Source organism: Balaenoptera musculus, chromosome 10, assembly GCF_009873245.2.
Source record: "Balaenoptera musculus isolate JJ_BM4_2016_0621 chromosome 10, mBalMus1.pri.v3, whole genome shotgun sequence".
NCBI lineage: Eukaryota > Metazoa > Chordata > Mammalia > Artiodactyla > Balaenopteridae > Balaenoptera > Balaenoptera musculus.
Window position 1 is genome coordinate 26,110,061 of NC_045794.1, and position 144,179 is coordinate 26,254,239.

Genomic DNA, 144,179 nt, shown 5'->3' on the forward strand with positions numbered 1-144,179 from the left:
CATCATCTGATGGTACTGTTCAAGTAAGAGCTTTCTGCTCCCTTTTCCCTGCTTCTTCTCACGTTCTGGAATGAAATTACCGGGAAAGAGACGGGGACCGACTGCCTCACCCGCCCAGGAGCACAGGCTGTGAGGAGGGGAGGGGGGAGAAGTCATCTTTAAATCAAGATTAAAGTATTGCATAATATACTGAACTCCACATTTTCATTTATGAGTCTTCAGGATTCACAAATCCATTCAGGATATGAGCTTCAGGGAGAAATGCGCAATGAAGTCTTCAACGTTTCCAAATGACACCAAACTTTGCCAAGTAGTGAAGAGCTGGACTTAAAGATAAGGACAGACCGTGGCACAAGTCTGTAGAAAGGCAGTAAGTTATGCCCCAGGGGGAATAAATACTCACTGGTCTGTAATTCCCTCTGGGTTTTTTCTTGTGAACTAGTGTTTCCTGGAGTGCCTACATATGGCCTAATTTTGAGGAATGTTGCAATATCCACAGTCCACTGTTCAGAGGTGGTTTTATCACGTGACACTGATAATGTGGACACAACTCATCCAGAAATACTGGTTCTTGACCAAAGGCTCCATCTAAAGGCTGGCCGACCAGAGGCCTGCCTCGCATGCTCTGCCCAGAAAGTGCTTTCTAAACTAATTGTTTCCTCCCTCTTGGGGTACTTAAAAGGCAGAAATACAGAGAGGGTGACCTGTGAACAGACTGAAGATGAAGAAAAGCACAGAGTAAAGAGGTAAATAGAGGCCATGACAATTCCTCAAAAGGTTAAACATAGTTTTACCAGATGATCCCACAACTCTACTTCTAGGAATATACTCAAAAGGATTAAAGTCAGTATCTTGCAGAGATATCTGCACTCCCATATCCATATTCATTGCAGCATGATTCACAATAGCCAAGGTTCACAAATAACCTAAATTTCCAACTACAGATGAATGGATAAAGAAAGTGTGCTATATACATACAGTGGACTATTATTCAGCCTTAAAATGGAATGAATTCTGACACATGCTACAACATGGAAGAACCTTGAAAACATCACGCTAAGTGAAATAAGCCAGATACAAAAAGACAAATATTGCACGATCTCCCTTTTATGAGGTACCTAGAAGAGGCAAATTCACAGAGGCAGAGAGGAGACTATGGGTTACCAGGGCTTGGCGGGGAGGTGATGAGAATGTCGAGTTGGTGCTTTGAGTGTCAGCTGGGGAAGATGAAGAGGCTCTGGAGATGGGTGGTGGGCATGGCTGCACAACATTGTGAAAGGAGTTAATGCCATTGAACTGTATACTTGAAAAATCACCAAAATGGTAAGTTTTATGTCATGTGTATTTTACCACAATAAAAACATTTTTAAAAATTGTTCCAAGTTTCTCTCTAACAATTTCTGCCTCACTATAGTCTTTCATTTGACAAGTCAGGCAACGTGGGTAATTTTTTTTTTTAAGTAAAAGAAGAGATGCGATCTCCTTTTATCGATGCCTACTGTGGACAAGGTGGTGCCTTCCAGACCCTGCCTTCCTTGGCATTTTGAGATAGAAGTCAACAAATGAACACCAATAACAGCGAGGACTCTATAAAAGGACCCCGAACTTGCAGATGAAACATCGCAGCTTCGTGAAACAAAACAGGGGCTCCATCGAGTCCTCGTGGATTGGCGGCCCCGGAGCACAGCCGGTGGATCCCGGGCAGCAGCAGGGAGTAACCGGTGGATCGAGACAGCGCAGACGCACACGTAGGGGGACCACAGGGGCCTTAGGGGAGGAGGGGACGACAGGAGGCCAGGACAGTTGGCTGGATCCAGATCCTGACGGGGTCTTATGGCCTCAGGCGTGGGCAGGAGGAGCCACTGAAGACTCCAAAGGGAGACGGCACAGCAAAGCCACAGATGCCTGCAGGTGGGGAAGGGGAGTGGGCAGAGCGTCCGGCTCCTGGTTGGGGAAAAGCAGAAGCAGAAGGAAGGATGGCGATGCTGTCTATTGGGAGCGCTAGTCTGAAATGAGCTTATGTTGGGATAAAGAATTTCAGGCTAATTTCTAAGCATAAGGAAAATCTCATCTGTACACTCCAACATCTGCCTGGGGAGGGATACCAAGTGGGAATTTTTATGTTAAGGCTGTGATTATGGAAAAACTCCTTAAGGCAGACAATTATATCAACGTATTTTTCTAGTTTGTATTTTAAATTGTGCAAGTGTTCCCAGAGGCCTTGTGACAGACACAACTTTTATAAATATAAAAAAGTCAGTCTGGGGCTTCCCTGGTGGCGCAGTGGTTGAGAATCTGCCTGCCAATGCAGGGGACACGGGTTCGAGCCCTGGTCTGGGAAGATCCCACATGCCGCGGAGCGACTAGGCCCGTGAGCCACAGTTACTGAGCCTGCGCGTCTGGAGCCTGTGCTCCGCAACAAGAGAGGCCACGATAGTGAGAGGCCCGCGCACCGCGATGAAGAATGGCCCCCATTTGCCGCAACTAGAGAAAGCCCTCGCACAGAAACGAAGACCCAACACAGCCATAAATAAATAAATAAATAATTTTTTTTAAAAAAGTCAGTCTGCTTGCAACGGCCAGTCTGCTAAAGATTCCCACCCCCTTCCAGGTTTAACCCGTCAGATTTGTTAAAGACCATTGCGTTTTGAAATATTAAACACGCAGCTAATCAGTCTAAGGGAAATGAGAGTTTACTCCAATAACACTGCAAAGGAGGATTTCCCCCAACTCTTGTTTCTTCAGCATTAAAGCCCTTTCCTTGACATCAGTGTTGGCAAAGCTGTTCACATCACCAAGGCTGTGGAGGAAAACACAGCACACAGGCAGGCGCAAGCAGGCACCGGTGCACAGTAATGAAGGGAGTGCGGGGTCTCCAGAGAGGCCCAGGTTCAAGGCCCAGTCTTTTCCCTTCTAAGAGGCATGCCCTTGGCCAAGTTACTTAACCTGCGTCCCAAGCAGCAGCTGAGTGTGGCAGGTGGACTTTCCTAGGCTCAAATCCTCCTGTGCCACCTCCTTGCTGGGACTCCTGGCAGTGGGACAGTGATGGCACTGGTGATGGTAATAATGCCATCACCTCATGGCATTATTATGAGGTTATAAATGAGTTAGCTTATGTGAAATACTTGAGAGTACCTGTCATGTAGAGAACAGTATATAAATGCTTGCTATTTTATTATCAGTTTTTTTGAAAAAGCATATACTCTCTCACAGGGCACTTGTGACAATTAGCTGAGATGGGGAGTAGGGCAATATAAGTGGATTCAAATCCTAAAATCCTAGCTCTACCACTTATCAGCTGTACGTCCTAAGACAATTTCCTCTATCTTCCTGTACTTCAATTTTGAGATTGAAAGAGACAATGCACTTACAGAATTTAGCATAAGATCTTGCACATAGTGAGTGGACGGACAGTAGTTGTGGGCTGCTGTCATGTCATATCCACAACAAGTGTTACCTTCTGCTGTCTTGATCATTCTTATTACAAGATTTTTTCTCCTGAGAGGAAAAGATCCTCTGGTCTGTTGAAGTGAACAGGGTAGTCTCCAGATGAGGGTTGTTATGGGCTGTATTGTGTCCCCCCAAATTCATGTGTTGAAGTCCTAACCCCCACTACCTCAGATTGTAACCATATTTGGAGATAAATATTTTAAAGAGGTAATTCAGTTAAAATGAGGCCATTAGGGTGGGCCCTAATCCAATATGACTGGTGTCCTTATAGAAAGAATAGATTTGGACACAGAGAGACACCAGACACTTGCATATACAGTGGAAAGACCATGTGAGGACACAGCAAAAAGGCGGCCATCTGCAAGCCAAGGAGAGCGGCCTCAGAAGAAAACCTGCTAACACCTTAATCTTGGACATCTAGCCTCCAAAACTGAGAAAATTAATTTTTGTTGTTTAAGCCACCCAGTCTGTGGTATTTTGTTATGGCAGCCCTAGTGGATTAATACGAGGGTTTAAATCTATTCTGCATACTTTTAAGAAAAAGATATTCCATTTTCCAAAGTTCAAAGTGGGTGTCAATTTATTTAGCAAACATTTCTTGACCACCTGATATGGACAAGGCACTGTTCTAGTGCTGGAGGTGCCACAGTGAAGCGCTGTGTGTCCTCACGGAGCTCACGGTCCAGTGCCACCCTGGACGTGTGGCCTCCAAAGCTGTCACAGCAGGAAAAGAGGAAAAAAGGAGGCAAGTCACAGGCCTCGCATCAATGCCACTCCCAGTAGATTATTGCATGGTCCCAACCTAATCTCAAGAAAGGCTGTAAAACATCAGATAGTGTGTAGAAAAATTGGTGAGTAACTGCCTCAAGTAGATACCTCTATTATATCTCCATTCTGTTAGTGAGGTTAAAGGTATTGCCCAAGGCCACACCACTAATAAGCAGAGGAGCCAGGTATCTTTTCCAATTGCCTGGTTCTAAAACCCACATCTTGGCCACTGCACTGTACTGCACTGATTCATAAAGTCCTTCAATCCGTTCTTTATTTATTTATTTATTTATGGCTGTGTTGGGTCTTCTTTTCTGTGCGAGGGCTTTCTCCAGTTGCAGCAAGCGGGGGCCACTCTTCATCGCAGTGCGCGGGCCTCTCACTATCGCGGCCTCTCTTTTTGCGGAGAACAGGCTCCAGACACACAGGCTCGGTAATTGTGGCTCACGGGCCCAGTTGCTCTGTGGCATGTGGGATCTTCCCAGACCAGGGCTCTAACCCGTGTCCCCTGCATTGGTAGGCAGATTCTCAACCACTGCGCCACGAGGGAAGCCCTTGTAGAGCTTTTTATTGGCATCATCCTGTAGAAAATGGGGGCTACTGAAGAGTTTTAAGCAGAAGAATGGCATAATCAGATTTTCCTTTTAGGTAGATCACATACACTGTGGTTTGGATGTTGAATTTGAGAAAGCAAGGCTGGAAGAAAGGACACCACTTAGGAAGCTATTGCAATTGCTCAGACAAGAGCTGATGAGGGTCTCAAGGGGGACAATGACAGAAGGAATAGAGTGGAGGGACACAGTGGAGAAGTTTGGGGACAAGGAGAAAATTAGACAGGCTTATTTAGTGTGGGGGTGAGGAAGAGGAACTATTAAAGAAAAACACCTTTTTGTTTGAATGGTAGCCTGGAAGGATGGTATCACCAATGAAAGCAAATTACAGAAGGAAGGGCAGGTTTGCTGGAGGAAATGATGATTTCCATTTTGGAAATGCTGAGTTTGAGGAACTTGGAGAAAACAAGTAGCAATGCGTGTTCAACTGTTTGTGGAACAATTATTCCAAAGCTTGGGGAAGAAGTTGGGGTAGGGAGTCACGAATATGCAGGAGATAGTTGAACAAGAAAGGGAGAGTTGGAATCTTGTGGAAAACAATCGTCAGAAGACCAAGTTCACAAGTGATGATAAAATCATATGCAGTAGAGTCCAGTATAAACAATATCAGTTGGGTTTTGTCATTAAAAGTCATTGATGACCATAGTGGTAAGAGCGTCCATGGAGTGGGAAAGGGTGGGGCAGAAGGCAGATCGCCACACTCCAGAGTGAAAAATGAACGTGAAATGCTACCACTTTTAACCCTCTCAATAAGACAGGTATGATCGTCCCTACTTTATAATGAAACTCCAAGTAGATACCTTGCAATACTGCATAGTGTCTAGAAACTCAGACTCTGGAATGCAGCTATCTCTGGTTGGGTTCCTTGAATTAGACTCTGAGCTAGGTATTTGTATGCAGGCTTGTTAGGGAGCATTTTAAAAACCAACACCTGTAAGTAAATGAGGGAAGCAGGATTGGGTAGAGATGATGAAGTAGCTTCAAAGGACTAGTCTGATCTTGCAGAGAGCTCCTGAGCTGGAAGGGACTTCAAGTTGTCCCTAATGTAGACAAAAAAGTTTTGACCAGGCTTTTGGCCACATATTGACCAGACATTGGATGTGCTCTCCCCAAGAAAGGATGTAACTTGAGTGAGGCAGCTCCCTTTGGTCAAGGACAGCTCCCAGAGAGGGACTCAGCTGAGAACTATCAGGTGCCAACTCTCCCAGCATCTGGGAAAACGAGTGCCTCAGTTGTGACCAGGCGCCTGGGTGGCACACGACAGCATCCATTACACTGCCTGTCAAGGTGCCAATCTCAGTCCAGCCGCTTACTAGCTGTGAGACCTCAGGTGGCTTCTTAATCTCTCTGTGCCTCAGTTTCCTCATCTCTAAGGCAGGAATATCAATAAATGTACCTCATAAGGTTGTTATGAGGATTAAATGAGTTAATAAGACTGCTAGAAAAATGCCTGGCACCTGGTGAGCATTTCATAAGATCAGCTACTATCATTGAAGGTAGAAAAACCACTGCAACCCGGGTCTTCTGATTTCCTTTCCTGTGCCGGTTCTTCAGACCATTCAGCCTCCATTCTTACTATTTCTAGTCTATGCAGTACATAAGCACAGTGGGCTACATGGTGCTACCTATAACCATTTTGCGCTTTACAAAAGTATGTATTAATGTAGTATTACCCAAACAAAGATACTTAACAAATAACCTGGAAACTTCAGTGGCTTGCAGCAGCATGCTGCCACTTCACACATCTGTGGGCTCGGCTAGGGTGGGCTGGCTTAGCCGGGCCTGACTCCCAGCTGGAGGCCGGGTCCAGGTCGGCTCCATATCTCTCACCCTCCTTAGATGAGCAGTGCCCACATCATGTTCCTCTCATGGTGAAAGTCAAGAGTTTGAGAGAGCAAACCCACATGTGCCAGCACATTTCAAGCCTTTGCTCACATCTGTTGACATCCCACTGCCTAAAGCAATTTAGGTGGCCGAGTCCAGAGTCAAGCACAGCAGGGTGGGAAGGGTAGGCGCAGCACCCACGGAGGTTGGGGGAAGAGAGGGATTGGAAGTTTGTGTAGCAATAATCTTCCATACATCCTGATGAGCCAAGATTTTGTAATAGTAAAGAAGATACTTGTGACCAGAATAATACTTAAAAAAAAAACCTTTAATTGAAAACCTTGGCTAGATATCACTGGTATATCTGAATATCTGAATATGTCCTTCTAGCCTGTCTCTAATTCAGTCTCCTCATTTGTAAAACATGATTATAAAATCCCCTTCTATTTAACTCACAGAAATGAGATATCATCATCCTCATCCACGTATCATGTGTTTTTTTTGAATGCTGCAGCACTTCTTTTTATAATAAATTGGCATCTTCTGCCATCTAGCACTCTTCTAATTCTTTACTGAGGGTCCCTACATGGGCACTGATGCCCCAAGACTACCTTAAAAAGCCAAGAGAATGCAGGAGTGGTGTCCTTAATAAACACAGTGGCTGGAATCCAGTGCACTGAATATTTCTGAAGCACTGGGTCTTCAACTCATAGGTTTCTACTTATCCTGACAATGCTGAGTATACTGTGAGCCGTCCATAATTTCTAGTTGAATTTCTTGAATTCCCTATGTTTATAAGGAGATAGATTAAATAGAGGTTGGTAACCAAACACTGCTGAGACCTGAGACACAATTCAGCGAGTGGCCTCTGCGAAAAATCTAACACAAGCTCATTGCCTATCTTAGCTATTAAATACCCCACTTAGCACTTTGCTCCTTAATTCCAAAACCTTGGATTTGGACACTACCTATGAAGACGCAATGAATTTCCTCAGAATGGAACAAAAGAATGATGGCTTGGCAAACTGCAGCTTCTGGTCCAAAATATATATATTTCCAATTCATTAAATTATAGTGAAACAACTTTTATGGCTTCTTAGTTCAGTGAAATTCATTTTCACAAAGATGAAATCTTCTTCTCTCTGCTTGCCAAAACCAAGGCAGAGTTTCTTTATTCCTGTAAAAACTTTATTGCTACAAGCATCATCCAGCTCCTTAAACTCGTTCTGAAATCATTCTGAACTCAGGAACTCTCTCATATCTCTGCCAGATTAATCTTACAAAAGTGCTACAGGACCTCTAGGGAAAAAGTAGGAGACAATCTTAGTGACTATATTAGTTTGCTAGGACTGCTGTAACAAAGTACCACAAACTGAATAGCTGAAACAACAGAAATTTATTATCTCATAACTCTAGAGGTTGCTAGTCCAAGGTCAAGGTGTCAGCAAGACTAGTTACTTCTGAGGGCTGCGAGGAAGAGTCTGTTCAATGCCTTTCTCTTCTTCTAGTGCTTTGTTAGCATTTTTGGCATCCTTTGGTTTATGGATGCATCAGCCCAATCTCTGGCTTATGGTCACAGGGCATTCTCCCTATGTGTGTGCGTGTGTCTGTGTGTGTGTGTGTGTCTGTCTGTCTGTCCGTCTCCAAATTTCCTCTTTTCCTTATAAGACACCAGTCATATTGGATAGGACCCACCCTAATAACCTCATTTTAACTTGATTACCTCTACAGAGACCCTATCGCCATATAAGTTTACATTCTGAGGTAGTCGGGGTTAAGACTTCAACATATTAATTTGGGGCCGGGGGGGGGGGTGTGGGTGGGGGGTGGACGAAATTCAGCCAATAACAGTGACCTTGTGTTAGTTAGGCAAAGATTTCTCACAAACTATAGAAGAAGAAAATTGATAAGCTGGATGCCATCAAAATTAAATACTTCTGCTCTTTAAAAACCACTATTAAGAAAGTGAAAAGACAAATGAGCCATAGAGTGGGTGAAAATACTTGCAAAACATACATTCAATAAAGCACTTGTGTCTAGAATACATACAGAAATTTTACTCAATAAGAAGAATAGGAAAAATACAACTCATAATAAGAAGACAACCCAATTAGAAATGGGCTAAAGATTTGGACAGATATATCATCAAAGAAGATACATAAACGGCCAATAAGCATGTGAAAAGATGCTCAAAGTCACTAATGATCAGGGAAATGAAAATTAAATCCACAAAATACCTCTGCATACCAATACAATGACCACAATCAAAATAATTGACAGTATCAGGTGTCAGCAAGAATATGGAGCAACTGAAACCCTCATGCAGTCACTTTGGAAACCAGCAGGGCAGTTTCTTGTAAAAGTAATCATACACCTACCATGTAACACATCAATCAAAATCCTAAGTATTTACACACGAGAAACAAAAATCTATGTTCACACAGAGGCCTCTATATGAATGTTCATAACAGCTTTATTCATGGTAGCCAAAACCTGGAAACACACAAATGCCCATCAACTGGAGAATGGATAAACAAATTTGATATATATGTACAATGGGATACTACTCAGCAATAAAAGGAAGGAATTATTAATACATGTATAAAAAGACTACATACTCTATCTATATTTCCATTTACATAGCATTCTAGAAAAAGCAGTATTGTAGGGAGAGAAAAATCAACCAGTGGTTGACAGGAGCTGGGGGTAGTGGAAGGGAATTGGCTGAAAAGGAACACAGTGGAACTTCTGGAGGTAATGGCATTTCTGTATCTTGACTGTGATGATGGTTAGATGACTATACATATGCCAAAAATTCATTGAACTAGACACTTAAGAAAGTGGACTTATTTTATGTAAATTACGCTTGAATATTTTTTGAGTGCTGCAGAATTTTCACTTTCTCAAGCATCCGTAAAGTTTTCTGGAGAAACACCCCTCCCATTCTCCCCCACCCAGTCATCAATGACTAGGGAGTGTAGCTTTCTCCTTTTGGCTCATCCCTGGAGCCAGCTTCCTAGCAGGAACGTAATAGATACTTGCTGACTTTGTTATTCTCCATCTATGGAATGGGATAAAAACGGTGTTTCCAATCCTTCTTCCTGCGAAATAAATTAGGTTCTGATTCCATCTGCTGCTTAGTTCCTTCCCCCGTCTTCCCCTGAGCAGAATTAAGCAAGATTTGGGTTCTTGGAGGCAGAATTAGGAAAAGGAGTTGAGAATGAAAGGTCTATTCAAGTGAAAACAGGAGCGACAGTAAAAAGGAGCAGCACTTCCCAGGGGAGTCTCACATGTGGAGGTGTGGAGGGCCCAGGGCAATGCTGGGAGGGGTGGGCTAGGGATGGGTTAGAGAGAGTACTGGGTGGGTCAAGGAGGGTGAGGGAGAGGGTCCTTCTGTGGGGGAACAGTGACGGGCCTGGGAGTTGCAAAGTGCTAGAGAATAGGAGGGAAAGGGGATTTTAGTAAGAGCTGCCTTAGAGTTCTGCATTTGATTTGAGAGTGATTTGAATTCCTGTTTGTTCTGTTCCTTGAACATGGTTCCAGTCCTGAATGAACCACAAGGGTCAGCATTTTAGGATGGTCATACATGCAACAAGCATTTATTAAACACCTTCTGGGGATCCCACATCTTACTGTGGAGCCCAGGGGAGGTAAAATATATAAAAGGCAATATTGAGGATATTTGATGAGCTAAGAGATGAAATATAATCAATAAGATTTTACAACGGGGGCTTCCCCCCCGCAGTGGTTGAGAATCTGCCTGCTAATGCAGGGGACACGGGTTCAAGCCCTGGTCTGGGAAGATCCCACATACCGCAGAGCAACTGGGCCCGTGAGCCACAACTGCTGAGCCTGCGCGTCTGGAGCCTGTGCCCCGCAGCGGGAGGGGCCGTGATGGTGAGAGGCCCGCGCACCGCGATGAAGAGTGGCCCCCGCACCACGATGAAGACTGGCCCCCACTTGCCGCAACTAGAGAAAGCCCTCGCACGAAACGAAGACCCAACACAGCTAAAAATAAAAATAAAATAAAACAAATAAAGTTGCAATGAACATTTAAAAAAAAAAAAAAAAAAAGATTTTACAACGATTTACAACGTTCAAAAATCTTCATATGTTTGATATGTTATGACTTTATTGAACCCTTGTAAGAACTCTGTGGAGTGAATAAGACAGACCGTATTTGGATTATCTGAACTAAATGATCTGACGGTGGCTGATATTCAGCTCAGTGGCAAGAATCTGAACCCAGGGACTCCAAAGCATGTCCTCTTTGTTCTTTCTGCAACCTCTTGTTCTCTCTGGTCTGGGAAGAAACATGGAATACAGATAGAGACCCTAAAGCAGAAACTTAGTTTCTGGCTTTTCAGGATTACAAGAGACATGCCTGGCCACCTTCAGTGACAAGGGTCTCTCACAAAGATTCAGGAGCATGTTAGGTCTCACAGGTCATCATCTTCCTCTTGGCTGTTCAATCACTCTTGATCCCAAAGACCTGGCTAAACAGCAGGCCGCATGGAGCACCAGCCCACATCTCAGCAAACATTCCGTTTCTGCATGTCTTGTGGAATCCATATTTATCATAAAGAAAGGATCAAATTGATCTGTTGTCACCATCCCCTATGGAGTTCCTCTATAGAATATGGTTTTGCCCAAAACCCCACAGAGGCATCTGGGCTCCCTCATTTTCATCAGAAAAGGACTATGGGTGTGGTGGGGAAATGAGGGGGAGAGGCTGTGACTTCAAGGCCGATGATACAAGTAACCCTGCTATCGTGCTATATTTCCTGAAGTAATAAGTATACAGGCTTGTGTTTTGTGTTGGTGAGGGGTCGGGGGGTGGGGTGGGAGGGGACGGCGTGGCACAGTGTAAACCTACTCCTCCTGTGCTCTTACATTTTTGTTTTAAATCCTTTCAGGCATCACAGGACTTCAGAGCACTTATATTAATTACCCCTGTTTCTCACCCACTCACTATTTCTCCACTATGTTCTCTCAGCTTTGCCACTCAGAGTGTGTTGATCCAGAATTTAGCCAGTAAGGGAAGAGAAACACCCATACTATTATTTTTTTAAATGACTCTGAGCCCATTTCAAGAGCAGCACGCATATGTAGGCATCACTTATCACTAAGGGATTATAAAAGTCCTTGAAATAATCATTTTTAATACTGATACAAATCATCAGTGGATTATATTATTTATTGTATTTTAAAGTTTCATAAAAAGTCATGAAATAATCTTGTCTGTAGCTCAAAGTTTGAGTGTTTTCAAAATAAAAATTAAATGATTTTTAAATATGAATATATTTTAATATAGTACAGACAAATGAAGAGTCATGCCTGTTGTATTCAGAGTAACTTAATATCATTCCACTCTATTACACTGTCATAAAGAAGGGTTATCAGCTCAGCAGCTGCACTGTAAGTATATCAGTTGCTGTTGTTGGAATTCAGGGGTCTACAAACTAGTCCATCATATTTAACTGAAACAAAGCATATACACAGCACTTGTTGAATCAATATAGGATTAAGAAAGGATTGTTGACATTACATCACTTTAATCATAGATCTTAATCCCTATAATAAAGTCAACCATTGCAATGTTTGCAAAAAAAAAGAATGAGATCATAGGACTGAACTTTTTACCTGAGATGAAAGAATCCATCTGGAGAGATCACATTACAGCAGCAGCTCTTGCTGCCGCCCTCTTGTATCCCATCCCAGCATTTCACAGTAGGGCCTCCCCATCTTGTCTGGGTGCGATTATCAGGAGTTATTAGGACTAGCCTCAGCAGCCAAGAATTAGTAAACAACCTGTGATTTGGAGGCTTATGAAAAGGATCCCCTTCCACAAACAGATCTCCTCTACCTTCTATTAGGATATCTGAAACCAAGCTCTTGAAGACTTCCTGATATTTTTGTTGCTAAATAGGTTTGTTTGTTCTTTCTCCAAAGCACAAGACTTGCAGAGTTGACCCTGTCATCTGGTGGATGGTGATGCATATAGCACTAGAAATGCCATGAGTTTGGAATGGATAACTGACACATGATGAGGTTCATAATCCAGTCACTTATGTCTTTTCTGTTAAAATGTGTATTAGCTAAATACACAGTATAACATATATAACAAGACTTAGAATTACATGATACCGCTTTATCAATTGAAACTTGACTTGCTCTTGGTTTACAAACTTAAAATGAAAATTTTCTGAGAATATCACAAGGCTCTCAAACTATGTTTTACATCAAAAACCCATCTGTCCACTTGTATGTGATTGCTTATCTAATCAGAGAAAGAAATCATTTTTTTTTCTATCCTACTCATTAGTCCAAAGCATCATCTCCACTTGCATCTTCTATTGTGTTTGCAAAATTCCATTGCCTTCTCTCTTTCTTTGCATCTCGTTTTTTTCCCAAGATTAATTGAAGAAAATCACCAAGAAACTATAATACTTTCATGTTTGATGTAGGTCCTATTAAGGGGTTTTCCCAAACCTGCTCAAAATTCAACTTAGACATGTGACCAACCTCCTGTAACATCACACTGATCCCCAACCCCCTTGAATGTTGTGCACTGAAGTGAACAAAACAATAGACATAACATCTGACTGAAACTCTGGGCCAACTTTGTTTTTGTCTTGTCTTTCTTCTGAACACTGTAAATAGATTTTGAAAATATGCTTAAAAAAATTTTAACATACTTGGAGGCTATTTGGTATAAATATGGTGGTCGTTTAATGAATCTTCCCATGACTTGTCTTGAAAACCACAGGAAAAAAACACAGAGTTTTTAAAGCCGCAAACTCAGTTTTCATGAAACTGGGAAACATAGAAAACCCACTAAGTCTAAATTGAAATGGAAGTGTTTTAAAAAGCAGCTGAGCAGAAGGCAGAAATGAGAGAGCACAGGAGAGCACAGAGGGATGTAGCAGCAATAGACCTCAGAAATCACCAGTGAAAGTATTCTTCCAGAAGGGGAGGACCTCACCTGAATGAGACCTGCTGTGGACAGGACTGACTTTGAATAGTTTTCAAGTGCTGGGGAAGAGAGAGAGAGAAAGATGGAAGGTGCCCAGAGGTATCAAGAGTAGCAAATATCAAAAGCAGCAGCCAAAATGAAGGGATCACCTTCTCAGGTAGGTACAGCATTGGGTGAAGCAACCAGGGGAGCATAAAAACAGGCTGAAGACACCATACTGAACCAGGTGAAGTTCAGAGGGGCATACACAGAGGTGCCGTTTTTAAAGAGAAAAAGGCAGGGGGAGGGGGGCAGAAAAAAAGATTTGAAATAGAAATGACTGATAATTTCCCACATTAGATGAAAAACATTAATCTACAGAGCCAAGAAGCTCAACAAACCCTAAGTAGGATAAATTCAAACAGATCCATACCTAAACACATCATAATCAAACTGTCTAAGGACATAAAGAAATCTTTCAACATAGCAAGAGAAAAGCAATCCACCACAAAGGATCCTCAATAAGATTAACAGCTGACTTCATCAGAAACAATGGAGGCCAGAAGAGAGTGGGATGATAAAGTGCTCAAAGAAAAGAAAAAGTCAACTAAAAAGTATATATCCAGCAAAACTATCCAAAAATGAAGGTGAAATAAAGACATACCCAGATTTTTAAAAGACTGAGAAAAATTGTTGCTAGCAGATCTGCCCCTACAATAAATTCTAAAAGAAATCCTTCTAGCGGAAAAAAAAAAAAAATGAAACTAGACCTTGAATTCACATGAAGAAATAAAGAACACGGTAAAGATAATTACATAGTGGGTTAGTTTCCTATGGCTGCAGTAACAGATTACCAAAGACTTAGTGGCCTAAAACAAGGCATATATACTATCTCATGAAGTTTAGAAGTGCAAAACATATCTCACTGGGCTAAAATCAAGGTGTCAGCAGGTCTGCATTCTTTTCTGGTAGTTCTAGGGGAAAATCCACTGAATTCCCTCTTTCAGCTTCTATAATTTACCTGCATTCCTTGACTTGTGGTCCTCTTCCTACATCTTCAAAGTCAGAAATGGTGGGTTGAGTCCTTCCCCTATCACTCTGATCTTCTCTCCTGCTTCCCTCTTCCACTTTTAAAAACATTGTGATTACATTGTGTCCCCCTGGCTAATCCAAGATAGCCTCCCCTGTCTTAAAGTCAGCTGCTGAGCAGTCTTAATTCTATCTGGAACCTTAATTCTCCTTTGTCATGTAAACATAATCACAGGTTTCAAAGATTAGGACATGAACATCTTTGGGGAACCATTATTCTGTCTACCACACATAGGTAAATGTATAACACAACATAAATGTATTTTTTACTTATCTCTTCTCTTAACTGATTTAAAAGACAACTGTATAAAATAATAATGATACTGCTATATTGATGTACTTCTAACTAGTAAAGATGTAATCACCATGACAATAGTAAAATTATACACAATTAATAATAATGCAAGGGAGGAGGGAGCAAAGGGAGCTATGTTGAAGCAAAATGTATATATGTATGTATGTGTGTGTGTGTGTATATATATATATATATATATATATATATATATACACCATTGGAATTAAGTTAGTATTATTCTAAATGGTACACCAGAATATCTATTTAACATAAGAGAAGGTGATAAAGGAGGACTGAAAAAAGACATGAGACGTGGAGAAAAGAGTCTTTCACTATACCAACAAAGGAGATAACCCTTGTGCCTACTTACCTACACTTCCCTAATCACCTGCCAGAAGCTAGTTCAGGAAAATGTAAACTATAAAAATTCTGTACAATAAGAAAATGTGGGAAAGCACAGCAAAACTTTCCTATAAATAAGAAAATCCACCAGAAAGACTTGTCACAGACCAGATAAGAACTGTATTCAAATAAAATCACAATTATGAAGGAAGACAGCAAAGCAGAAATAAAAGAACTAAGAGAAGAAAGGAAGAGGCAATAGATGTTGATGGCATGATCAATAACAGGAAGAAGAGAAAGAGGAGCTGTCAGGACTCAGGAAAGGAAACCAAAATCAAATATAAAGAATAAATTATTAAAAAGCACAAGGGAAAATAGATATTATGGAAAGCACAGTAAGAGATAGGCAGGAAAGAAGTGGAGAAAGCAAGCAAAATTAAACCAAAATAGAGAAAGAAATCAAAGGGATTAGAGACAAAATCATAGATATATAAGACAAGTAAATTATATCCCACACATGCACAGAGTCCAAAAGAAGAAAGTCAAAACAGTGGCATAGAATATGTATTTGAAAATATAATTATAGAAAATAGTCCTGAAATACATGATCTAAGCCTTCCTATTGAAAAGGCACACTGTATATCAAGGAAATTTGATCCAGCTCCAACAAAACAGACATGTCTTAGTAAAGCCATTGTCTTTAAACAGGCAGAAAATCATTTGGAAATCCAAGCAAAAAGATTATATCATTTGAAAAAGAAAAAAGAAATCAGGATGATGGCAGATGTCAGATTACTCAAAAGCAACATTCAATGCCAGAAGATAGTTTCAACACATATACTCAAGGACAGTATGAACCAGCCAAGTTTTACTTCTAATATAAAGTTTCAACCTAAGGTGTATAAAATTAGTCAGAATTCTTGGTTCATGACATATCTGCATTCTTAGTCCATACATGTTCTCATTTATGTATCAGTATTATAATGTATATATATTTGATTTATTATAATTTTATGTTAATTATTGATTATTAATATAAGCCATTATGTTAAATAATAACATAAATACCCATGAAACCAACATGAGAACTCAAATAGTAACTTTCATCTACCTTTCCTATCCCATCCATTTAACTTCCCCCACCAGAAGGAATCACCACCCTGACATTTTTTTATTATTCCCTTGAACATATATAGTATTGTCACATATATGTGTTCATAAATAAAAACTGCTTAGTTTTAGTTGTTTCAGCCTTACACGAAGGGCATCATATTTATGTAATCTTCTGACACTTCATTTTGTCACATATTATTACCATATGCCATTGAATATAAGGCCCCATCAAATGTAAGATACAGCATTATTTTATGTAATAAAATAAGAAAAAATAATATCTTCTAATTAAATGATGACATGCCATCAATTGTAAGATATATCACAATTTTACAAGTATTAAAATGACAAAGATGAGAATTAGTAAAATACGGAACATTGCTAAGATTTTGTCTATACTATCGAGTGTAACTATAGATTATTAATTTTGACTGGTGTATAAAGTTTAATTTGAGGCATATACCTTGATTTACTTATCTATCTGTTTTTTGGTGGTCATTCAGTTTTTACTATTATAAACAGTGCTGTTATGAACAGCCCTCTATGTGACTCCTGGTATACCTGTGCATGAGTTGGCCCTGAATAGACATGAAATTTCTGAGTCCTAGAGTAGTGAATGTTTATGAGTTGTGGCAAACCTGCTTTCCAGTGGCTGTACCAATTTATACTCTGGCCAGAAACAGAGCTTTTAGTCACATTCCTTCCAACAGTTAATACTATCAAATTGCTTTGAACATTCCAGAATTCAGGGAATAATGTTTGTGTGAGCTCTTCTCAAGGAAACTACTAGAGGAAAAACTGTAACCAGTCAAGGGATGACTGAGGAAGCCTCAGTAAAAAGACTTCTCATGGGCGGCAAATATATCTACCCATAGATATACGATCAAAAAAAGAGAAAAATAAGGGTGACAGAATAGAATACATGCGGTATGTGATCTGACAACTTAAAAAAGATAAACTAAAAAAATGGAAAGATAAGAGGGAAAGTGGAAAAAAGAATAAGCTCACTGACTGCTTCATCTATAATACCGAGAAACCAAGAGACATTTTAAGTTGAACAATTAAGTTTTAGAAGTAAAACATACTTGACAGTACAAAAGTCAACACTAAGAAAGATGACATTATTTACCAAAATTGTGGGATGGAGGGGAAGGGATGAAGGGGAAGAAGAGAATACAAGCAATTTTAATGCTGCTTATATTAGGAAAATTCTAGATATTATTCTAAAGAAAAAAGAGAATAAAGGTATTAAAGATATAATTATGTAGTCACTATCAGAAAGAAAGAGACTACATAGAAGAGACTTTAAAAATGTTACACAGGGACTTCCCTGGTGGTCCAGTGGCTAAGACTCTGTGCTCCCAATGCCAGGGGCCCAGGTTCGATCCCTGGTCAGGGAACTAGATCCCACATGCCACAACTAAAGATCCCGCATGCAGCAGTGAAGATCCCACATGCCACAAAAAAGACCCGGCTCAGCCAAATCAATAAATAAATATAGAAAATAAAAAAGGAGGAGCTGTGCATTTAAAAACAATAATAAAATGTTACACATATCATAGATCTAAAATTAGCCAATAAATGTAGGTTTAATTTACCTAATAAAAGAAAAAGATTGATTTTCAGATTGACTCACAAATCTAGGTCACAAACCCAATTCCTAGGCTATATATATAAGAGTAACAATGAAAACAAAATTATTCAGAAAAGTTAAAAAAAAAAAGATGAACAAAGACATACCAGGAAAAAGCAAAACAAAAAGAAAGTGGCTGTTGTAATAAAATATTAGAGAAGGTAGAAATCAGGCCAAAAAGCAATAATAAAGGCACTTTATAGTGTCAAAGCATACAAACCAAAATGAAGATGTAACAGCTCTGAATACCTCTGTACTAAACAATGTAGCAACAATATTGATAAAAGCAGAAATTATAGGAGGCACAAGGAGAAACAGGTGGAAACAGTAGTGGAAGACTTTACTTCATTTCTCTCAGTCAAGGTCAGACCAAATGGACAAAAAAAAAAGAGGTATATTTCTGCTTCTGGATATGATGGAATTCATGGCATGAAAATGCTCCCACTGAGAACTACAAAATCCAGATAAACTTTTTAAATCGTGTTTACTAAGGTATCAGAGAGCTGCAAAAGCAAACTACTAGAGGGACTAAAATTCCAGAGACTGAGAGAACATTCGTAAAGTTGCTGAGAATTGGCAGTTGACTATTCCAAGAGGTATTTGCCGGTTCTGAGCATGGGCTGAAGACTGAGGATCTGAGCGAGGTCCAGACAGAAGGTCTCTGCTGGGCAGACAGAGAAACAGAGCTCTGGGTGGGCATTCAGGACTGGAATGCCAAAGTTGGAGACCTGAGATCTGGTCTCCCCCATCAAGGCATTCAGCTAATTCTAAAGATGTGCATGGTGGGAGATGAGAGAGCCAAGCTGAAAACCACTGAAAAGCAGGGCAGAAATTCCCATAGTTCTTGGCACTAAGGAGACCCAGACCTACTGATCTCTTAACTGAAACTCTGAAGAGCCAAGCCCTAGGTACAGGGCAAACAGGCAGTAGACTGCATCTTACCCAAACTGCAATCTAACCTCAACCCAGACCAGTCTCTGATTGTATTACAATGAGTTCCTCCTTCTTCCACTCTGTCATCTTAAAGAAAATTTTGAACTTTCTCCATTGAAAGGCATCATCATATGGAGGCTCTTTTTTTTTTTTCTTTTTCCGTTTTTTTTTTTTTTTGGCCTTGCGGGATCTTAGCTCCCTGACCAGGGATCAAACCGTGCCCCTTGCAGTGGAAGCATGGAGTCTTAACCACTGGACCGCCAGGGAATTCCCGGGCTTCTATTTTTTTTTTTTTTTTTACACAATTTCCAGTATTAAATAAGAATTACTCAGCATGCAAAGATAAGAACCATATGACTAATTATCAAGAGAAACAAACAAATACATAGAGGGGCTAGGTAAGGAAAAGATCTGTACAGAGTTTTCCCTAAGTGCATCTTAGAACTAGGAGCAGAGGAAACAGCCAACATCCCAACCTCCCAGCTGCCATCCTGCAACGATATGAATTTCCTGGAGTTCTGGCAACTTTTAGCTTCCCCCCTCTCTCAGGGGCAAGGACCACTTGCCCTTCAAAATTCCTTTCTATCTTCATAGCCTAGCAGAAGGGGGGAAAAATTATATTCACAACAAGAGGTGATAGAGGTTTAGGAACATAGAAACCTAATCAAAAATCACAGTAATGGCCACCTCCACCCCCAGAACCAGTCAGCAGCTTCTCAGTTAACTACTTTCAAAATTTCAACTTGTTTTTGCTCCTTAAAGAGGCATCTACTAAGTGTCTTGTCTTTTAGCTCCTCCATGATTGTAGTTTCCTGAAAGGTTTATAGCGTGACATGAGACACAGCTGTACTATTTTTCAAGAACCATATTACCTTTGAAGAATATAGCATTTTTGCAAATAGAAAACAACATAACTTGGTTTTAAAAATGAAGTATAAAATAATTTCTGCATAATTCCCTCTTTTTTCTTTGTTTCTCATTCTGAATTACAAGGTAAAAAAAAAATTTTTTTTAACTAAGAATAGAGACAATTCTCCTTTTATAAAATATCAGACTCATGTTATGAGGACAAAATTCCCCAGGGCAGCCAGGCCTCCCTCTACCCTGTTCTACAGATAAAGAAACTCCTAACAGGCCAGTGTGAAAATCAGGAGCTAAATGCAGAGACTCAGATCTTCTAAACTTACGTTGTGTAAAAAATTACCCTTCTCCTGCCTGAGCAACTTTGGCTATCAATTAATTAGTAATATCTAATAATAATAATAATACTTACAACAATAAATATTCTGTAAAACAAATTATTTTGTTAATAGCTAAGTCCAATAACAAATGGGGAATGTGAAACTGTTCTTTGATGAGATATTACTATGACACTTTGGCATAATTTCTAAAACCAAAAATATAGTCATTTACTGTTCCTCCTTTTACTTTGATTTTCATAAAAATAAAAACAGAAATTGGCAGTCTTCTGAGAGTCCCAGGCCACAAAGTTCATCTGCAATTTTGGAAACAAAAATAAAGATAACCAAATGATTGGTATTTCCAAGTTGTTCTTGAACTGCTATCAAGCTTTCAGCTTCCAAAGGAAGAAACACTTCTAATACTTTTGTTCCCTAAAATATTAAAAATTTTAAAATCCAAGTCATCCTGCAGCAGTTCTTCTAGCAGGCTCATCTCATGAGTTTGGTAGAGCTGACCCACTGAGTCAGTGTAACTCAAGATAATACCTGAATATGTCAAAAATTAATTCAGCCATGGTTTCAAGTGGTGCTTTATGACAATTAAAATATAGCCTATAAATTACACCATGCCTTTTCATTTATAGAAAGTTTTGCATGTTAAAAAATAAGGCTGACTAAAAATTAAGATAAATGGTAATACTTGAGAACAAATGCCTAACATCTATAAACACGATGTAAACTGAATCTGAGCTACAGATTTTGTCATATCTGTTTTTAGATATAGCTTAGTTTGAAAGTAGAAAATCTAGACTATTTTAGGGAAATTTGGGTATCATAGGCAGTCTTCAGTTTCAACCTATTGTAGAATCTTGGGGTGGGGAGAAATCTTGGAGATTACCTAGTTCTGCCTCGTATCAGATGTCAGCATTCTATTTCCTGGCAATCCAGGGTATATTATTTATTCATAGTACAAAGTATAGGAGAGTTTTTGTAAACAGTGTGTTAGTTATCTACAGCACCATAACAAATTGTCACCAGACTTAGCAGCTAAAAACAACAACTGTTTATTGTCTCACGGTTTCTGAGAGTCAGGAATCCAGGAGTGGCTTACTTGGATGATTATGATTTAGGGTCCCTCATGAGGTTATAGTCAAGCTGCCAGCTAGGCCTGTGGCCTCGGAAGACTTGACAAATTTGAAGCATCTGCTTCCTAATTTACGCATGTGTCTCCTGGCAGGAGGCTTCAGTTCCTCACCATGTGGTCCTCACCGTTGGGCTGCTCATGACATGGTTCCCACCAGAGCACATGGAGAGAGGAGGAGGGAGAGAGAAAACACACCCAAGATGTAAGTCACAGATTTTCATAACCTAATCTTGGAAGTGACATGCCGTAACTCCTACATGCTATTGCTCTCACAGTCTAACCATGGGACAGCGTGAGAAGGAACAACCCAAGGGATATCAAAGTTCATTGGGGGTCATCATGCAGGCTGGCTACCACAAGCAAAGAAGAAGAATCCAACTGGAGTCACACAACTCTAGATCCAAAGTTTAGGCTGTACCATGTTCTTCAAATCTTGGTTGAAAAGAGAGGTTGAAGGCCTGTCAGATGCAGGCACAATGAGAGAGTAAACAATCTGCTTATTTAAGTTGTCTCTGCCTTCAGAGAATCTCTGGCGATAGTGCCCAACCACAACCCCACGAAGGGGCTGGCCAGAGGGAGTGGCCTGGAGCACCCGCTGTAAGGAGGGCTGAAACCTCACTGGGACACACGGGAAACGTGGTGCCAGGCAATGAACCTTTCCATACAACTCCTCCTTTAACTATGAAATGAACACTAGTCTCGTTCCCACCAAAGTAGACAACACCCTCATGAAAAAATAAATACTTCTTGCTGGCATCTACCAATGTTGAACATTCTAATTTATGTGAAAAAGCCCCCAATCCTGGCACCACCTAGCTGAGGGTTGTCCGACATCAGCAGCTGCGGGGAGCTAAAAATTAGGAAATTGAATTTGTAGTTTTGGTTATTGGGAATGACCAATATTGGGTTATCTGGCTTGGAAAACTGTAATAAATGCATAAAGTTTCTTATTTTGAAAATAGAAGTATACGATTTTTATTAATAAAAAATCAGTTTCTCCCCAACTCCACCAAATAAATAGAGCAAATACTTAACAAAGTATTTAAATAAAGTTCTTAAATACTTAAAGGGGAGATCAAATTATTGGCCTCCTTTAAATATTTGTTTGACTGTAGCCAGGCAAGTAACTAATTCGATTTTAGGTGGGATATATTGAGTCCTCCTGAATTCTCCAATGTAGCTATTACCAGGGTCTTCTTTGGGGGGACCTGGTACCAATGATAAACCCACTGCAAGCAAAACACTGTGCTCGGTGCTGGGGTTTCAGTAGTGAGGAGGACACAGCCTTGGCTCAGACAGCTTATATTGTACATTATTTGATTATAAGTGGGAGACATGATTCAAAGTTGACTTAGGGGCCCTTGGAGCAGAAAGGCTTCTATAAGGAAGTAATATTTATGTTCCAAAGTGAAGATGAAGAGGAATTTATCAGGTAAAGGACAGAGGGGAAGAGAAGAAAAGAGCATCAGTGAGCCTGGAGGGAGAAGAACCCAGTGAATTGGAGGCAGAAGGCAGTGAGAAAAGGATGAGAGAGTTGAGGTAGGGCCAATCACTCAGGGGCTTTGGGGCCACGTTAATGATTTTATCTGCATCCTAAAAGCCGCTGAGAGGTCTTCATCTCTCAGGTTAATGATACAACCAAGATTTGCATTTTGAAAAATCATTCTGCCTACCTTGTGACTAGGTAAGGCAGTGAGGTGGGCCTAAGAGTGGAGGTAAGGGATGAGGGTCAAGCTGCAGCAGGAGACAATGACTGCAAAGGGGGAGAAGTGAGGGGACTGTCCTCACTCACTAGGCAGTGAGAATGGTGTGTCACTCCTAACTAAGAGCTCTGTGGGGGACACAGGTGCCCAGGAGGTCTTGCTGGGTAGTTCTCATCCTCCCCAGGTTTTCCCTTCATGCCCAAGGAAGTCTTTTGGAAAAGTCTCCGTAAGGTCACTCCTGCCTGACTTGCTCTCAGCTCCAGGCATATTCCAAACACTCTGGGAAGCCGCCAACTCCTAGCTCTTGGGAGGCCCCCGTGTACTTGTGAAATCTTTTTTTCAAATTAGGTGATCTCCAAGGTGAACTTCCTCTCAGATACCCTGCAGGGAGCATGTGCATTCGCTCACCTCCCCACTTGATGTCAGAGCCTTGTACACCTCTCCTCCCTCTGCCAGCACTGCTGTCTGCCCCAGACTCTCCTACTGCCCAGCCACTCAAAGTTCTGTTGCATACACACCTCTACAGGATCAGCCACAGTTGCGCCGTTTATGCTTCTTCCTAAAAACATAGTCCAACCTTTTTTTCATTGATTGTGTGGCCTTACTCACTCGTGGACTGTCTGAGAAGTTTCCAACCCACTCGTACACTGATCTCGATGGAGAGAGTGAAACGGGGACAGGAAGGGTTACCATTTAAGGCTTATCTGAAATGATTTTTTTTATAGATAAAACGTGCCTACACACATGTATACATACATACAAATGCTGGTGGTCTCTGATCACATGGCCAAGTTCTCCTTGATTTCCTCCATAAATTTATTACAATTTTCAGTCTCCCCTGCTGAATAGAAAACTGGACTATAATTCACTATATTAAATAAATGACATAATTTCATTGTTTTCTTTCTTTGGAATTTTCACTGATTAACAATTTACCGGTTCAGTGTGGTCTTAACATAAATTAGAGGTGGGGAGGAGGAGCTTATTGTCATGCTAGGTAAACATTTGAGAATCAAAAGGCCAGCACTTACCATTCCACTCCTAATTTGATGGCAGCCCATCAGAAAATGGCTCCACCTCAGGCATTTTCTCCTTTCCTTCAAGGTCCTGATGTGGTTGAATGACCTTGCTTTTTCAGAGCTTCTGCAGCTCTTATTTGGATAACTTGGTTTACGAGACGAGCTCTAGCCCCCAACCACTCCTCAGTCTTTAGCTGTTCCTGATGAGCCCTTGTTACCCTCCCAGACCTTGCTCCAGGTCCCCAGGAGTCAGGAAAACACACACTGATGGGTTTTTATCACCTGCATAAAGCACCTCCACATTTCAGAAAACATTTCACACAGAGGAGTTCAGGATCCTGGGAATCAGTCTGCATTTTATTTTACAGTACATTCATATGAGTTCCTGCCTTTCCAAGGTAATCATATCACATTCAGGTTAGCACTGCTGGTAACAAAACTGTACAACTACCCTGGCTTCAAAAACAAGATAGGATGATACACATTAACACTTCTTTCCCTTTAATACTGCAGAAGACAATACATCACACAAAAAAAATCACATGCCTTTTACAGTCCAGTGTGAAGGCATGTTACTTATGTTAAAATTAAATCATTAGGGACATGAGGAGAAAAAGAAGAGCTTCAAAGCTTAAGATGTCTACAATCTCCCCCATGCCATCTTTCTCTTCTAACCGCCAGCTGGCACATTCAGCATCAATGCCTTCGGAAGAGGGGGCAGAAGAAAGCAGAGGATCATGTAACTCTGAAACTCAGGGCTTCTTGGGCTACTTCTGTAAAAAACTACTTAAATAACCTAAAATTCTAAAAAGAGTTCATATTAACAAGGGATGGTAATATAGAAAGCACCTGGAGAAAATTCCTCCAGTGACTTATGGAAAATATAAGCTGCAAACATTTCACAAAAACGGACAACTGTTATCATATCCGGAAATATATTAAATTCTGAAAATCCACTTTCACTTTACTGAATGAAAACACTGTGACCCATGTTCTGGTGTTGAATCAGTTCAGAAAAACAGCTGTAACCTCCATCTGCAATATTTATCATGGGCTATCTTGCATCATTACCATGTCAGAGTGCAGCTGACTGATATCCCCAGCCCTTGAAAAATATAAGAAGCCAAACTGAGCTATAATAAAAACTAGGACAGATTAGATAGGAGAAAATTCAGATGTGTGAGAAAGCAAGAAGTTAGATTTACTTGGGTCTTTTTCCTAGATAAAAAATATTGTTACAAAATGTTTTGGACCCGGGTCCAACACAGCTGGAATGATAAGTTACTGAAAATGCAAGCCCCCATCCAGAAAGACAGTGTGCTTATGTAGCACCTTTCTCATAGAAGTCCACTGTGCTTTAGTATAACTGTCAATTAATTGCATAATTAAATACATGATTCAGAATATACTTGGACTGATTGTTAATTCCAGTGACGAAAGAGTCCCTGCCACTTGCTGCCAAGAAATTTTTGAGTCCTGAACTTATTAGGTTATGAATGAAATCGATATTCATATAGGCTGACTCAAAAGAAATACCACCCCTTTCAGGGCTGAAAAATATGATGGAAGAGAGAATAAGACACTTCTTAGGAAAGCCACATCTTTAGGAAAAAACACCTTATGAAAAACCAGAGCCAGTGCATATTGTACAACCCCTGAAGAAAGCCCCCAGCAGCAGTGGGGAGCAAGGGGAGCAGTGATGATTTTGAAACCAGAGTGACTTGTAGCTAACTTCCTAACAGTAAATTCACATAGTGAAATGCAGAATAAGTCAACATATAGCCAAGGTTTACATTTATCTAGAAATATGTTTTATGCCTTAAAAAAAATTGCAATGCACTCCAAAAAAATTTTTTCAGATAATTCATGTACAACAGAAGGCACTGTTATTCGCATAAATCCATTGATTCTGCATGGCAAAACCTGAGACGTGCAATTCCATCCAATCCTCTAAAACCACCTTGGTCATTCATCCTTTGGAGCATATGCTTTGTCCTTTGCAGTCCAATGATTTTGTTGTTCTTTAATTTCATACATTACAGTAGCTGCTTAAAATATATATTTCAGGGTGAGAAAGGTCAAAGGGGATGCAGGGGTGGAGAAAGGTGCTGCCGGACGCCAGGCAGTAACTGGCACAGCAGGTGGCACAAAAAGCAGCCCCGGCTCCCCTTGACCCTCTCCTTCCGGCTGACGTACCATGTAGCGATGACATTTGGTCGGTTGATCTTCCTTCTTTCAGTTGTTGGTGGGCATAGTCCCAAAGTTAAATGCAGAGAGGACTCCTTTGTTTTCAAAGGTGAAGCCTCCCTGTTGTTCAATCTTCTTCTTTGCCTCTAGCATTTGCCAAGAGAAAGGGGTGAAAAGAGAAGAGTATTTAAGGTGACAAAGTTGGAAATAACCTCAAAGGAGCCAGATTCTTTAGAGTTAGTACTGTGAAGGAATGTGAATCGTGGTATTAATTATTCTGCCCAATTGAACATTAGCCTTTAATAAACCCGTGTCAGTAAGTACCATCGTCTTGGTGTCTGGGGATGCAGAACCAGCAGATATGGAACACACGGATACAGAGGGCCCACTGCACCACACCATTTTAACAGGGGACACGAGCATCCTCAGATTTTGGTATCCAAGGCAGGTCAGGGAAACAATCCCCTCCCACAGATACCAAAGGAAGACTGTAGTTATATTTTCTATCTTGGAAAGACTATTTGCTAAAACTGAGCAAAATAAAAACAAGGCTCAAAGCTAGTGTCTATTGCTGAAAGGGCACACTGACTTCTCACATCAGGAGGGCCGATACAGAATCTGTACAGGACTTAAAGCCTAAATCCAAGCAGAAGAACCTGGGTTCTAAACTCTAGATTCCTACTCCATGATGTTCCCCACTAAAATACTTTTGTAATTACAAAATCTTCCATTAATTTTCTAGGAGTGACCATAATAACGTCTGTGTAAAATAATTTCTCCAGCTCAAAAACTGAAAATCAATGAGAATCACCAACACATAAAGCCCAACAAATAGAAATGGAGAGTATTTCATTTCTAGGAATACAAGCTCCCTGCAAGAACTCATAAAATGCTTTTGACCCATCTGTTGTTTAGATGTTTAGGTCGGTGACCCAGCTGATTAACTCTCCCTCAGCAAGATTCATCCCAACCTTTACATCTTACCTTTGGCTCCAAAATAGGATAAGGGTGTGAATAAGAACACCACTAAAGACACATTAACACATGGTGTTTCACAGAGCTAAGATATCACGAATGATTAAAAAGATCATACAATAATGATAATTCCTTATTATCTTGAAAGGTTGGCCTCTAACAATTTTTAGAACAGTATTTAGGTGCCACCAGGCTCGTAAAATAAAAGCTGACTACTGGCACTCTGACACATGCACTCCGATCTAGAAATCATGCTGGCTGACCTGCTACCGTCCTTCGGTGCTCGGCCAGTGTGTACACCTCCTGTAGCGCCCTCCTCTGATCCTCACTGAGCGGTGCCATCAGCAGTTGGTACCAGGCAGCATCCCGATTCTGCACAGCTGTTGTATTTTGGGGGTGTGTTGAGGGAGAAGGAAAAATAAAGGAGTCCAATGACAATTACTATTTCAGAGAATAACTAATAGCACAATCAAATTACAATGCAATGATCACAGACAATAGGTGATAAAACTTATTCCAACAAAGGATTACTCCTGAGTACTCACTTTAGTACTTGACCTACGTGGGGCTATAAAGGAAGGTTGGGACATCACAAATCTCTGCTTTGCCTAGTTCTCTGCCTCCCTCCCCATCTCCTCTTCTTCCTGGGTTTTTATGAACTATGAATGCTGCCTAAAATCCAGATCTTGGGAAACACCTTACTCACTTGTTACCATTTTCCTCAGGAATTCTCATGCTACCTGCTCCTTCAGCATCACTTCTATACCAAAAACTCAAATTTGTACCTTTAGGCAAAATTGTTCCCTAAGCCTCCTGGACTTTTACTTTGGATAGCTCACCTCAAACTCAGTACAACTGTAACCAAATTTAACATTTTACCTCCCAAACCCTCCTTATCTCCCCATTTCCATCACTAGTTCTATCAGTCTCCTAGTCAACCACTGCAAATGCCTAACATCTTTAATCATGCTCTCTCCACATCCAATTCTGTGCTGCTTTCTTGATGTCTTTCACTGATACGCTTTTTCCCATCAAATGCCATCCTCCCACTCCAGGGCCCTATTACTCCTAAATCAATAAAGTAATTTCCTAACGCTTGGTTCCCGAGTCTAGCCCCCTTTAGTTCTTTTTGGACATCATCATCCGATAATACCCCTGAAGGAAACTACTATATCCCCAAGGTCACCTCTTTATAGAAAAACATTCAAAAACACTCTAATGGGCAATGGGATAAAGACAATCTCAGTCCAGAATTCAAGACTGGGGGACTTCCCTGGCGGTCCAGTGGTTAAGACCCCTGCTTCCATTGCAGGGGGCATAGGTTCGATCCCTGGTCAGGGAACTAAGATCCCGCATGCTGCACGGCCAAAAAGAAAAAGGAAGAAAAACCCCACCAGATTTCAAGGCTGGTACAATTTTACTACTTCACAGAGACTTTAAGCAGTGGTCCCTATAAGCTGACTGAGCCAAAGCTGGCTGCCTATCTCTTGAGGAGCATTTTCAAAATACATATCCTGAGATCCCACCCAAGACCTAAGAGCTTCTTTGTTGCCTATGATGCACACCCAGGTCTGGAAGTAGCTGCCTTAGAGCGTACCCTCCGCATTCCAGTCTCCACATTTATACTCTTCTCTTCCTCAAGCTTTGGAATATCATTCCCTGTACTCTCTACCTCTTGTTCCTGCTGAATTTCAATAAATCATAGAGGTGGTTCATTAATGGTATTTGTAACAACCAATACATTGGCATACTAAATAATGCCAATATATTACACTACCATTGCCTTGTTAGTAACAATATTTTATACACAACGATGTTCAATTTAATATTGCTTGTAAAAAAAAACCCTGGGAATATCTTATATGTCCATCAGTGGAAATAAGCTAAATTATGGTACTACCATAGAAATATGATGTAACTGTAAAACAACCTATTTAGGGGGATTTTTTCATTATAATTTGTTTATAATAATTTTCTAAATGCTTTCATTGGCTTATTATTTATTTTTAATTCTATAAGTTTTCCATTTATATCTTTCATTCTTCTACTGGGTTATTGGTCTTATTCATTTATAGAAGGCCTTTGTAATCTGTGGGTCTTAAGCCTATGACATGTACATGACAAATATTTTCTCCCAATCTTTGAGTACTTTAACTGTATTTCTAGTGTCCTTTGCTGTACAAAATTGGTAAATTGCTTATGTAGTAAAAATCTACTCTCTAATGGACTCTGTTCGTTCACATGGGGATTGTGAATTGCTAATAAGTTTATGGCCACAATTTTTAAGCAACATATGTGAGATAATTCATTCTGCAAAAATCCTTATCCATTTATATCTAGAGGATGAACAATATACGCAGATACTCTTGCCTGTAATTACTTTTGTGAGTATACCCTGCAGCCTCACCCTGCCACTTTACAATGATTATGGTTGCTGGGATTGGATGATGGATGTTTCATTATGCTATTTGCTCTCATTTTGTGTATGTTCGGGGATTTCTGTAATTAAAAATAAATTAAAAATTTAAAGGGAATCTAAACCAATTTGGGGGACGATCCCAAAACAACTTCTAATAGATGGAAATGAAAAACATATCTGAAGACTCAGGGAGTAACAACATACTCAGCAGGGCTTGTGTAAAAAATTGATATTCATCCACACTATTGTCAAGGTCCAGTGGAGTGCTGAATCCCTCAAGGGCAGTTTCTTCCAATACTTCTTCATCCCAGTCATCATCATCTTCCTCCTCATCTTCACCTCTTCCATTATTTGACTGCATTGCTTGAGCAGTTATATTCGTCTCCTCTTCATCACTTGAAATCTCTTCTGTGAATCCATTATTTATTTAAAAGGAATCAAACCACATAAGGACAAAATATAAATTCCATAAAGAAAATAAAAATTATAAATGACATTCTAGAAATGGAAAAACTACCAAATAATTTTACGTAAAATTATAAAAATAAACCTTATCTTTACTGTAGTTGCTAAACTGAAAATGACTTTATCCTCCTCACTCAAAACAACTTCTAACTATCTCTAAAGACGAACATTATTACTGTTTTACTATGGCTGTTTCACATCCATTAATATAAAATATACTATTTAGCCACAGATTCCCAAATTAACGTTTTTGTCAAAAAAGACATAAAATGATTACGTATTCAGTGCATGTGTTTTAAATAACAATGACCTCCCACTGAGAATTTGAGTCTCTTAGCAATTAACTAAGTTGATTATGAACTGCTCGGAAATGCTCAAATGAAGAGGTCATTTCTGCTAATAGAAACAGAAAAACATAGAAATACAGAGGAAAAATAATTAGCTATATGTGGGTTAAAAAAATTGAAAGCTGAATTGTATATCCCCATAGATTCAGTTTCTATTTTCAGGGCTGGTCTGTTCCAAGCAGTTAGTCCAGTATTATAAATAACCGGAAGACAGTAAATGCAGAACGAAATCAACCTAAGAGGAGAAACCTGGAGTAAACCCAAACCAGGCAATATTAATCTAAACCTAGTTCTATAAAATGCACCATACTGAAGCAACTGGATTCCACTGCAAGGTAGTTTTAGGGATAATGCAAGAAACCATAGTTTTGACCACATACATGGAAAAAAAAAAATATATATATATATATATATGTATAATAACAAAGATAGCAAGAGAAACCTTCACTGGTTAATCATCCTACACCTCAGTAGGAAATTCAACAAGAAAGTCTGGGAAATTACTAGAAAATTTCCCTCGAGTCATAATAATTATAACCCATTAGAGAGCAAAGCAAGAAATTATAAAGAATGCAATGTACTGAAAAAAAGAATTCTGTGATTGTCTGCATATATTTAGCAAAATAAACAATTACAAGAGACTCACTTCAGAGCTAAAGACATACACAGTATGAAAGTGAGGGGATGGAAAAATATATTTCATGCAATGGAAACAACAAGAAAGAAGGGGTAGCAATACGCATATCAGATAAAGTAGACTTTAAAACAAAGGCTATAACAAAAGACAAAATAGGGCATTATATAATGATAAAAGGATCAATACAAGAAGAGAATATAACATTTGTTAACATATACACATCTAAATATATAAAACAAATATTAACAGACTAAAAGGGAGAAATTGACAATAATACAATAATAGGAGGAAACTTTAACAACCCACTTACATCACTGGACAGACCATCCAGACAGAAAATCAGTAAGGAAATAGTAGTCTTAAATGACACATTAGACCAGTTGGACTTAATAGGTATCTACAGGACATTACATCCCAAAATGGCAGAATACACATTCTTTTCAAGTGCACATGGAACATTCTCCAGGAGACAACACATGCTAGGCCACAAAACAAGTCTCAACAAATTTAAGGGGATAGAAATTATATTAAGCATTTTTTCCAACCACAGCAGTATGAAACTAGAAATCAATTATAGGTAGAAAAATGGGAAAAACATAAACATATGGAGACTAAACAACATGCTACTAAAACACCAATGGATGAATGAAGAAATCAAAGAGGAAATCAGAAAATACCTTGAGACAAACGAAAATAAAAACAGAACTTTCTGAAATCTACAGGACACAGCAAAAGCAGTTCTAATAGGGAAGTTTATAGCAATTCAGGCCTACCTCAAGAAACAAGAGAATCAAAAAAACAAACAACCCAGTCCAAAAATGGGCAGAAGACCTAAACAGACATTTCTCCAAAGAAGATATACAGATTGCCAACAAACACATGAAAGAATGCTCAACATCATTAATCATTAGAGAAATGTAAATCAAAACTACAATGAGGTATCATCTCACACCAGTCAGAATGGTCATCATCAAAAAATCTACAAACAATAAATGCTGGAGAGGGTGTGGAGAAAAGGGATCCCTCTTGCACTGTTGGTGGGAATGTAAATTGATACAGCCACTATGGAGAACAGTATGGAGGTTCCTTAAAAAACTAAAAATAGAACTACCATATGACCCAGCAATCCCACTACTGGGCATATACGCTGAGAAAACCATAATTCAAAAAGAGTCATGTACCAAAATGTTCATTGCAGCTCTATTTACAATAGCCAGGACATGGAAGCAACCTAAGTGTCCATCGACAGATGAATGGATAAAGAAGATGTGGCACATATATACAGTGGAATATTACTCAGCCATAAAACGGAACGAAACTGAGTTATTTGTAATGAGGTGGATGGACCTAGAGACTGTCATTCAGAGTGAAGCAAGTCAGAAAGAGAAAAACAAATACCGTATGCTAACACATATATATGGAATCTAAAAAGAAAAAAAAAAAGGTCATGAAGAACCTAGGGGCAAGACAGAAATAAAGATGCAGACCTACTAGAGAATGGACTTGAGGATACGGGGAGGGGGAAGAGTAAGCTGGGACAAAGTGAGAGAGTGGCATGGACATACATACAGTACCAAACGTAAAATAGATCGCTAGTGGGAAGCAGCCGCATAGCACAGGGAGATCAGCTCGGTGCTCTGTGACCACGTAGAGGGGTGGGATAGGGAGGGTGGGAGGGAGGGAGATGCAAGAGGGAAGAGATATGGGGACATATGTATATGTATAACTGATTCACTTTGTTATAAAGCAGAAACTAACACACCATTGTTAAGCAATTATACTCCAATAAAGATGTTAAAAAAAATGCAAAAAAAAAAAAAAAAAAAGAAACAAGAGAAATCTCAAATAAACAACCTAACCTACCACCTAAAGGAATTTAAAAAATAAGAACAAAGCCCAAAGTCAGAAGAAGGAAGGAAATTATAAACTTCAGAGAGGGAACAAATAAAATAGAGACCAAAAAAAAGTAGAAAAGATCAAGAGCTATTTTTTTTGAAAAATAAACAAAATTAATAAGCTGTTAGCCAGGCTCATTAAGAAAAAAAGAGAGAGGGCCCAAATAAATAAAACAAGTAATGAAAGAGGAGAAATTACAACTGATATCACAGAGATACCAAAAAATCATAAGTGAATACTACAAATATTTATATGCCAACAAATTAGACAACCTAGAAGGAATGGAAACATTTCTAGAAACATACAATATTCCAAGACCAAATCAGGAAGATATAGACAATCTGAATAAAGAGATCACTAGTAGTGAAACTGAATTCATAATAAAAAGACTCCCAGCAAACAGAAGTCCAGGACTGGATGGTTTAACATGAGAACTCTGCAAAATGTATAAAGAAAAGCTAATACCTATTCTTCTCAAACTATTCCAAAAAACTGAAGAGAACACTCCCAAATTCATTCTATGAGGCCACCAAAAGAAGACAAAGACACTACAAAAAAAGAAAGTTACAGGCCAATATCTCTGATGAATATAGATGCAAAAATCCTGAACAGAATATTAGCAAACCAAACTCAACAATTTATAAAAAGGATCATACACCACGATCCAGTGAGATTTATTCCAGGGATGCAAAGATGATTCAATATCCACAAATCAATCAATGTGATACACCACATTAAAAAAAAAAGAAAGAAAGGATAAAAATCACATGATCATCACAAGAGCTACAGAAAAAGCATTTGACAAAATTCAACATCCACTCATGACAAAAACTCTCATCAAAGTGGTTATAGAGGGAACATATCTCAACATAATAAAGGCCATTTATGACAAACCCACAGCTAACATCATACATGACAGTGAAAGCTAAAAGATTTTCCTCTAAAGATAAGGATATGCACTCTCGCCACTTCTATTTAACATACTATTGGAAATTCCAGCCACAGCCATCAGACAAGAAAAAGAAATCAAAGGCACCCAAGTTGGAAGGGAAGTAAAACTGTCACTATTTTCAGATGACAAAATACTATATACAGAAAACCCTAAAGTCTCCACTGAAAAGCTTTTAGAACTAATAAGTGAATTCAGTAAAGTTGCAGAAAGAGAAAGCAAGAAAACAATCCTGTTTAAAATTGCATCAAAAAGAATTAAAAACCTAGGAATAAACTTAACCAAGGAGGTGAAAGACCTCTACTCTGAAAATTATAAAACAATGATGAAGGAAATGAAAGATGATACAAAGAAATGGAAAGATATCCCACTTTCATGGATTGGAAGAATTAATATCATTAAAAAAATCCATACTACACAAAGCAATCCATAGATTTAATGCCTATCAAAATACCCATGATATCTTTCACAGAACTAGAACAAATCATCCTAAAATTTATTTGGAACCACAAAAGACCCTGAATTACCAAAGCAATCTTGACAAAAGAGAACAGAGCTAGAGTATCATGCTCCTTGATTTCAGACTATGCTACAAAGCTACAGTAATCAAAACAGTATAGTACTGGCACAAAAACAGACACATAGATCAATGAAACAGAATAGACAGCCCAGAAATAAACTTCTGCGTTTAGGGTTGATTCATCTCTGACAAAGGAGGCAAGAATATACAATGGGGAATATCACTTTCTTCAATAATAAGTGGTGCTGGGAAAACTGGACAGCTACATGCAAAAGAATGAGATTAGAACATTTTCTCACGCCATGTACAAAAATAAACTCAAAATGGATTAAAGACCTAAATGTATAACGAGAAACCATAAAACTCCTAGAAGAAAAAGAGAACACTCTTTGACATAAATTGTAGCAGTATTTTTGGGGGTCTGTCTCCTAAGGCAAAGGACACTAAAGCAAAAATAAACAAATGGGACCTAATTAAATTTAAAAGCTTTTGCACAGCAAAGGAAACCATCAACAAAATGAAAAGACAACCTATAAATGGGAGAAAATATTTGCAAATGATATGCTACAATAAGGGGTTAATATCCAAAATATATAAACAGTTCATACAACTCAATGTCAAAAAACTAAATGACCCAATTAAAAAATGGGCAGAAGACCTGAATAGCCATTTTTCCAAAGAAGACATACAGATGACCAACAGGCACATGAAAGACGTTCAACATTGCTAATCATTAGAGATATGCAAATCAAAACCACAATGAGATATCATCTCACCCCTCTTAGTAAGAATGGCTATCAACAAATAACAAATGTTGGCAAGAATATGGAGAAAAGGGAACCCTTGCACACTGTTGGTGGGGATGTAAATTGGTGCAGCCACTATGGAAAACAACATGAAGATTTCTCAAAAAACTAAAAGTATGATCCAGCAATTTCACTGCTAGATATATATCCAAAGAAAACAAAAACACTAATTCAAAATGATACACACATGCCAAAGTTCACAGCAGCATTATTTACAACAACCAAGATAAGGAAGCAACCCAAATGTTCATCAACAAATGAATGGATAATGAAGATGCAGTGAGATATGTGATGGAATATTACTCAGCCATAAAAAAGAATGAAATTTTGCCATTTGCAACAACATGGATAGACCTGGAGGATATTATGCTTAATGAAGTATGTCAGAGAAAGAAAAATACTGTATGTTACACTTATATGTGGAACATAAAAAATAAAAGAAACAAATGAATATAACAAAACAGAAACAGACTCACAGATACAGAGAAAAAACTAGTAGTTACCACTGGGGAGAGGTAAGTAGGGAGGGGCAAAATAGAGTAGAATATTAAGAGGTACAAACTCCTAAGTATAAAATAAATAAGCACAAGGATATATTGTACAGCACACAGAATACAGCCAACATTTTATAATAACTTAAAACACAGTATAATCTATAAAAACAGTGAATCACTATGTATGCTGTACACCTGAAACTAATATAATATTGCAAATCAACTATACTTCAATAATAAATAGATAAATAAAGTTATGAATTGTTTATTCCTAGAATTTTCCATTTAATATTTTTAGACAACTGAAAGCATGAAACCAAAATTGTGGTAAGAAGGGACTACTATAATTAAGTCAACCAAACCCAAAATATTTGTTAAACGTGTAACAGGCCAAGAAATGTACACCTGTTTAATGTTTCCAAATAGACTAACACTCAAAGAAAACACATACTCAAATCACAATCAATTCTAGCATTCACTGCAATTAGAACACTTTACCATTTTCTTCCATATCAGCTTTCTCTGCTTTTGAGCGATCTTCCCGGTTTACCAGTTGTTTGGTAGCACAGACCTGCTTTAGGCCAAGGAAAAGGAAAAGAATTGAGGGCACAATCTGTCCCACCACAGCATCTACTCCAGGAGGTCGATTTTGCAATTCCAAAAGAATACTCAGTCCTATTATACACATCTTCCGGTCATGATGCCTACAAATTATAAAGGCGAAAAAAATGTGCACATGAGAAATGAGAACAAATGCTGAAGAAATTACAAAAAGAAATGTCCAAAGGTGTACTCTAAGGTTCATTCACTGGAGTTACACAGAGGTATCTCCATTTTGTACTATATGAAATCCTATGTAAATCAAGTTTTGTAAACCAATTATCATCATCAAAGACCTATGGGAGTCTGCAATTAATATGGTGAGTCTTGTGTAATATCAATTTATGATAATACAAATGCTGTATCTGGGCCTTAGCATAACAACTTTTATTAAAACAAGAATACCTGTATATGACAGCATAAAATTCCTATCCAATGGAAAAAATGAGGAGTCCCTTCGACTTTGTCTTCATTGGATTGGTGTACAAGGTATCTTGGCACATACACTGTACACTAACCCCAGGTGCCAAAAGCACCTCCAAAATCTCAGCATCTAATAAGCTGAATGTAATAGCTATAAGTAAGTCTATTAAATGTCCTGTTCTATAAAACAGGATAAGGAAAATTTAATTCTGAAGGAAAAATGTTTGACCAATATACATTACACACATTTTTGTATGAATGTTTCTTCTAAATTGTTTAAAACTAAAAATATTAAGAATTAAAAGATTTACTATATTAGTATAACACTTAAAATTACAGGCATGAACAAAAAATTCACTGGCAGTGATTCAAAATGAGAGTAATATACAACAAACCCAATGACAAATATATTACTAGCTTCTATTATTCTTCATTATTTCCATTGCTTGATTGACTCAAGTTACTAATGCCAAAGTACAGTATACTATAACAGGAACTGTGCTTGACCTGATGACTTTCTCATCCATGTAGCCTCTAACTAGTAGTGTACACCAGGTGTCAAATGGATCATAGTACAAAAGATGATTATCGAGTGGGGCTCTGAAGAATCCAAGGGAGCACAATCCAAGCATGCCCAATCTATACAATAGCTGAGATGGATTTTCTACTTTTGGAAAATTACTTACAGATGCTACTAACTATAACTGTGAATGACTAAATCTCTACTCTCTAAATCTTTGTCAGAGATAACTTTAAGCACAATTTCTTTTTAAAGTATGCTCTTCCTTTCAAAGCTTTAATAAGAAATCTAAATCAGGGACAAATTCCAGTCTCCTACAAGTAGAAAAATTAGAATACACATAGCAACTTATAAATATGCTCCCCCATTCCTTTTCTACCATCCTAATTCAAGCCCCTCCATCATCTCCCCACCACTTGGCAATATCCTAACTACTCCTGTTGAAATTATTTTCCCCTCAGTAAATTTTTCTAAATGATATCTTACAAAACTTAAAAAAGAACACTAGTTATTTCTAATGTTTTGAACAAATTAATCAGCAACTTAGCTCAAATTCTAGCACAACAGGGTCACTTACATGTGTTGGGTCACTTGAGGTGGGCCTATAACTACTACTTAGGATCTCACTTTTCCTATGTTGGGAAGCTAGAAGAGTGCTTCACACAAAGCGAAACTCTCCTACCAGGGTAGGACCTGGAATACAACTAACAATCTTCTGACCTCACATTTGAAAACGGGCTCCCTTGAAATCTTTATATATTTACCAGACCAGTACTTTCCTTAGAAACACGACTCTATTTAGAATGTTGTTACCCATAGACACTTAATAGTCATGGAACCCAAGTGGACACTTAATTCTTGTTGCCTAGAGATATAACAATACACATAAGTCAAAAACAAGCGGGGAATGGCTATACCTAATTTTCAGAGCCTGTGTTCTTTCCGCTAGATTATACTGCTGAAACACATTCTTAATTCTCCAAGAATTTAATATTATGTTAACAATACACTAAAAATCATTCTTAAAGGGCTTCCCTGGTGGTCCAGTGGTTGGGAATCTGCCTGCCAGTGCAGGGGACGCAGGTTCGAGCCCTGGTCCAGGAGGATCCCACGTGCCGCAGAGCAGCTGGACCCGTGCGCCACAACTACTGAGCCTGTGCCCTGGAGCCCACGAGCCATGACTGGTGAGGCCCGCGAGCCTGGAGCCCGTGCTCTGCAATGAGAGAGGCCACTGCAACGAGAAGCCTGTGTACTGCCACGAATAGTAGCCCCCACTTGCCGCAACTAGAGAAAGCCTGCATGCAGCAACGAAGCAGCCAAAAATAAACAAAAAATAATACTAATTCTTAAGATATAAAAATTATCTCTTTATATGCTATTATATGTACATATTAAAAAGTCAACTTTCCAGAATAGAAATGCAGTGTAAAATCGAAAAGACACATACGTACCCAAGAAAACAATCTGTATCATTCATCCACTGATTTATAAACTGTACAGTTACAGGTCCAGGGTTGTGAGGCAACTGAATTCGTTCTAAAGTATGTAGCAGCAAATCAGGGTTGTAGTACAAGGCAGCAATTGCAACCTGAAGACACATAGTACGAAGCTCACTAGTTTTGACCCCTCGGGTTAATCTCTCCAAAACAAGTTGAACAAAGAGCGGAATGCACTAGAGGAAAAAAGAAAAAGAGAAATCAAGTAACTTTTATAGAAAGCTGAATGTTGGTAAAGTGTTATCAATAAATCAGATACTCTTAACGACAGTGAAACTTTTGCTTGTTTAAATCATTTTTAGAATTATTAAACCCAGAGAGCTTAAATGGCCAAAAAGAGGTCCTACCGTAGTGCCAAAACGTCTCCTTCCCTTTTACGCGAAGATTACATTTAGTTGAAGATTGTTCTACAAGAGTCCACACTCAAATGATGGCAATAATCCAAATGTAGACTTAGTCACTTCCATGTTTGAGTTAAAATGACTAGGGTGGAATTTTTCTTTGATAAATCAAATTGGAAATACAGTTGACCCTTGAACAACGCAGGTTTGAACTATATGGATCCACTTAAATGCAGGTTTTTTTCAATAGTGAATACTACAGTACTACACTATCCACAGTTGGTTGAATCCGCGGATAGGGAGAAAATGTGTATACACAGGGCCAACTGTAAGTTATACATGGATTTCTGATTGTGCAGAGGGTCAATGCCTCTAACTCCTGCATTGTTCAAGGGTCAAGTGTAAAAAAAAAAAGAGACTAAAAATAAGCATGATGTGATCAGAATTTCTCTTGAGAAAAAAAATTCCTAAAAAAGTCACAGGGATGTAATGAACGACATGGTGACTAAACTTAAGAATACTGTATTGTACATTTGAAAGTTACTAAGAAAGAGTAGACATTAAAAGCTCTCATCACAAGAAAAAAAAATTTTTTAACTATGTATGGTGATGGATGTTAACTAGAATTATTGTCATGATCATTTCACTGTATATACAAATACTGAATCATGTTGTATACCTGAAATTAAGATAATTTTATATGTCAAATATATCTCAATAAAATTTTTGAAAAAGAAAATTCCTGTTGATATAAGTAAAAGACTGAAGAAAAATGGTGGATTTCATACATTAAAATCCTATGACTCTAATTCTAAAGTGCAATATTGTTTAATTTTATTAGAAATATTTCCTAACAGTTACTTTCAGTTAAAAGGGATGGGCTAACTGTGGAAAACAGATGGAGATTTCTCAAAAAACTAAAAATACTACTACCATATGACCCAGCAATTCCACACTTGGGTATATATCCAAAAAAACAAAAACAAAAACACTAATTCCAAAAGATACATGCACCCCAATATTCACAGCAGCATTATTTACAATTGCCAAGATATGAAATCAACCTACGTGTCCATCAACATGATGAATGGATAAAGAAGATGTGGTATATATACACAATGAAATACTACTCAGCCATAATAAAGAATGAAATTTTGCCATTTGCAGCAACATGGATGGACTTGGAGGGCATTATGCTAAGTGAAATCAGTCAGACAGAGAAAGATAAAAACTGTATGATATCACTTATATGTGGAATCTAAAAAATACAACAAACTAGTGAATATAACAAAAAAGAGGTAGACTCACAGATATAGAGAACAAACTAGGGGTTAACAGCAGGGAAAGGGAAGGGGGAGGTGCAATATAGGGGCAGAGGAGTAGGAGGTACAAATTATTAGGTATAAAATAAGCTACAAGGATATATTGTACAACATGGGAAATATAACCAATATTTTATAATAACTACAAATGGATTATAACCTTTAAAAATTGTGAATCGCTATATTGCACACCTGTGACTTATACAATATTGTACAGCAACTACAGTTCAATTTTTAGAAAGGGATGGGCTAAAATGATTTGTGTAAAATAAAATTCTGAGGTCTTAATATAAGTTCATTTTTAAATTAAACTTTAAAAAATCAAAGTTTCAGGGGAGAATGGGATGAATAGGTGGAATACAGAGGGTTTTTAGGGCAGTGTAGTGAAAATAGTCTGCATGATACTATAATGGTAGATACATGTCATTATACATTTGTCCAAACCTATAAAGTGCGCACACCAAGAGTACACCCTAGTGTAAACTGCAGTCTCTGGGTGATAATGATGTGTCAGTAGGTTCATCAGTTATAACCAATGTACCACCCTGGCAGAGATGTTGATAATGGGGAAGGCTATGCATGTGTGGGGTAAGGGGTACAGGAGAAATCTCTGTATCTTCTGCTCAATTTCTCTGAGAGCCTATAACTACTCTGAAAAATAAAATCTATTAAAAAATAATCAGAGTTTCATGTAAAAATTTAAGACAAATTCAATATGTTTCCTTTAGTAAGCCAAACTGTAGGTACATTAGTATCAGAAGAATACTAGACTTGTTTAGGATGATATATAATATCAAAACATATGACTACATGTGGTACTTTTAAGATTGAGATTTTTATAAAGAAATGACTAGTCTGATTAACTCTATTGATTTTGTCTCATATTCTGATATAGAGTATATATAGGACATAGGCTCTATTAAAAATTATTACTACAGTTAAATAATTATTGTGAATCAATGAAGCCAAAAGGTAATGTAAACTAAGTTTGAAAAACTCTTCTTGATATGTTTTAATAACAAAGCTTCATTTTAACAAATATCTACTATTACAGGCAACGCCATTAAGAATACAAAGAGGGCTTCCCTGGTGGCGCAGTGGTTGAGAGTCTGCCTGCTAATGCAGGGGACACGGGTTCAAGCCCTGGTCTGGGAGGATCCCGCATGCCGCGGAGCAACTGGGCCTGTGGGCCACAACTACTGAGCCTGCGCGTCTGGAGCCTGTGCTCCGCAACAAGAGAGGCCGCGATAGTGAGAGGCCCGCGCACCGCGATGAGGGGTGGCCCCCGCTTGCCGCAACTAGAGAAAGCCCTCGCACAGAAATGAAGACCCAACACAGCCAAAAATTAATTAATTAATTAATTAATTAAAAAAAAAAGAATACAAAGAAACTGTGAGGTTTCAAAATTAGTAAAACTAAAATGATCCGTTTATATTAAAATAAAGTCAATTATGGGGATTGATTATGCAGAATACCTCCATATACTACTATGGAGTGATCTGCAAGATATATTATTAAGTGAAGAAGGCAAGATGGAAAAAATATTTGTTTAGTATGCTACTGTTTAAGAAGGTGAGGAGAGAACGGATGTAACTATTTGCTTATTTTTTAAAATGAAAGGATGAACTAAAAACTGGGGGGTGGGGGGAGGGTAGAAATGGGGAAAGAAAGTAATGGTAGAGGGGACAGGAATGGAAGCTAGATTTCCCTGAATATACCTTGTTTTGTAAATTAGACTTTAGACTATGCATATGTTTTATTTATTCACAAAAAATTTAAGCAATCCCTAAAAGTTAAAATGAAATGAAATAAATAATCAAACAAACAGGGATTATGTTAAATTACTTTAAAATTTATGATTTGACTTGTTTGGCTATAAATATCCCTAGCATATGAATATACCCTTGAGATAGAAAGAGCTACTAAAAAATCTTAAACTGTTAATACTAATCATATGTTGGTGATAATATATACATATTAGTGGGGTAAAGTAAGTGAGTAATTATGATGAGAACCAGGATTTTGGGTGTGGGAGATACTGATTAGGATCAATTAGTTTAAGTAAAAACAATGTAGTCCTAAATTTGAACTGGAAATATCTGTGTCTACTAATGATGCATTAATCTTAAAATAATATAATATGTATTTCCTGGTTCTCTTTTGTGGAAATGAAGACCAACTCAATAGCAAGGAATATCCCTTGTGCAGTCTTGGAATACCATTTCCCAGGGTAGGGCAGGAAATGTACAAGATGAACCTGGAACATCTAATCACACCAGATAGCAGAAAACTTCCAAACACTATGAGAGTCAGGTCAAGAGCACTCATATGGCAAACTCAAGAGGCTCCCACTGGCCTAAGTTTAAAGAACTTTGTATACCTGAAATATACTGAATATATTTGATGTGTATCAAATAAATTTGAATCTATAAGTTCAAATAATACTAAAAAGCCAAAAAAAAAAAAAAAAACCATAAAAAACACCTCACTGGTCATCTTTGGAGGGTGCGCCAAAGATGGAGCATAAGGAAACAAACTTATTGTCTCAATCATGACAAATAAAGGCAAATACTCAAACTATTCCCCAGAGTAATCTAATAATTGATGAGAAAACACTTCTCTTCATAGAAGTATTTCCACTCATAAATGAAGAAGGAATGACAGAATTAGAATATCATCACCAACAGCACTAAGATCATAAGACGAGAGACAACCATTCTGTCCCTAGTAGAAATACACAACACCACCTATGAAGTATTCTTGCCAAAAAGTCACAACTGAATCCAACCAAATCTCTAGATCTAACTACCAATTTACAGGAAATATTGAGGAATTTAATTCTAAGGCATTACAATCCTTCAGCACAGTAATGGTAACCTCACTAACATTAGACAGTGAGTTAACTCACTTAACTTTCTGACATAGAAATGCTCGGGTACCAACTTTCCAATCCCTCTAAAAACCCAGTTTTAGGAATAGAAACCCACTGTACATACATTACATATGAAATTCTTACTTACTAACTTCAAATGAGTCTATCCAGCTAAAAGCAATTCTTTTATTCAACTCTTCTTTACTACTTACTAGACTCCTCCAAACTGAAATTTCAACTTTTTTCATTTTCTACAACTCTTCCTATTTAACTGCGAAAATAAAGCCATTGGACTTAAGCTTCCACATCCCTTATTTCTACCTCAAGACAGATCCTATATCAGCATTATCTAAACGGCACTGTCACAACAGTTAATAGATGTTCCTTGGGTTTGGAAAACAAAAAGATTCCACTGTTAAATTAATTTGGAAAATACAGAATACTAATCACTCCCTTAGGCACATTTCCAGATAAAGGCACTAAGAATTCAAGCAATAATGAAATGAATTTTGTTTTATCCAGTTTTTCCCAGACCATTGAATACACTTTTTTATGAACACCTACTGACACCATTAGATGGTCACCATTTGAGTAATATCACTCTATTCCCATCTCCTGGTATCTATACTTTCTGTTTCTGTGAAAAAGATCATCTGTTTTCCAAGGTAAACCTGTGCTCACAGGTTTCTCCCTGCCCTCCTCATCTTATGTCTTGTTTTTTCTGGTGTTTTCTATGCAATGTCTGCAATGACTCTCACTATGAATCTTGTTCTAATCTTCTACTCTCAATGCTACTTGCTTAGAACAGAACTAATACCTTCAGACCTCAACCTCACTGAAGATGAAATAAAGACATTCTCAGAAAAAAAAAAAAAAACAGAATTAATTGCTAGCAGACCTATCCTACAATACTAAAGGAAGTTCTTCAGGCTGAAAGCAAGTGACCTAGAGGGTAATTCAAAGACAAAGAAAGACACACACACACTCCAGTAAAGGTAATTATGTAATTATAAAAAATAGTAAAAATAGTATTTCTTTCACTTTCTAAACTGTTTTAAAAAGCAATCACATAAAATAACATGTTATAATTATACTGTTGAAACTATAAAATGTAATATATTCAACATTAACAATACAAAGGATGTAGAAGCAAGATTCTACTGGAATAAGGAAATGACACCAGATGGTAACTTCAACCCACAGCAAACAAATAAAGAGAACTGAGAAATGGTAAATAAGAAGGCTAATATAACAAACTCTGTAGATATATACTTGGTTGCCTTTTCTCTTAGCTTCTTTGAAATAAAATTACAAATAGAAATAATTACAAACAGTGTATTGTTGGGTTTATAACATATATAGATGCAATATATATGACAGTAGCAGTACAAAAAGGGGGAAGAGGGAATAGAGCTATATAAGAGTAATGCATCTATATCTCACTAAAAATTAGGTTAATCTCAATCTGAAGTATATTCTGATAAGGTAAGATATATGGTAAGCCCTAGAGCAACCACTAAGAAAAATGTTTAAAATAGTGGAAAAAAAATTAAAGGAATTAAAATGTGACATTAGAAAATATGTACTTAATTCAAAAGAAAGCAGTAAAGAAAGAATAGGGGAACAACAACAACAAAACATGAGACATATAAATAAAAAATAAAATGACAGATTGAATCTATGTGTAACAGTAACAACAGTAAATGTGAATGGGTCAATTCAAAGATACAAATAGGTTGAAAGTAAAAGAATGGAAAAAGATATATCATGCAAACAGCAACCATAAGAAAGCTGAAATGGATATACTAATATTAGACAAAAACAACATCAAAACAAACCAAAAGGGACTTCCCTGGTGGCGCAGTGGTTGAGAATCTGCCTGCCGATGCAGGGGACACAGGTTTGAGCCCTGGTTTGGGAAAATCCCACATGCCACGGAGCAACTAGGCCCGTGAGCCACAACTACTGAGCCTGCGCGTCTGGAGCCTGTGCTCCTCAACAAGAGAGGCCGCGATAGTGAGAGGCCCGTGCACCGCGATGAAGAGTGGCCCACGCACCGCGATGAAGAGTGGCCCCCACTTGCCGCAACTAGAGAAAGCCCTCGCACAGAAACGAAGACCCAACACAGCCAAAAATAAATAAATTAATTAATTAAAAAAAAAAACAAAACAGAAGTGTTACTAGAGATAAAGAGAGACAATTTTAATGATAAAAGGGTCAATTCATCAGGAAGATAAAACCATTATAAACATACATACACCTAACAGACCCCCAAAATACATGAAACAACAACTAACAGAAACAAAGGGAGAACTAGATAATTCAACAACAGTTGGAGAATTTAATACTTCACTTTTGATAACAAATAGAACAATTAGGTAGAAGATCAGCAAAAAATAAAAGACTTAATCAACATTATAAACCAACTAGATCTAACAAACACCTATAGAACACTCAGCCCAATAACAGCAAAGTACATATTATTCTCAAGTGCACATGGAACAATCTCCAGTACAGACTATATGTAGGGCCATAAAATAAGCCTCAATAAATTTAAAAGGAATGAAATCACACAAGGTATGTTCTCCAATTACAATGGAGTAAAATTAGAAATCATTAACAGAAAGAATTCTGGTAAATTCACAAACACATGGAAATTAAACAACACACTCTTAAATAACCAGTGGGTCCAGAATAAATCACAAGGGAAATAAGGACATATTTTGAGATGAATGAATATGAACACATGCCAAAACTTATGAATGTAGCTAAAGCAGTGGTTAGAGGGAAATTTATAGCTATCAATCTCTATATTAAAAAAGAAGAAATATCTCAATCTAATAACCTAAAGTTCCACCTCAAGACTCTGGAAAAAGAGCAAGCTAAACTCAAAGCAAGTAGAAGAGAATAAATTATGAGGATTAGAGCAAAAACTAATGAAATAGCAAACAAAAAAAAACAGACAACAAAATCATAAATTGGTTCCTTGAAAAGATGAACAAAATTGACAAACCTCTACCTCAACTAACAAAAGGGGGAAAAAAAGAGAGCAAGAGAAAGAGAAGATAATAATTACTAAAATCAGGAACAAAACAGGGTCATTATTACCAACCTACAAAAACAAAAAGAAATATAATGAAATATTATGAACTGCACGCCAACCAATTAGTTAATTTAGATGAAATGGACAACTTCCTAGAAAGATGCAAACTCCTACATTAACTCAAAAAGAAATAGAAATACAAGTAGACCTATAACAAATAATGAGATTGAATTGGTAATTTTAAAACTACCCACAAAAAAAGCTCAGGCAAAGATGGCTTCACTGCTAAATTCTAACATTTAAAAAACACCAACCTTCAGAAACTCTTCCAAAAAATAGAAGAGGAGGGAGCACTTCCCAACTCATTCCACGAGGCCAGCATAACTCTGATTCCAAAGCCAAACAAAGATACCACAAGAAAAAAAAATTACAGATCAATATCTCTTATAAATACAAGTACAAAAATAGTTTTAAAAAAATACCACCTAACTGAATCTAGAAATATATAAAAAGGATCATACTCCATGATCAAGAAGGATTTACACCAGGAATTCAAGGTTGATTTAACATCTGAAAATCAATTAATGCAAAACACCGTATCAACAGAATAAAGGACAAAACCCACATGATCATCTCAATAGATGCAGAAAAAGCATTTGATAAAATTCAACACGCCTTCATGATCAAAACATTCAAAAAACCACGAATAAACAGGAACACACTCAATCTGATAAAAGACATCTATGAAAAACCCACAGCTAACATCAGACTTAATGGTGAAAGGAATGCTTCCCCCCCTAAGATCAGGAACAAGACAAAACGTCTCCTCTCGCCACATCCATTCAACATTGCACTGAAGGTTCTAGCCAAGGCAATTAGGCAAGAAAAATAAAATAAAAAGCACCCAAGTTGGAAAGGTAAAACTCTATCTGCAGATGAGATGACCTTGTGTACAGAAAATCCTAAGAAATTCTCTGAAACTCTATTAAAACTAATAAACAAATTTGGCAAGGTTGCAAGAAACAAGATAAATATAGAAAAAATGCATTTCTAAACACAGGCAATAAAAAACTTGAAAATAAAATTAAGAAAACAATACCATTTACAACAGCATTAAAAAGGATAAAATATTTTAGTGAGATTTTAACGAAAGAAACTTGTACTTGAAAACTACAAAACATTTTTGAAAAAAATTAAAGATGACCTAAATAAAAGGAAAGACATCTCATGTTCAGGGATTGAAAGACTAAATATTCCCAAAGTGACAATACTTCCCAAAGTGATCTACAGATTTAGCACAATGCCTATCACAATCCCAGTTGGCTTCTTTGCTCAAATTGACAAGCTGATCCTAAAACTCATATGGAAATTCAAGGGACCAGAATAGCCAAAACAATCTTACATAGGAACAAAACTGGAGGACACAAACTTCCTAATTTCAAAACTTACTACAAAGCTACAGTAATAAAGATACTGCAGTCCTGGATTAAGCACAAAAAAATTAATCAAATCTGAATGAGAATCCAGAAATATATCCTCACATTTACAGTCAATTGATTTCACAAAGTGTGCCAAGATAATTCAATGGGGAAAGAATAGTTTTTTTCCAACAAACGGTGCTGAGACAACTTGATATCCACGTGCAAAATAATGAATTTGTACCCCTTCCGCAAACCATATTCAAAAACTAACTCAAAATGAATTAAAGACCTAAATGTTAGAGCTAAAACCATAAAACTCTTAGACGAAAACAGAGGAAAATCTTTGTGAACGTGAATTTAGCAATGGTTTCTTAAATATGATGCCAAATTGCATTGGGTATTTTTGTCATAGGATCTGTACCAGTAAACACAAACTATAGGCTATCTTTATAATTTTCCATCACAATATAAACAAAACATCAATCAGACATGCACATTTTAAATGTAAACATCAAGTAGGATGTTTTCTATACATATATTACCTGATCAATTCCCCTTCCTTTGCACTGAAGAATGATGACTTCAAGAAGTTTGGCTGCATGACATTCTGCATCTTCTCCTGCATCCCCACATAGTACCTGCAGTAATTAAAATTTCACTCAGCAGTAAATAGCAATTGCAAAACATTTAATCAAGTCTACATGAAGTAAATATCACATAAAAATTCAGCCACTAGAATCTCAGCGTTGCTTGCATCATAAGTTTACCTTGCCAACCCAAAGAAGGAAGTTCAAAATGAAGTTCATCTATCTACTTTATCTACTCTGATTCCTTATAAGGTGTAATAATTCACTTATTTAACTTTGGATTAATAAAATAGGCTATATGAGTTAACTGTCTAGACAAATGAAGCTTCCCTTTAGGGAATGCATCAAAACAGTAAAATACAATGAAATCAAAAGAAAACAAAATAACCTTCTCCTTAAACAATTAAATAAATCCTGTGTTTTTCTGTTCCTTTTGAATTCTTGTCTATATGCACCCATTTTTTCATAATGAAACCATAAATTTAATACTACACACCTTTTAATTTCCTCATTTGGACTTCATAATTTGAAGTACTTTCCATAGACATTATAACCATTTAGGACTATACAGTATTACAGAAGATGAGTATAATAAAGCTTACCAGCCTGTTCCCCTAATGTCAATTCTGTATTTTCACTGATATGAACAATTATACAGTGCACATGTTCATACACCAAATACAGCAGCCTTATAATAAGGTTCCCAGAAGAGAGATTTATAGAGTAGAGGCATGCTTATATTAGAAATAAAGAAATATGGAAAAATTAATAAGGGTTCAAACACAAGACAAGAAAAAGAACAGACTTAACCCAGAGAATAAAAGTAAGATAGAAATTAGGAATATAAACAAAAAGAGGTAAAACAAAGAGAAATCAAAAATAGATTCATTAAAAAAAAGACTTAATGAAGTAGACTTTTGCCAAAATTATTTTTAAAAAGCAAAGAAAGCAAAATTTTAAAACCTTATGAAAGACATAAATACAGATAAAGGAAAGATTAAAAATGAGAATACTATGAAGAATATTATATTCCTTATATATTTGAAAACTTAGATGAACTGGATAATTTCCTAGACAAATACAATTTAAGAAAACTGAATTTAAAAGATATTCCAGGTAAAGATGACAGATTGAACATCCCCATTCAATTTTATCCCTTCCCAAAGGCCATTAAAATAAAGGTAAAGATATTTTAGAGGCATATATCCACAAAGACAGAGAAAAAGAAAAAACAGACAGCTATAAAATTGTAGAAGCTGGAAAACAGATGGATCAGTGAGCTGAAACATAAGCAGGTAGCTAGCAAAACCAAGAACCAACCCTATTTACATAAACTTAAAATTCTACCTCTAGAGCAGTGTTTCTAGATCTAGATTCTAAACATGTGGGCTCTGGAACCAGAATGCCTTGGTCTAAATCCTAGCTCTACCATTTATGAGCTGTGTTTTTAGAAAAGCTACTGGGTGGGCCAAAAAGTGCCTTCAGTTTTTTAAGTAAAAATAAAAGATACATTTTTCATTTTCACCAAGAACTTTACTGAACAACGTATTCACCCTTTTGTTCCACTACCTTCTGCCATTTTTCAGGCAACCTCATAATTCCATCTTCCCAAAACTTTTTATCTTTTTGAGCCAAGAACTATTCCAGGTGCCTTTTACAGTTTTCCAGGGAATTGAAATTTTTTCCATTAAGAGATTTTGTAAATACCAAAATAAATGGAAATCCAAAGGTGCAAAGTCTGGTGAATACAGCAGATGAATCGGAACTTCCCAGCCAAGCTGTAACAGTTTATGCCAGGTCATCAAAGAAACATGTGCTCTTGCGTTATCCTGATGGAAGATTATGTGTTTTCTGTTGACTAATTCTGGACTCTTTTCATTGAGGGCTGCTTTCAGTTGGTCTAACTGGGAGCAGTACTTGTTGCAATTAATGGTTTGGTTTTCTGGAAGGAGCTCATAATAGAGCAGGGGTCCCCAAACCCCAGGCCACAGACCAGTAGCGGTCCACTGGTCACATCGCTCCCCATCGCTCGCATTACCACCTGAACTCCGCCTCCTGTCAGATCAGCGGTGGCATTAGATTCTCATAGGAGCGTGAACCCTACTGTGAACTGCGCATGCGAGGGATCTAGGTTGCGCGCTCCTTGTGAGAATCTAATGCCTGACGCTCTGAGGTGGAGCTGAGGCGGTGATGCTAGCGCTGGGGAGTGGCTGCAAATACAGATTATCATTAGCAGAGAGGTTTGACTGCACAGAGACCATAATAAATCAGTTGCTTGCAGACTCATATCAAAACCTTATCAGTGAGTGGCAAGTGAAAACAAGCTCAGGGCTCCCACTGATTCTGCATTATGGTAAGTTGTATAATTATTTAATTATCAATTACAATGTAATAATAATAGAAATAAAGTGCACAATAAATATAATGCGCTTGAATCATCCCAAAACCATTCCCCCACCCCGCCCCCGGTCCGTGGAAAAACTGTCTTCCACGAAAGCGGTCCCTGGTGCCAAAAATGTTGGGGAGAGCTGTAATAGAGGACTCCCTTCCAATCCCACCATATACACAACATCACCTCCCTTGGATGAAGACCAGCCTTTGGTGCCGTTGGTGGTGGTTCATTTTGCTTGCCCCACGATCTCTTCCGTTCCACATTGTTGTACAGTATGCACTTTTCATTGCCCATCACCATTTGTTTTAAAAACAGAACGTTTTCATTACGTTTCAGTAGAGAATCGCATGCAGAAATATGGTCAAGAAGGTTTTTTTCACTTAACTTACGTGGAACCCAAACATCAAAGCAATTCACATAACCAAGCTAGTGCAAATGATCTTCAACGCTTGATTTGGATATTTTGAGTATGTCGGCTATTTCCCACGTGGTATAATGTTGATTGTTCTCAATTATTGTTTCGATTTGATCGCTATCAACTTCAACTGGTCTACCTGACTGTGGTGCATCAGCCAGCAAGAAACCTCCTGCACGGAACTTCGCAAACCACTTTTGACACGTTTGGTCAGTCACAGCACCTCCTCCAAACACTGCACAAATCTTTTTGTGCGTTTCAGTTGCGTTTTTACCTTTCTTGAAATAATAAAGTTTAATATGCCAAAAATGTTGCTTTTTTTCTTCCATCTTCAATATTAAAATGGCTACACAAAAATTCACCAATTTTGATAAGTCTTTTTTTAAACTCACGGTGATATGACAGCTGTCACATACAATCTTAACAAAATTGTTTCAAATGAAGTTAAAGACAACTAAACGCTACTAGAGCCATCTTACGGAAAAAACCGAACGCACCTTTTGGCCCACCCAATATTTAACCTCTGTACCTTAGTCCCCATCTGTAAAAAGGAATACAGTAATATACTTATGTCATAGGATTATATGATACAGAAAGAAAAAGTCAGCCCCTTTTCCCCAAATTGCATTTACTTGGTTTCTTTGTTTGCTGGTTTTGTTGGTTTGAGGTTTTGTCCCAAAAGGACAAAAGGAAGAGAAACAAAATATAGTACAGTAGCTTAAAAAATGGGCTCTGGAGCCAGATAACCAGGATTCAAATCCGGATCCAACACATAACAGCTATGTGACTAGGTCAGTTTTCTAAACCTCAGGCACAATGCAAAATGCCTGTCTCCTCTTTGACAAAAGGTGATATAATGTTGTAAAGATTAAATAAATTCATGTGTATAAAGTGCTTAGGAAATACCAGTGCACAGTAAGAGTTCAATAATAAGACCAGAAATACAAAATATATTTAACTACTCAACAAGTAGAAGGACATCACTGTGAATGTCACTTTTACTATATCTGCTATAATACAGAGCAACTGTGAGTTATAAAGGACCATGTAGGATTGTTATGTTTTCTACCTTTGCTTTCTCTTCCCCTTTCCCTCACTAGCAGCTGTCTCTATAACTTAGGAAAAAACTGAAGACAGCCAGGTGATTACGACTTAACAAGCTGGGTTATTACAGAGCTATATGAATCTTCAAAAATCGTGATTCTACTCCTGCTGTTTACATGTGATGAAACTTAGTGACTTCCCAAAATCTCTTAGGCTCTTTATAACTGAACTGAGACCTCCATCAGATAAACTGATTATCAGTTCAGCGCTTTTAACAGAGTCTGGTACACATCTCTTCTAGGGAGGAAAATAGGTTGTACACTAGCTATCTTACTCCCAACTCCAAGGCCAAACTTAGGTTTCTGGCTATTTGAGCTTTCTAAAATCTGCCATCTCTATGCAATACAGTTTTATATTTATGTATATATTGATACATATATTCACCTAAAAGAGGAGGAAAGCATTACTCATCAATGATTACCAGATATAACCAAGAGGGCCAAATCTAACTTGTGACAAAGAGAACATAGTAAACAATCATGTTTGTGCATAAATACAACAGTAGCCATTATGTGGCTTACCAATTATCTTGTATTGAGCTAAATGATGCTGTTTTTCCAACTATTCCAATTTTTTGTCTTATGTTATTTATGTTCAAATTACCTATATCTAGTGTCTTCTAATATATACATTCAAGTAAAAGAAAAATCAATAATTGACAAACTGTGTGGTATTTTTCTAGCACTCTTTTTTAATCAAGGAGCAAGTCTGCATTTTTGAAAGAAAAAACACAAAGAAAATTATTTACCTAAGCATTATAAAGTACACAGCTATAAAAGTAGCAAACATTCTTAAGTATAACACACAATATGAAATTTTCAGATTATAATTCCAAACTCCATTTGAAAATACAAAATGACAAATATATGTTGATGAGAGCAATATAGAACTAAATGTATAAGAAACAAATTGAGAGAGTACCTGAAGTAAAATACAACATTAGTAAGTAAACCATTAGTAAGAATCACTATGACAAATGATTAGGACATGCTTACCTTTCTACACATTGTAAAAAGTATTTCTAAATGCTTTGGATTTGATAGTAAAGTATTTGTATCTATTGTCACATAATTATGCAGAAGAGGCATCATGTCTGGAAAAAAATTCAAAATCCCAGTGAGACTTGAGTAAGAGAAGTAGAAATAAATTATTACCACTGAAAGCATATTTCTGTAGCACCCACACATTACTATCTTCCCTTGCAACCACAAAATGCTAGAAATGAAAGTGTTAAATCCACCTTTTTTATAAATGAGGAAAATGTGGATCAGAAAGACTAAAATGCTCATCATTTATTATAGTGATTGTTATTAATTTTCTTCTTTCTTTCCATAGCACTCATCACCATCTGACATACTGTATATTTGCTTACTTGGCTGTGTGTTTCCTACCCTCTCCCTCCCCCCACTAGAATGGAAGTGTCAAAAGGGCAAGGGCTGTCTATTTTGTTCACTGATGTATTGCTGAGCTTAGAACAATACTTGGAATATAGTCGATATTCAGAAAATATTAATAAATATATGGATATATACTCTGACTGCAAAGTAATTCAAGATACAGTAGGCAATATGGTCTCCCTCCTACTACCTCTATTCCTAGGGCTGAAAAACACTCCTATGATAGCACCATCCTTTACTCGAAAATAATATCTATTTAGACACAGAAAAGCAAAAATGTTACATGGTCAAAGTCATACCTGTAAAATATTCAAAACAATCCTGCTGAAAAATCTCATATAATATACCTAGAAGTTGCCACATTTGAGGAGAAATACCATGGCAGGTTAAACTATATGCCAGTGAAAGAATTTCTTCATAGAATTCTAAAAAGAAGAAAATCTCTAGTTAGAATCCCAGGAAATAGCAAAAATTAAACACAAAGACCACTCAGAAGAGGATTTAGGCTATACACTCACACATGTTTTATATCTAACGTACTTTTGAGCATCTGTTTCTCAGCATTCACATCTTCAGCTACATCTATTTGCCACCTCCCGTTTCTTACCAAGATCTGCCCCCTACTCAATAAGACAAGCCAAAGATCTGTTTTTACTAAACTTACTTATAATACTGAAAAATTATATTTTTTATATTTTGTAATATAGAAAGTATAGTTTATATATATATATATGTATAAAACTATATTAGAAATGGATACAAGAAGGAACAGATTATTGTATGTGGCTCCTACACAGGATTTTAAATTTACAAATAATTAATGTTCTTCAGAGAGCTTAATTAATCTAGGTGAAAATATCTGTCTGTCTCACATATTTTTACAAACTATATACTGGACAGTATTTCATCAATTTACAAAGCTTGTAAAATTTGTACAGTATTTCTTAATTTACCTCAAGACAATTATACTCAAAGTAGAAGAGTCCAAAGGGAATGTTCTTGCATTTGTACACATATTTATTATTATTACCCTCACTCAAAAGCAACTTATATCTAAACATACAATCAGAAAACACAAACCTCAATACAAAAATTTCAAATAATTCCTACCATGTCACTGAACAAAAAAGTCTAACTTCAAAGTTTATTATTTTTTTCCCTTCTTATTAAAAGGAACTAATATTCACCCTGGAAGTTTGAACAAATTTTTTTTGTAACATAATTTAAAACAATACACTCAAAAGCTGGTAATACAGATATATGCCTTACCAAAAGCAAAATAAGACGGAAATCATAGATACTGGGAAATAATTTGTTATGTAAGACAATCACTTGAAATACAACTAATTGTCTGAATATAAAATTTCTGAGAGGTCTGTTCAGGAAAGCAAATGCCTCTTCCTAAAGTGAAGCCTAGAAGATAGAAACATTTCCTTTCACATTCCTGACAGCTACGGCACGTGTGCATTACCTGGCTACTCAGATGCTCAAGACCAGGACTCTGAATCTTGAGGGAGAAACTAGAAGGCACAAAGCTGTTCCAGTTTTGGGGGGCAGCAGGTGGGGGGGACAGGGTCTGTGTTGGAGTCTGGACTATGGTAGCAGCCGAGGACCCAGTGTCGACAAAGGCAGCACTGGCCTTCTAAGCAGACCACTTTTATGGCAGAATCCTGGCTGGCTCTGGCCAACTCCAGCCTTCCCACTGCTTTGGTGTGCTATGACTATCCTTCCACTAAATTCCATTTCTGCTCAAATTGACCAGAAGTTTTTTCATTTATTCTCAACCAAGAAGACTGACTATTAGGGTAGGATGGTTTTACTAACTTTGACCTACTGCATAAGATAGAACAGTTAAATCAGTAACAGCTAAGCCTGGCTTCTAATAATAAATCAACTTCATGAGTAAATTAGCAATGAAAACAGGCAAAGGAGGGAGGGAGAAGTGGGACAATAGAAAGAGACTGGACCAGGGACATAACACGGTCAGACTGCTGTGGCGGGGGGTCCTGGATTAACAGATTCAGCCCATGACATCTTCCAGAACAAGTTTGGTTGTTGTTTATTTTTAATCTGAGATCTTGCATAGCCAAGTATTGGTTCAAAAAAGGGCCACTAACATTATGTGCATCACAGCTGAAAACACAAGAGAGATCAGCTATCACCCTGGGACTAGGGATGAGATTAGAGGAGACAGGCAGCTGAAACCATGGCTTTCTCCTCTGCCCACAGCACCCAAGAAATAGGCCCCTTTCCTTCTTCTTAACATCCTGATGTTGTAATTGCTCAAATTAAATATTTGGTGTAGGCAGATTACAGAAGGTTGGTAAAAACTACTTTGCTTTACTTTACAGTTTTTTCCTCAAGATTACTTTACTTTAAATTTAAATGGAGATTACATCCTTGTAACTTATTTATTTTATACCTAGTAATCTGTATCTCTTAATCCCCTTCACCTGAAATAAATAAATTATAAGCATGTAATGCACAGCACAGGGAATACAGTCAATATTTTATAACTCTGTATGTAGCATATTCTATAAAAATATCAAATTACTACATTGTAAACCTGAAACTAATATAATATTGTAAGTCAATTTTAAAAATTCATGTTTGAAGTCCTTAAAAAAAGTTTTTTTAATGGAGAATTTTCAGTTACAATCTCCTCCATGAATAAGGACATAAGTGAATATACTCTTTTTGAGTGTATCAGAATCTCTGGAATTATGGTCCAGGAACCTTCATTTTAACTAGATCCTCAGGGATTCTTATGCACACCGAAGTCTTAGAACTACTGCTTTATAGCAACTATTTCAAAAGTAAGGAGTACCCTCGGCAGGGTGCAGGATAATCCACTGAGATGGGAGAAGAATGCTATTAGAACATTTAGTGGATATATACATATATATTTATATTTAATCTCATGTTTTTACATTTCTATTTTTATGTATGTAAATGTAGTATAGTAACATGTATATTGCCTATAAATAGGTATTCAAATATTATTCCCATATATTAGAAGTACATGCTCAATTTTTTACTAATGGTGTGAATGATAAAAAGTTTGGGGACAACTGCTCTTAGGCAGTAACATGCTTTTGTTCCATCTTTCTATCTATACACTATACAGGCTGCATTTCCCTCATGCCCACAAGATTTGGGGCTGGCATCTTCAAAATGCTTGGATACTATGAAAAAGTTGCCTCCTCTACAAATTCCATTCAGTGTATAACATCCAGCATTAGCTACTGATTCTACTCAGCAGTCAGGCACCATAACAGATAACAGAACAACAATTAATGCACACTTCTGATAGGATATATGTCTATCATTTCACATTTTTCAATCCCAGATTAAAGTAACCTCACCTGAACCTCATCCCAGTTCCTCCTTTCTAAAAAACTTTAAATTCTCTGTTCTTTGAAAACTCCAAGACCAAAAATTCTTAACTGGATATGTTAAGCTTACCTCTAAATGAAAATCTGGATGCCTATTATCAGAAAGTATATCTAAAAATTGAACAGAATGCAAGCCTCTCTCTCTCAAAACTGTCCATCTTGTTGAATCTGAAGGGCTAAAATGCATTTTTCATCAAATTTAAAAATAGTCCCAATTTACCTTTTTATTCTACCTTTGAACTTACCAATTACATGTTTCTGTAAAACAAGATCAATGATCCGTAGACAGATATTCTCTAACTGCTGAGTAACCTAAAGACATATTTTAAATATTTAGTTTAAAATTCATCATAACTCTTAATTTAATCTATAACTTTAATATTATCTCAATAAAAATACCAACAGGACTTTTCTGAGAAGAGAAATTGAGAATTCTAAACTTCATGTGAAAAATTAAACATGCAAGAATAACCAGGAAATTCTGAAAAGTAGACTAATGACAGAAGTGGCAGTTAAATTCATAATAAAATTACAAATTAAATTACTTCCTTATCTCATATTTTATAGCAAAATTAATTCCTAATATATCTAGGATTTCAATGTGAAGACTTAAGCCATAAAAATACTAAGCATCTGTTCCAGATTTCTAATTCTGCTCTTCATACATTAAGTATTTGTACACGTGTAAATACTCCTTTTAAGGAAATCTTGTTTTCAAAGTTTGCTTTTAGTAAGTCAAAGTTCAAAATCATAAGACTGGTAGTCAGGAGACCAAGATTCCAGTCCTTGTTTTGCCTCTAGTTACCTATGACCTTGGTAAAGCCATTTAGCTGAAGGCTTTAAGTTTTTTCATCTGTAGGTTAAGGAAGCTGGATTTGATTAGTGCATCTCAATTTTAACCCATGCCTCCCTTGATAATCACAATAAGGTCACATGCTCCTTTAACTTTACTTGAAATTCAAAATAAAGTTAATATCAAGAATTTAAAAATTAAAACAAAAAGATAAAATGCTGTTTTGTCTTCAAACTAATCCCGCTGCTCATTCTACTACTGCCCATCCTCCTCCATACACACACATTTGGGAAAACTTGACAAGGCGATGTCTAAGTTCTCTTCAAATTTAAAATATAAGTTCTACATATAAGGTGAAAGAATAATCCTTAAGTAGACATGTAACTTAACTTGGAAATCTCACTTTTACTGATAGGCCCATACTGTTTCAACAAGGACACAACAATACAATAATGAATACGGAAATAAAAATTCACACTAAGCCTTTTAGGCAAAGGAAGCCCTGCCCAGGAGAAGAAAACTGAACCATTTTTAAGAACCTGGTAAGTGTCCATTGGTATGTGATAAACACAGGATAAGTCAACAGCCACAGGGTTTAACAATGCTATTTAAAGAACCAGCACCTGCTTCCTAAGTCCCACTGTACAAAATGAGAGCTGCCATCATTGCCAAACAAGTCAACCGTGCTCACAGAAGTAATGAACACAAATCTAATTTGAGTTAAGTAGAGGCTCTATAATATATAATACTTGGGGAAGAGAGCAGCAGGTTTTAGGTAGGGATTAACTGACATATTATCAGGATATATCAATTGACTGCAACCCCAAATCTACAACTTTCTAGCTCTGTGAACATGATTCAGACTCTTGATACTACCTGAACCTTGTTTTCCACTTCTGCAAAAGGACACTACCATTACCTGCTCTATGGCAGGGTGACATAGTAACATTCTGTCAGCTAACGGATATGAGAGCACTTAACAAATGTTTGCACAAATTCTTATCCCAATATTGTTCTGGAACTCAGTTTAGGAAAGATGATGTTTTAAGCTCTTCTTCCCTTCCATTCTCAGACATTTGTTACATCAGCATTTTGTTCCATTATTTAAAATTTGCCACCGTGATTGAATGGCAGTCTCTCTCTGCCAAGAAGGCCAGACTATGGATTCCAAAATGCAGGGCTCATGTCTTATTCAATGTGATATCCCCCTAAACCTAGCCTGGCACATAGGAGATGTGATGAACTGAACTAAGCTTAGCACAAAGAGATATACTATATACTTTAAAACCACATGTAATATTTCCCTTCAATCATTTTAACACTTTTCTTTAAAATTTGAGGGTAATTTTTAAAATCCAGCAACATAAATAGCAATTTAAAGGTTAAGACTTTAAAATTCATCACCAGTGATCATATAAATTTCAGTTACTATAATGACATAATAAAACACAAAGAAATCCTACCTCTTTATGATCTTCTACAACTGTCAAGATAGTATCAATGGTATGTAAAATTCCCATAGCCATTACGGTTTTGTCTTCAACTTCTTCGTATTCATCACTTTGAAGAACTTTGCCAAATATCTCAGCCTATGAAAATAGCAAACACATTCAACAATTAGTACTGCTATACCCGCCCTTCTCTATAAGTTAGCAAAAGGGCAGTGTCGGGCTTCCCTGGTGGTGTAGTGGTTAAGAATCCACCTGTCAATACAGGGGACACAGGTTCGAGCCCTGGTCCAGGAAGACCCCACCTGCCGCGAAGCAACTAAGCCCGTGCACCACAACTACTGAGCCTGAGCTCTAGAGCCCCCGAGCCACAACTACTGAGTCCTGTGTGCCACAACTACTGAAGCCTGCGCACCTAGAGCCCATGCTCCGCAACAAGAGAAGCCACTGCAATGAGAAGCCCGTGCACTGCAATGAAGAGTAGACCCCACTCGCTACAGCTAGAGAAAGCCCATGCGCAGCAATGAAGACCCAACACAGCCAAAAATAAATAATAAATAAATAAATACATAAATTCTTTAAAAAAAAAAAGGGCAGTGTCACACATCCAAATGTCAGCATTGCTCAAACTTTAAGATATGCACTTTGCCAAGTGAATCAATGATAGAATCTGTCATGTTTTAAACATAGCCATTTTTCCCTTATCTAGTCACTAAAGTGGAATATATATTAGCTATTATAATCAGATAGCAAATAATTAACTTCTGGTTGTCATTAAATAAATAAATCCAAAATCTAGGAAAACTGAAAAGTATATATAGAAATTATTAACTGTCAGAATTATTAGAGCAAATATTTTTATATTAGCATTTCAATTACATGTAAACTCAACTCCAGATTTTGGAGTTTAATTGATTTAGATTATTCAAAGCCTTTATACCAACTAACATAAAACTTTGCCCAGTCTTACCAAGTGTTGAGTCATATCAACAGCAATTGAGGCTACCTCTTGACTGTATTCACATATCATCTTCTGGATAACATTAGTAACATCATCATTTTCTGTCTCTCTAACAATGTGCAACAGCTCCTGCATAATAGGCCTCACGTGTGGCTTCATATATTCCTTAGCTAATGCAATAAAACACAAACTCAGTAAAAAAATTAGCCATTGACAAGTGGTGAAGGAAAGTAACTTGGTCACAAGGCAAATAACACAGGGTAATAGGTTCTAGATAACATATTTGCTTCACAGTGAGTAAGTTACAAAGCTGTACCAAAATAATGTTCACCAATGTATCAATTTTCCCATGAGTAACATAGGGATAATCAGTTCAGCACAGTAAAGAACTGTCCTGCCCAAAATGCCAATAGCACCCACTGAGAAATTCTAATTACACACGTGCTCTGTCATCAGCACGACTTACCAAACATGAATATGCCATCAAGATACAAGTATAAAAAATCATGTACATAAAGACTATGCCCAACACTGATGTGCCTGTTCCCTCCCCCACCCCATCTCTCACCACCCTTCTCCCCACATGTGCTTATGTAATACTGTCCTTCCATTGGAACACTGTTGAATAGAGGTAAAGGTGCACGTTCTTCATAAAGCCCAATTTACTTTCAAAGGTTTATTTGAATTTTGAACAGAACATTCTTTTAAACAAACAAATGAGATATGTGTTATCACTCACTAGAAATGCTACTTGCTACTTTCAGAACTAGCAGAATCATAGAATCCTAGAGCTGAAAGGAATCTTAAAGCCATCTAGTCCAATCCCCCTAAATTTAAACATATGGCATCTAAGTCTTGACAGATCATGTGCCTTGCCCAGGTCTACATGGCAAGGTAGTAGCACAATCAAAACTAGACCCCCAGGTCTCTTGATTCCCCATCTACTAATCGTCAACTTCTTTTCTAATCTAAAATTTTTCTGGAAACCACAGTCAATAGACACTCCTAAAAGTGGCAAGAATAAACTCCTATAAAATTCTGAGGGGGCAAAAGCTCAAAAATCCAAACCCTGAACCTTAAGACTTAGGGACTCATCTTTGTTAGGGAAGGAAGTGAACAAAACTCCTTGAGAAGACCATGTCAAAAAAATAAATTAAATACACCCTCTAAAAGGTGTGTTTTTATTTTAAATTTTTTAAATTTAAAAATTTTGTCTTTACCTTGTGTCTGGTTAGAAATTAATGACTGAAGAGCAAGGGCAGCTTCAACCTTGACAGGCATCTCCTTATCTTCAATCAGGCTCTTCTTAGCTAGATCAACTGCATTTCTTAGGTTGAGCTCATTATGAAATTTCAAAGAACTGAATGCATGAAGTACCCAACAGGACTATGTTATAAGAAAAAAGTTAGTAGGAAACTATTAGGATTATGGCATTATGTAATAATGCCACACATATAAGAACTTCTTACTAAGTAAAATATCATTAATTCTACCAAGTGTTATTTGTTTATTTATTTGTTTTTGGAGAGAAGCATATTAGCCTTAGTGGCTAACTTCTGGATTTCCCAGACTTCTTATAATAAAGGCAGTTTTGTTACTTCTAAATTACCTTTATGCAATATCATTATTCACAGGAAAAAGAAAACAGAGCCAAATTTAAGCGTCTCTGAAAAAAGAAATCCTGTCAATGCTTTTAATAAATATTACGATTCATAACTTATTTATTATTTATATGTAAAAGCACTATGAACCAAACAATGCTGATATTCATTTACTGGTCTTCACAACAAATGAATGAAATATTATTTTCCCTTACACTAACTGGCTTAACAAACTTGATTTTTCCACTCACACAAGACACGAAGAAATTTAACTTTGCATAAATTACCAAAGTTTAAACTATTAAACCACAGAATCAATTATTTTTTAAAATTCTCTATGTGCATAAAACACAACTGACAGTAATTAATTTGAATGGCTAAAGACTTAACAAGAGAAATACAATTCACAGAGTCTGCAGAAATAACAGCCTACTTATAAAAATACTTGTGTGCCCTCCACATCGCTAATCTACATTCACACAAATATTTCCTTAGTGACTATTATCTTCTGTTTATAAAATGCTTTAGAGTGTACAAGGCATTTTAACATATATTGGTTTTTAGCAAGACATTTTGTTGGGTTGATACAGTTATAAAAATAAGTACTAGGCTCTTAAATTAAAGTTCTATTTTTATTTCTCCATAAAATATATTATTTCTATAAATAATATACACTTAGAACACAAATAAATTTACATGGATTATTATTTTCTCTATTTTATTAAGGCATATCTATTATACTGGAAATCATAATCAAGTTTTTAGCCAAAATATAATTTCCATGCTGTTTTGGACACTAAAAATTAATCAGCTTATGAATCTACATTGTACCATTGCTGTAACATCATCCCTCTCACTGAATGTTTTGCATATGCAGCAAGTGAGGCTAGGGGAAAAAACAGCTGGAATTAAAATCTATAAATTCCTTTATTCACCAGTTTGCTCTTTATTCAGCTTATGTGACCATAAAAGACATTCTAATTGCCTTCATTTCGCCTCAATATGTGGTAAAAGGTCAACTTATCTAAAAATATTTAGTTCAATAATTAACTTACAAATGAAGATTCCGAGATACTATAATGGAAATATGGAAAACTTACTCTGGCTCGAAGGTATCCCAGGTTAGACAATAATAATGGAAATACGTGATTCTGCAACAATAATTCCATTTGGTCCTTGAATAAACTCTTCTGTTAGGAGACAGAAATTAAGTTTAACTTACCAATGTCTTTTTCATATGTAAAAATCACTTCCTAATAAAATACATTTGTTATGACTTACACTTAATATACTTTTATTTACAATTCTGTAAAATTATTTTACCTACATATTGCATGTTTTAAAGCAAGACAGAAATAGTACTTTAGATATAATTTGATATTGATTGATCTTTCTAGAAATAAATAACACTAAAGTCATTTTGTATCTTTTTTTATACAGCAACATTTTCATACTGAAAAAGTGATGAATAAAAAGTCATTTTTTTCGAACTACCATATGACACAGCAATCCCACTACTGGGCATATACCCTGAGAAAACCATAATTCAAAAAGAAACATGTACCACAATGTTCACTGCAGCACTATTTACAATAGCCAGGACATGGAAGCAACCTAAGTGTCCATCGACAGATGAATGGATAAAGAAGATGTGGCACATATATACAATGGAATATTACTCAGCCATAAAAAGAAATGAAATTGAGTTATTTGTAGTGAGGTGGATGGACCTAGAGTCTGTCATACAGAGTGAAGTAAGTCAGAAAGAGAAAAACAAATACCACATGCTAACACATATATATGGAATCTAAAAACAAAAAAATGGTTCTTAACAACCTAGGGCCAGGACAGGAATAAAGATGCAGATGTAGAGAATGGACTTGAGGACACAGGGAGGGGGAAGGGTAAGCTGAGAAAAAGTGAGAGAGTAGCACTGACATATATACACTACCAAATGTAAAATAGATAGCTAGTGGGAAGCAGCCGCATAGCACAGGGAGATCAGCTCGGTGCTCTGTGACCTCCTAGAGGGGTGGGATAGGGAGGGTGGAAGGGCGATGCAAGAGGGAGGGGATATGGGGATATATGTACACATATAGCTGATTCACTTTGTTATACAGCAGAAACTAACACAACATTGTGAAGCAATTATACGTCAATAAAGATGTTAAAAAATAAATAAATAAAAATGGAACTATCGAAAAAAGTCATTTTTTTAATTAAGGAAAGAAAAATATTTATTAGTCAATTCAATTATGCAGAAAGTCACCAGTTTTAAATTATCCATAACTTTCATATTCTCTCATTTGCCTGTGCTACACAGTGTTATTAAGTAAATTAAATTTGAGTAGCTTAACCTTCAATAAAATATCAGCTAGGGAACCAATCACATGCAGGGCTCCATCTTTCTTCCTAGGGTCAAAGTTCGGGTCTGTTAGGATTTGATAACAGAATGCCATCATTTTTGGCAACACCTAAAGAAACAGAAGAAACCATTTTAGTCTACATGAACTTTTACTGCCTTACTATTGTATTAAATATGATGTACAAATTTTCAAAAATAAAGCCATTTTATTGTGTTCTATCAAGCAATTATAATTAAGAAAACAAAATATTCCTTTTCCCTTAACAAGGACAGAAAAATATTTTTAAAGTAACAGATTGTAACTACTAACATAATTTTTCAAATACTAGGGGCATTCATTAGAGTGTCAAATCAACACAGGCCACCTTTCAGTTTTGTATTTAAAAAGAATAACTATATACCTCTTTTCTTTTCTTTGCAGCAGTATATAAGAGAGTCTGGGCTGCTGTGGTGGGAGAAGCATAATCTTCGAAAATATCTAAGATTTTAAAAGTTTAAACCATGTTAGCAAAAATACAACTACTTATTATAGATTTTAAACCTGATTGATCACTATTCCAAAACCAAGAAATAAAACAGTCCACATATAACATTGGTTTACAGCATAAAAAAGCTAAAGATATATCATCACTGCTCTCATGCACAACAATATTTATCAAATATTTATTTTAAATGTTTTTAAAATATTTTAAATAGTTATTAAATATTTAAATTAAATGTTATTTATCAAAATAAACACATATTTAAATATGTGTTTATTTTAATAAATATCAAATGTTTATTAAAATATTTAAATAGTTATTTAAAAGGTTGACCTTTTAAATAATCATATTAAAACAAACAATACATATTAGGCATATCTGTTTCACTGAGGATAGGAAAAATGCTTTACCTCTATCAAAAAACAATAAAAATTTATTTAGTGCTTACTATGTGCCAGGCACTGTTCTAGGCTCTGGGGATACAAATATCAAACAAAAAAGGTTCTCATGGTGCTTACGTAGTAAGAGAAAGAAACAAACTGATAATACACATATAGACACTCATACACACACAAGGTATTATAGCTGAAGACACTCCATCTCAGAGAGGTTAAGTAATTTGCCCACAGTCACACAGTGAGTAAGCGACCAGGCCAGCATTCACATCCAGGCTGTCTTAACATGAAGGCCTGAGCTCCTTCAGTTTTTACCAAATCTAAAAACACCATTATTAATATCAGTCAATACACTTAGACAGGAGTATTTTGTTAATTAAATAACTGCACATGACAAAAATATAAAAAGAAAACTAATAACGTAATTGTTCTCCCCAGTGGTTATCTAAAAGTAAAATACACATATCAAGTAATACCCACTGCATTCTACAGAAGGAAATGATTAAGGAAAAAAGGCACATTAGCTAGTCTTGAATTATCCATATTCTCTTTTAATCAATAAAATGTAAATTCTATCAATCAACACACACAGCTCTTAACTATTATATTTTCTAAAAACTGAGATACTTTCTTATTTGATATAAAGAATAAATAAAATAATGGTAGCCTTCTGAAAGTTAAACAAATACACTGCACATTATAAAAACAGGTATCATAGAAAAGCTAGACACTAAAAAATGCCTTAAAAAAGAAGAAAGACCAGTTAACCATTCTGCTCTGTCAAAGCAAACTAGGAAAACAAAAGCATTAGGAAGGGGAATTAATAAATCATGCACATGTACAATGATTTTCAAATAGAAATGATAGAATGGAAGGATAAAGCAGTGGTAAATATTGTTTCTCATTCACTTGCTTTTCCTGTACTTTGTCTCCAAAGGAAAGAGGCACTTCCTCACTTACTGAATCAAAGAACCTAAACACAAAGCACTGTGAAAACATCATAGCGCAATAATCTAGCATCTATACTAGTAGGCTTAACTCAAGTAACTAGAGACATATGGCCCAACAAGGGGAAGCACTGTGGTCACAGCACCTTCAGCATGCCTTGGTCAGTGCTAGTCTTATCAATTATTTGTTTCAACATTCACTGAAGGCAGACTAGGGCCAAGAACTTGCAGAGGAATGTAGTGGTGTAGAAGGGATGGAGAATGCAAATTAAAGCAAGTAAGATAAAGTCCCTGCCCTCAGATAGCTTCTTCACCGTGGGAGGAACAGAGATACACAAATAACATCTTCCTATGCTAAGCGCCTGAGTACTCCAGGAAGTGCTTAATTCAAACTGGTGACAAAAGGGAATGAACTTAGGCAACCTACACAATTCAACAGCTTCCTGGAAGATCCAAGGCTAAAAGGACCCACAGAGAACTGGGCCACACAGTGGGGTCATCAGAAGTAATCTCATTCCCCTGTGGAATACTCAGTCCTTAGGTTAAGGATGCAAACTAAATTTGGGTGCTCCTAAAATATGCAGAAATGCAAAGGATCTCCCGGACTGAGAACAACCCAATCTACAAACAGGTATCCCAAAAGGCCCAGAAAGGAACGGTCCCTGCAGATCAGCATCACAGCAGAAAGAGTTATACATAGATGGCTCCACGACCGCTTCAGCACCCATGAGAGGGATGGACAAATAACGCAGCTTTTCATCTCAAGTCCGTCGGGTCAACAGAACATCAAACTCTCACGTGTTTCAGAGTTTATCGTGCAAAGCAGAACTCTGGGAATTTAACAAAGTAGTAAAATCTGCTTAAAAGTATAAATTTAGTTCTACTACTTTACACAGCCAGGAACTGATGAGGACTAAAATCATCTCCATTACCAAATTTCATCCTTATATACTCATATGGATCTTCCTGCCACAGCTCTTCATCTTCGTCTTTATAACACATCACAGAAAAAATCACATCTTCAGAGATATTCTAACAAGAGAAAAAAACAAAACAACAAATGGGTATAGACTATTCACATTTGGCGAACACCAAGAACGAAAGCCTTCATGAAGTTAGTTTTCCAAACCGTTATATTAATCTTTCTGTTAAGCTTGCATTGGCTAAGGTGAAAGCAGGAAAGCAGAAGCCTTGGGGGTAAGGGGTGGGGGGCAGAAGAAGTTAAACATAAGATTGTTTTTAAACAACAATTGATTAAAGGTACAGAGAAAGAGATGAATGTTATTCTTTGAAGCAAGAGCGGGGATAATAAAGTTTTACTATCAATATTAAACATACCTAAACATACCTTGATTCTTTAAGGAAGAGAAATAAATATCAAACCAAGGTTATATTTACTATTATATTACTTATTGTGAACATTTTTACATTTCCATTTTGATCCTAAATGTCAATATTTCAACAACATTAACATTTTCTTCTCTTTTTCCATTTTCAACAACTTAATTTCCTACCCTATAAATGCAGGCTTCAGTGGGGGGAAAAAAAAATCACATCTAAAAGCCTCTATGTTCACTACCGCTAATGCTCTACCAAGCCCTTCCGTGCTCTAACAATTACATATGTAAGAACAAAATTAGCTCTTATCACTTCTTCCAAATTAAGTAATTCTAAGAGAAAAAAATTCAGCCTAATAATCAGAGTTTTCTTACTCCTACATTACAGCCATGTAAAAATAAGGCCAAAGGCATCAAGTAGAAAAAAATGCTATCACAGTTCACCCTTACTTTACAGGCACACAGTAAATAAAATGAAATCTGTATCTTTATTAATTGCAAAGAACCAATCACTATTTGATCAAGGGAATTAGGCAAACATTATTAAAATGTCCACGGAAAACAATGCAAAAGATCTAATATCTGTAAGACCTATAATAAGATAACACTAAACAAATTCTATCCTAGACACCAAAGACAAAGTAAAAGAATTGCTTTACTTTTTAGATACCAACTTAGAGATTACAGAATTTAAGAATTCATAGTTTGAGAGGAAAAAATTCCGTTCCTAACATCTTTGAATTACCCAAAATTATCTGTATGTAAATATTAATTTATTTATTAATGGTCCATAATTTTTCATTCTGATTTATTCTTTAATAACAATGCTGATTCTACCTTTAAGTACACAATTGATATAAAAACCGAAAACTTCAACTTCTTTTATAGAATTTAACAATCCAAAAAGAGAAATAAAAACCTTGTTTGCTCATACCTACAAAAGAAAATGGTCATGTATCAGGCTGCATTTCCTGCAAAATAACACTACCTTAGTAGAGCCCTGGTGACTGTTTTCAAAATGCTATCATACAAAATACCTCATTTGATCCTAGCAACCTTTAGGTAAGAAGGGTAGAAAAATATTATCTGACCTAACAGAGGAGAAACAGAGGCTAAATGAGATTCCAAGCAAGATTAACTAAATCCAAGCCTTCCAACTCATACAACTTGAAAACTTCACTCTTCTCAAATACCTAAATTTCCAAGCCCTTCATATCAGATATAAGACTGCATTCATTTGAAATTATTAATCGAAACAAAAACATATTAAATATAAAATATGGGATTAGTTAACACTTACCCTGTCCAGAAAATTTAACCAGAGAATGATTTCCGAGAGCTGCTCCCTGACACTAACCTGTATGTGCGGCTTCATCTGCTTCCAGGTTACAGAATGAACAACGCCTTGGTTGAGATAGTTGAATGCTTGCTGAAGAACACGGGGAGCTACATACTCTTTCTGCCTATATTGGTCTAAAATTTTTAGTAGTACCTACAGGAAAATAGGAAGAGAAAACATAGGAAAACATAAACAATTTTAAAGTTAACAGGATGGGCATTTTAGGCATGACATAAAACCAACGCAGAAGTCATAGAGATAAAAATTAACACATTTTTAGAGAAGTAAATATTTTGTGAGAAAGCACACGAGCTGTTTTAATTCTTAGATAGGTCTTTGTGATATTGAACTGAAGGGTGTCTCACTGTGATTTCCAGCCATTTATCCTACTTCTAACCTGTGGAACTACTCAAAATAAGTCTATACACTATTCCACATACTAGCTCTTCAAATAAATTAAGACTCCTGTCAAATATTAACAGACTTGACTAAGTGAACACTGAAAACATCCATATAGCAAGAGACGCCATAAACATATTTTAATATTTGATAAAGGTGCATTTCAACTGGAAGAGAAATGGTAAGTTATCCAAAAAACAGTATTGGGACAGCTGACTAGCCCTCTGAAAAAAATTAAGGTGGCTCCCTAACTAAACTTCACACCTAAATAAATTCCAGATAGGGAAATATTTCAACAGCAACAAAAAATGACACCACAGAGTAACTAAAAAAGAGTGTGCAAAAATTTTATTTTATAATCTCAGACTCCGGAAAGTCTTTGTAGAAATACCACAAAACTGAGAAGTTATTTTTTTAAATATTGATTTTTAAAAAAAGATTATTTCTAAGGAAAGAACCATGCCCAAAGCAGCTGTGAGGACCCAAGGACATGCAGTCAGAGGCTGCACTACAACACGGTCCAAGTCTTCCAATTCCTGATCTCCAGAGCCCTTCACTACAGCAAGCTTATCACTGAACTGCTGAATAAATAAAAGGGGTTCTTTTAAAACATGTACAGAATTTATAAATTCAGAACATGAATTCAGTTCAAGTTATACAAAGTTCAGGTTTATAAAATTCGTCGGAAGTCCTACTATCACCTAGAAACTCCTTCTGCAATGCAGGCTAAAAATGGATGCTACTAAACACAGCTCTTCCTAATACAGTTGCTGTTCACACAAAGTGGAGGTGGTCGCAGATGAGACACAATACTAAAGAAGAGAACAGTTTTTGATTAAAAAAAAAAAACTGTTTAAAATATCAGGAATATATACCTTAAATGACCAATGTTCAAACAGTTTATGCAACAGCATGAAATTTAAATGTGTGTGTACATACATGTTTATGTGACACTGGAAAACCTCTACTGAACACACTAGAAGAGGGCATCAACTTTAGGATGCTTACTGGGGTTTAACAGCAGTGGAAAGAGCAGAAGACAGAGCTAACCAGCTCCCTGATTATCCTAGTATCTAAAATGAATGGCTGAATATATAATTTTATTCATCACTCACCAATTTTCCCTACAGACTTTCTCATGGGCCAACAAAATAATCTGTGAGAAAATTATAGCCATAGCTTTCCTGAATTGTTGCAAGGTAATTTTTAGAAATGATAATCCATAAAATGATACTAGACAAAATGATAATCCATAAAAGGAAGTATTCCATCTAAGATGACAGGTTTGAACTTTCTATCATTGACAGTAAAGACTAATCTGCATAGATTTATAAAAATCTACAAACACCCTTTGTATCATGAAAGCCTTTTACTATGTCTGATTAATCTTTGCTTCCTTAATATAGCCCTGACACAGCCAATGCTCAATCATTACTGAATTTCATTTGTTGAAATAGAAACAAAAATTTCATGATTCAAATGGCCATACAGATAGTCTTCATGCCCATCTATCCTTTGTAGTTTGTAAATATTAATATGAACTTGGATTATTTCTCAAGAACTCCTAATTTTCACTGTACAGAATGGTTCCCAAACTTCCACAAAAATGTGTAAGTTCTCAGCTGAAAGTCTTAACTTCTGAGCTCAACTCCTCTTGAAATAGATCAATTCCTATTACCTAAATCTTCTGACATAAAAGCTTAGAACAAAGAGGTGGGGCTCCAAGAAATAGAGGGTAAGAAACTCATGTGAGGTCAGGAAGTTAACTGAAGAACCTGATCTAATACTGGCGACTGCTACACAAGTATCAATCAACAGACTTGAAAGGTTTCAGTCCAGCATCTAGGAGTCTAGAAAGGAAATTCTTGCAGTAGCTACCCTAGGACATTTGGTTCTAAAACAGACTGCACTGCATTAGATTCCCAGAGCTGCCATTTCATCCCCATAAACATGTATTAATTAACATGTTTGTAAACTACTTTTAAATGGATAGAAGTAACTTAACTACTTTCGGCAGTAACCATCCTTCTATTTTAAAAATATAAGTTTCTTACCTGCTGAATTCCCACTGCATAAGTTTTCAAAAAGAATTCAGAAAATTCAAAGTATTCTTTTGTGACATTTCCTGGGCTTCCATATCTTAAAATACAAAGAGAAAATGTTTAAATACTGCAAATTTTAGAAACAAAGCATGCTCACCAGTTTAAATACTTGTTGAAAGATGTATTCTATTGGGACAGAAAACTAACATTTTACCTTTTTTTCACAAGCCCCAAAATGAAATTATGATAAGCTGTACTCAGACTCCAGGCCATACTTAAAATTTCAGACAGAAATATCATTTCTTGATCCTTTTTAAAGAGAACAGAAAGATCCAGAGAAGACTGTTCACCTCACTATGATCTCAAAGCCAATGATCACAGTTAAGCCTGCTTTAAATCAAAGCAGAGGGTGACTTTTTGCCCTCTGCTGCTCTAAAGAAAAATAATCATATACTGTAGAGCATCAAGGGACTATTCAATTTTATTATATCCAATATTGAGGTACTAACCATAGATTGTAAATCTAATAACCAGAATTACCGTTCAAAGAGACGAGCTACAATGTGTAATGCCCACTTCTTACACTTCCACCAGACTAATTCTGGTCTATCATCCTCATCAATCTGCAGAGTCTCCTAGGAGGACAAAAACACCCAGATAAAATTCCCACATAATGAAAAGGTTTGTGTGACTAACAAAGGCAGAATAAATATTGATACAAATTAAGTAATATTAAATGTGAATTCAGACTGCCATACAAATGCAAATTCTTACTTTATAGATTGCTAGGTAGGAATTAAACAAGCAAAGCAAATTTCAACCAACCAGTGCTGTTGTTTTATCTTCTATCTTTAAAAGGCCCAAATAAGTAGAAAACAAAACACAAAATACCATATCCCTCAAGGAAACTCTCTGAGATGCCAGAAAAGTTCTATATCTTGATCTGGGTGATGGTAACACAAGTGTATGTTTGTCAGAATTCACTGAACTGTTCACTAAGTTCTGGCATTTATGTGTATAAACTAAACCTCAACATAATTTGTCCCAAGATATGGACAAAGGAAGGAATATTGCACATTTGGAGACAAGCTCAAAATTTTAAATATTTGATATATTTTAATTTAGTTAATTTGATTAATTATTTGAGTTAATTTGATAGATGAAATATAGTATCACTGTTACTACAGATAAAAATGAGACACCATCTTTCACCTATCAAACCGGCAAACTTAGAATTTAACAAAACAGACATTCTCAGTCACTGCTTATTAAAGTATAAACCAGTGCACTGTTTCTGGAAAGCCGTTTGCAAGATCTGTAAAAGTCTTGCACAGGGAATTATAGCCAGTACCTTCTAATAACTTTTAATGGAGTATAACCTATAAAAATACTGAATTACTACGCTGTACACCTGAAACTAATATAATATTGTATATCAACTATACTTCAATTAATTGATTAACTAATTAATTAATTAAAGATCTGTCAAAGTCTTAAACACTGCTAAGAGGTTATCGAAACAAAATAATCATGTATGTGCATAAAAATTTAACTACATCCTTATAGTCAAAACACTAAAAAACTAAAACAACCTAAATATCCAGCAAATGAAGCATTCAACAAAAATGGCACAATGTAAAAAAATTCATAATCATACAAAATATTTACAATAGATTTTAAGTGAAAAGTGAACTTCAAAACAGTACCTATCTATACCATTTTTACAAATAAAATATGATTGCTTCTCCTGACAAATTTCATTAATGCTCCTTTTTCTCTATACCCTTTTAAATTACTTTTTAGTAAGATTTTGTCAGCATACCCTTTTTAATCACTTCTTCCTATAAAGATTCTGTAATATTTTTTGTAGAAAGAAAAAATATATGGTTGTATATAAATGCAGAGAAAAAAAGACAAGAGGAATAAATACCAAGTTTTAAAAATGGTTATCATTTTTAGTAGGATTAAATAGTTATTATTTTATTAATTCTGTTTATCTGAACTTTCTAAAAATGAGTATGTATCATTAATTACTTTTATTACAGTAGTATTTTTTTTTTTCTAAATAGCAGGCTGGTATAATAAATCAATCTACCACAAATAACCCAAATCCAAGTTTTCCCCATTATTCTTAGGAACAGAAGCCCTTTCTTACAGGTGGAACAGTCCTGTCAATAATAGTTCGGAAGATCTCCATCCACGCCGTCATGGTTTGGTTATTCACCAGCTGAAGAGGCAATGCATACTGAAAACAAAGGACAACAACGTCAGACAATAATTCCGCCCCTCTAAAAAATCAGCAATTTATCTATATTGAAAGGTTGAAATATATGGAACGGTTAACACCTGACCATGAAATTAGTAATTTCAGATGGTTCAACCTAAAATTTAACTTAAAACAGCTCTATAAACATACGTATGTAAATTAAATTTTTTTAATCTAGAAAATATACATGCCATGAATTATTTCTCTAGGCTTTTTTTTTTTTGGCCGCACTGTGAGGCACAAGGGGTCTTAGTTCCCTGACCAGGGATCGAACCTGTGCCCCCTGCATTCAGAGCACGGAGTCTTAACCACTGGACTACCATGGAAGTCCCAAAGCTACTTTTTTAAGTAAAAAATAAATAATAATGCAGTAAGGCATCATTTGTTCAACATGAGATTCTAGATAAGTGATTTTTTACCATTTACCCCTTTGTGTGTCAAACTTTTCATTTTTCCAGCTTTATTGAGATATAATTGATATATAATACTATGTATGTTTAAGGTATACAACAGGATGATTTGATACACATATACATTATGAAATTACTATCACAATAATGTTAGTCAATACCTCCATTACCTCATAAAATTATCTTTTTATTTTTGAAGTATAGTTCATTTAAAATATTATATTAGTTTCAGGTATATGAGTGATTCAGTATTTTTATAGACTATACTCCATTTAAAGTTATTACAAAATAATGGCTATACTTCCCTGTGCTGTACAATACATCCTTGTTACTTATTTATTTTAGACATAGTAGTTAGTATCTCCTAATCCCATACCCCTATCTCGACCCTCCCCACCTCCCTCTCCTCACTGTTAACCACTAGTTTGTTCTTTATAACTGTAAATCTGTTTCTGTTTTGTTATATACATTCGTTTGTTTTATTTTTTTAGATTGCACATGTAAGTGATAAGAGTATTTGTCTTTCTTTGTCTGACTTATTTCACTAAGTCCATCCACATTGTTGCAAATGGCAGAATTTCATTCTTTTTTATGGCTGAGTAATATTCCATTGTGTGTATGTAGATACACACACCACCTCTTTATCTATTCATCTATTGATGGACACTTAGGTTGCTCCCATATTTTGTCTACTGTAAATAATACTGCTATGAACATTGGGGTGCATGTATCTTTTCAAATTAGTGTTTTCATTTTTTTCCAGATATATACCCAGCAGTAGAATTGCTGGATCATGTGGTGGTTCTGTTTTTAGTTTTTTCAGGAACCTCCATACTGCTTTCCATAATGGCTGTACCAATTTACATTCCCACCAACATGTACGAGGATTCCCTTTTCTCCACATCCTTGACAACATTTGTTACTTGTAGACTTTTTGATGATAGCTATTCTGACCAGTATGAGGTGGTATCTAGTGGTTTTGATTTGCATTTCTCTGATAATTAGTGATGTTCAGCATCTTTTCATGTGCCTGTTGGCCACCTGTATGTCTTCTCTGGATAAATGTCTATTCAGGTCTCCTGCTCATTTTTAATTGGGTTGTTTTTTTGATATTGAGTTGTATGAGCTGTTTATATATTTTGGATATTAACCCCTTATTGGTCATATCCTTTGCAAATATTTTCTCCCATTTAGTAGGTGGTCTTTTGTTTTGTCAATGATTTCCTCTGCTGTGCAAAAGCTTTTAAGTTTAATTAGGTCCCACTTGTTTATTTCTGCTTTTATTTCCTTGCCTTAGGAGACAGATCAAAAAAAATTTGCTATGATTTATGTCAAAGAGTTTTCTCCCTATTTTCTCTTCTAGGGGTTTTATGGTTTCCAAGTCTTAATCCACTTTGAGTTTATTTTTGTATATGGTGTGAGGAAATGTTCTAATCTCGTTCATTTACATGTAGCTGTCCAGTTTTCCCAGCACCACTTACTGAAGAGACTGTCTTTTCTCCATTGTATATTCTTGCCTCCTTTGTCATGGATTAATCGACCATAGGTGCGTGGGTGTATTTCTGAGCTCTCTGTTCTGTTCCATTGATCTATATGCTTGTTTTTGTGCCAGTACCATGCTGTTTTGATTACTGTGTCTCCGTAGTATAGTCTGCAGTCAGGGAGCCTGATACCTCCAGGTTTGTTCTTTTTTCTCAAGATTGCTTTGGCAAATCAGGGTCTTTTGTAAATTATTTGTTCTAGTTCTATGAAAAATGTCATCAGTATTTTGATAGAGATTGCATTAAATCTATAGATTGCTTTAGGTGGTATGGACATTTTTACAATGTTAATTATCCTAATCCAAGAACACAGAATATCTTTCCATTTCTTTGTATTGTTTTTAAATTCCTTCATCAATGTTTTATAGTTTTCAGAGTATAGGTTTTTTACCTCCTTGGTTAAGTTTATCCCTAGGTATTTTACTCTTTTTGATGAAATTGTAAATAGAGGTGTTTCCTTAATTTCTCCTCCCATAATTATCTTTTTTTGTGATGGAAACTCATTCTAATGACTTTAATGAAAATCTTTATGTCATGAAACATTCAAGAAACATTTTTTCAATTACTTTCCTCTACACTGTGGCATGAAATCACAGTCCACTGTATTACAGTGTGCAACCCCACCCCTACTACACCTTGAGCTACAGGAGATGAGGCATAGCACCTCTGCATCCATGCATTCCAAAACCTACTACACACTAAGGACATAATGTTAAGTAAAGCTCACAGTCTAGTTGGGGCGGAGGGGGGACACATTTAAACAAGGAATTACAATATGGTATGATAAACAGTACAGATAAAAGCAGTATAATGTTGATAAGGGCACCCATGAGGACCACCTAATGCAGCCTGCTACTATCAGAGACAACTTCCTGGAAGAAGTGATATGCAAGCCAAGACCTGGAGGAGCACAAATTGACCAGGGCATAAAGGGGAAGGAGAATGCTCCAGGCAGAAAGAAACACAGTGCCTTAAAGGCTCAGAAGTGACAGAGGACATGATCTGCTCATGAAGCTGAAAGAATTTCCATATGGCCGGAGTGTAAAGAACAAAGCTAAAGCTAAGTATGGTATAAGATGAGGCAAGAGATGAAGGGTTTTATAGGCCATGGGAAAAAGTTAACACTTTGTTCTAAATGCAGTGGGGAGTCAGTTGGCTTTACGATGGGGAACATAGGAGGAGCAGGCTAAGGGCTGGGGGAAAGTAACAATGAGTTCACTTCTGGACAAACGGGTTCTGAAATATGTACGGAATATTCAACAGCCCTGTACACAATATTTAATAAATGCTTAGACAAAATCAATTTCATTGTATCATACTTTTTAAAACATAAACTTTTCTGCCTCTTCCCAAATTGTCAATCACTTTTTACTTACATAAACACTGTAACTGTGCCTCTTAAAGCCTTCTAAATTTTTGCTTCCAGGATTTCCCACTAAAGAATATTACTGTATTAGCATATAATAGATTACTAAAATGGTTTCAAATGATGAGGTTTTTTTTCTGTTTTTTTAGATTTTTAGCACATACATGTTGAGGAAAAAAAATTTAGATTTTTGTTCTCTTAGCAAACCAAGTAGAAGTAGAGGCTTTAAGAAAACTATTTCATCAGCCTCTGTCTTACTTACTGATTCCTGGCTATGCTCCTCCCAATAGGAAAGGAAAGTCTGGCTCAGAATAAATGGGATATTACTATATCTAACGGCAAAACATCTCACTGAATAAAAAATATTTGCCCCAAAGTGATTCTCCTGAGAAAGATTTCTGAACGGAAGAACAAAAACAAAAGCACCGTACATCTTCCTACCTTATTACATTTAAAAAAAGAAAAAACAAAATAGAGGGTGAAGGAATATGTTTTCCTAGTAGTCCAGTTTCTTCTCTTTTCTCAGATGTGCCTCCTTTCCCCTTCTCTCTTCCCCAAAAAAGGCTAAGCTGAAAAAAAAGGAAAATCTGCCTTGGACTGTCTCTATTAAAAGTTTAAAAGATGAGGTTAAAAATATAAATCTTTATTCAAGTGAAATATTCTAGAACAGTACAAAAGTACTTACGTCAGATAGAAACCAAGAACAAAACCAAACTATCTTGGCTCTCTAGCCTGATGAAACTACCCTCTTGCCGTGACTAATTTAACTAGAAAGCATGAAATAAAGCCTTAATCCATTCATCATCACACAGTTTAAACTGACAACAATTATTCTTTCTCCGCCCAGATCGAAATAACTTACCCAAGTCTTTTGAGGATTAAATTTTAAATATTTTTATATTTAAAACATTCCATATTAATGTTCTTTATAGCTTTCAGGTAAGAAAAAGGAAGTATTTTAAATGAAGGTAAATGAGGCACTCAATCTTGTTTGTTAGCTTTAAATGGGTCAAATGCAAAGAAACTACCATCAATATGATTTCCCAATTAAAAAAAGCAGCTCTCTTCTTTTCCTTCCTCTTCTCCTATAATCATAACTAATCTACAGGCAGAATGCTATGGACAGATTAGTCAAATTATCGGGTTTCAGGGAAGTTAACTACCTTGTTTCTTCCATACCCAGACTTCAGACACTGCGGGTGAAAGGCATATGGACACTGAATCTCAGCTCTGCCACTCAGATAACCTTGGACAATTAAGTTGACCTCTCAAAGTCTGTTTGCTCATAAGGATTTTTTTAAGGAAATACATGTGAGAATATACAATATGTAATTTTTAACAATAACTGACACTTACTGAGCACTTTCTATGTATCAGGCAGAAATACAAGGCTCCGTATTTGTCTTCTGCTATAGAAACTTACCTGCACAAGTGCATAAAAGATTTTCAGGATCTGCTTCTGTATTAATACAGAATAATGTGAGGAATCAGGAAGGAGCTGCATGATTTGTTGCTGAATACGAGGCAGAAATATTTGCATTGCTGCTATAAGAGGTTCTCTTTCCTCTGCTTTCTTATATCTACATAAGCAAAGACAAAAAGAGAGAACAATAATTTCTCCCCCACAAAAGAGCTATAAACAATGAATGAAAAACAATATTTTTAAACTATATAAAGCTAAACAATAACATTCCAAACACTAGCTTACATTTTCTGTTTGGATTGCTAGAATAAACTTGAAAGGAACTTTGAAAGAGCATATCCCTGTTTTAGGCAGAATACCTAAAATCTTTCTAGAAAGAGACTAGTTCAAAAAAATCCAAGATAGTTTTGCAACTTTCCTACATGAATTTTTCTAGTACTTAAATTAATTTTCACATACCACAATTCTTGCTATAAAATACAAGTTGATAAACAGTTCAAATAGACATTCCTATCATATAACAAATAATGTGGTGGAAAAAACATTTCTCCGTCTACCACCCTACTTTGAGAAGTTAAAACAGTTTACAAATTTAGGTGCTCTTAGACCACTTTAACACGTATAAATCTAAAATATCCTCTAAAAATCATTTTAGAAGGAAGACTACAGGATTTTGCATGCAGGAGCAGCAATCCCCTTAGAAGCTAGAAAGCACTGCTATTAAATGCGACACTAGTCCCACACCTCCCAAGCAACTTTTATAGAAAAGAAAGTCACTAGCAAAGAAACTTGAACATTTTCTACCTTGCATCCAAAAAGGTAAATGTTTGGTTTACTTAATGATGTGCTTACTTAAAGACAAATGTTAAGGTACCTCTCTCCATCAAAATTTCCAAGGAAAGCTGTTAATAAACAGTCCTCTGAAACTAACAAATAAGTTTGAAAAGCACTAACTTAGAGATTAGTACATTAGCAGATTAAAGATTCTTTGAAAAACTGTAGTAAATAAACATGTTTAACTGTGTTTAATCCAACATTTCCCAAACTAACCTGATTCTGTAGAACACCCATAGCAGACCCCTCTATGCAATGCAATTCTTTCTAAGTAACAGGAGGCTGGTATCTTCAGCCAATAGAAATCAACTTACTCATATGTCTTCACCAGTTGATACAGACATAATAAACTGCCAAGCCAGCTTCCACTGCTCTGTGATTGCAAGTAATAGTCTATCTTGTCGACTACCGCTGGCCAGTGACCAGGGAAATCGTATTTAATGATGGCACGGAGACACATTGTTAACTGGACTCTATAAAGTGGGGGAAAAAAGTCCAAAATCTAAGTAGTTATAAATATCAGGCTTCAAAGACCTCTAATATTGTACATAAAAACACTCTGATTTCTATTTACCTACATTATATAGATATTTATCTGGGGTGGAGGGAAAAAGAGCAGTCCTATAAAGAAAAACCTATAAAGTCCTATAAAGAATTTAAAAATAAATTCAGGGACTTCCCTGGTGGTCCAGTGGTTAAGACTTCGCCTTCCAATGCAGGGGGTGTGGGTTTGATCCCTGGTCGGGGAGCTAAGATCCCACATGCCCTGTGGCCAAAAAACCAAAACGTAAAACAGAGGCAATATTGTAACAAATTCAATAAACACTTTAAAAATGGTCCACACCAAAAAAAAAAAAAAAAAACTTAAAATAAATTCATTAAAAATTTTCCAAAAAAAAGACAATGAATCCACCCCAGCTCTGTAAAATTTCCCAGCTTGTTATATTTTGTATTTTGGTTATCATATCCTAAGGGGGAAACAAACCAAAAAAGTATTTTATCATTTCAACTGGACAAACTTAGCCTAAAAATGGTCAAAGTAAGTAAAATGGAGGTCTACATAACAGTGGGAAACATCTCTGTGAGCCAAAACCTGGAACCATTCATCATCAGTTCCAAGTCACACAGTATTTTGCACCTATCACTGCTTCCTGAGATCCTAATTTTTGTATGAAGTAACAAGCATTAGCTGGCAATTCCTGAAGAGGAATGCTAAGAGCTATTTCCAAAGAAATAAAGAAAAAAGCAACAGGAAAGACATAAAAAAAAAAAAAAGAAGAAATCTCTTTAATGAAACCACAAAGTGAAGCTATGAAAGATGTGATCTCATAACACTTAGGTCAGTAATCATTTCCTCAATTGGATCCAACTGTAATTGGGATTGACAAGAAAGTGAGGGGAAAAAAATTTCTCTTCTACCAACTATTAGTATGTCCTTACATGGTCACTTGCAAATGGTTGGAGAGTGAATCTAGCTAAATTAGGATTCCACAGCGCCAAGACAGCCAATAACTTGATTTCACTGAAATGAAACAAACAAATAATGCCTTTCCCTTGCAAAGGATCTTTTCCAAATCTAATTGCAAAAGATCATTTGCAATACTCTTAAATAAACTTTGAGAATATTTCTTTAAGAGTAGTTACAGTTAAGCCTTCAGGACATAAAAGAAGCAAAGCCACAAAGAACTGTCTCATAATAAAGATAACCTCTTGTGCCACCAGCAGCTGTTCCGAAACAACAAATAGGTCATATTTGTATTCAATAAAACTGAAACTTTTCATTTTTTTTAATTTCATCTTCAGGTTGACCCTCTTAATCCTTTCTCAATTCCAAGCCAAGCAAAGGATGTTTATGAACAGCCATCCTTTCATATATTAATGTGTAGAAGCATTGCTTGCAAGATTCAGAGAGATTTGAAAATGTAAAGATTTTGACAAGAAGTGGACACATGATGGTACCACAGGGAAGCCAGTACCAGATGGCATTTGGGCAACCAATGAGAATGATGATTTTCTTTCATCAATACCCCTATTTTCTCCTCTTACCCAAACAACTGCACAAAGAGGTGTTCAATGTTTGTCCACCTTCCTCACTGTTATCCTCACACCTTCTTCCCTTTCTTCTGCTTATGCCGATGTACATTATACACTCAGGGATAAGGTTACATCTAATCTCTTGAAGTTAAATAATTTCATTCCCCTACCTCAATTTCATCTATTTCCCTCCCACATGTTCAAAAGAAACCTAATCACTTGCTCATGGTGAAAAGAATTTGTTTCTCCTGTTTTAAGACTGCATTATTTTTTTGACCTACACCTCTGCTGTCCACTGAGGGCAGGTACCAGCTACATGCACACACTGTAATTTAATCAAAATTAACTTAAAAATTCGGTTCCTCAGTTACACTAGCCACATTTCAAGTACTCAGTTGGCTTCTACGCCACATGGCTAAATATCAGACAGTGTGGATATAAAAGATTTCCATCACTGCAGAAAGTTCTATTGGACAGTGCTGCTTTATAGCATCTAATCTAAATTTGAAAAACCAGAGACAATTCTTCTAGTTTATATTTTCTCTATCCTGTCTTCTTCAAAAGAAAAGAAGCTCAGTTCATAAAAATGAACAAAAAGATACGTAAAGTGTTACAAAAACTGGTAGGTTAAAACCCCCATAAGTCAATTTCCCTGTATCAGGGAAAAGAAAAGCAGATGGTAAAAAGTCAAGAGCTCATAACTAAGAACACAGGTTATTCACATAGCAAGGATCTATACAACAATTTTAGTTAGATTTTTGCCTCAACTCTTTTTGTGGCAACTTATAGAAACTAAATTTTTTTTTCCAAAATATTTTGAGGCAAAGAATTACAAATGCAAAAACAAATAACTAAAACTGTACTCTTTGAGTGCCCATCTTCATTACTTTATCTCTTTTAAAAAACAAACTTGAGGCTGATGATTAAATCCAACCTCCCCCATTCATATATTTTGGGCTTCCTACTAAGCATACAGAAATAGTATAATGTACCTCACTAAATCTGGAGACCGAATTATTCCTTCCACAATATTATCACGTATTTGCTGGCGATCATTTTCATGAATGTTAAATGGAAATATTGCTTCTCCTGGTGGAGGTTCTCGGTCCGGCCAGTACTGGGTCACCATGTTCTTCAAGTAAATGGCAGCTAAGTCAGAGAAAAAAAATGCTAAAGTAGCAGTATCAAAAAGATGGCTTTCATTCAGCTTTACAGAGCATGAAAGGCTAAACCCTTCAACGCTAAACATGATACCCAGCAAAAATGGAAAATCTTACAGTTATAAATAGCCAAGTGGGGAAGGGAAAATGGATAAGAATTTAAAGTTTCTCTTTAGCTAGTAAAGCAAGCCTAAGCAGGAAACATCTCATTAAATCAAGCTTCCAGAATTTACATGACAGAAAAATGATCCAGGGACTCAAGTATGCATCCTTAGACTAAATATAAGATGGTCTAAATGAAACTCTACTAAATGTACTTTGAGACTGTAAGAGTCATACTGTTCATAATGCCTAATACTGAACTGACAACACATGAAATTCTACAGTCCTTCATGTAGATTGCTTTTTTTGTTTTTCTTTCACTGGCTATTATCCCGCACTACCGTTTTGAAATACCTGTAGTATTGGTAATTTTTATCTAACCCTTTTGAAATATTTGCCACTTGCAAATATAACAATAAAGAAAAGGACATCAGCTTTCAAATATTTTTGGAAAATCTCAGGAAATTTCTTACCTGTTTATTTCTATCAAAATACATAATCAATGATTCTATTCCTATTCTTTTTAATCATCATCAACATTTAACAAAAGACTTCTGAAAGAAGCTAACATACTGCTACAGAATTTTGATAGGGGATGTGAAGTTTTCTAACCATCCCAGCTGAGCACTGAATGTAAATTAATACTTATAGTGTCATATTCTTACATATACATAATATATATGAATAAAGAGAGATGATCTGCAAAGCATTATAACTTTCTTCCCTTAAGTTTCTCCTCTCCCTTCTCCCCCCCACCCAATCCTCCCTTCATCTCAATTTTAACATAAACTAAATTGGCTCGTAAAAGCATTATACCACAGAGAATAAACCACCATGTTCTACATTGGCTATAATACAACAGAAACCCAATGAAATTATAAACCTGACATCCTACAAGCTCCTCTTTCATTAGTTTTGATTCAACACAGGTCTGAAAAAGACAATTTCACCTAGGATTTCCATTTTTTAGGATAAAAACAAAAATTATTTGAGAGAGTGAAAGGGAGGGAGGGAGGGAGGGAGAGAGAGGGAGAAAATGTGTCTATATGTGAGATAGTTTGGGTTTTTGTCTTTTTTTAATTCAGATCACACAGGCTCTGGACTAAGTACCATCGTTTGTCCCAGTATATTTATTTTTTAATATTACAGTCATCAGCAATAAAAATACATAAACTGTTGAAAAAAATGAATAAATGATCTAAGAATATGGTCCAACCTGTCAGCAGTTCAGACTGATTTCATGAGATTAATCTTTGCAAAAAGAAAAATCAAAAAATCAATATATTATACACACCATTTTCATCCCTACAGAACTAGTCTTGAAAATAAAAAACAACTTTCAGAAGCAAAGATACAGACATGGTAAAATCATGGACTTACTCATAATTCAGTCATTAAATGCTATTAATTTTATAACTAAAAATATTTTTATTATGGGACATCACAAGAGATGGCCTATATAAAAGGCACACTGACAAATTTGTATATGTTGGAATAAATCTGCAATTAGTTAAAATAAAATTGAACTTAATGAATAATTTGAAAAGAGAATATTAATTATTCTCATGGATAATCATGGATTACTAAAGATAATGAAGGAAAAATACCAAAAATAACTGAAACTGTACCAATAATCTAAAAATCTCCCTTTAATCATTTAATTCAAGTATCTAACATTTGCCAGAGCTAAGAAAATACAAATATCTTAATTCCTTCATAAAGAAATTAAGTATTAAAATTTGCTTTTCTGCAGAATCCACTTACAATTTCAAGCATCTTAAGTTTGAAATTAGTTTTAAAACATACACACGCTTCTCCCCTTCTCAAACACAATGAATCATCACATACGCTCTATCCTCTGGACCCAGAGCCACCACTACACAGATCAACTGGGTTCCATAACCTCAAAGGGGAAAGGATGCCATTAAACTCTGTGAAGCAGAATGCTGTGCTTTTTGAGTTGATGTTTTTAAGCTTTTCCATTTTTCATAGTAATTTGGTAGCCCCTCTCTCCTTCTCTCCCTTGTTATTACTTTAATCTGTTAAAGGCTAGGAAATAAGGTAACAAAGTGTATATATTATATCTAAAACAAGATTAAATAGATTCTGAGTATCCTACAAATAAGACACATTAGTTTTAACAAAAGAGCTTCTTGAAGTGCTTCTGGACTGATCAGAGGCAACTTTCTGTTTATTTCTAGGTTTTGTATTCTGGAACACTGAGGTTAACCTTAATAATGCTATTAAGCTTACCAATCAAAAGGAAAACAGTGAAGCAAACATCCAAATTTATTTTGTTTGGCTTGCCAATATCAAAATATTACATTTATTTCCTATTTCTTCACAGTAAGGTAATAAAGGACATTCACTAATGAGCTTGCTTGATAATAGCAAGAATATTTTAGAATCGCCCACAAACAAAATAATCAAGAACTGAATATTTTGCAGAACTAAGTATTTCCACTTAATATTAGCATAATTTTTTACAGCTTTATACAGGCTGATATTTTTTAATCAAAGATCATATCATTCTTCTTAAAATGTCATGCTAAAATGATAAATTATCTGTCTGGGTGTCACCATCAGATTCTTGGAGCATTTGTATTTTAATAATAGATTAAATAGAACAGAAAATTTATAAATGGCACTTAAATTTAGGTGATAATGTAGAAGTCTACACAGTATATTTCAGACTGTATAACAAAATGGATGCTCTAAAGTAGAAAGCTGTCCTAATAAATTAGGACATGATCAACCACCAAGACAAACCCTGTCATGTGGCTAACAGATTTGAAATCTACATAAACTGTGAAGAAAAAATTGCCTTTAAATGCTATTTACATTTTATATCAAAACTTAATTACCTAAGTTATTAAGATTTAAAGTTGTATACAGTTGGTGAGGACATGGGGAACCCAGCATTCTAATGCACTGTTGATAGAAAAAGCAAGTAAATGCAACTTGGTGATAAGATTCAAAATTCTAAATGTTAATATTGTTAGTAACATTGACCTAGCACTTCCATTTGTTAAAATTTATTCTGTGAAACTATCCGCACGAGCATCCAGAGATATGTGTCCAAGGATGTTCATTTCAGCATTACCTCTATCAAAAACAACAAAAAGGGACAATAAAGGAAATGTCCACTAATATCAGATTGCTTAAATAAACTATGGCAGTTCTAATTCAAAGAAATATTGAATAATTTTTACAAAGAATGAAGTATATGTACATGCACTGACATGGAATGATCCCCCAAGGGTATAAGGTTAAATGAAAAAAAAGGAAATTATAAAATAGCATGTGTAATACAAACAGATTTTTGTTACTTTTTAAAACCAGCTTATCTACAGAAAAAAAAAGAATTAGAGAACCATGCACCAAAGTTGATGGTAGGTATCTTTGGGGGTGGGATTAAGAGCAATCTAATAATATAAACTGTATTTTTGTAATGTTTATATGTCATATAAAGAAGACATATTAATTTAATAAATTGCTTTAAGATATTTAAAAATACTGTTTCTACAAAGCTTTATGGGAAATTCACAATGGTGCTATACACACTTAGGTTATTAAAATAGGTTCCACTTAGCAAAATGTGGTTTCAAAACAGCCCTATTTTATAAAACAAAGATTAAATTGAGAATTGTGGTTTCAAAAAACTTACATAGAAGTCTTATAAACCTTATTAAAGTAAAAAAATAATTCCACCGTGAATGTTTTTCCATAGGTTTTTCTTAACCACAAATGGATCATTTAGAAAATCATACATATTTTTCCAAAACTTAATGGTTCCCGACTTTTTTATTCTGTTATGTTCAAGTAAAACTAAATACTTTTATCAGCATGTATAGTATAATCCCATTTCTATATTGTTCATCTATCCTTCTACTTGAACACATGCAAAGACTAATGTTCACCCAATGTTAATGATGGTCATTTCTGAGTGATGAATGTCAGGTAATTTTTTTCTACTTTTTTGTTTCTATTTTTCTATATTGCCCAAATTATTTATTAGTACATATCACCTACATAATTCTTTAAGTCTCTTCAATTACATATTTTTTAATTAGCTATTATCATTTTACCCCTTTTATCATGAAATTATTCTCTTTCCAGGACTCATTACACTCCAAGACTTTCTCCATTTTTTAACCTTCTGGGTTCTAATTACCAGTTCATTAAAAAAGCAAAAAGAAGAATAATACACAACATCAGGGAACTACCCTAAGATCCCACAGACTCAAAAGTAAGTTTCATGTTTATAACAAAAGTCCTGCTCCCCAATCATGTGGTTAAGAACACCTGTGCAAACCTTATCTCCATGATCTGACGCATGAATGGAACCAAATTAATATATACAGATTCATGGCCTTTATCTATGGGCACAAAGGCAAGGCCACCAGGAAGCATTAAAAATTAGGGAGATAAAGCTATTAAAACTGGGAAAGCTAAGAGGGAAAAATGACAAGGTTATAGAGAAAAGGAACTGTAGCTAGAAGCTAGAAGGGAGAAGAGGAAAGAAAAAGCTATGGGAGATTTAAGAGCTCAGTATGGACCTCTAAATTTCCAGGGAAAAAGAGAGTGGAGTTTTTAAGCCATTAGAAATACTTCACGTGTGTTTCCTATGTTTTCAAAGAAAGCAGATATTTAGAAATGAAATAAAACGCTAGTCCTACTTTTACCCGTAAATAAACTTATAAAGGATAAAAAAACCAACTCACCTGCCTGGCGTACTGGGAATTCCACATGGTCAGAGACTATAATCCGAAGTAAACTGGGGGCAAAATTGATAATCTTGTAAGACTGAAATTACAAAGAAATATTTTATAAAAAAATAGGGCAATATAAATGAATAACTGTTAGCACCTGTTCCTGAATGCATTACTGTCCAAATAAAAGAAACACTTTTAAAGTGAGAGAAACTCTCCAAAGCCAAATGAAGATTACTAAAATACTCCAAGTCAGAAAAATTTACTTAGAATAAATTGATGAATAAATGAGTAAGAACACTTTCATGTTTTTTGGACATATATTGTCAAAATGCTCTCCGGAAAGGGTGTAGCAATTTACACTCCCAAGAGTAGAATACGTGTGTGTTCATCTATCTAATATAGGGATTAGCATTATCATTCCTTCAAAACTTTTAAACCTTATTCATATTTTAAATTACATTTATTCTAGCTTGAATTTTTTTTCCTGTTTGTTGGCTATTTGTTTTCTTCTACAAATTCCTTTTTCCCCTCACCCTTTTGTAAGTGGAATATTTGTTTTATTCTTAATAAATTCTAGGAGATATTTTATGAATTTAATCTCAAATTTTTATTTGACTTATACATTGCAAGTGTTTGTTTCCAGCTTATTTGTGCTTCAATTTTGTTTATGGTATTTTTGACAAACAGGAAAACATGGGCTACAGAAAACAAGAGATCCAACACAGAATATGGACAATGGCTGTGCATGAGCTATAGAGAGGAACCAGTCCAGACTGGAACAGTGTGTTTCACAAGACAGTGTTGAGAGCTGTCGTCACCAGCTGCTCTCTGTTGCCAGAGCATCTTTTAAACTTAACAATGCCCAAGTGAGCCTGTGCTGATGAACTGCCTGCTGCCTGGGCCATTTCTCCCCATAGACATGTTCTACTTTGACCTATTCCTGAGTTTGGCCATGGTAACTTTAGAAGCAAAAAAAAATAGAGAGCAGCCTATTCCTTCTGATCATATACCCTCCAGATGTCTAGTACCTGGACCTAGTACCTGTCTAGTACAGGCCTGCCACATTCCCAGAGCTCACACTTGGCCTTGCCCGCTGACATTCCCAGAAAAGACTCATACTCAGTGAGGGTAAAACCAGACCATGATGCAGAGAGTCTTTTCTGCTTACCTCCTCCCAGGAGCCTGGATCTATGGTTCATCCCTTTCAGTACACCACTAGGTTTATGTATACCACTCCATTTTTTAAATTTATCACCTTTCCTATTATTTATAATAGCATTTATTAAGATAAATGTTCAGGGACTTCCCTGGTGGCGCAGTGGTTAAGACTCCATGCTCCCAATGCAGGGGGCAGGGGTTCGATCTCTGGTCAGAGAATTAGATCCCACATGCACGCCACAACTAAGAGTTCACATGCCACAACTAAGGAGCCTGTGTGCCGCAACTAAGGAGCCCGCCTACCACAACTAAGACCCGGTGCAACCAAATAAATACATATTAAAAATAAATAAATAAATGTTTGACCAACAATTTGGAGAAAACTGGCATCTTTAAAATATCGCTTCTTTCCATCCAGGAACATTATGCTTTCCAAGTCTTTCCATATCCTTCAGTAAAATTTTAAATTATCTTATAATTGCTCTTCCTTTCATCCTGTATAAACCTCAAAATCTTAAATCTGTTGTGTATAAAGTAAATTGAAACCACCAGAAATTTAAAGTAGTTTTTAAGAAAACAGATTTCTTTTAATAGCAGTTTACAGGAGTCAAAATTAAAACAGATTTAGCTCAGTCTCACCTTCTACATTTACATTCTTGTAAAATAACTCATGTTTATAACTTTTGAGATACTGTAAGATCCTGTAGTGAATCAATGATTGAAACATATATATTGTTTAGTTCTAATCTACATAGTTTACTTATTATACATAAGTACAAAATAACCTTTACACTTAGATTAATACTACTTATTTGGAAGTAGTTATAGCGGAGATTTTATTTCAACACTGTTGTCATTGTACACATTTTGGAACTCCTCTTTTTACAACTGTTTGACATTTCAGAGAACTTCTGCAACTTTTTGTCTTCTTTCAGCCTTGATTCAATCAACATTAATTTGATCAGCTAAAACATTCAGTGGTAAATTCAGATATATTCTCATATTACTTTCCTTACAAATATTTATCCAATTTCTTTTTCTACCCTGGGCTTCAAGTTTCTAAAAAATAATAATAATACTATCTCTCAATGATTTCTTGAGGATATTTGGTTCATACCTGTGAAGTTTTCTGAAAATAAACTTTCCTTGCTTAGCTAAATTCTGCATTTTATGACAATTCATTTAAAGCAAAAAACCTGATGTTTTCCCACTCTGCCTCATTGCTCCCTCAACATTAACTTTTCCAGTCCTCCAACACACCAAGTTGAAGGCCTTTACTGAACTTGCTCTTCCCTTTCTTCCTCTCCCAGTTCTTCATCTGGTTCACTTCTTCACAATATCTAGGTCTCTGCTCAATGCCATTCTTCAGAGACTGATCACACTACTTATACATCCCAACACTCTCTCTAGAGCTTTACTCTCTACAGCACTTATAACCTAAAATTGTATTATTTACTTTTCTGTATCCCCCACTAGAATGTAAGGTCCATGAGAGCAGAGTCTTGTAGTAGTGCCTGCAAATAACCCGATAAATATGTTATTCATAGAAGCAAACTCTCTTAAAGGGCAATAAAAATGATACATACAGATGCATGGAAAAGGAGAAATTCCAAAGAGTGGCAATGAAAGTAAATATCTTCCCTTCTGAGGCCATGATTTATTAAAAGAAGACACCTTTCTGGATGAGTTACTGGAAAAAGATATCTACCCATTCCTATTTCCCTATGCTGCTGCTAAAGGGACTGCTGGGTTTAAAGACAATGATGAATGTGTACAGGATCCATTCTTAATATCCTCCAATAAAACTGAAAACACATTTTTTCCAGAGAAACAATATCAGATATAGCAGTCAAGGAGCCAGTCCTTTGGAACACAGGCCGTTATGATTTGAAACTGCCTACTCTTCTAAATGGCAACTGACAAATCAATCAGTACACTGTAGAAACTGCCCCTATTTCCTACGCAGAGAATGTTTATCGTGGGGGGACCTAGACTAAAATATTAAATGAGCTGGACCCTAATCATTTATGGTAGATTACCCACCTGTTTACTCAACAAAAAAGGAGGTTACAGTGGTGGTAAAGGATAAAGCATACAAAATCCGACATTAAAACCATGTTTTATTAAAAGGTTATGTGACATTATACTTTGGTCTTCTACTTACAATTCAAAAAAATACTTAGAGCATATTACAATCCAAAGCATTATACTAAATATAAATGTTAAATGAGTGACATAGCAATAAGCTACTTTTAGAAGTTGCAGAGGAAATTGTGGTCTGTGATGAGTTGGGTGGATATGGGGCAGGGCAGAGTGAGGTTGGAATGGATTTGGATTGAAATATCACGAAGAAAAGGGTAGAAATGGATCCTAAATGTCTCTTGTAGTTCTGTAGGCTTTCCTACCTACCTTTTCCACTTCAATAAATTCAACTGCACTTACATACTGATGACTCAGAAACAAAGCAAGGGTGGGCTAACAGAGGCAGGGTAGTACAACATGATAGCAAAGACACGATCCCTGTCAACACTATCAGTATAACATCTGGCCTCATTGTGAAGAGAAACAGGCCAACTCCCCTGTTCATACTGGTAGATTGCAAGTTCAGCTCTTGCTTTGTTCCTCCTAACCAATGCCTGGATTACTACTCTTCTAGCCAAGCAACATATAGTACTTTTGCTCTGCAAAGCCTGGGACAGGTACTGACTTTAACTTTCCCCTATTCTGAGTGAGAATCCTTTTCTCTTTGAAGCACCGATGCATTCCCTTTGGGCTTCAGTTCAACTCAACCTTCCCTCCAGAGTCAGTGTTTTCACTCTCCCTTTTATCTCTTGGAAATCCTGGATTCACACTTACTCCACCCAGATTTCCCATTAAAATAATCCCTTTCAGAGATTTACAATGGATATCTGCACTTTAAAGTCAACTACAACCAGGGAAAACCTAAGTGAACTCCTACAGAAACATTTACTTAGGACGGTCGTTCTCACACTTTAGGAAGCACAGAATCACCTAGCTAGCTAATTAAAACATAACTGGGCCCCATCCCCAGAGTTTCTAATTCTTTAAGTCTAGAGTGAAGCCCCATAATTTGCATTTCCAACAAGTTCCCAAACGATGTTGATGGTGCTCATCCTGGGCAACACTTTGAGAGCCACTAATTTAGGTATATTCCTTTACATTTTAAGGATTATTGCAACCTCAAACAGCTGTCACTCTATCCTGGGGGTGGACCTTAATTTGTACTTTTTAGTGAGAGGTCTCTGATTCATTCTTACAGGTGAGGAGTTAAATACAAGCTAGGGTTTGGGATCATTAAATTTGTAAATGTCGGTAGTATCGCTGGAACATGGTCAAGGCTAGTTAGTAAGAATAGAGGATGGGGGATGAAAGAAAGTCTCACACATTTTACCGTTTATAAGAAATCCCTACAAACACTTACTACTCGGCGTGTCTTTCGCAAAGCACTACCACCATAAAAACTGCCTGTTCTTCCAGAGCACTCTCCCGACAGCATTTCTCCAACGCTCCAACAAAACTCTGCCAATCAGTGTCTAAACGGTGCTGCCAACCCCACAGAAGCAGGCGATGGGCAGGGTTTCCCACAGCAACACCTAAAAAGGGCTGGGTCTGCAGAAAAGCTGAACTCAGATTTGAATTTTAAGTGAATTTTCCCACCAAGTCAGCGTACTTAAGGAAAAGAAATCACATTCCTAAAACACTAGCAAAGCTTGCTAAAGCTTCTTTTTGCAGACCAAGCAGGCTGAACAAACTGCACTGGGGAAGGAAAACGACATGAAAAGATGCAAAGGTGGCCAACAGGTGCGTGAGCCGTTGAGAAAAGATCCGGGGAGTGCGGCGCCACTGGACCCCGGGGCGGGGGCTGGGGCGAGGGTGGAACCGGCCGAGAGACGCGTCGGGGTCTGGGGCCCGGGGCCCGGGGCCCGGGGCCCGGGTGGGGGTGGAGATCAGGGGCGCCGAGGAGGGAGAGTCCGGCGAGCCGGCGGGGGGCGCCGCAGGCCTGCTCCTTACCTGGTTGAGTTCATTCTCAGCTGCAATCCGCAGCTTCGGGTCGATGGTGCCCTTCAGCGCCTGGATGATCCGGTTGAGGTCCATCTCCCCGGGCGGGGGCTCCGCGGCCCCCGGACCAGTAGGCCAGACTGCAGCTTTAGTTTTTCTTTTGACCCTCTCAGCCGCCTCCTCCGCGACCCTTGCACTACCTCACTCCCCACCCCCCGCCACCGTCGCCACCTGCAGCCACTTGCTGCGCCACTCTGACTCCGCGCCCCCTGTCCTCCCTTTCTACCCCCAACAACTCGCTCTCCATTCACCCTTTTACGACAGCCGGTGGGAGGCGGGAGAAGTAAGAAGAGGAAGCGGCGCCTCCTTTACGGCGGCCTCTTCCCCCCAGGCGTGATGCTATGGCCGCCCCCGCTGGCGGCCACCATGCTACTGTACGGAAAGTAGTCTCGGCTTCTTTCCCGGAGGGAAACCGGTTTCACTAGCTCCGGCAGGCGGCAGTCTTGCTGCCATACGGAAAAGAGCCTCCCGCCTCTTCGCAGATCCGGAAACGAGCTAGCTAGGTCTCTTTACAGCTACATCCAAATTAAGCATATATGGATGGCGTGGCACTTTTTGTTAGTCTGAGCATTCTTTGGGCATTACAACTGAGCCTGTTCCAGGGCAGACTTGTTGGGACCTTGAGATCATCTAGCCCAAAGGAGAACAAGGCTCCCTCAGTCTGTGGGAGCCATCATTCATTCATTCACTCACTCACTCATTCACTGAACGGTTTTTTTTTTTTTTTTCTTATTTATTTATTTATTTTTGGCTGCGTGGGCTCTAGGCACGTGGGCTCTAGAGCTCAGGCTCATTAGTCGTGGCGCTGGGGGCTTAGTTGCTTTGCGGCGTTTGGGATCCTCCCGGACCAGGGCTCGAACCTGTGTCCCCTGCATTGGCAGGCGGATTCTTAACCACTGCACCGCCAGGGAAGTCCCTCACAGAACGTTTTTCAAACACGTATTTTTGGGCCAGAGTACTACGATACTTAGGCACCACATTATAACAAAATGAATTCAATGCAGGTTACTATGAAGGAACTTACAATGTGATAGAAGAGACAAATGTAAACAGAAAAAATATACTTAGAAAGTAACTGTTCCAGATCGGAGAAACTAACTCTATTCCTGAGGGTTTCTGAAATATTTCCAGATCTTCTCAGAAAAGTAGTGAAAGGCAAGAAAGGTTATACTGTCTCCACCCACTGTGGCCATATCTGGCCCCAAAATTTCAATGGCATAAAAATATTAAGGAGCTAGTTGTTCCTGAGGTTAACCCAGAAAAAGAGAGTTTAATTACATTTGTAAAGAAGATGACTGTGGGCAAAATACATCTGAAGGGGTGTGATCTTTCCTGGAGCAGGTAATTAAGACAGATTGGTTCAGCTAACTGGGTTCAATCAAGAGGGCAGAAACTTTGTGGTGGAAAACTTAGCTGCCTGAAAGCTCTCCCCTCTACAGGGGCTGTAAATGGGACCACGCCCTTCAGCTGGGTGCAAAAGTGCCTAGCAGTATGTCTCTGGTTGCTTCCAGTTTTGCCCATTCTCTACAATTCCATCAGAGTAGTGTTTCTTACAGGTTAATACTGTCATGTCCCTTCCTTGATGATTTCCCATCAACTTCAAGATAAAATACAAACTCCTTAGCACTCCAAATTTTTATGAATCATAGTGCCTTTCATCTTCACACTATTTCCTTATCCCACTCTCTTGGACCACATGAATCTAAAACGCCTTGACCTCTGAAATCTTAACTCCAATATCCTCTTTTCAATTTAGGACCTTCTCTTCCATCTCTGCCTCCCTCAATAACTCTATACCGGTTTTCCAACTCAGTCACTTTTCAACCCTTCCTTAGTCTATCCATTCATGACTACACATCCTTCTCTGCTAATAAACTCCCAATTTAACTTCTCAAGTCTACCCTTGACCCACGGTGCAAACCGACACCGCTACAAATGTGTTCTTTCCTTAGGCTCAACAATCCCATTCCTTTCCTTTGCTCAGCACCACCTTCAGCATCTAAGCAACTGTTCCCACCCTCAAGACTCTTCTCAAACTCCCTACCTCTTTCCACAGAGCTCTGCAAAGATGAACAAAACCACTAGGTTCAAATCACTCAAACACAAATTAATCTGTTTACCCCTCTTTAACTCCTTGCCTCCAATCTGAACCCAATCTTCTCCCATTTCCTCTGGACCTTGCTCCATAAATCTCTATTCTATATATTTTTCATTAAAATAAATTTTGAGTTTTATTACACACTTATGGTTGACAATTTGTAAAACTCTTCCCTATATTTTCAACCTTTCTCTCCACTGATTCAACCTCAGCCTAAAAATATTTCCCCCAGTTAAAAAACAATCTTTTTCAGTAATGCTCTCTAACTAACGTTCATTCTCTTCCAAGGAATGGTCTTCATTCCTTGTCTCTACTTCCTTACTTCCTATTTGTTCTTCAGTCAGCTATTCCTAGGCTTCTGCCTTCAATTCCCCCACTGAAACTGCCAACAAAAAATGAACACTAATCCCTTAGTTGGTATCTAAGGTATGTGGCATTTGGTCTATGCAAGAGACAGTTTTAGTTCTCATCTTAAAACCTCTCTCTGGTATCTGACACTGTAATATATATATATATATATATATATATATATATATATATAGTTTTACAAGATGTTACCATTGAAGAAAATTGGATAAAGGGTACACAGGACCCATCTGTATTATTTCTTACAACTACATGAGAATCTACAATTATCTCAAAAAATAAACTTTAACTTATAAAATATATAATTTAAGAAAGAGATGATGTTCCCATGAAAACTTTGTATGCTTTGAAAAGACACAGTGAAGACAAGTTACTCAAAAATAATGCTGTCAAATTAGTGATGTCTGAGACAACAGGAAAACAAACAAACAAAAAACCAAGCATCTGATTCTCTCAGATTTCTTTGCAAGTGTTTTAAAGTTGCTTTCCCTAAACTATATCTTTAACTTATAAATGGCTCGTTGTTTATGAGTCCCTTTTTTTTTAACTAATATGCACAATATGAGAGGATGTCTATATTTACTAACACATTCACCTTGTTTAAGGTAGAATTTGAGCGAGCTGTATTGTCTTGTAGTATCAAGGTTTGCATATGGCTTACCTCTCTGTGCCTGTTTCCTCATCTGCTTCCAAAAGCTACTGTGAAGACTAAATGATATAAGTACATTGCCCATGGTACATGCTCAATATTAACTATTATCATTGTATTCTATTAAGGAGAGAGGAGAGACCTTATTCAACCTTTGATAAATGAGACATAGTGAGACAGTCTCACACTATGCCTGACACATAATAAGCAATTAATAAGTAGTGAATAAATGAATGAATGTGAGAGAGATAAGGGGTCTGAAACAGGATATGCACAGTAGGAATAAAGAAGGTAGGACAGATACGAGACATTTCACAGGCTGAAGCATCAGAAATTTGTGACTGATACACAAAGTAACAAAGGGAAGTCAAAAATGATTCTAGAGTATCAAGCTTTGATGACCTATGAGAAAACGGAAGGAGTACTATATTTTGGAAGGAAGATGAGTTTGTCTTTGGACATGTTGAACTAGAAGTGCTTATGGGTTATACAAGTGGAGATTTTTAGTGACAATCAGAAACTGACTTCTGGCTCTCACAGAAGAGCTAGGTGAGAAGGAGGAAGCTATGGCAGGGTGTTAGAGGAAGGAGAAAGGGATGGAGTTAGAGAACTGTGAGTCATCTGTATATATAGGTTAGTTGACACCATAGAAATGGATGACATTATCCTAGAAATACAGCACAGAGGATAACTGGCATGATTACAGCACAAATTACAGAAAGCAATTTTCACTCCAAGCACTGCCACTGTGGCCTTTTTTGAGATTTAACATTTCAGTCATCTAAATGGAATATCACACAGCTGTCCTCCCCATCTGTTGGCAGCAGCTCAACTGCTGGTCTGTGTTAGCAGGCTTGAATCTAGTCCATACGGTAAAGACAAAATGGGAGTTAAAAGCCAAAGCACAAAAGTCTCTACCTGTAAGTTTAATAATATATCTCTTAAACCATTTAAATGATCTGTAAGTGAATACAGAACGTTAATTTTGATTAAATGCCTCTACTTCAAAAGGGCCTATATTGGCAGAGCTCTACATCATAGCACCTGAAAAACAGGCAAGAGTACATACATACATCTTATAAATGTAAGGTCTTCAGTATTTTGTTAGTATAATAAAGTCAATGGTATGGTAATCTCCTTTAAACTGTCACATGTAACCAAAAGCCCTGAGTAGAATTTTCTAAAAGAATGACAGACCTCTCAGTTAAAGAAGAATTTTTTAAAAACAAAAATTCAGTATATATAAGTTAAAGTAATAGGGGGTTAGGAAGTTTCTGATCAGAAGCCAGAAACTTCCATCTCCAAGAAACTAAAATGGTAGTAGTGGGCGGGAGGCATAGAAGCTAAAGAGAGTGGTATTAACTAAGACTGAAAATGAAATATGTACTTTCAAATCAGTTTTTTCCTCAAAATGTTCTGTTCCTTCATTTCCTCAGGCTTTCCACATTTCACATTGGAAAAGGAGTCATCCTGTTCAAATTCAGGACATACAAGAAATGATAACTTATAACAGCCTTAACTGGGTCCAGTTTATCCAGTTCGGTGTCTATTCTGCTCTAGTAAAGCTGAGTAGTACATCTAAAACATCAGTGTGCAAAACAGCAATGGAAAATACAGTGAAGGCAACCACACCTGAGAACTAAAGAAGAGCAACAAATACGGTAAGAAAGGCCGCGCTTGTATTTGGACTCAAAGCCTGGCTCAGGCACTACTGCTAGTGGTCTTAGAAAGTCAGTCTCCAAGAGTCCCAATTTTCTTATCCCCTAGAAAAGTATCTACCTCACCAGGACCATTGTGAAGATCAAATAAGATTACACAAATGAGAGTACTCGGTAAATTATGAAGTGAAATGCAAATATTAGTGAAAGGTGAAAAGGTTTTTACGGTAACTCTTCCATGTGTTATCCCGGGCTTAATGATAATTAAAGCAGACCCTCAAGCTCTATCCAAGGAAAGACAAAGCAGGGTAAGTACCATAGCAATCTACCATTTTATCTTTAAAATTTTTAACAGAAAGTGATATGTACATTTAAAGTTCTATAGTAATATGCAGAATGAAAAATACCTACTACAACCCCTTTTCCTTAAAGCCAACACTATCAAGTTTTGTACATACTACCAGGAAAAAAAAATAATTCAAGTAATCACATATATGTGCTTTTAGGAATTTTTACACAAATGATATTTTGCACACACTGATCTATATTCTTCTCTTCTGACTTAACCAATTTCCTACTGATGGGTATCTAGGTTGTTTCTCCAGTTTTTGCTGTTACAATTAATGCTATACACAATATCTCTATGCATGTACCTTGGCATAATTGCAAAACTACTTGTAAATTCCTAGCAGTGGAATTTCTGGGTTAGAAAGCATATACTCTCTCCAAAAAGTACCAATTTTATTACCATCTACAGTATGAGTGCCCCTTTTCCCACATGCTTGCCAAAATACGCACTTTAAAATTTTACATATGCTTACTGATCTTTTTTTTTTTTTTTTTTGCAAGTGCATATGAAAAGTCTCTTCACTTCTGTGGCTTTTTTGGGCCATCTTTTTCTTGATTTTCTCCCACTGCAGGCAGTCATTTGTCTTTTGACATTATTTCCCCTAACAAGCTTTAGGGGAATAAATTCTATGTGTTAAATTTATCCATCTTTTACGGCTTCTGGGTTTTGTGCCCCACTTAGAAAGCTCCTCCCTACTTCCACATTGGTGTTCTCCCCACAAAAATCATGCTACTACAAACCCCAAAATCAACAAGCCCCATCTCTGCATTCAAAGCTTCCAATCGTTTTTAGGTGCCACATTCTTAAATATCAACAGTCAACAAATAATCACAAGATTCTGAGCAAATATAACAATACAGATGAGACTAGGACAAACGAAGTACAGAAATAGACTACAGAGGGAAGAAAACTTTAAGAAAACCAGCTATACTTAGAATTAGACAATAATGCAATCACAAAACAAGAATGGAATACACATGTAAGGAACATTCAAGATAACAGATGTGTACTTATAAATTTTAAACGTAGCAGAAATTTAACTCTGTAAAAAGGTCAGAAGACAAAATCAAGGAAATCTTCCAGAAAGTGAAAACTTAGAAACGAGAGAAAAGATGAGATTAAATAACTTGTCCAAGGAGGTTTAGCTTCCGAATAGTAAGATTTCCAGACATAGAACAGAAAAAAACAGAAGTGTGATAGAAATCAGAGAAATAACTCAAGAGATTTGCTCTCAGCAGATGAAATGGATAAAACTGATATACTTGATGTGTCTGAACATTCATCTTTGTAGCCCCTGAGCCAGGTACAAATCAGATAACCCACCTATTTGGGTTTTATGGTAAATTAAAACCCACCTAAATTAATAATTTATTTCAACATATAAGGCCCTTGAAATAAAATGAATAAAAGAATAATGCTTAAGAAACTTACAATTAGTGAGCCTAAGGCCTCTTGATATTGATAATGGGTAACAATATTTTATCATCTGGCATTCAGCGTCTTGCACTGGTGGCAAGTAAGCTGTACCTATCAGTTTGTCAACACTTGCCCAAAAGCTGAAAAATGAGGACAAAGATATCAGCCTAATCATTAAAGTGGCAATTAAGAATACCCCTGAGATAACATTAGCAAGTGGAGGACCTGAAGAGACAACTCAAAATTTTTTCATCAAAATAAAGTGTTTGGCATGGGAGCAGAGTGGAATTCATACGGAAAAACTTTAACGTCTATATGCCAAAAATTATTTGGCATATAAAATACTTTATATGCCTTGTAAAATACATAAAATATCATCCTAGTTATCACAAGGATCACAACAGAACATCAGTCAATAAAGATAAGGAATAAAACTTTGCAAACAGGGAAGATTGAAGTATAAAAACACAGTAGGTGATGTCAAAGCACTGTAAAATTGTAGCTATTATGGAGTTTAGAAAGTTTCAATTTAAAAATGGAATGGTTGATGAGATACTTGGTATGGGAGGCAAGTGAGCAAACCTCTCAAAAATATTTCCTGCTTTAAATACCTGCACTTACTCACTAAATAACTTTACAGGAGGTAAGAGTCAGTTGCTCACAATTCTTAAGGGAGAATTCATTTAACAAAAGACTAAAAGATTTAAAGTGAAAGGAAACTCAGAGGTGAATTTATAGAAAATCTATCTATAGAAAATAGAAAAACTTACTTTATCTCCCCTATCTCCACCTCCAGTAAGACAACTAAGAATTTATATATTCAGAGATATATAGTAATTTTATGGAATGCGTTTCCACTTCAGTCATACCTACAACAAGATCCTCTCAGTAAAATATAAGTTCCTTATACAAGGTCCCTAAATGTGTACATCTTTCTGTAAAGACATCTGGACTTTTACTAAAAGCTTCCAGAAGAACTGTGTCTTCAAAAGTTACACTGCTTCAGAATGAAAGATCTTGTCCATTCATTCCTTAAGTCTAAGAATAATTTTCTAGTTTATTGTCTTTACACTTAGAGAAATAGTATTTCATTTAAAATACTCTCCTAAAACATGAGTATTATCATGAGGGGATACCCTAGTTAATGAATCTCTTCTTGTTGGACACTTACCTTAAAAAATATAAAGAGTCATTCACAATATTTTTTCAATAAATGTCAATCATGTGCAGGACAAAAGACTAAGCTGAAGACCCTAATGCAGCAGAAAACAGTGGCTAAAAAAGACTGAGAAAGGCCTCGAACTTGATCAACAACTGTTCTTAAACATTAAGTTTTCCCCTCCAGCATTTAATCATATTTCTGCTTTCCTGCACTTTTCATTTTGTGTTCTGGACATAAAAGCCATGAACTAATTTATTTAACTGGAATACTAATATCCCTAACTCACAAAGTACTTACCATGAATTGAAAAAGTTCTGTTAAATAGTGAATCACATTACATCTGCTATCTTGAGAGCACTGTACTAACACTTAACACCACAGAATTAAACATGGTTTAAGGATTTAATTGCTGAACCCACACCTAGCTCAAAAATATTAACCATAATAATTTAATGCTCTTACATCTTCCTGAGATTTTTTAACAACACAGAGTGAGCAGAGGATCAAAACAAGAACTTTCTGCCTCAGCAAGTGACTTGCTTGGTTGCAGGCTAAGAATGCCCTTTCTCCAAGCCTTAATAAACTCTGGAATATTCAATCAAAATGTTTATTTTGAATTACTATCCTTTAAAGTAATTGAGAAACATATTATTAAGTTCTTAGTAGTAAGAATCATATACAAACTTAAATTGAGATGTGAGGATGTATGTCTAGAATGGATACTAAACTCTGGCATTGCCTGCTACCCTGCATACAAGACAGTATATACACACACAGCACCCTAAAGTTTTCCGAATGAGAAAAACACAATTACAGCATCTAACATTTATTAAATGCTTATGTGCCAGGCACTGTGTAAAGTCTTTTAGATAAATTCTTAGTTGAACTTCACAACTGCCCTGAGGCTGATCTATCACGCCCATTTTGCATTTCGGGAAATGGTCTTTAAAAAAATCTTTGAGGTATAATAACTTGCCCAAGATCAGTTACTAAGTGGCAAAATCAGCACTCAAATACAGCATTGCCTGACCACATACCTATGCTTTTTGATGACTGAATATTTTACCTACTCAAATTAAGAATCCACTAGAAAGCATAAGCCTTACTGATGGTGAACCAGTGGTATTACCCATGTATCGCCTCCTGTATCTTGTATTATTATTCATATAGTAGGTACCTGAAGATAGCTAACTAAAGGATAAAACACCCTACTGCAAAACAGCTTCAAGGAGAATATGTGATTTGGCCAGTGGAAAACAGATGAAATCTTTTGATGAATGATATGTATAATAACAGAGAAAAGTAACTCTAAAAGGAGCTGTTATATATAAAAGGCTTATTTTAAAATAATAGTATGAACCCATGAATAGATTCCCATTCAAGAGTTACCAGTGATGAACACTAAAAATTAAACATTTTACTTCTTAACTAAATGTTTAATCAAGTAAGAACACTGAAGGTGCATGTAACTTTTTTATTGAGGCACAACAAGGCATTATAACTTGCCTGAACTTGAGGCAGTTAGTTTAGTAAGCTGAACGTTAATACAGTTAAGGATTAAGTGCAAACAATATACATTCACAGCTTGACTAGCGAGGCTACATCACAATTTATAAAGTGCCAGATTAGTGCTAATTGTCATTCAGCTTGAAATTTTTCACCATGGGGAGGAAAACAAAAAAGTAAGGACCTCCTCCTTCCTCTAGGAATGAAAACATTTTCCTAAACCAATCTGTCAGAAGGGCAAGGACTACTTTTCCTTTATTCCCACTAATCAGAACACCATATCCTTTTATTGTCAATTCTGTACTGACTTTCAATCTTGGTAAAGAAGATAGCCTGAAAACGTAGAATATTTCCAACTACTTCCATAAATTGCTCCTCTGTGCAAACGTAACCATATCTGGTCTCCCTGGAAGAGCTGAAGAATTGCATGATTGCTAGCAGTTTCATGGTCTGGAGCACCATCATTGGCATAGGCGGATACCAAGACCTCTTCATTCTTCATGAGGTTGACATACAGTGGCACATTCACTGCCAGCTTTAGCATGTGAAAAATGAAAACATAAGTGCCATTCACTGGGCAATTAAATCTACCAAGCTGAAGATCAAAAGTTTCTCCCAAGTTGTTCAGAAGAAGATCAAACACAATAGGTTGGTCTAAAGTTCCGGGGGCAAGATTGGAGGTTCTGGCTGCTGAGAAGGCAACTCGCATCTGCTGAGGCAGGGGATACACGTGTACTGGCAGTATGGTGGCTGCTGGGTTTGTCACTGGCACATCCACAGGGGTCATGCTACGGGAGTCTCCTTGTCCAGAGTCACCACTGTTAAAGGTTTCGTTGTCTCTTTCTGGGCTGCTCACCTGAGAAGAATCACTCCACCCTGCTGTTTTATTAGCAACAGTGAGTTTCTCATAATGAAGCAGTTAGCTTTGAACACAATATTTAACATTAGTCGGCTACTGAAATACAGATAAAAATACATTTTATAGTAAATTTTTTTTAAAAAGCAATAAAGTATAGCTACAGTACACTTTTCTAGATTTCTCTGACAACAGGCTTTTCTACTACTATTCTAAAGCCAGAAAGGACCTGGATGATTTTGTCCAGTAGCCTCATTTTTTTTTTAATATTAAAAAAATGAGGCCCCCAAAGCTTCGATAACTTAACAGTATTTATGGTTAGCAGAGTCTAAAACCCAGGTGTGAACACTCTTTAATACTTTACCTTTCTCCCATAATTCTGAGTTCTTAATTCCTCAGTGATAAATCCACTAAGTATCTAACGGAGGAGGACTCAAACTGAGATTACATAAAAGTAGCAACTTCTGGAACTACTAGCCTACTAGACATTCAAACGTATTTTGTCATGGTACTAAGCCCCATAATAAATGCTTGTTCTTTATTTCTAAGTTAATGTGGTATCATAAAATTTTAATGTTTTCAGTATTGTACAAAAACACTGCTCAGATAGAAGGCAAAGATAATGTGAATAGTGGCTACTTTCTTAAAAGGAAAAGCTTCTCTTTTCTTGTGACAAAGTTAATCTTCAGTAATTCTTGATTTTCTCAGTTACACTGAACCTTTTAATAGTACCTTCACATTTTAAGAAGTATTAAAAGTATCCTGCTTTTGTTCAAGTCATTGTGTCTTAATTGTTGTTTATTCCTTATCTATCAATGTACTAAGGGGCACTAGAGTATCTAGAAGTGCCCATTATTCCAAAACCACCATCCTGAAATATCACCTGAAACTATATCAAGTCAGCATAGTGAATATGTATCTAAGGGTAAATCATGCTCTGGTGTCAAGCAAATTTAAAACACACACACACTTAAACTGACAAATGATTTCCACAGCCTTTCTAGTAGTCTAATATCTCCCTAAGATCTTCAGTACAACATCTAAGCAAACTGAAAACCTCAAAAGATAAATGCTAATATACTTTGGGGAGAACTTGACAAAGGATGAAGAAAGATCTAGAGGTATGTTTTGGGTAAATAAACTCCTCAATAAATTATCCTTACCTCTCGAATTTGCCCGAGGACCACCAGATGTTCCTCCTCGCTTGTAACACTGCTGGAAATTATCCTAAAATGAACACATAATATTTACCTTAGCACCAAAAATGCAAAACAGTAATTATTATTGGCAGATAAATTTGTAAGACTAAGTCCTCCTAGCCCTTGATCTAGCCTTCTCCAGCAACCAAAGGGGCTCAGATGACACCAAGAAAAACAAAGCAAGAGTCACAGTAGCAATATTTGCTTCATCTGTTAATTAACCTGACAAATTAGATATGTTAATACTTGCAAAAACAAGAAAGCATTTAGAGAACACTATGTAAAAGACACAATGCTAGGTAATGAGGGAAATTCAGAAATATGTCCTGGTCCTCTGTGCCTCATCTCAATATAAAAGGAGATGATAAAGCAAAAATACAGACAATTTCAGTCTTGCTCTATTTATAAACCAAAGTGTGAAGACAATTACAAACTATGTTAGGGTTTTGTTTTGTTTTGACAGGGAAATTGATAAGAATTATAATACATGAACATATTATTGCCTGGAATCTTTAAGAAAAAATGTTCAAGAGGCAACATTTCAAACTGACTCCCAAGTATGGTGAAAGTCAGCCCCCATGCAAGTCATGAAAAGAATAATTAATGGTGTAATCAGATTAATATCAATACATGTAATAAAAATTTAAACAGAACAAGAATGTATACAGTAAAAATAATAATTAATTTTCCTACCCCAAACTCCTAATCCTCTTCCCAATAGCACTACTATCACTGATATCTTATGTTTCCTCAGGAAGAAGTTTAAAGCAGCACACAAAAATACTAGAATACTGGTATTAAGAACAGATAGCTCCATTACTGAAAGACCGCATTAATCAAAGTTTTCCCTGCACACACAGTATGTGACAATCAAGTAATAACAGTTATATTTGCATCCTTGATATATGCAAAGCACTTATGTATATATGCATATATCCTTGATATATGCAAAGCACTTATGTATGTATATGGCTTCATTTAATCCTCAGAATCTCTCATAGAGTAATCAACACTTCAGAGTAAGATAAGGAACTCAAACAGATGAGTCTTCACCTAACAGATAAGGAACTAAAGCTCAGAAAGTTTACTAACATGCCCAAGGTCACACAAAGAGGAAACTGGTGAGATCAGGGGTCAAACCCAAGTCATTTAGGTGACCTGGTGTGTTCTCCAAGGTGTGTTCTTCAATATTGCCTCTGTATAGACGTCTATCTTACCTCACGTAACCGTAAGCTCCTTCGTATGTTAACAACAGAACTCAGTAAAACACCACATACACACTTAAAGGCTTGTAAAACTTCAAAACTGAAAATGCTAATGTAGTATAAATTCGTATCCATATACGACCAATGACAGGGAGTTTCCAAGGGCTGTTCAAGTGGAATGTCTACCATCCTCCTATCAGTCTTTTATCATATATAGTAAAGAAAATCTGCTGAACTAGTCAATCAAGAATAAACCAAAAAAATCAAACTTACAAAAAAGGACTTTCCTATACCTGATATCTAAAAAAGTTAAACTGAAGGCAATATAGTAAAGACCGTGGGCTCTGGAGTTAAGAAACTTGCATCTAATCTTAGTTCTATCATTTACTTGCTGAGTGACCTTAGATAAGTTACTTGTTTCTGAACCCCAGTTTCTCTTATAGGATGGTGGAATAAATGAGTTAATGCAAACTTAATAAAGTCCTTAAGACCTCCTAAGTTCCATGTAACAGGCAGTTGTCATGTACCCTACTTGGGTTATTAGAAAAGCTTCCAGATCCACTCTCCACAGTTACAAGAGCGTCTTTACAAAACAAATTACGACTCTGCTATAGTTTAGTCACCAGCTTCACATCAATTGTACTATTGTTCAGTTATAACAATTATTCTTACCCTTTGGGAATAAGGTGTTCCAGGATACTCTCTAGCTTGGAACTGTAGCTGGCTATAATTTCCATTGGAAATTGAAGGAGGTCCTCTATAGGTATCAAAACCTAATAAATAAACAACTTACATAAAATTATGGGCAAAATTACACTAAACTTTTAAATAGTCTGTTCTATACCACTTAGAAAGTTAAATTGATCCTATAAAGCCATCGTTAGATTTATGCCTTCTTTAAGCAAACTCCACAATACTGTTTCCACAATAAAACACACATTTATAAAAATATCACAGACTTCAAACAAGCCAACTGTAGAAATTTACTATTGCTGGGATGCAGGTGGGGTTGGGAAAGGATGGTGGTTAAGGCCTTGGTCTAGAGTACTTCTGCTAATACCAGCAGTGACTAGAATACTTGGAACCATATCTAACTTAAAAGCGTATCACTATTATTGTCTCAAAGTTTTCATCTGTGGTATACTCTGATAACTAGGAAATGGGCACTGTCTTAAATATGACGTGTTTTGAGCCAGCCAAGTCAATTAACAGAAGAAAGAAATTATTCAAATATGAAAACCAAAATTCATCCCTGGAAAAAACCAAAATGCTCAACCTTTCACTTCAGTAAGTCACAGGATCGATCTGTTTTTCATTCAAAGAGTTCCTCTGTTATAGACAACAGACATATTAGAAATACCATATTTTGCAGAAATAGGGAATTCTCTACTACATTATAAATGGAAACCACAAAAAGGAACAAGGTAAAGTAAAAACAGTTTGAGTCAAATAAACATACAAATTTTATTCAGAGCATACCTTTATAACCACCAGGGGACCGATACGAATTGGTTAGTAATCTCCCACCACGAGTACATCCTCTAACAGATCCCCGGCTATTGACAAATGGTTGAGAGGGTCTGGGAAATACATTCGTCTGTGCTGGGTAAAAGGCAAGGCTACCATTGCTTACTTGAATAGTTCCATCAGGATAACTTGCTGCTTAAGGAAACAGTTTTAGAGTCCAAGAGTTAAATGGTAATAAAAGTTTAATATTCTTTATACTTAGAAGTCAGTGTATATCAAAACCTTTAATACAACTTTCTCCCTTTTTTAAAAAAACAGATGCTATAGATATGTATGTGTATATATAGAGAGAGACACAGATATCTCTCTCTGTATATATGTTTAAGTAATAAAATATTATTCAGCCTTAGAAAGGAAGAAAATTCTGACACATTCTACAATACAACATGGATGAACCTTGAAGACATTATGGTGTTACAAAAGGACAAATACTGTATGATTCCACTTATACAAGTTACGTATTTAGAGCAGTCAAATTCATAGAGTAGAATGCTGGTTGCCAGGGATTACAGGGAAAGGGAAATGGGGAGTTAGTGTTAAATGAGGAAGATGAAAAATTCCTAGAGGTGAATGGTGGTGATGGCTGCACAACAATCTGGATGTACTTAATGCCATAAAACCTGTACACTTAAAAATGGTTAAAATGATGAATTTTATGTTACGTATATTTTACCACAATTAAAGGAAAAAAACAGGCTAAATATGCCAGATCGAGGAGTAAAAGAAAATGAACTCTTATTAATACTGTAATTGAAAAGGCATATGACAAAAAGTATCCTTTATGTAAATCACCTGCCCTATGTTTTCACAGTACAGGTGAGAACAGAATGAGGTCATTTGTGGCTAGGTCCAGGGATTTACATTTACTACCTCTTGTGATTAACCAAGCAATTCGTTTGCTCCCAGCTTAAGTTTTAGAGAACCCAATAGGGGCCTGAAATACCAACACTAAAAATCTACAAGTGCTTCTTAAATTGGGAAATAACTACAAAGTTGCTTTTCTTTCATGTACGTAGTAGAATAGCATGAACAATCAAAAGGGTCTCCCATCTCTAAGCAAAGAGTAGAATAAGCATACTAAATTATATCTTCACATTAATCAATGCTTTATTACAAGAGGGAAGAAAAAAGGCCAGATAGCCATCTGTCTGTGCTAACATGGAGTTAACAGAATGGTTTCAAAACCTTCATAAAAGCAGCTGGATAGTGCCTTATGCACCTCTACCACTGTTGATGGTAATTAAAGCAATCAGATTTAAAAATAAAAGCCTACTTCAAGGTTAAATCAACCATCTAAGTTCTACCTCTACAAAAGTTAAAAGTAATAAGTGAACTTAACTAAAGAGACGAAAAAGCATTAAGTGTTTCTCAGTACTTGAACATGTGAAGAGATAAGGCTTACTAGTCAAGAAAGAACCTCTCAAGTGTCACTACAGACTTGCTTTCCATTTAATTAGCTCTCATCTAAGTCTTCAAAATATGATACACAAAGATCTTACCAGTCTCTTGAGAAAGGACAGTCTGTTCTACGTGTATAGCTGGCAGTTGGCACTGGGGTGGTGTCTGTGTACTTGCTGTAGTAAAACTTTGATTGTAGCCAGGTGAATAAGGGGATTCTTTTATTTCTTGTTCTTTACGTGGAGGCAGAGGTGCATTAACATTAAATACCTTAAAAGACAGGGTACACTGAGTCATTTGTGAAGTTTTACAGAAAACGATTAAAGGTGACATTCAGCAAAACTCTGCAACATTCAAAAACTTCTATTTGATGGCAAAGGACTTGAATAGACATTTCTTCAAAGAAGATAAATGGCCAATAAGCACATGAAAAGATGCCCAACATCATTAGTCATTAGACAAATATAAATCAAAACCACAATGAGATTCCACTTCATACCCATTAGGATGGCTATTACTTAAAAAAAAAAAAAAAACCCAGAAAATCTAAGTATTGCTGAGGGTGTGGTACTGTTGCCACCCTCGTGCAGTGCTGGTGGGAACGTAAAATGGTGCAGCCACTGCAGAAAATAGTACAGCGGTTCTTCAAAAAGCTAAATGCAGAATTCCCATTTACCAAGTAGAATTACCAAGCAGAATATGATCCAGCAGTTCCACTTCTAGGCATATACCCAAAAGAAGTGAAAGCAGAGACTCAAATATTTGTACACCAATGTTCATGGCATTATTCATAATAGCCAAAAGATGGAAACAACCCAAGTGTCCATCAGCAGATGAATGGATAAACAGAACGTGGTACATACATACAATGGAATGTTATTTCACCATAAAAAAGAATGAAATTCTGATCTATGCTACAACATGGATGAACCTTGAAAATTCTATGCTAACTGAAATAAGCCAGATACAAAAGGACAAACACCGTGATTCCACTTATATGAGGTACCTAAGAATAGGTAAATTCATAGAGACAAAGTAGAATAGAAGTTACCAGGGGCTAGGAAGGGGGAGGGGATGATGAAAAAGTTCTGGAAATAGATAGTGATGATGGCTGTACAACACTGTGGATGTACTTAATACCATTGAATTATACATTTAAATACGGTTAAAACAGTAAACTTTATGTTTATGCATATTTTACCGTAGTAAAAAAAACGAATTTCTATTTGATTTCTTTTTTTTTTTTTAATTTATTTATTTATTTTTATTTTTGGCTGTGTTGGGTCTTCGTTTCTGTGCGAGGGCTTTCTCTAGTTGCGGCAAGCGGGGGCCACTCTTCATCGCGGTGCACAGGCCTCTGAATGTCGCGCCCTCTCTTGTTGCAGAGCACAAGCTCCAGACGCGCAGGCTCAGTAGTTGTGGCACACGGGCCTAGTTGCTCCGCGGCATGTGGGATCTTCCCAGACCAGGGCTCGAACCCGTGTCCCCTGCATTGGCAGGCAGATTCTCAACCACTGTGCCACCAGGGAGGCCCCTCTATTTGATTTCTGACAGAAGTTAAACCAAGTACAAAAATTAACTCTCCTGCTATTACATTATAATAATGCTTACTGAGAATGAAAGCTATATAGGGGAAAAGGGTATTTTTTCAGAAATTGAAAACAAATGAAAAAATCTGCCATTTACTGATTTCTACCATGTAGCAGGCAATGATCTGTCCAGACTCTGGTCATCATCTATAATATAGCACTTCTGCTACTCTCTAGCCCTCTTATCCTGCTCCATTTTTCCTCACAACACATAGCATCTGATATAATATATATATGAATATTTTTCTCTCTAGCCCTCCCACCTCCATAATAAAGTATAAGCTTCTTAAGCACAAAGACCTGTCTATTCTCCATTGTTACAACCCCTAAGAACAGTGCCTGGCTTCATAACTACCTGTTTATTGAATAAATGAGTAAGCAAACAAATAAGAACCAGTTTGTACTGGATAGAATCCAAACAGGTAGAGAAGACAGATTGGTATGAGCAAAAACGTATTGTGATGCAATGTGGCATCCTGCATGGGATCCTGGAAAAGAAAAAGAACACTGGTGGAAAAACTAGGGAAATCCAGATAAAGTCTGAAGTTTCACTTAAAAAACATAAAAATAAAGTAGGATAAGTGCTATTAAAAATTTCCAAGATACAATGAGAAGACACACCAGGAGCAACTAATCAGGAAACAAAGATTTCAAAGCAGAATACAAATCTGGATGTAACTTTTCCCTGAAAAACCCAAGGTACCTGCCTCTAGAAACAGGCAATTATTCTAAAGGTTAACTGACTTGTTTTATTGTTGCTGTTGTTGTTATTATCATTTATCATTTTTGTCTCTCCCTTGCTACACACACACACACACACACACACACACACACACACACACACTAGAATGTAAGCTTCATGGTAAAGGGGACAAATCTGTATTATTCATTTCCTTACCCCCAGTATCTAGAACAATGCCTGGCATACAGTAAAACAATGCCTGCCTCGAAAAATATATACGGTGAGTGAATGAATGAGCCATAGAATTGGAAATACCATAATTTAGTCAATCATTTCCCAGTTAACAGACGTTCAGATGGTCTCCAATTCAGATTGGTTTTGTTGCGATTGCCTTCTAGTGCCGTTATATACAACATATCTTCAGCTACTGAAGCATACCTTAGCTACTAATCCCTTTGTTCCTGTAGTATGGATTCCTCAAGGTGAAACTTCTGTCACGGCTTTATGCCCCCTTTTTAAAAAATTTTAACAGGAAATGCCTTTCCTAAAAGGTTGTGATGATTTACTGTCACATCAGCAGTGTATAAAACTTTCTGATTTCTTTCCCCACTCTAGATAATGTCAATTGTTTTAATATTTTCCAATTTGTTGAATGAATAATTGTATTTCATTTCAAATTAAAATTAAAAATCTTAAAACACACACACACACAAAAAAGGTATTGTGACAAAGAGTGTACAAGGCAAGCCCAGGGGACTAGTCTGGCAAGTTATACCAGACTTCAAAAGTTACTGAGTGTCAGGCAAAGGACTTTCAATTTCATTCTATAATGGACCAATATTTGCTTTTAATTAGGAATAAGAAAAAGTTAGTAAAACCAATGTGGCAATACTGTGTAGGATGGATTGACAGGGATAGAGAGAAAGCAAGGACACAAAGCTGTGCTAGGTGGCCAAGCAGGAAGTAATAAGATTAGTGAATTCAGGGGTGTGAATTCGCCAGACCATCTCCCTGCATTGTGCCTGCTTGCCACTCCACTGGCCCCATCCCACCACCATCACACGGAAGTACCTGGAGTAGGGCATTAAGCACCATCAGGAAAGGTACTTATCGGCTAAGACTTTTTGCTTTCTTCTAAAGAAAAGTTTTATACTTATTCTACGTTTAGAGAATAAACATACAAACCTAGTTGAAATATCACCTTAAAAAGTTTTAAACTACAATTTGTAGCGGAATATGTAATTCAAACTACCATAAAAATCTAAACAATTCTCCAAAACCCAGATGAGATGAAGATGAAATCAAATGAAAGTTTCAACAGTGATAGAACACACAAGTGTGTGTCCTGTATTTCAGGTTATTGATGCCATGGAACATTACTACTGTGATATTAGTAATGGTTAGTATTATTAAGCTATTTACAGAAAATTATGTTTCTCACTCACGTTTCATTTATTTAATATGGGTCCTCAGCTTTGCCTGCCACTAATTTTCAGAGGGGAAAATGCCCTGATAAAATTTCCATTCAAAATTATTGAGGCTTTGGATTTAATACTCTTCCCACAAAAACAATATTTCCATTGGACAAATGCAAATTCTACCAGCCCAAAAAAGAGTAATAGAAATGGCAAATTTTTTCACATAGTACCTAATGTAACAGAAACAATAGCTCTTTAACAGGAATAATGAACTGCAATCATCATTCACGTTTCATACTCACTGTCTGCATGGCTTGAAAGGGTGCTGTGTTAATGGTTACTGAACTACTACTTGCTGGAGGTGACTGGAAGCCCTGTTCAGAGCCCTTTGACATGGGAGGATTTGGAGAAGCTAGTGAAGACGGTTTCTTGCTTGGGGGAACTGCTGCCTAGGGAGGAGAAATGCAATATCAGCCAATCACCTGCCATACAATAAACAGTTAACACTAAACCCCAGACTGGCATAAGTCAGCAAGTCCTACAGGACGACATTTGGACACAGGAATCCAGAAGAATAGCTTTTGCTTACAATTTCAAATCTCAATTGCTGAGGATGCACACGAGCATTTGCTTTTGCACAGCTTGCTGACTAAGTGAGAATCTTACTATTAATCAGTCTAACAGACGAGGGGCTGAACTTTTTATGAGTACCTAGTCCTTTTCAAACCCTGTAATGGTATTTTCCAGTTCAGAATCTAGTATTATTCCAAATTTATACAGAAGAATTAGGCTTAAGAAAAACCTTGGGTTAGTTACTTAGTCAGTGTTAATTTTTCTCTATTTCAAAGTCTTATTAGTGGATTCCTCAGGTCAGCTGCCTAAAAAAAGAAAACCAAACCTGAGCTAATCTAAGTAACTCTTAACTAAGGGAATAAGCAAGTCCTTAATATAATAGATTATAAAGCCAAATGCTTTAAAAGATATGAAAACACCAATACCAATGAGATTATGAAGCAGACAGCTGTGACTCACTAGGTGGCAAACACTTCCTCACCTTAAAATAAGGAACCAAGTAATTTCAATTTAGACCAAGTCAACACCATAAAAACTAATGCTTACCTTTATTTTCTTATACAATGAACACAAATTCTCCTATAATAGTTAACTAAAAAATAATAATAAAACCTAAGAATTGCTAAATTAATCCAAAAAATCATCCTATCTTGCTGTATCTATCTCAAGGATTTGCTCAAACACAGCGAAAACTTTCACTTGACAATCAAGAGGAAAAACGTAATACTGTCAAAATGCTTTGACAAAATTAGGCAAAAAGAGAATGTAACTCATTCCAATTGAGTCAGTGCTAATATTAAAACTATAAAGTTATTGAGTCTTCTGTTACATGGATAAAAAGATTTTTCTCCTAAGGAGTCCTTCAATATGAATATAGTGAGAAACTTGAACTAACCTTACCCTTACCTAGAAATTTTCATTTTTTTTGACACTAGCAATTTGGACATATTTATTGTATCTGAAAAGGCAATACACTATTAAGTCCATTTATAAGGTAAGGTCACAATAAAGTTAAAGTTACCTGTATAAGTTCCAGGACTACAACATCTATAGAAAGCAAACATTAGTAAGGTATAAATGTTAAATCATTAAACTGATTATGCCTGTAATTCATACAATAAGCTGGTTCTGCTATTCTTTAAGACAGAAAAGAAATTAAGACAATTGGTCTCTTATTACCTCAGGAGTCTCTGAGGTCATAAACTCTGTTTCAGATCCCGAAGAGGCCTGATCGGTAGTAACCAAGCAAGCATTTGAGCTACAAGTAACTGGAGAAGAAGCAGCCTAAATACAGGAAGATATAAAACATTGTAAAAGGCACATTTTGTTCACTTTATATTTCTTGGGCCCTGGGCTTCCTAACACATTACTCTCGTTGAGCAATCACTAGTGCCAAATGGTATGCTAAACACTTTTAACACATATTAATATATTTATTCCTAACAATAACCTTGTGCAATAGGTACAACTATTCCCATTTTATTCATAATCAGGCAGAAGCAAAGAAAGTTAAGTAATTTACCCAAGGTCACACTAAAATTAAGCGGAAGAGCTGAGATTCTAACCCAAGCAGTCAGCTACATTGCCTTTCCAGGCCTAGTCACCAGAGCTACACATCTAACCCCATCCTCATTTATCAAGATTCTCGGCCCTGGAAACCTGGGGTCAGATTTTCTATCAGGCTCTCAATAGCAGTTCTGTGGGAGATGAGCCCAGGGTACATTAACGCTCTAGGCACGGGCCTGCCAGGGATCATTACAACTATGCTTTTACTCTACGTGCTCTCAGTGTCTTGAAGAAGTCGGCAGAAGTATAAATAGAAAGGATAAGCTCTACATAAATCACAACAGCACCAATATTTTAAGAAAAATTAAAGCTAATATGTATAAAATACTAATTGGGAGAAAGCACAGTAGGAACTAATGCTGTGACAACTGTAACCAATTAAAAACTAAGAGAGTAGCTAGGAAGGAATTCTATGGCACAACAGGTACTAGAATATAACAGAGATACATAAAATTCTAGCAATGGCAAGGTCTGAAGTGTCGGTGAATCCACTCCTTTTATCTAAATGTTTCAATGTGGTTCTCAGAAGCCCAAGTAATAAAATGGGTTAAATGGAAACTAATTAATGGTAACCAAATATCAGAGCAGTTATGTTTCAGTGACCTTCTAGAAGGGTTCATCATGATATGCCACTTCTTGATAAGGAGATGGGGACCAAGTTTTAAAAAGTCTAATGGAAGACCTTTAAAAGGTCTTATGGAGAAAATTTTGAAATCCTTTAGAGCATTTAATATACCAAAATAAATAGGTATAATTTAGATCTGACCAAACTATTAGAATTATTATAAAATGGTAGTGTTTCTAAAAGTAGGCCTTTCTTCTGGTCCTCTCATTAAAGCAATGAGACAACCACCCAAAATAAGTGAGACTGGCTATTGTGGGGACATTACTAACTCTATTGCCAAAGAAAAATTCAAAGATACTAAGTAAAGGCAACTTGGCCCACTTGATAGTTAAGCTTTAAAAGACTCTGAATTTTAGTTAAAACGTTAACTTAACAAAAAAGATAAAGAAACATTCTTTACATTAGTATTTATTTAGAAGTTACGGCAGTTCTTGCTTCCAAATTATTGCTCTTTAAGAAGACCGGCTGGAGTTCGTTTTAAGTACTGCTGAGTACGCACGATGTTTGAGGCCAGTGGTTCCAAAAAATGGATGTGCAGATTCACCCAGGGAGCAGATTAAAAATACAGATGCCTAGACGACACCCCTGGAAATTCTGACCCTATAGGTCTAACATGGTATCTAACAATACAGTCATCCCTCAGTATCCACAGGGAATTGGTTCCAAGACCCGCTATGGATACCAAAATTCGCAGATGCTCAGGTCCCACAGTTGACCCTTCATGCCCGTGGTTCCGCAACTTCGGATTAAACCAACCTCAGATCCGTAGTACTCTATGTATTTAGTGCTAGCTTCGGCAGCACATATACTAAAATTGGAACGATTCAGAGAAGATTAGCATGGCCCCTGCGCAAGGATGACACGCAAATTCGTGAAGCGTAGTACTCTACGTATTTAGTGGAAAAAACCCACGTATAAGTGGACCCGAGCAGTTCAAATGCATACTGTTCAAGGGTCAACTGTATGTACTTTTATTAAAGTGACCAAGTGATTCTGATGCAGCCATCCCACAGGCATGCCCTGAGAACTACCAGACTATTGGTTTATCAAAAAAAATCTTAACTTGTCACTTGAAAGCCTCATATAGAACCTAATAGCTAGACCAGATAACAAGGAATTCTTCAGTTAAAGCAGTGACTGGGGTGAGGGACCCTGCTTAACAAACACATTTTGAAAACCGAGCCGCATCTTAAACTAAATATAAACCACTGTAAACAAATGGTATTTACTCGTAAGGTTTTGGAAGGGAAGGCAACTGCTGAACCACCTGATCAAAATATTTAACCGACTGGCAAAGCAGTTGCTGTCTAGAAAACTGCCATAAGGTTTTCAGAAGGATCCTGAGAAAAAAAAATTTTTTTAAAGTAATGACCAGAAAACTAGCAAATCTTGAACTTACTATTGATGGAAATGCAATGTGGCATTTACAGATCTCAATGATCTGGTCCCTTTATAACTCTAAGTGTGTTCTGTGAAAATTAGTTCATCAGAATGTTAGATATATGTGTGCGGGTAGGACTGGCTAACCATGAGTTAAGCAAAATTAGTTTCTTTCTTTATACCCTTTACTCTGCCAATATACTAAGTGACTTAGGTAGCTCAACAGCAAAGTAAGATTCCCAAAGTACCTCTGAGTTCTTCAGGCTTACTCTTTCCTTACTAACATCAGCTAACCTTCTCTATTATAACAGATGACTTCCCCATGTTTATTAGGGAATCTTTTGAGAACCAGCTGTACTTAATCTAAAAAACTAGATATCCTTAGAACATTTTCAATAATTTCATTAGGTATATTAGAATCAGCGAGTCTGATCATTCTTGCCAAAGCAAGAGTTTCCTCCCTGAATAGCAAAGAAGAGTAAATGAAAGGTCAGTCTGGTAAAGTTACCTGTAATGGCTCTTGAAGAAAATCACTTTGATTGGATAGATTTTGTTCTGTAGATGCTGCGGAGAGTGAAATCAACAGTGAACGGAGGGAGGAGAAAAGTTTATGCATACCAACTGGGTGGAAACTAAAGTTTATACTTTATAAAACAAAACAGTATCTGGAAGAACTAGCTCTCAAGTCCTTTCTACTGTAGTAGAGCTCTAAAAAAGAGTCAGAGAGGATTACAGAAGAAAAGGATACTAGTTCCATCAATGGACAAAAGCAGTATTTCAAGGCTTCCAAAAGAAAAGAACTACGACTTTTAAAAAACTGGTAATTGTAATCTGGATGATAAAACCTGAACTATCATGAGCAGTAATTAGCTGATACACTTTAAGTTACAAGTGCAGGGGTCATCTGGCTCTTCAGGTTTTTTTTTCTCTTTGATCATGTAAATTAAATATACTTTTCAATTACACAGTGTCAGTGTGGTTTCTTCTTACTAATGTCTATCACTTTTGTTAATTACTCTCTCTTCCTTCTCCTTACCCTACCCAGGAATTACTGGACCAGTCTTCTGGTTGGTGTCTACTGCTCACTGCAGCTGAACTATGGCTTTGATTATGTCATTCCACCTCTGAGATAAACTAGTGTAGAACAAAAAGCCTAAAGTCTGAAGCATCAGACCAGATTCAGATCCGGTCTGCATCATTAGTTACTGTGTTAACCTGTGCACTAAATACCACTGATGTAATTTCACTCATAGTTAGGATCCAAAAGCCTCCACAATAGACATACAGAGTTGAAAGAAGTCAAGCAGGTTCTAGTCAGAATACACTCCAAGAAGAATATAAAAAGTGGCAAAGACAACTAACATTGTGTACTTCCATTCACCGATCTGGAGACCTTCTCTAAAATGCAAACGGGTCAGTTAAGTACACTAACATTCTCACGGTAATTTACCCGTATGTAACTCTGATAACATATCTACACATTTAGAAAAAATTAACACACGGACATAGTTTAACCTTAAGATAATCTAGAGTAAAATTATATGCAAAAGAAGTAATTGGAAAAACAGCTGTAGGTCTAACAAGTCTTAAGAATGAGGACATACCTACTGGGCTACCTGGAGTAGCTGAAGGCGGCTGTGATGATGGAATTGCACTTGGAGGTTTGTCAAAATCCAGAATAGATTCCTAAAGACAAGAGTTTAAATAATGAGTGAAAACAAAGATTATCATTTGTTGGTAAAGCTATTACCATTAAATTATTTATGATGATGTCAACTGCTTATTAGCTATAGGAATCTAGCTAATAACTATCTCAAGATGTTAATAACAGTCTTTATAGGAGAAGAAATTGAGAATTAAAAACGAAATCTAAAGTAACTGTCAAACCTTAAGACTGTGTCAGGGGCTTCCCTGGTGGCACAGTCATTAGGAATCTGCCTACACAGATTCAAGCCCTGGTCCGGGAAGATCTCACATGCCGTGGAGCAACTAAGCCCATGCACCACAACTACTGAGCCTGCACTCTAGAGCCCGCGAGCCACAACTACTGAGCCTGCATGCTGCAACTACTGAAGCCCACGTGCCTAGAGCCCGTGCTCCACCACAAGAGAAGCCACCACAATGAGAAGCCCACACACCGCAACAAAGAGTAGCCCCCACTTGCCACAACTAGAGAAAGCCCAGGCGCAGCAACAAAGACCCAACACAGCCAAAAATAAATAAATAAAATAAATTTCTTAAAAAAAAAAAGACTGTGTCAGGACTTCCCTGGTGGTACAGTGGTTAAGAATCCACCTGCCAATGCAGGGGACACAGGTTCAAGCCCTGGTCTGGGAAGATCCCACATGCCACGGACCAACTAAGCCCGTGCACCACAACTACTGAGCCTGTGTTCTAGAGTCTGTGAGCCACAACTACTGAGCCCACGTGCTGCAACTACTGAAGCCTGAGTGCCTAAAGCCCATGCTCCACAACGAGAAGCCACTACAATGAGAAGCCTGTGCACCGCAACAAAGAGTAGCCCCTGCTCGCCACAACTAGAAAGCCCATGTGCAGCAACGAAGACCCAAAGCAGCCAAAAATTAATTAATTAATTAATTTTTTTAAAAAAGATTGTGTCAAGTATTAAAACTCTAATAGTAATTCTAAGGCCAAGTTAGGAAAAGAAAACTCCTGACTTGAAGTCTTAAACATTAATCCTAGCGTAGACTGAGCCCTCATTTTTATTATAACCAATGAGAGGGTCTAATTATTTTATCTCAACCACTAAACTAACTCATGCCCTTAGAGACTTTCATTGACAAGAAGGCATTCTCTTCTCCCATCTGCCTATCCTGGTTATCCTAAAAATATTTCCAACGTTTTGAGTACTTAACTTATATACTTACAGTGATCATTTTAGGTCTTTTATATATCAAATAATCTGAAGAGGTATGCAATTCCCTCACTTTACAAATAAGCAGAAGGTTGGAGGTTAAATAACTTGCCACAGATTATACAACTGGTAACTGGTAGAAGTGGATTTAAATGCAGGTCTAATTCCAAAGCTCAAAATCTTTTTACTACACAAAAATCTCTTATTTGCCTACTTCATCCCTCAGTAATACCACACTATTCTGAAATTCTGTAAGAGTCTGTATGACACAATTTAGCATGTGTCATAATGAATGTCTTATGATTATCTACACACAACCGCAGCGATATCATTTGAGCACTTTAAGCTTCTTACATGTTTAATTCATTGTATTACTCACAACAAACAGGAATAGGAACTATTATCATTTTTTCCAAAAAGAAACTGAGGAAGAGAGTTAAGTAACTTGCCTAAATTCTCAGAGCTAGGAAGTGGCAGAACCAAGATTTGTACTCATTCTGGACACCAGAATCTATGCCCTTAACAACTTCATTTAATGCTTCAGATCAGAAGCTAGTAGCCCCATGACCATCATTTAAGATTCACTTAATAATGACTCATACTTGCATAAAGTTACAAGTTCCTTGAATCTGGGTCATCAGATCCTGCAGTTTTTCTTTCCTCAATACTGGATCCTTTGGAAGGGTAGAGGAAGAACCTACAGGCTGATGCATAGGCTTAGGCACCTACAAGATAAACCCATAATGTATAAGAGTGAAATTCAAATTCAAAAGCCTAGTTCAGGAAACTAAGCTTATCACTACATCTTAATGTAATCAAAACACATAGCAGTGCTCATTTATAGATTTATCTCAGGTAAAGAATTTCCACATAAATGCATTTTCTAAGTAATTTAAGCAAACTTTACATGTTTCCTCCTTCAGACCAACTCTAATGGGAAAGGTTTCTAAACATCATCTTTTTAAAGGGAAGGCCCAGAGCAACAGAACTTCCTTGATAGAAGTTCTCTCATTATGGACATCAGTTACCCTGTGTCCTCTATGATAAGATGCCACTGACTATAAATATAAAACACATCAATGATTTTTTTCCCCAGGGAAAAAAATTACTACTACTACTACTACCACATTAAACATACATCCCATTTTTAACACATACCTGATTTCAGAAACAGTAAGATGTAAAAACATATACATATATATCCTAGAGTTGAGGAAATATACTACTATATTCTGTCACACAGTAAGTATACTTTGGGGGGCAGGGGGCTACTGGTGCTTAGAAGGTGGCTCGCCCTCCTGCTAAATTTCTTAAGATTGCTGAATACCCTGGAATAGACCTCATGCTTATGGTTGTTTCTTACAGGTATCAGCAAGCCTGTCCCTACCAGCTCCTCTTCTCCACCTTCTAATTCACTGGGAAGTCACACAGCTAAGCTTGTCAACAGTGTCATGAAATAACTGTTAATAGACCCTAAGGGAATATATGAAAGGCTCTTTTAGGAGAAATGTATGAACTTTAGTGATTTATTTCATGTTATCTAGTCTTTTGGCTTTGAACTCTATTTTGCCCCTGACAGTACTTAGTCATGTTCCAAACAGCTGAGATTTCAATACAGATAGAGGCAAATACTCTATTATACAGAGAAGCGTCCTCTCAGTCCCTGAGAGACCCTGTAACTTCAATATAATGATGTCTGTGCCATAAAGCACATTAAATGAGTTTTGACCTTTCCAATTATACACCCTTAATTTTAAATACTATTCAGCAAACAGCATGGTATCAATATTCTGGTACGGTCAAGGTTCAACACTGCTATACCTAGTGGAATTTTTAATTGCGGTTTTTTAAACAGCTTTATTGAGGTATTAAATTGGGTTTTTAGATATAAATCTCTCAAAGTAGTTGCTATATTACAATTACTGTCATATGATATCTAGTTAATGAAAAAGGCTATCAATCTTCTGCAGGGTCAGGAAGAAGCTAAAATTATATTACCACTTAAAGAGGAAGAAAGGAAAATAAAAGGAGACAAATAATTCTAAAATTCTCTTCCCATAAGGTAGAATTGAGGCGGGGTAATTTATAAAATGCAATGCTTTGAATTCCCTAAGCGAAATCTTTTTCTCCCCCAACCTTTTTTAATTGAAGTATAGTTGATTTACAATATCGTGTTAATTTCAGGTGTACATGACAGTGATTCAGTTTTGTGTGTGTGTGTGTATTCTTTTTCAGAGTTTTTTCCCTTATAGGTTATTACAAAATATTTAGTATAGTTCCCTGTGCAATAAAGTAGGTCCTTAGCAAAATGTTTTTCAAACTGTTAGAGGACCAAAGATTTACGGGCAAGCCTTTGGCTAAAATGGCGTGGAAGTGCAGGGAACACTACTAGATGTATATGGAGAACACTGGGAGGGTAGCAAGTTCACATCTCTTAGCAAACAAGGCGGTAACAAGTCTTCAACAAGTCTGCAATGAAACAGTGGTAAATAACTTATACTTTAATAAAAGACAACACTAACTAGCATCGTATCCAAGGATTATTCATTATAAGGCTTCTTATCTTATTGACATGGGTTATTTATCATTAGCAGAATGAGGCCTTATATTTGAACTAAATCTCATACTCCAAAACCTAATTACAGAATATTTAATGCCTATACTTTTCATCTGCAGAAAATTCTTTTGAAACAGAAATAGAGAACTAATTCAGATCCTTCCCCAACTACTGCTTCTTCTGAAACAGGACATGAAAGATTACTGTTTCTTCTCCTGACCATCTGTACCTTCTTCAAAGAGGACAGGCTAATTTGAGTGACTATAAATGAAAGAGAAGGAAGAGAATACAGAAAAATGTAACTTCTGTCAGAAAAAGGTCTCCTGCCTTTTGACATGCATTTACATTTCTCACTTCTTCAACATTATGGTCTTTTCTGAACTATCCACTATTTTGATGTCATATCATGTCATTAAAATTTGAGCATTAAAACAATATTTTCTAATTGTGGAAATTTCACTTCAGGTTAGGCGCAAATGACAGATTAAATCTGCTTCCAATTTTCTAGGGAAAACAAATTATGCATTAAAGAGTTAAGTGAAATATTTTATACATTAATTAAACATGGGTTTTACTGATCTTTTCCTAAAGAGAACTTTTAAATTATCACTACCACAAATCTCTATTTATGCCTACATTGACAGGAACAAACTGATACAAATCAACTCACATCTTTGGGTTCTGTATTAAACTTCCTGGGCAGCAGCTGGTCATTTGGTATGAGGCTTGCTGTAGCTACCCCCCAGGACTTTGGAGAAATCTGTGACTGTGGTGTTAAAGGGTGTTTTTGACTCTCAACATTGTTTTCCCAGGATTTTGGAGTCTCTGGCTGTCTTGAATCCTGTTCTTCACACATGGGAGTGGCCCATGACTTGGTGATGTCCTGTTCACTCTGCACAGAAGGTGTCCAAGACTTTGTTGGAGTTTGCTTCTTTGGATCCTGTTCCTTCTGCAGCTGAACTGGCCAAGGCTTTGGTGTCTCCTGCTTCTTCTGTTCCTCCTGAATGTACCCCACTTTGGACTTAAGAGCTTCTGGCTTCCACTGGCTGGGAGCTGACTTGGTTTTCGAGACATCCTGCTTCTTCTGCTCTTCCTGCAGAGTGGACCTGAGTTTTGGAATCTCTTGTTTCCTCTGTTCTAAGGAAACTGCGGGCTTTGATACCTCCTGGTGCTTAACGGAAGACTCCCAGGACTTGAAGGATTCCTGTTTCTTCTCCTGACCGTCTGGTTCGGTAAGCACATCCCAACATTTGGGGAGATTTGGTTTTCTAGCATAATCTGCTTCCCAAGATTGCTCTTCATCTTGTTTACTTGAATAATCTACTTCTGTCATGTAGCGTCTGTTAAGAAACTAAACCACAGGGAAAATGTGCTCAAGTCACAGTCTGTAGAAGACCTTGAAGAGAATACTGAACTCCTATGTCCACTGGTCTGAGCCACTGTGCTAACAGGAAACTTCTGACCTTATCCTACTTGAAAAGAGTATCCTACTTTTATGTCCATTCCTTTCCCCTCAATTAACAGAAAGACAAACTCCAAAAGTATACTTCAAAAGTAGCAACCTATATTTGATTCACCTAAGACTGGTAAGCAGTGCACACCACGGTGCCACATTTGCTTGACTCAGGCTCTCTTACCAAGGTTACTCTGCCTCTGCCAGCCTTAGGACCACCTGACTCCCTTAAAGTTAAGGCAGAGGGTAGTTCAACTACACAAAGTCCTACTCTTTACACTGAAGCCTTATGTTTCCTGAATTACCAGCCTTTTCTTTATTCCCATTATATATCAATCATACTGTGATTTTGCTTCTTCCATTCTTTTCGGCTTCCATGAATTCCGATGTCACTTCAGAAAGAGAACAAATGTCCTCTTCTATTACCAATATGAGTAAATTCTGGAAAGAGCAAAATCCCACCCATCTTCAAATTCCAATTCAGGGACCAAAACCACCACCACCAACACCAGCTAACACTTGAGCCGTTCTGCGTGCCAGGCCAAATTGTAAGTAATTCAGATTTAACTCCTTCAAACCTCACAATAACCATATGAGGCAGGCATTGTTATTATCCCCATTTTAGGTAGGAGGCTAACAGACACAGCTGAGCTACATATCTTGCCCAAAGTCATTAAGCTAATAAGCTGCAGAGCCGGGATTCAAGCTTAGGCAGTCTAGCTCCAAAGCCTCAGCTCCTAACCACAACACTATACAAAAGTCTCAAAAACCACAACTGACTGAAAATTACCTTTCGGTACCTTACCTCTTGTGGTTGTATCTCTGGCTGTGCAAGTTCCACAAGAGACTCTGAGAAGATAAAAGGAATATTAAATAAGTACTAGGTAAACTATAAGTTTTTAGACTGATTACACCGTAATTCATTCTAGCAACAAATTTCAGAATAGTAACAGAAAAAGGATAGTGCAATTAAGTATATTCATGGCAGGAGTAATTCTCACTATTGGGTGCTGGTCAAAAGCATGTGGTCTGAGGCTAGTTGAAGCTAGTAGCTCTGCTTATATAAGACACTTTTCTGAAGTCAGGTTGTAGTTAAAAATTGATTTCTGATTGAAAATAGGACTATCTCCTCTTACCCACAAACACAGCTTCTTTCAAGTTGGATTTATAGCTCTGGTGCCATGGGGTAAACAAGAAATACTCGAATCTTGCTAGTGGCTACCAGAAGGCTGCTTGGACTACCTCCTTAGACGTAATATTTCTTAAATAAATCCAGCCTCAACAATAAATAGCAAAGGTGCCATTTACTCAAAGTATTTCTTCCCCAAGAAGAGTGGAATTTTGAAAAACATTATTTCTTTTACTGATTTTGGCAATTTTTTTCCTAAATCAATATGTTAACCTTAGATTATTTACATTCTTGTTCTACTACAGTATTGGAATGTACTATAACTCACATTTTAAACAACGGTTTTAAATGGAATGATCCTAATAGTTTAACAAAGAATTCAAATTCCATAAATGCCTCATTTTAACAGTGCACTCTCTTGTAACAAAGTATAACCTAATGTTTCTATTAAGGTTGACTCTGCAAATCATGGTAGTAAAGCCTAGAGATGTGTCCTAAACCTAGGCTTATCCTGGGGCAAGTAAAGATTTCCATGCATGTAGAAAATAAAATAATCATTTTACAGTGATTTGACTCATTTTGGTTAAGTGTTAAAAATACAACCACTATAAAGAATTTCAGAGATCACAACAAACCTGACTCTTTGACAGATTCAGTCTTCGATAATTGTTTTTTCTTCTCTGATTTTATTAGCATTTCTTCCTCCAATGATACCTCTTTTTCCTTAGCATTTTTTGGAACTGGGATACTTTCAAAATAGCCTGAGTTCAGCAATTTAGATAGTAGATCTTTCATGTGTTTGTCTAAGAAAGAGTGATTAAGACTTAGTTATCACATAGCCTAATAGTTCATGGAAAATTATTTGGACTAGAAATCCTTATATAATTTTATCCTAGTTGTAGTATGTCATTATAACAGTCTACACTGGGGGTATTCAAAGAACTGGTCGTACCATGAAAAGGAAATATGCAGTCCATCGTTACGTCATGCTGAAGCAATATAAATTTTAAAAATCAGAATCCCAAAGTTTAGCAAGTCACTTAAGTTTTCCTGGGCCTCCATTTCCACCATTTGAAAAATGGCTAAAAATCAGAGACTCCAATCAAGGACTCTATCTAGTATGTTATAAAAGCACACATCTGTTCCCTGAGCTGGGAGAAAAGTGATTTCTCCCATCTGCCCCCAAGACATGACAAAAAGCAATTACTCTACCTTCCCCAAGTAATTAAGGCTTTAAGAGAAATAAACAACACAGTTCCTCAAACATAAACTTTAGAAAAACCTATTTTGGACAACCTCTAAAGAATTTTTAAAGTATAAAATTCCATGATTAAGATTTTACTCTTGAGTTATGCTATATTTCACTCCTAGCACATCACCATTTGATGATCAAGAAAAATCTTAAAATGATGTTATTAAAGTCACTGCACCATAAATAGGTCTGAAGTCTATTTTATTTTTAATATCCACTAAAAACATAATTCCCAAATTAAGCAGAGCTCTCATACTTGATTTGGGTCTACTATTCCTTTCACAGGAATACTATGACACAGATGACCTTTTTTTTTTTTTTAAATCAAATTTTGAGGTATAATTTACAAAATTCACATTTTAAGTGCACAGTTTTAACAGATGTTAACAGTCATGTTACTTCCACCATAACCATGATACAGAACATCTTAAACAACTCAGAAAGTTCCCTTATGCCCCTTTTATAATCAATCTCCTCCCCCTACTCCCTGGCAACCACTGACCTACTATCGTTCTAGTTATGTCTTTTCTAGAATTTCATATAAATGGAATCATACAATATGTACTCATTTTTTGTCTGGCTTCTTTCACTCAGCATAATTATTTTGAGATTCATACATGCTGTTGCAGTATCAATAGTTCATTCCTTTTTTCATTGCTGAGTAGATTCCATTGCATGAATATATCACATTCTGTTTATTATCAGTTGGTGTACATCCAGGCTGTGTTCAATTTGGGACTATTATGAATAAGCTGGTATGAACATTCATGTACAAGTACTCATGTGAATGTATGTTTTCAATTCTCTCAGGTACTAGAAGTGTAATAGCTTGGTTATATAGTAAGTGCATGCTTAATTTTATAAGAAACTAACAAACTAGTTTCCAAAGTATTTGTATCATTTTGCATTCTAGCCAAGCAATAAATTTCTGTGGTTTAAACTTGAAAGGACTTAGAAATTGAGATAGTTATTCATACTTAAATATTTTTAAAAAGGAAGCAATCACTAGTAACAAAAATGTTTACCAGCTTCCAATGAGTTTTCATTATCCTAAACTAGTACACAAAACTGTGTACTTCACGTCCAAACATTTGTACTTGGTCATTCGGCCAAAGCCTATCTAGGAAGCCAAAAGGACTCTTTCTCTCCAGATCATTTCCAGACCAACAGACAACAATGTTTCAATAGACTATGTAGCCAAGTCATTCTCATTTTCTTAAGCAGATCTGGTAGATAAGCCTGGATGTTAACAATACGTGGATTTAAGATTTGTAAATAGAACAGGTACTACCACCGCACAATAGAGAACTGAACCCCAAAACGGTCAAGCACTAGTCCCTAGCTCTTGTTCCCAAATCACAGTGACTCGTCACCTCAAAACTCTCCCTAGGCTCCATTTTAGTGAGTACAATTATACAACAGCTGCTTTTAACAGAACTAAACAAAGATATCATTCTGCCGATGAATCTAGTATTGTCAGACATGTAAGTTCTGATGGACTGACACAGTTTTGGCCCTCAATATCATACTAAACTCCTAGACATAAAGTTTAGTATTTACTGCATAAGTCCAGAGTAGAGAAAACTCACATGTCGTTCCTACCACTGCTTTCTCACTACCTTCCAAAAGGTCCCAAAAGTACAAGGATGACTGCTCCATCTGGTCTTCAACACTGACAAGGAAAAGCAGCAGCAGAACAAAGTGGCTTTAGAGGCACATATATTTATATATGGAGCAGTACAATTTATACAATATAATCCATCAACAATTAAGACATTCAATGTTAATTATGTGGTTTTTTACTCTTTGGAAATGAAAAATTGAAATTTTATAAAAGATGACTAAATACCCATTTATGGATTTCAAATGTAAGCATTTTTCCTTAAAACTAAAATAAAGATTTTACCAAATACAGCTATCAAGGAATAGACCAAAAAGAGTTTAAAGCAATCAGTGTGGTATCCTTCATTATCAAGTGTATGTCCTAGATTTAAAAAAACCGTGGAATGGAAATATTAAGAGCTGCATTTGTCTTTAAAGAGAGCAGCTCATTTTTCAAATTGTTTCACTTACATTTCACATATTAAAGTAAGCTACATTCCTTGGATCTACCAAAGTGAAGCCAGAGAAGGAAGCATCCAAATAGGTAATGATGATGGAACAGACTATTGGGATGGGAATAAATATATATATATGGCTATATGTAGGTAATTAAGAGTTTTATCAGGTTTCTTCCTGCACTGATAGGGCTAATTTCTAAAGCAGTTGAAATCTAACTGCTTTTGCATGGCTAACAGACACAGCATTGAAACAACCTGTATCTAACAAACCAAAAGCATAGAGCTTCTGCTCATTAGCTGATTCACTCCATCTAAGCAAAAACAGTAAATAGATACTGTAGGAGAAAAAAATTGGGTTGCCTCAATTTGCTGGTTTTATATTTTAAATTATCCGATTGGTTTCTCAGTATTTACTCACAGCCTAAAAAGAACACTAAATAATTCTTACTTTGACAGTTTAGTGATACTAATCAAGTTAAATTTTATTCACCTCCACTTAAGTACAGCAGTAGTAAGGAGGCAAAGACTCTCAGGTAACACAACAGCCTGATATAATTACAAAAAAATTTTTAAGAATATACATAATTAGTATTATGGTTAATACCTATGTAAGGTTAAAACTTGATCAGACATTTTAAAAATCAGTGTTACAATAAATAAGCAGGTTAATGAGATCATTCAAATTCACTTTCTTACTAGACAGGCTATCAACCTCGTGAGAGTCTGAGCAGGCCAACGTTTCCAAAGCTGAATATATATATATATATATATATACACATACACACATACATATACATATATACATGCTGAAAAGCTAGACTAAAGTGTCATATGTCCTGTTTCAGGAAAATATTTTCATTAACTTACCTCAGACTTTCATTTCTTTCAGGACAGGTCAATTTTGAAAATTTAATGAGGTAGTCAAGTTCTTTTAAAGGCAAATACACTGCACCATTCAAGCCCCCTTTGAAGTCTTTCTGTACATGTTCCTGCATCAAGTTCTGTAATACATACTGAACTTGAAGTATAGTGCGAAGCTTTTTCTTCTCAGCCTCAAGTTTTAGCATGTGCTCCCTTCTCTGGGCTTTCTTCTGCGCTTTAAGCAGCTGTTAAAACAAACGCTAATTAAGGCTGACAACTCTCCACAACCCATACTAGCAATCCATTAGTCTACAAAAGTCTAATCCCAAAGAGTTGAGATTAGATGATAAATCTCAAATATATAACACTGACTGTGAAACTGACAAGGTCATTTAACCGCCTGCTTGCTTTTTGAGCTAAAGAAGTCACCCAGTACTTAGCTGGTTTGTCTCAGCTAACCAAAGCTAAAGAAGTCCAAATATGTGACTCTCAACCCCAGGCTGAATCTAGTACCTCTACTATCATCATGATGAGAAGCAAAGTACCTCTCATTAATGTCCATATTAATCACAAGGTTTTACTTTTCCATATTATGTATACCAAGCCTTTTTAGGCTAAATATTTTAAGAAAATGCTTCAGTTTAGTTTGGGTTTTTTTTAAAATCTTATGTTCCAGGGGAAGAGTATTCAAAATGGTTGATTTTCAACCAACCAAAGAAGACTGCTTAAAGCATAAGGAATTGAAAACCAAACAGAAATAAAATGTCTTACAAATGTAATGCCAAAAAAACAGCCACAGCAAACAGGGGTTTTTTTTAAGCAAAATTGAGAGAGATTTTCATAATAGTTTGTCATGGAAACACACATGGAAAATTAGTGGAATATAAGTTTTCCCTCAGATGAGTGTGTGTGTGTGTGTGTGTGTGTGTGTACACTGAGCAGCTCCGAGTCTACTCTAAAGCTTACAACTGTAATACCTTAAAGTCTGATATAATACGTGGGTCCCAAAAGTGGCTTCTCATTTGTAAAATACCAATAACAAAAAGTACCATCTATTTCCACTGAGAAACCCAAAAGGTCTTTTCTCCCCATAGGTGCTTTTCTGTTTGTAATGTTTACATCGTACTGGATATTTTCCAAGGTATGAAAATCGAGATAACAAAAAAAAAAAAAAAAAAACTTTTTGATTTTTCCTATAGATGAGTTAAAGTACTTTGATTCAGCATCAACATTTAAAACTCTAAGAGACGTTCATAAATCCTAATCAAGACGGGGGTTAAAAAAAAAAAAAACCTCAGGAAAAAGATTCATTAGGCATTATTAATTCCTTTCTACAGGGTATGAAAGCAACTTAATAAATATGACTTGTGCTACTACCAGGGACAAGAGACAATGGCTGAAGATAAAATTTTAAGAGTGAGAAATGGACTGGTTGGGGGTTACGTGGGCAAGGGTATTTTCTTCAGGATGGCAAAGACTCAGAAAAGCTTTTTCCAAGACCTTAATATGGACTTACACCAATAAAACTTACCAAACTCAGCTTCTGCTTGAGAGGAGGAAAGACGATAGAGGTGGCAATTCTAGCTCTCCAAGACAGTGGGATTCCCTTGGACACAGATTCATGATGGTATAAGAAAAGGCAATTGGTGCTGAGGACATCTTCAGGACTATATCACATGATTACCTCAGCTCTCTCTTTGGCCACCTCCCAGGGCTGGATTAGGTGTTCTTAAGGGCTCAGGTCACTCTGAACTTCCCCTATCAAAGTATCTATTACATGAAATGCTTATCTTTTTCTTTAGCTGCATCCCCCTTACGCTTCAGCTCCATGATGACAGGGACCACATCTCTGTTGTTCACCAGTATATCACTAGTACCCAGCATAGAGTCTGACACATGACAGGACCTCAAATATTTATTGATTCTATCAGGTATCAAGCAAGAAACATGCTGTCTCCTAGGTCATAATCAGATGTCATGAAAACCACTAACAGCAGCCTATTCTTATTTATGTGGAAACTAAGGAATCAGGTTACTTCTCTTCTTTCAGTTGAAAACTGATTTAGAAAGAAGAAGATATGAAGTAAACTGCTGTCAACCAATAGCACCCAACCATAAAATTTATTTTCTGAACCATGACTTAGAATGATAAATCCCCAAAGGACAAAGCTCATATCATGAAGATAAAGAGAGATGTGGTGGGCTGAAAGCTTCCAACTTTAGTTTGAAGGGAAAGAAGAAAATGTTACACAAACTGCAAAACAGGCTATCATAGAAGAGGTCTGACAAAAGAAAGAGTTTAGCAAAAAAAAAAAAAAGCCCCCAAATTCCTAGGCTGGAAGGTACTTCGCTATAAAAATAGTGAACCTTGGACTTCCCTGGTGGTGCAGTGGTTAAGAATCTGCCTGCCAATGCAGGGGACACGGGTTCGAGCACCAGTCCGGGAAGATCGCGCATGCCACAGAGCAACTAAGCCCGTGCGCCACAACTACTGAACCTCTGCTCTATAGCCCACACGCCACAACTACTGAAGCCCGGGCACCTAGAGCCCGTGCTCCGCCACAGGAGAAGCCACAATGAGTAGCCCCCGCTCGCCACAACTAGAGAAAGCCCGCACGCAGCAACGAAGACCCAACGCAGCCAAAAACTAAATAAATAAATAAATAAATCTATTAAAAAAAAAAAATAGTGAACCTCCATAGGTGCCTGGCACATGGATGGTGTTTAAAAAAAGATTTAAATCTAAAAAGAACATCATACATTGAAAAAACAACACCTGAGTGGAAAATGAAAATTTGATAGGGTAACTCAGAAAAGAGAGTTAATGGAAATTTTTAAGTATTATAAAAATATACTTCAAACCTCCAACCAGAAGGCAGATATAAAAGATCTTTTTTTTAGCACAATGGACCAAAACTAACTAAACTTAACATATGGGGGGTGGGGGGGCAGGGAATCAATCACACAAGAAAAAAAATGACTTAGAAGTATTGTATCTAAAACAGCCTAGGAGTATTTAACAACTGTGAAACTAACAGAAAGTATTATAATTAAGTGATGAATAAGTAAACACGAGTTAAAGTGTGCTATGGATAACAGAGCTAATATCATCTTAGACTTGCATTAACAGAATTATCCAGAAAACAGAAGAAAGTATCTCTATACTACACTATTTTAGGTTTCACAATACCTTTTAAAAGTTAATTAAGTCAGACATCCAGAAGAGAGCAACTCAGAACTATATTTTACAAGGATTAAGATGGCAGCTGTCTTCAGCTTCAGAATGATGTTTTGGGGTTTTTATTTTTTTATTTGTTCTTTTTTGATGCCACAGGAATGGAGAAGAGAATTTTAATTCGCCAAACAAGAAAATATCCAAAAACTGGAAAAGACTATCTTATGAGGCATGCTCCCCATCTCAGAAATGAATTCACCAAATTATTTCCTCAATTGGTAGAACATGATCTTTAAAGGGCCATCTAACACTAAGATTCTAAAACAGTGAAGAACAATGAAGAATACTTCATTAATGAAGACTTGATTATTAATTACTGATTAAATCTGTGGAAGAGAAAAGTTTGAGTTGCCAACACAGAGCAATTGAAACAAGCAGTGGGACCAGACTTAACACTATTTAAATTTAAGATGAACCGTAAATTTTCCTGGTAATAACTACCACGCTCTCAAGAAGAGTCTACCAATAATGCTAAACTTACAAGCCTATATAAATTTTCAAGCCTATATTCTAAAATGTCTTTAATAAATGTATCTGTCAAAATAGTTTTCATTCCCCTTCTCAATGATTACCATAATTCCAGAGTGAAATAATACACATTAGATAACTAACACTTTATTCACAATACCTCATATTCAGATAACATTTGTGTTGAGACTCTAGAAATCTGAAAACACTAGTTCTTCAGAAACTATACTCCACCCCACCTCCTCCAATAAAATATAAGCAGGAATTAGATGAACAATAACCAAGCACCATTATCAGACACTGATATTTTCTTCAAGATCAGTGGTTAAATTCGTTTTAGGAAAAGCAAAGAAAACATACTCACATCTTGGCTCAGTCCAGAAAAGGTTTTCTGAAGCTCCTTGGCAAATTCTAAGTTATGTAGCACTTCTTCATATTTCTCAACTGCTTCCTACCGAATAGGATAAAAAAAATCAATTCTGTGAACTTCTAAGTACAAATATCTCAAAATAAGTTCCTTAATAACAGCAGAGGAGATTTAAGACTTTAGGAACTAGCCATTTACTATACATACTCAAAGAAAGTAAGGAGAAAGTATTTTATAGAAGTTACATAAAGTTAAATTTAAAAATTCAATTGTTTATGCTAGAAATCTGAACCGTAATAATAATAATAATAATAAAGCTATCAAAAAATCTAAGGTCAGAGAGGCCTGTGGGTTTTAAGAGCACTGAGCCAATAGGATTCCTCTGTCAATATTCATTCACTACACAAATATATTACACAAGTAGCAGAGTAAGAATCACACAGATGAAAGCAACCTCAAGAAATTTATACTATGGTAGGAAAGACTTGTAAATAATTACTTATAACAGACAAAGTAAGTATTGTGACAGAAATATTGTAAATTTTTTTTTTTTTTTTTTTTTTGGCCACAACGTGCGGCTTGCGGGATCATAGTTCCCCAACCAGGGATTGAACCCGAGCCCTCAGCTGTGAAAGTGCAGAGTCCTAACCACTGGACTTCCATGGAATTCCCTGTAAATTTAAAGAGGGAAATTTTTCTTTGAGATTTCACAGATGAACAAAGTTGATAATTAGAGAAGGGGTAGGTTTTTTTTTTTTTTAATTGGGGTATAGTTGTTTTCCAATGTTGTGTTAGTTTCTACTGTACAGTGAAGTAGAATTCCCTGTGCTATACAGCAGGTTCTCATTAGTTATCTATTTTTTTTTAATGGGACTTTACATCAAAGGGCCATTATGAAACAGAACAAGATGGGGAACTTGTCCAATCAGACAAAGGCATATTACAAAGCCTCCATGGTTAAAATAATATAATATTCCACTCTGGGTATCTACCCAAAAGAAATTAAAACATATGCCCACTTAAAGACTTGTAAGTAAATTTATATAGTACATTATTCATTATAGCCCAAAATAAAAACAATCCAAATATTCAGCAACTGGTAAATGGATAAGCAAAATGTGTTATAACCATACAAAGGAATTCTAGTTAGCAATAAAAATAAATGAATTACTGATACATGCTATAACATGGATGAACCTCAAAAACATAATGGTAAGTCAAAAAAGCCAGATGCAAGACTTTATATGAAATATCCAGAAAAGCCAAATTTATAGATGGAAAGCAAATAAGGGCACAAAAGAGAACTTGAAGGGGTTATAGAAATGTTCTAAAACACAATTGTTGTGATAGCTGCATAACTCTACAAATTTACTATAAATTATTGAATTGTATACTTACAATGGGTTAATGTTATATTTATGATACCTCAATAAAGCTGTTTTTAAAATAATCTGATAGTACTACGTCTTTACAAAGGTACAGAACAATAGGAACTCCTGTGTACTACTTGTCTTAGCATAAATTGGTACAATAATTTTGGAAAATTGTTTAACATTTTTACTATGAAGTTAACTATGGGTATACCCTACAACCCAATGATAGGTATACACCCTGAAGAAATCTTACACCTGTATCTCAATAACACATATAAGACCAATCAAAGTAGAATGACAAAAAATAAACAACTCAAACATCCATCTATTTACAGATTACTACTAAGTAGAGAAAAGCAAAGGAAATATAGCTACTTGCATCAATATAAAAATCCTAAACATAATGAGCAAAAAAGATAAACTGAAGAATATACAGTATAACATTTATCATAAGTTTCAAAAAAGCAACCCTAACAGATTTAAGAACAACAAATAAGTTCTGTCAAAACAAAAGGAAGGGAATGAGGGGGAAAAAGTTCAAGGTCAGGTTACAGGAAAGAAAGCTCTGTGAAGGAGCTTCAGTGGTGTTGGTAATATACTATTTGGGTTGAGTAGTGGGTTCTGACACTTGCTTTATTATGCATTGTAACTTACATGCAATACTTTGTTTGGACTACATATTTCTTAATAAAACAGGTAGAGAGGCCTTCCAAATACAGAACCAAGAATGCACAGATAACATAACCATATTATACAGTCCTCAAAGGGATGTAAAACTAAAAAGGAATACCACTTCATATCTACTCCCAAATGGTATTAACTTTGACTCAAGAAAAGCAAAATCAAATGGGAACTACCTCGACTTCCCATCATCAAATGTGGATCCATCCTTTCTTTCTCTCTTTCTTTATATAGTGGAGGAGATGTCCTTCCACCTGTGCCCTGGATCCTATTCATTTCTGCCTTCATGGGAGATCTTACTCTGATTCCCTCTTTAATGTCTTGAGCCTCTCCCTCTCTGTTGATGCTGAAACCAGCATTTAACAAGTTCAAGTCTCCCCCAACCTAAATAAGAAAAATAAAAAGTGCCGTTCTGGCAACCACATCCTTCCAGTCTCAGACATGTATCAAAAATGCCTACACAGTTTCCATTTCCTCCTCAGCCCTCATTAACCCGGATTGTTTCCACCATTCCACCAGAACTGTCCTGGCTAAAGTCAGCCATGTCAATCCCATCCTTTAAACCTATGGATCTTGTATAGCTCTCATTTTGGTTAACTTCTCAGAAGACTTCAACATAAAGTCATCCTCCTGCTCTACTAAGATCCCTTGTTTTTTTATAACACTAACTTCCCATTTCTCCAGCTTTTTATTTACTGGCAATTTTTCCATTAACTATTCTCACCTCAGTTTTTAAGCACGTATAAAGATAATAGGACCTACATCACAGAGATGGGCAATTTAAATGATTTCATGTTTATAAATCACTCAGAATGATGCCTGGCCCGAAAGTAAGTTCACTATCAATATTTTTAGCCATTATTATCCAAACATGAAATGTCAGATTTCTTTAGCATTCTGTCTTAATGCTTCTTTTCTGCTTTCTACACTCTCACCCGTGATAGTCTCATCTTTTCTCATGGCTTCAATTAGCAGCCATACAGGTGATAGATCTGTAGACTAAACTTCTCTATGCGCCAGACCTTCTCATAAATACTTACTAGATATCTCACCCTTTAATGTTTCACAGTCACATTAAAATCAATGGTCCAAAATTGAGCTCTTTATCCCATCCTCCCAAAATATTCTTCTCTCCCAGTGTTTCCAAGCCCAATAAATGGTTTTGCCATCCACCCAACTGTTCAAGCCAGAAACCTGGAAACCACTCTTGGTTCTTCTCTCTATTCCTACACAGTACCAAGCTATGTAGATTTTACCTCTCAAATCCAACTACTTTATTCAAACCCCTCTGCCACTATCTTGGTACCAGCTCCCAAAAGCTCTGACTTAGACTACAGGTGTAGCAGCTGAAAGCATCAAGTACCCTTGCCTTTTGCTCAAGCACTCACTTGAGTCTCGTTTCTCCGTTTTAAATCCAGACCTGAATCAAAATAGATATTAAAGTTACAAATGGGACTCTAAAAAACTTCATTAAGACACTTTTCTTACTATTTTAAAGCAGAAATCTAAGTTTATGTTAGCAATAGTGAAATCTTAGAAGTCTATAGCTTATTCTCAACAGGTTACTTAAGAGTTACTGCCAAAAGAGGTTACATTAGCTAAGCACATATAATCACGCAGATCATAGAAAGCTTTATTTACAGTATTACAAATATCTGTTGGGTTAAAGAAGAAATACAAACTGAATTACAAAATTTCTAGTCAATAATACCAAAAACAGTATCAAATCAAATCTATAGTATCAGCTAAAGCAGTGCTTGAAGTAATAGTCACAGCTTTAAATACATATAGGTTGGGGGGGGGGAGGAAACAAATTAAGCACTCAGCTTAAAGATAGAAAATGAAGCAAATAAACCAAAGGAAAGCAAAAAGATAAAAGGCGTAGGAGAGAAAAAATAAAGGTGGCTTTAAGAAAGAATTTTTTTAAGATACTCACTAACTTAATTAATTGAGTAAACGAGGAAATACAACCACACAGTTAGAAATAAAGTAATACAGAAATAGGCTTTTATAAATAATTACTTTGTCCCAATCTTTGCAAATAATTTTTTTAAACTGGATGAAATATTAGTGATTTTCAAGGAAAGGTTTTAAAAAGTTGACTCCAAAAACAATAAAAATCTAAACAGATCAATTTTCAAAGAAAAAATGGAGAATATTTTCAAAGCACTCCCACCCAAAAAAGAACCAGGCTGATAGTTTGAGAACATTTCAACCAAACTTTAAAGTACTATGGAAACACTGACACCATATTAATAAAGGATGAACAGCCAGAGCCCAGATGTTTAGGGCAGTGAAACTATTCTGTATGTTACTATAACAGTGGATACATGCCATTACGTATTTGTCAAAACCCAGAGAATGAGTTGAACCCTAATGTAAGCTATGGACTTTGATGATGATGTGTCAATGTAGGTTCAATTGTAACAAATGTACCACTCTGGTAAGGACCGTTGACAGCTAAGAAGGCTGTGCATGTGTGGTGGGGTCAAGGGGTATACAAGAACTCTCTCTACTGTCAGCTCAATTTTACTGTGAATCTAAAGCTGCCCAAAAAATAAAGTACACTAAAAAAAAAAAAGAAGCAAAAATAAAGGCCCCAAAAGTATCTATATTAAGCTAAACTGTATACAGGCTTAAAGAAACTATGGACAAATACAAAGTAATCTATTAGAATCATTATTTTGTAAGATGAGAACTGAACAGAGGAAGGACAGGGTGAAAGAAAAACTGTATCTTTTTTAATATTTCCTGATTTCTAAACTATGTGAATTACTTCCAACTTTAAAAACTAAACTTAGAGCTTTTAAATTAAGTACTATACTACTGACAACAGTTCTCCGAGGGGTCAGATTATAGATTTTTTTTCTTCTGACTCATCTGCATTTTCTAAATTTCTACCTTAAGTATATATTCCCTGTATGAGGAGATGTTATTTCTCAAAAGTACCACTAACTATATACTCAATCACACCTAAAAACCTAATATTCAATCATTTTATATTTAGTAAATCTATATGTAATAAATATTTAAATGCCTACCATATGCTATAAACCATTCTAAGTACTAGGAAAACAACAGTGAACAGACAAAATCTCTACTTTAATGGAACTTACAGTGTAAGGGATAGAGAGATAAAACTTTACAGTTTGTTGGAGAAGCACTTTTATTAAGAAAATTAAAGCAAGGAAAGGAGCAAAGGAATATGAATGGGGGAATGGAGGTATGGTATTGTCAGGACATATGTTACCAAGACGACCTTCAAATAAAAAGCTGAAGGAGGTTGGGAATGGAGCCATTTAGACATCTGGGGAAAAAAAGCACCCCAGGCAGTAAGAACAGCACATGCAAAAGCCCCGAAGTAGAAGTGTGGCTGGGATGTTTGAGGACCAGCGAGGCAGCCAGTGTTGCTGGGATGAAGCCAGCAAGAGAGAGAAGTGCAGGAAATGCAATAAAGATGTAAAAGGAAGTGGCGAGCATATTTCGTAGGGCCTTATAGGACATTTTGCCACCATGATGGGAACCAATAGGGAGGGACTTTTGAGCAGAGGAATAACCGTCTGACTTGTATTTGAAAAGAATTACTGAGGCTACTATGTTAAGAATAGACTTGGAGAGAGAGCAGAAATAGAAAAACCTGTGAGGAAGCTGTCACAGTAATGCAGATGAAAGGTGATGTGGTGTGGAACAGGAAGGCAGAAGCAGAATTTATGAGGATGGTCTGTTTCTGGATTTATTTTGAAGGCAGAATTGACCAGACATGCTGATGGGCTAGATATGAGGTATGAGGAGAAAAATGAGAAATTCTCCAACGTTTTGGGCAACTCCATCCTTCTAATTCATCAAGCCATTACCTGACATAGTGAAGGTTAAAGGAGGAACAGGTTCTGGGAAGCAGAATGAAGTCAAAGATGTCAAAGGCAACTGGACATAAGAATCCAGAGTTCAGAGGACTGATCTATCGGCAATATAAATTTGGCATTTGTCAGGATATTACTTAAGAAATCAAAGTTAATACTATAGAAGCAACATGTAGTTGTGAAGGAAGTAATGAAATGCTGAGATTAAAGTTCACCTGGCTGGAGCTCTGAAATATAGCGTATCCTCGACATTTCTTACAGAGCTATCATGAGAACCACCAACCTCCCCACTCCCATCCCCTATGTTTCCCCAAAGTCAAAAACACTACTGTAACAGAACATTTCCTCCAAGGGTATTTACACAAAGGGACGTTTCATCACTTTAAAAGTTATTGAATGTACCATGACTACTTAAAAACAAAGCCATGTTGAAACGCTGAATGTCCAGCTAAGTCCTTTCACCAGCTATCTAAGCACATCATTCTCGGAGCTCAGACAATTCAAATCTGTGCCTCAGCAAAACTGTAATTTACTACATCACAAAAATTCGAGGTCAGTGAAGAAGGGCCAATATGGCAAGGGAAAAGCCCTTGAATACCAGGACCTATGATTCACAACCAAAAATTTTAGTTAAAAAAGATAAAAGACAATAGATCTACAAGCTAGATCGAATAAGTTTTAGATTAATTTTGTCCCCATCTTAGCCAGGAGATGTGATCAGGTCAAAATGGCAAACATCAACAAAGCATTTTTTAAATTTTCCATATTGCAAAAACTCTCCTTCACCACATTAGATAAAATTTGCAATTACCAGGTATACCATGGGCAAGGTAAACAGTATTTTTAAATGTGGTAAATAGTAAATATTTATAGTAAGATTTTTTTTAAAAAAAGGCCCAATATCTATCTATCAGATAAACATGCCTCCTGAGAAGGAACATGGCAATTCAGGATAGAAAAGCAGGGAGAAACCATCAAAGGAATTAGGGGGAAGCAACTAGAGAAAACCAAGGCAAGCTGTAGTAAATATTCTTTTATATTTTAGAGCAGAGAGATGTTAGGTTTAGAAAAGTAGAAAGCTAGATGATTCCCTGCTCTTCTCCTTTAGTCCACTCTAGTGAAAGGTTAATTTAAATCCATACGTTAACTCTTAGTGATAGTCTACATTTTCCCTCTTATTTGACAACACACACCCCCATCTGCACACCATCTACTAGTGCAAAAGATACTTCTTTAAGTCAAAGCTATGAGATCTAATAGGTGAAGACAAAGTCTTTTGAAAAATCCAGTGGATTCTCACTCTTCTTTTTTAGCCTATCAAATCTTTGGTCTCCCCCAAACTCATCTAGAGTTTTACTAAGAAAAGAAAATCAGTAGGTCTGGCCAAAGGATCATAAACCACTTACCAACTGGTCTGGATTAAGTTGCTCTCCATTTTTCAGGCGATCCTTGTAATCTTCCAGTTTGAGCTACAAAAGAGAAACTTGGTGTCTACTACAACCTGATATAAAATTCTGAAACAAACTAAATACCAGACTGTTCCTTATGAAAACAAAGTTCTTGAAGTTAGCTATCAATCTGTAAGAATAACATTTTACTACGAGGCAAGCAGCAATTGTAGATGAGTTCCAGTCAGGCAAAAAAATATTACCCACAATCAACATTAGTCTGGAATTACAAAAGTTAAGCAGTAATAAAACCCTTTTCTCTTAATGGCCTCTATAATTAGACTACGTGACACACAGGGATTTAATCAATCATATGCTCCTAACCCAGTGGTGCTCAATCAGGGGCAATTTTGTCCCCCAAGGATAGACGACAATGTCTGGAGATATTTTTGGTTATCACAACTTGGGGGATGGGAGGGAGGAAGAAGGTGCTACTGGCGTCTTGTGGGTAGAGGCCAGGGATGCTGCTGAACATCTTACAGTGCAAAGGACAGCCCCCCACAACCAAGAATTATCCAGCCCAAAATGTCAATAGTGTTGAGGCTGAGAAGTCCTACTCTAACCTCACACTGAAACTGTTACCTGTTGAATTATGTAGGCATTTGTTCAATAGGAAACTTCCTAATAGAAGTACAGAAATGTAAAATACTTCTTTTCTAGAATTATAGTAGCCTCGACTTGAAGCTATTTTTCATATAAAATTTCTCATAAAGTAAACAGATGACAAATTAATTGCATTTACTGTCCACATAATAATGACATGACCCTTTATGGTATTCTAAAAGCAATGTTTAGGCTCCTTCCATATTGGCTTGATAGCTTTAAAATGCTTTTCCAGAAGCTTGAAACAAATGTGTAAGTACTGACCAGATTGGTATTCAAAATTAAAGAGGCATTATAGTTAAGCTGAAGAGCATAATTATACATATATATGTAGTTCCTCCACCTGAGGTAAGACATTAGTGAGTCTATCAATAGATCCTGCTTTGACTAATTTCCCACAGTGGCAGGGAATTTGTGCTGACCCAGGCACACTCACCTTATCACACTTGTGATCAACTGCATGCATTCAAAAGACAACTGGTGAGAGCTAGGGCTACAGAGAAGCTACTAGTAACTGGCTCGTCTTCACTACCTTCCTAGTGTGTGTGTTAGTGGGGGGAGGGGTCCCGAGGGAGGGGAGAAGGGGAAGGAAAAAAGAGTCAACCGGACTCTTAAAAATCTCTTCACCTTCCTCCATTAAAAGCAACTTTCCTAAGGTTTAACTAGGTCTTGGCATAATAATATTTAAGAGTTCCTAGGTCCAGATAGTTACTAACTCACCTTACTATCACAAGCAAAAGAGGATCATGACACAACAAAGCTACGTGCAGTACCGTTTCACAGGCTACATGACTCAGGAAATGAAGAATGATTTGGATCTTTACATCAGCATTTACTGTAACGTTAGGCTGATTATAACCCTGAGTATCTTCACAAGGCTCTCTACAATGCTTTCACCTACCAATCTTAAACGATCACCTAGCAACACAAAAATTAGTGCTAAAACATTTTCTGGCTCTACCATCATTAAAGCTTCCAAAGACTGCAGCAGCTATACTGCAATATCAACTGCTGCAGAAAGTCACAAGGAAAACAAGCTAAAAAATTCAGACTATTACTCATTTATGAAAAGAAACATTAATACTACACTCAAGGAATTAATCTGACGTAAAGTAGCCAGCCCTTCAAGTATTTCAACAGTAGCAGGCATAATAATTTTACTATGAAGAATATTTTTATTCATTCTGACAAATCAAACAGAAAATGTTTAATATAGCCAATATTTAGCCCACTTGTACATTTTAGCCAGCTAAATCTCAAGGTTACTTAAATCTTTAGGAAAAATATCTTTAGGAAGAATACCTATGAGCCCTGATAGAAAGCAAAAATGCCAGTTCCTTAACCCTTATTTAAGATGGTGCATATACAGGGCTGGGAGAAAAAAAAAAAAGTTACCTTCTTTTTCTCGATGTTTCTGATTTTGTGTTTAAGGCATATGAGTCCATTATCAATATATGTCTCATATGCTTGGGAAGGAGAGGCAGCAGAACTGAGAGCAGGCTGCAAGGGGCTCATGGCCCGCTGGCTTTCCCCATGCTGACTGTGGTTCACTTGGGGCCTGGCTGACTTCATATTCCCCTCTTTTCCCTCCTCCGAATGGCCTGAAGGTGACTGGTAACCAAAAGGAGATGAAGAGAGTTGCACCATTGAAACAGATGAGGCTGAAAGAGGGAAGAAAAAAAATAAGTTAAGTATAAAAGTAAATTACGACTAGAGGCTTTAAATTCCCTGAAAAGTCCTGACCCACGCCCTCAAAATTCTCTTCCACAGAAGTGAGCTCAAAACCTAATGATGCTTTAAATACCACACTTCCATTTCACTACCTTGAAGGCAATTAGTGCCACGCACTGGCGCCTTTACGTAGGCAAAAATCTACAGTATGGGGGACGTTTCCAGAAATTCAATTTCCCACATAGGGAGGAAGAGCCGCTAAGCAATCAGTGGCTTCAGAGCTGAGGGCAATCCACATATTGAATAATTTCTATGGTCAAGTGATGACACACAAAAAATAAGCCTTCCCCATCGGGACAAGGCAGCCATTCGAAACTCTCTACATTATCCCTCACCACGAGCCCCGACCCCAATCACTAACAACGACTTTTAAAAGAAAATCCCGAACACACACAATTCTTTTAGAGCTCTCATTCACTAAGTGAAGAGAAACTTCTTGAACAAGAATGCTAACTTCCCTTTGATTGCTCTGGGGCCTATAAAGCAAGTCCGTCACTACCGGACATTTGGAGGCAGGTACTCTCTGAAACTGCGACCGCCCCGAGTTGGTGTTCAGTTTTGTTTAGACTAACCGATAACCACTCACATCCAACCGGTTTAAGGGCTCATCCTGGCGAGTCTTACACCGCCCCGACCCTGGCCCTAGCTCCCCCTCCACCCCCGCGCATCGGCGCTATTCCCCCCCACTCCCCTTGAGGAGCATCCCCAAAGCAAGGGCACAACAGGCCCCAGGCAGCCGGCGCGGATCCCAAGCCCCTGCAGGGCCCGGGCGAGAGGCGCTTCTACGCGGCGGGCCCTCGGCGCCCAGAAGGCAGCGACCCCCGCCCTCCCCACAGTCCTGCGGACGCCGAAGCACACGGCCGGGGCCACTTCTGCAGGTGCCTCTAGGAGGCCGACCTGCAGTAAGACGCACGGGCCACCTGCCCTCCAGGGCCCCGCCCCGAGGATGCCAAGCCGCCCCTGCACTCACGGCGGCGGCCGCCCAACCCTGCCCACCCACGCCGGCCGGCCACCTGCCCCCGCGCCGCCGACCCAGGCCGCGGCAGCCAGGCTTCACCTCCGCAGGACGCCGAGGCCGCTGCCGCCGCCGCTGCCGCAGCACGGGCCCGCCTTCGAAAGCCAGCGGGAGCCAGGAGAGCTGCGGAGGTGGACCGGCGCCACCCCGCACTCGCGTCTCCTCCTCCTGTCTCCTCCCTCTCCCTTCCCAGTCCTCGCTGGCGGCGTCTGCGGCGCCGGACGCCCAGCCGACTTAGCCGCTCTCACCTAGGCCCGCCCTCAACCCCGCACGGGGCTTATATAGGCGCGCCCCTCCCCCACCCGCTCTCCCAGCCTCGGGCCGCCGCTGCCTCCTCCTTCCGGTTCCCCGGCCCTGCAGCCGCCGGCCTCCGCCCGGGGGGCGTTTGCGCCAGGCCCAGCTGCGGCGCGAAGTCGGTCGCGAGAGGGCGCGTTCTCCCAGCGATTGCGCAGATTGCGGGGCACCAGGTGGGCCTGCTGAGTCGCAGGGAGCTGGCGGGCCGCGGACCCGGCAGCCCTACCCGACCTTGCTGATTGCATCCAGTAACAATTGGATGTGCGACCTTGAGCAGGTGATTTCGATCACTCGAAAAGCGCAGTGAGCCCTTTGTGGAATTGCCAGTTAAACCGAGCTTGAGCCTCTGGTGGTTTAGGTGGGCACTCTTGAAATGCAGGGATGCCTTTGCCCCCCAGATTCCATCCTTCACAGTAGGATGGGGAAAAATCACCGTTTCCTCAGAAAGGACAGCATGTAAGAGCAGAATGCTCCAAACCAGCGTTGCCGTAAAAACGGAGTGGGTGACTCCGCAACCTTCAGTAGCAAGGTTTTATTTAGGCTGTGTCATTTGTTGCTTTGAAACATTAATTCGTTGTCACTCAGAGAAAAAGCTGATAAAAATCTTGGTAAGGTTGCATCAAATTAAGAGAAAAGGCTGGAAATACATCAGTGTTTCTGAAGGAAGGTATGTGTTTCTCATACCAAAAGAATAAGAGGGGAGAAAAAAAAAAAAAAGAACAGGAATACCTACAATGTGTCCAGCTATTACACCAAATAGAATTGTTTTAGGTCCTGTCCTTGAGGCTCTGATAAAAATTATTTAGACTAGCAAGAGAAGAACAGAGAAAAATCAGAAGTATAGTTAAGGAAACCAAAGTCCAGTTTAAAAAGTGTTGGGGAAACCTACACAAAAATTATCATGATTTTTAACATTTCTTGATACAGTATTTTGCCAGTTATTATCTGTGTTCTTTTCAGTCTCTGGTAACCTATTGTACCTTAATGTTGCATTTTAGCTTTGAATCTCTGAATTCCATATGTGACCTTGAGGATCAGACAAATACTACACTGTCCATTTGTTTCATTGTTTACAACGAGAGATAGAGCAGAAGCTGCTTAACGTGAGGGGAGGAAGAAAACAGTGGACAAAGTTAAAAAAAAATGTGAAGGACACACTTTTGGATCAACGAGCAGACTCAAAGTTACAGCACAGGTTATGCCTGTTGTAGCCTGAACTAATAGTGAACCTTAGAATGGTATTTCAGACATATTAATCGTTAAATGTTTGCTTTCTAATTGACCAATAATAAACTATCCCTTGGGTCATATAGATCTAGCCATAGATCCTAAATATTCCACTAAATGGAATAATTCTGAATAAATCTATACAGTTTTATTTCCAAACATATTTCAGAAAATGAATCAAGAATGC

General features: G+C 36.8%; 2 protein-coding genes and 1 non-coding gene across 16 annotated transcripts; 1 reads left to right on the forward strand and 2 right to left on the reverse strand.

Annotated features, from left to right (window-relative positions):
- Positions 1–24,396: 24,396 nt before the first annotated feature.
- On the reverse strand, positions 24,397–92,543 carry IPO8 (importin 8). Of its 3 annotated transcripts, none has more exons than XM_036866658.1 (25): positions 92,234–92,543; positions 87,053–87,134; positions 82,059–82,215; positions 79,347–79,505; positions 78,199–78,355; positions 73,348–73,437; positions 71,733–71,827; positions 71,205–71,289; positions 68,770–68,904; positions 67,008–67,107; positions 64,653–64,729; positions 64,244–64,360; positions 62,987–63,076; positions 61,506–61,671; positions 60,295–60,455; positions 59,340–59,465; positions 57,329–57,395; positions 53,988–54,113; positions 53,287–53,384; positions 48,336–48,431; positions 38,750–38,970; positions 36,254–36,459; positions 29,846–30,049; positions 27,486–27,602; positions 24,397–26,393 (listed from the first exon to the last, which is right to left on the reverse strand). In XM_036866658.1, the coding sequence occupies exons 1-25, from the start codon at positions 92,315–92,317 to the stop codon at positions 26,296–26,298; spliced, it is 3,114 nt and encodes a 1,037-aa protein (XP_036722553.1). In that variant the 5' UTR covers positions 92,318–92,543; the 3' UTR covers positions 24,397–26,295. The 3 variants fall into 3 exon arrangements, with proteins under 3 accessions (XP_036722553.1, XP_036722554.1, XP_036722556.1); XM_036866659.1 differs by having other exon boundaries at positions 87,053–87,105; positions 92,234–92,540; XM_036866661.1 differs by lacking the exon at positions 79,347–79,505.
- Positions 92,544–101,439: 8,896 nt separating this feature from the next.
- On the reverse strand, positions 101,440–142,786 carry CAPRIN2 (caprin family member 2). Of its 12 annotated transcripts, none has more exons than XM_036866683.1 (19): positions 142,774–142,786; positions 141,121–141,386; positions 139,081–139,143; positions 131,758–131,844; positions 127,697–127,935; positions 126,359–126,441; positions 124,153–124,320; positions 123,194–123,237; positions 121,606–122,286; positions 118,981–119,103; positions 117,108–117,189; positions 116,012–116,067; positions 113,112–113,216; positions 111,662–111,808; positions 107,772–107,940; positions 106,225–106,407; positions 105,418–105,518; positions 103,505–103,568; positions 101,440–102,364 (listed from the first exon to the last, which is right to left on the reverse strand). In XM_036866683.1, the coding sequence occupies exons 2-19, from the start codon at positions 141,370–141,372 to the stop codon at positions 101,796–101,798; spliced, it is 3,216 nt and encodes a 1,071-aa protein (XP_036722578.1). In that variant the 5' UTR covers positions 141,373–141,386; positions 142,774–142,786; the 3' UTR covers positions 101,440–101,795. The 12 variants fall into 12 exon arrangements, with proteins under 12 accessions (XP_036722578.1, XP_036722582.1, XP_036722579.1 ...); XM_036866687.1 differs by lacking the exon at positions 142,774–142,786 and adding an exon at positions 142,514–142,710; XM_036866684.1 differs by lacking the exon at positions 142,774–142,786 and adding an exon at positions 142,514–142,638 and having other exon boundaries at positions 106,225–106,404.
- Positions 114,908–115,019, forward strand: LOC118902970. Its single transcript, XR_005021680.1, has one exon. It is a non-coding gene; the product is annotated as a U6 spliceosomal RNA (small nuclear RNA).
- Positions 142,787–144,179: the final 1,393 nt, after the last annotated feature.

Coding starts and splice junctions, on each gene's coding strand:
- IPO8 (XM_036866658.1), bottom strand. CDS start 92,317: ATGGACCTCAACCGGATCATCCAGGCGCTGAAGGGCACCATCGACCCG. Junction 78,356..79,346: donor CAACTGGTGAAGACATATGA/GTAAGTTGATTT, acceptor TTGCTTATGTAG/ATATAAGAAAGCAGAGGAAA. Junction 48,432..53,286: donor TTTTTACAATGTGTAGAAAG/GTAAGCATGTCC, acceptor TAATTACTGCAG/GTACTATGTGGGGATGCAGG.
- CAPRIN2 (XM_036866683.1), bottom strand. CDS start 141,372: ATGGTGCAACTCTCTTCATCTCCTTTTGGTTACCAGTCACCTTCAGGC. Junction 126,442..127,696: donor GAAAGAAATGAAAGTCTGAG/GTAAGTTAATGA, acceptor TTTCCTTGTCAG/TGTTGAAGACCAGATGGAGC. Junction 106,408..107,771: donor TGTCCTTTCTCAAGAGACTG/GTAAGATCTTTG, acceptor TGTTTCCTTAAG/CAGCAAGTTATCCTGATGGA.